This window comes from Dipteris shenzhenensis, chromosome 8, assembly GCF_047967505.1.
Source record: "Dipteris shenzhenensis isolate YYH24624 ecotype China chromosome 8, Dip_SZ_1.0, whole genome shotgun sequence".
NCBI lineage: Eukaryota > Viridiplantae > Streptophyta > Polypodiopsida > Gleicheniales > Dipteridaceae > Dipteris > Dipteris shenzhenensis.
The window spans coordinates 13,893,444-14,023,821 of NC_141603.1; the positions used below are offsets into that span (position 1 = coordinate 13,893,444).

Genomic DNA, 130,378 nt, shown 5'->3' on the forward strand with positions numbered 1-130,378 from the left:
GCAACCTTTTCTAGAGATTTCGTTATCATCCAGTCCTGCTTGCACTTGATGTTGTTCATGTCGACAGTAAAACGTAGTTTTTCTTTTTTTCAAAGGAAGACAAATTCCTATTCTTTGCACTGTAAGCAAATCTATTGTCATTCCACTTCGAGCGAACGACGGGGAGATGTATTTCAGAAATGTATAAATAATAAATCAAAACCAAATTGAGACAGAAGCATGCAACTGTGACAGGAATAATCCAAACCCAAAGCTGCATTGCATGTACGACAAAAGTTCCAGCACCATTTGCAACTTCATTGGATCCCTTTTTTCGAAGGCACAAATGTTTATTTTTTGGGTCAAATTATGTTCCTACGCTTTAGGAAATAGTACTTCCGCGCTCTAGCCGGATGGCCCTCGAGCGTGTTGTAACCTAATGGACCTACTGTGTTGTGGCTCCTTATGTAGTACTGCTCTAAAGTTCGTGCTTTGTCTACAGTGTCTGTTGTTTCCAAAACTTTGATTTCAAAATTTTCTTTGAAGGGCTTGTAACGTTGCAAGTCCTCTTTCATTTTCGCCGGTGGTTTTTTATTGTGCTGTTTGATCCTCCGCGGTAGGTCCGTCGTGCTCCCTATGTATTTTCTGTTGTTGGGCTTGCACGTGATGTAGTAGACGACGAGGCTCGCACGATTCCCTTGTGCGGGCGCTTCAGTGGAGGCTCCTCCTTCATCTCGAGGCTCGCGTCTTTCAATGTCGTACCTGCGTAAACATTGACAATTACGTTAGTCATCGAGGTTTTCGGTCTTTTTTTTTCCGTTTGAGGTCCATAATAGAATGCATTTATTTACTTGCCCTAGTTTTTCTCTGTTGGCATGAAAGGATCGTTTCCAATACCGAAGCGCTCCTCGTATAAGTCCCTGTCGAGAATATACGTAAGCTTCTCCATTGTCATCACCGGGTGCATCGCGTCGTGCGTCCCTCCAAATTGTTCCATGAATTGTTCGAGTATAGCCGTTCCTTGATCACGCGTCATGTCCCTCATACCCGTAATGCAGCAGCTCGCACGCATACATTGTGATCCCTTTCGTCTTCGTGTCTAGTAGCTTCTGCCCCTCCAAACTTTCCATCATCCTATCGGTCTCATCGAACTCAATGTCAAGCTCGACAAGGATCTCTTTGAGGAGTCCTGCAGGAGAAGTGCAATCCATGATGAGTTTGTTGTTCTTGCAAGTCGTTAATTCTTTTTCTCAATTGTTGCGGTTTTTTTTAATTTTTGGAAGCATTACGTACCATTTGCGAATCTCAAGCCTCCCGGCTCTCTTTTAGCTGGCAAACGCCTATTGCAGTTGTCAATGAAGTCGTGTAGTTCCACATACGTGTTGAAGCCGTTGATGTAAGCTCCTGGACGTTCTCCTGCATTGTTTGCTAGCCGGAATTGCTTTGTGGTTAGGAAGAACCTCCTCTTTGCTGGTGAAGGTTTTGTTGCCTTCGCGTTGCTTTTGTATAGCTCAAATAGCTGCTTGCAGGCACGACTTATTACACCGTCTTTTCAAATGAGCCGTCTTTTTAAATCTTCAAGAAAAAAAGATTCTTTCATGCTGGTGGAATTTACCTTGTTTGCGTCCATGTCTTATGCTGCAATGTCCCAAGCTTTCTGATTCTCTGCACCTGTTCTCGACAACAGACAAGATATTAAAACCATTTTCCTTGCACGCATGTTTGACGTAACATATTCATGACTTGTCTCTGCCTTTTTCAATCTCTGGTAGTGAATATCTTTATGCGCGTGGTTGTGTTGTCGGCTGTGAGAACTCTCGTGGAATTGGTCTGAATATGTTTGGATGTGGGCAATGTAGTATGCGCAGCCTCGTTCTCTCAGTCACTCTGGACAACATCACGTATGCTAGGCCAGGGGCAAACACTCCTCGAAATATGAGCAATGCTTTGTTGGATATGGTTGCGCCTTGGGATTTGTGTCCCGTGATAGCGTATGCTAGGGTTAGTGGAAATGTGGACTTGTGGAACCATTTTCCATTTATTGCCTTTCGCTGATGCTTCGAGCATCGTAATGTGAGCACGGCCGATGTTGTGTCCACGACGACAGTGATACCGTTGATTTCTCCCCTGCTAGTTGCATTGATGCTCTTGATTTTGCACATTGCTCCATTTGCGACACCTATTGCGAGGTCGATGTTTTTCGTTATCATTGCCTTCGCCCCCACGCAAATTTTTCCTATCTCGTTGAAGCTTTTGTCCTCCAACCATTCTTTGAGAGCTGGTTCGCTCGCGGCGTTACTGTGTATTTGAACATGCACAATCATCTCGGGAGTGTTGAATTTCTCCACAAGCTCATCGTTGAAGGTAGCGACATCGACTCTGTGCATGCAAATGATGGTTGTTTCGGCATCGATGAAGTGGCATGCACCTTCCTTGTCGACAATGCACTGCCCCAAACAGTCGGAAATCTCGTCAGTTGTGGGCGTCCTGAGTCTTATGGTATGCAAGAATGCCAGGAACAGCATGTCTCGTGCATGTCGCACCGAGAATTGCATGTGGTACATTTTCACTTGAGCCCAGTGCATGGAGGACGTGATGTGGCACGGCTCGCAGAGATCCTCGCGGTGTTTGCAGACTGGCAGTAATTGCGCCAGGTCACCAAAAATTATGAGCATTTTGTGTCTGAATGGCTCATGCAATGTGCCATTAGTCACATTGACGATTTGTCTTACCATGAGATCGAAAGTCATCCTTGTTAGCATGGACATCTCGTCAATGATGATCGCGTTGGCTTACTTGATTGCAAGGTGTCGCTCATCCGTCTCATGGATGTTCAGTGGGTACTGACTGCTGCGCACAGGGATCTTGAATTGGTAGTGTACAGTGGTTGCAATCCCGCTCAGCCGGCGTCGCAGCCGCCCCTGTTGATGCACAGAGTATTGCCGTTTTGTTTTGCGCTACCAGATGCGAAACATAGTACTGTATCAAGAAGCTTTTGCCGCTACCTGGTGTTCCACAGACAACGTGCAGCCCCGAGCTTATTGAAGCTAGGCTTTCGAAGACTCTTTGTTGTTCTACTGTCAATGCGGCATTGGCGACGGTGCAAAACTCGGCCATTTTTTCCAACATCCTCGCGTGTGTTGGCCCTTCGACGGTTTGCTGGTCGATGTTAGGCGCTTCCATCGGGCAGTCTCAGATGATCGCAACCTTTTGCAATATCATATTGATCAACTGGTCCGTGTGGTCAGTCGCTAGCAAGTTCCTTTGCGTGTATTCGGTCACATACATCTCGAGGTCCTCGTTGCTCAATATGAGGCCGCGCATTTGGCATTCGACAAAGTAGGATCCAGTTGTGTTGGCAGGTGATATGAGCTCCGTTTCATTCCTGAAGCTGAGTTTTCGCAAGAGCACGTTGTAGAAGTACCCCTCTGGTTGATGTCTAGGGTGGTAGTCAGTGAATCTGACTACTCGCTCACATTTTGCGATCCTGTTGCCTAAGAGGTCAAGACCGACCGTTCCACGTTGCGTTTCCTTGGGCTTTCGGATCACATATTGCCTATGGTAATCGTAGAACGTGCTATCCTCGATGACGCTCGGTCTCCCGCAGTATATGTCGACCGGGTGCAGGGTGACATTGTTGTTTCGCGAGATGATGCGTTGTCTTAGAGATGGTGGGGAGGAGTCGACATAGTGAACGGTCTCGCTCCTTGTGATTGTTGGTATCTGCATGCAGTTTAGCACGGCCTCTGTTGGAGAGGTTGGTTTTGATAAGAGGCTCGCAGCGATGAGTTTCAGCTTTACTTCGTCGAGATGTTGCAACCCCAAACGCGAGGCGTCTTCTGAACGGATGTTCAGTTTGCCCATTGGTTCAAATTTCATCACGTACTTGAGGAGGTAGTGAGAGATTGAAGAGTTTGTCACCCGCTGTATGTTCATGTGCGCACCCCACAACAGTAACACGGAAGGGTGGTAAGGGATGACGTTTCGGTGCTCATGTCCCGGCCAGTAATACAACCAACGTTGCGTCAGAGGGTCGAGGATGGGTTCATATTCTGGCTGTGTTGCGAAAGGGAAGCCGTGCTTGCAACTGTGGTGTGACGGTCCGACGTAGCACGCTTTCCTGCATACGTGCAACTGCTTCCTGAGAACTAGTTCTCGCAGCCTTGTGTTTCGAGGATCCAGGGCCTCATCCCTGGGGACGTAAGCCGCAATCTCATTTGCAATTCGCTGATGGTCATCATGGTGGACCCACAATATGGCATGGGCGTGTAGGGAGCCCTTGTTTTGTATCTCATAACGAACGACATGGTGTTGTATTCGGCCAAGCAGACCGTCGGATGAAAGCAAATGCTTGTGCATGAACATGTGGAAGCGTGCGTGGAAAAGTGCCACGCATTCAACAGGACAGTCCTTCCAAGTGAATTGCGCATTATAATGTGTTGCGATGCTCTCGATCACATTAATTTCTTGCCACCGTGTATCGGTGACCTCGTCTGCAGTGAATGTCAGAAAGAAATCTCGGAGGCCCCAAGCATCGACCATCGTTATGAGGTCCTTCAGTTGCCGTCGATGCCACGATGGGGACCCCGGCATTGTTGATGGCATGCTGTAGCGAAGCACATGTCTCATTGCGTCTTCATCAGTCATGGCAGGGTTGGCTTTCCTATATTGGTCGATGTCTCGTTGCAAGCATGTAGAGTTGCTTGAATTGGCAATCATCACTGCCTGTTTTAACTGGAACATGATCAACAAGTACGGCTTGTAGAGCGTGTAGATAGAGAATAAGGTGCATATTCTCATTTTCACATAGTTGCTGAACTGTATGCAGCCATCATAGTAGCCCCGTCCGAAAGGGAACAGGAAGGGGAACACTGCTGACTCCATGGTTATGTCAACGCATGCACTGCCAGCTGCTACTACTCCATCGACGTGGAATGAAGCGACCCTCTCTGAAAGCATTTCTGTACCCCGTAGCTGTATGGAGGCAAACTCATGCTTGTCCCTTGCATCAAAGGCGCGACGGTTCGCGGGGTCCACCATGTTTTGCAAAAGCAGGAGCTCAGGCTGAGATTCCACTATTGACATTAACTCGAAGGGAGCTGTCTCATCGTGTAGTTCCAAGATACCTACAATGGTTTGAGGACTCAAGATGCACATACCCATCTTGATGTCCACACGCTCTGCTAAAGAATTGTACTTACGCAATATTGGATTGTTCTCGATGTTGTATGCGAGCACACCTGACAGCTCGTTCATCACGATTTCTTGAGCCGAGCTTAGTGGGACGTTTCGCCAAGATATCAGAGGATTGTCTAGAAGTGACCTTTGAAGGCTAGAGAAAATAGCCACGCAATTACTAACCCATTGCTTGTATCTATCTGCGATGGTCAACCACGATGACGTAGCTGGCCTCAAGGACATTTTTCTTGACGTTATATCAAGTTGAATAGCTCGACCTCTGGCTGCTCTGAGTGTTGACGAATGGTCATGTTCGAAGGAGTTTCCGGTGCTCATTTCTACATCGTGACATGAATCGATGTCTTATGTTCGGGTTTAAACACCTACAGGGATTAATAATAAAAACCATCCGAAACTTTGCTACAATTTCACTCACGTGGTCTTGTCTAAACGCAACAGGAAAAACAAAATGGACTGAACCTCTATCTTTAGAAGGTGAAAGAATTGATAAAATAACTTGAATCAAGCAAATACATTTTGTTGTGCGTACCTTTAGGAGAAGACACTCGTTTGGAGGCTGCAAACATCTCGAAAACAGAAGTGTTGCAGACATGATTAGTATGTTGGTCGAACCAAGCAAATGTAATGTTCCCTTGCGGAAACAGAATGTGCGAAGAAGTGCATGTGCTCAAGATGAGGTGTTAAAAAAAAAAAACCATACGTAATGTATGGTGGAGAGCCGGCACATGTCTCTCCAAAAATTATATATCATAGGGGAACGTGCCATCCCCTCGTTTCGAATAGTCACCTCCAGTGTTGGAGGTGTAGCGCATTAATGCGGACCAGTGCAACAGACGGTGCAGAAACATTTCAGAATTGAAATGACCGTACATTCTACTTACGTGGAGTATCCTTTGTGACGTCCACAACTCAACGAGAAGTTGCCTATTTCTTTGCTGGAATGTTGGAATCTGAAAAACAATCATGATTAGTCAATATGCATTCCTCATGTTCTGCATGTTTGGATATGTTGGTTAGCATATGTGCAATTTCCTAAAGATGATAAATTCAAGCACAAAAGCTATACACAATCCAATGATCAAAGATGTTCAAACCATCAAGGTAATCATCTTCACACATCTTCGAGCGGTTGTAGTTACAATTTTTGCCTTTGCAAGATTCCAAAAAATTACGACTATGGAAATATAAAAGTGCGTTCTCAAATCCAAGAGAAGGTTTGCGATAGGTGGAGGCTCCTCTCGTGTCCATCCATTGCCTCCCAAAATTGAAGATGTTGTCCAGGATGTTGCACTCCTTAACATTTATGATATCGACAAAATTCAATGGGCAATTCGCGATTTCTAGAGCTGATCGTACGTAGATCCGTCTTCCATCGGAGCCATAAAAGACTATACAAATCGATTCGCCTCAATTACTTGGCCCTGAGTACATCATCATAACTAGTGAAATAAGGTATCTTGGAGGACAAACTGGGTTCCCCGTCCGTGGCAAGAGAATGTCTGTTTCCATAAATCCCTTGTTTATTCTCAGTCATCGGCACATAAAGCCCGAGAACCATGTCCTGACTTGGTACAGATACGGGATCCCCCGTAGCACGAGATAATAAATTTGTATGTGAAAACATTGGAGAACGAGCCTACGGCCATTTGATCTCCGTCAGAATCTGCGTTGAACCCCCCACAAACCAATGGATGCAGACGAATAGCATGCCCTTCTATTAAAATAGGTTGAAACGCTTGTATACCCAATCTATGCAATGTAGGTGCTCGATTCAACGATATAGGATGACCTTACGTAACTTCCTGGAGAACTTTTCGTATAATTGATTCTTTCTTCCGAATCATATTCTTAGCAGCTCGCAGGTTACGAGCGACGCGTCGTCCAATTGAATTACGAATTACGAAGGCTTGGGAAGGCTCTATCGATGGTTCTCGGGGTGATCCACATTGATGTAACGAGGGAGACGGACCTACCACGGTAACGAAACGACCCAGATAATCAACCCGCTTTCCAAGCGAATTCTCGCGGAGTCGTTGAAATTGTCATCCTCTTGTTGATGGGTCCCAGAAAAACCTTGAACTACACGACCTCGTTTTGATGAGGAAGAGAAACGGGATTTAGAGCATGCAGGGAGGAGGGAGGCGAGTGAATGAAAGATTCCTAAGAGAAGGGAGGCGATCAAGGTAGCAATAAGAGGGATGATCTGAGTGGACAACAAGTGAAGCAAGGGTGTTAGGCGATGTTAAAAGTAGCTCCAAAAGAATTTGCATTTACAAAAGAAGATTTGGAAGCCTACCTTCAGAGCCTTCATGTACGAGACGGCTTTCGTTCGTCCATTTCACCTATATTTATAGGTTTTGCCTTGGCTTTTTACGCAGTTGGCTTTTTACGCAGCTTTTCAAAAGCTTGAAAGCTTTTGGGCTTTCAGAATTTAAAAAATCTAAGGGTGTATATTGTGCCATGTGGAAGCACAGGATTTCAGAATTTGAAAAAACGTCCTAGTGCTGGCCAAGTAACAAGTTGGATGGGTCGAGCACTGATGTGCCCACAAAACACCTACGTTTGTCGACCGGTGTATGTGGTTGTGGAAAGAGTGTTAGATTATGATGTCAAATGGGGAGCTGTGGCTTGTGTTGCAGCGTTGCTGGTGTTTGTCGAAGTATTGTGATCGAGTGTCGTGAAAATGAACAAATGCTCAGACTAGGATATGAATGTTGTTCCTGTGCGTGGCTCGGGACATGATGCGTTAGTCCAGACATGGTCGATTGTGGAGTCGTAGATTGTTGTGGGTACTGTTATTAGCTGGCGCATATTGTGGTGAGACATGAAGTCTCATAGTCGGCAATTGATGTTGGTTGTTGTGTTACAGTGTATGTTGAAGTCTCCCACTATGTACGTGATTGTGTGTGGTCGCACGTATTGGAGCATATTTTGGAGAGCTTGAAGGAGACATGCAGTTGTTGTTTTTGGGGCCTAGTAGAGATTTAAGATGGCGAGCTATTGATCATGTGCTGTGTGGAAGATTGTTAGCAAGCACTCGTAGCTATGAGGCTGTTGTGAAGTGCTTGTAGCCGCAACGTGTGTTTGTAGTATGTTGCGAGTCCGAGCCCACCGTCCATTGATGCAGTCAAGAATCCCAGTATGTGTAACGCTTCTCTGCCCTTGTGCCTTGTTTCCTGCAGGCAGAGTATAGGTGCAGCAAGCATGTGATCGCAATGAAGAATGTCTTCTGCATGGGAAGTGGTCGATCTTGTGTTAAGGGATTGCAATGTCCCAATGTAGTGGGAGTCTTGGGCGAAGTCTCTCACCTCAAAATTCCAGGCGCATTGAGTGCGTGGGTGTTGGATCTCTTGTTGCACCAGTGGGTCCACCTTGATATGCCTTTTTTCCAACCTTGAGAGCAGGGAGAGCCCGGTTGGGTCATGCACTCGAGAAAGGGCAGTGTACACGAAGCCATGCGCTTTGATGCCTATCGGGTCAAATGCTACTGCTTCCATTGTGAGGCCCTGGGAGCGGTGGATGATACGAGCAGCTGTTGGCTAGACTGAGAATTGTTTTTGGGAAACACTCTTAAGGTGGTTCTTGCCAATTTGAAACTCACAGACGACTTGTAGGATTGGTGTCTAGGTAGGTGGTTGTCCGTGCTGGTACAGGAATTCATTTTCTAGGCACGTTGTCCTCCCTATTCGGAAGTCTACAAATTCGACCCAAATGACTGGGTATTGTGAGCCGTTATCGCCATCCTTGAAGGTGCCATTCACACTGTTGACGATGCCGCCGTCGATGGCGAGGTTTCCTAAACTAATCTGTACTATCATCCCAAGTTTTAGGTATAGCTCATTGTGTAGTCCTACTGTCATCCTTGGGCCTGTAGGATTTTTATCCCCTTGGAACATGATTTGTGCCTGGCATCCGTTGCGCTAAAGACCTTGGGCTCTGTGTCGAGCATGCCAAAGACATATTCATTATGCTTATCCTTTGCAGCATTTGTCTAGTAAAGGTGTGGCACAATGTGTTTCAGTGGTGGTTGTCGGAGATTTGTGTTATTTAGGTTTTCCAAGTCGAGGTCTGTTTGCGTCCTGGTCCTAAGTCTCATGGGGATGCGCAGCTCGTAGAATGGCATATGCGACCTCCAGAAGGAACCAAGCAGGGTGGATGCTATGCATCACTCTAGAAATATCCAAGTGTCTTTTGTTGGCCTTGCTTGGTGGAGGTCTCCACATAGGAGAACATCAATCCCGCCGAATGGTTTGTCGTGGCTATGTTTGATCTCGCATAAGCAATGCTGATCGATGACAATGTTGCGTTGGCGTAGGTCTTATCAAACCTTTCTTGATTAGAAGCGATTGTCGCTACATTTGAAGTGGACATGCCATGCCATGTTGGGTTGTCATCAGAGAGGTCATGCTCTTATATGTGAAAAGGTAGGTACAACATGCATAGCTCCCTATAGTGATTCTCTGGGTCTTTGTTTTTGTTGTAGTTGCAGAAGCATGTAATCTATCCATGCCTCCTCGCATGCTTTTGTGTAGCAAGGATTGAGTGCTCTCTTGCAAAGCTGGCCAGACAAATGTGGTGAAGGTTTTCCCTGCGATGAAGATATTTTGTGACAATGTCATCAAAGAATACGGTAGTGCTATTGGGGTCCATTAGTTCTAGTTGTGCGCGCTTCTTCAATAGCATTTTACGTTCGCCAGGTGGGCTCGTGTTAATATAGTAGAATTGCCTTATCATGCTTGTTAGGGGCAGCGATAAGAATAGGTATGCAGCTCGTTGCGCACTGATGTGATGTGTGTTGAGTATAGCATTGTCAACCTTGCGGATCCACTCGTTTGTAGGCTCGTTGTTTTGTATGCTTCATTTAAGAGCCTCTTGAATGGCAAAGCTTGTTTCCTTATCGTTCTTGGTGATGTAGGATGTGCAATATGATGCTACCCTGTGAGGGTTCACGATGAATTGGATGTCCATGTTTGCCTGCCATAGGTTGGAGATTGTGGGGTTGAAATTATTTGTGTACATATCAGCAGGCTTTCTACCCAGAATATTGTCGGTTCAGAAATGCTGCTTCGCAATGTCAGCAAGTACTCGTCATTGGGCATCCCAAGCTTGTCCAAGAATGTGTCGAAGTCCAGTGTAAATGTAGAAGCCTGTACAAGGAAGGCTGATATTTCCTTCATTTTACCCTTATAGATTGACAAGTCCTCATTGTAGCTTGTAGGCTCGAGAATTTTTATTGCATTAATGGGTGGGCATGACAAACCAAACCTACAATCTTTCCCTCTTTTCTTGCAAGTTTTCCTATGCTTATGGCTTTGGATGTCTTTTTTCGAAGGATCGAGTAGCAAAGAGTGTGATAAGATGTACTTATCAATGAATGCCTTGATGACTTTGTTATATGTGGGTGCATCTGTAGTCCATAAAAAACCATGGTCGTGCTGGCTTGCTTTGTTTTGGAATTCTGCGACAAAGAAAAAGTCAGCGATCTAGCCTAAGATGGTGTTGTCTTTCTTAAGCAAGGCTTTCATAGCTTGGAATTTGTGGACGTAGTATCGAGTTGTTGTGATGGGGTCAGATCGTATCATGTTGCATATATCATTTTTTGACCCTCCATATAAGTTGTCTTGTTGAGGTTCTCGGAGCTTTGCTACCATAGTCGCTCTGCAGCTGAAAAAGTGACGAAGAATGTGGGTGGCCCAATCTGGCGCACCATAGCAAACAACTCTCTTTTTAAACGATGCTTGTAGTCTGCAAATTTATCGCAGGCAAGTAAAATCCCAAAACCTTATCTTTGATTGCAGTAGCCTCTCTATGTTTGTATCCACCAGTGCATCCCTCGCTTGCAGTATTGATCCTCTTGGTTGTCCTTTCCGCATGCGAACCCACGTGGAAGAAAGAACTTGTCAAACAAGAATTTTTATTATTTTGAAGAACAAGTTGTCAATGCATGTAGCAAATCATTTGTCGATATGTAGCAACTCCCACTTCACAATCTCTTGGTAGCTTGTTTGGTTTGGGATGCTGTATGTACGTGGGTGCCCATAGAACAGTGTCGAGAATGCCAGCTCCTCGTAGTGCTTGTATTTAAAAAGGCTTAGTGGCGAGAATCCTTCGGATGGGGCAACAACTATTGGCTTGTCTTGGAAGTCGACGACTTGCTGGCCTGTGTATAGCCTGTGGACCAAAGTATCCGTGGTTGTCACATTTAGAGTCGGGCCGGACGATTGGCTCCTCATGTTGTACGTCTTGCTCCTGCATTGCCTCCAATGCAAGAATGTGTGGCAACCATAGTGGGTTCATTTGAACGTTGTTCTCTTGGTAAAGTGGTTTGTGTAGAAGCTCATGCATTGCATGCATCATCGTTGCGGGCTGCACAAGACCACTCATGTAGTCCTTCTGATCGCAACTAGAACTGTAGCATTGTCTGAAAGAAACCTTGGCAAGACACGTTGAGCCCTATCACACTATCAGTGAAAATGTTGACAACGTTCCCATGCAAACCGTATTGCCCTTCATATGTGAGCTCCCCAATTTGAGCAAAAGGTATCCGTATAGTAACCAGCCTCTCTTCAATTTGATTCAATGTAGATGTGTACATGCTTTTACGTGCAAGGACCGTATTCTTGGATGCAAATTTTGGTGTCGCTCGCTGACGTACTTGGTTGTAGCAGCTGGAGCAAATGCATCATTAATTGATCATTTCCTCGCTGAGATGGACATGTGCATTTTGGAAGAATGAATATTTTGTTGCGGTTAGCTTTTACAGCTTCGCATGAAATCCTGGTGTGTCTTCCAGTTTTATCTTGTACGAGGACCGGGCTTTGGCAATGCTTCTTTTCCTTTTGCATGGCTGCTTTGGGCATCAATATTTGCCGCGCCCTGCCAAAGTTCTGTGTTGCAAGGGGTTGTAGTTGAAGCAGTCTGTCGCGCGGGAAGTTCTATAATCTCAACAGTGCTCGACATCGCTGCCCACATTCTGTAAATCTTGTCTTGCGAACGGTGTGCACTAAGTACCATGCATTTGGCCTACATTCCAGAAAGCAAGCTGCTGCCTCTTCTGCTGTGAGGCCTGGGGAATGTTGTAGTGCTGCGTGTAACTCTGCCTCGTCAGATTTTGTCCAGGTCGTGTACCTCCTTTTCCTCGTGACTGGCACCAACAGCACAATTGACTACCTCAACAGCCATGGATTCAGTCCAATGGAAAACTCTGAAAGAGACAAAGCAGGCCTCTGAGATGTCTGCCAGGAAATCATGCATAAGTTCTTTTGAGTTGGTAGAATTCTTAAGCGCAAATGATATGTCTGATGTTTGCAAAGTAGTCTCCTTAGTGGAGGGCAGTGCACCAATGAAATCATGCAGGGGTATTCCTCCGTTGCATTTTTTTGCATGAGGTGCTCATGCACGATCCGTAGCAATGTTTCGTGTGTTTGTCCTTGCAAAGTGTGTGCCAAGCACAGTAGCAAGTCCATGCACTCTTTGTTTTCATTAATGAACTATGTGTCCCAAGCAAGGTCATGTGTGTCGATGCTAAAGTGTTTTGAAGCGTTGTACTATTCTTGTGTGAAGATGTTTCTTGCTCGATGGAGTTTGCTCGTTGGTTGGGGTGAATGTACATGCGCTAGATGTGTATATGGTATGTTGGCTTGCAAAGTAGAGGGATTAAACTTGCATAGTTGTACTTCAAAAATATTATTGGATGTCCACAACATTAAGAACTTATTTTTTAATGGCTTCTGCACACACAATGCGCCCACACATTATCGACTCTACCATGCAGGTAACATCACATCTTGCACTCATGCTTATATTACTTATGACACTTCATGGATTTGCTTGAGCGCATACCAAGAAAATACTTTTATTATTGCAATGTAAATATGCTTCTGCGATGTTGCCATTGTATGTACATCATTCCACCACAATTTATTTAAGGCTATTTACAATATCACGTGCCTTTGGTGAATGCAATGAGCGGTAAGCTAGCAAATGCCAAACTCAAATACCAGAATTGAGCGTCGTAATGAAACTGGCACAACTAATGGTAAAATCACCTGAGGGGTGGCGGTGGCAACCACGCTGCGCATGTAATAGTTGATGAATGGGAGCCGCAACTGCAATACCTCATCTACGCAAGCCCCATGAAGCTTCACATCAACATATGTGCCATCATGGAGAACCACGTGGCCTTTTGGAGAAGGAATTCGGATAACGTCTTGTGGGCTACCATGCAAGTAGCAGAAGGGGTGAGTAGGGTCACAGCTCACGCGAGAACCTGCGCACTCGTCACATTGAAACTCAACCAGTGGCCCATTTAGGTCAACAAATTGCAACACCCCATTGATTGCACATGCGCATAAGAGGCATGTTTCAATTAGCATGGGCAAGGAGTATTTCAAAAGCAATACATGTGTACTAAAGAGAGAGCTATTTTTTTGGTTGTCACCACCTTTTGGTCATAGCCTAGAACTTGGTGCCCAAACGCGGACAAGAGCCTTTCGCGAAGCCTACCCTCGGGTATTGTTGTAAGGATAGTGAAATAAAAAATAGCGAGCGAATGACGTGCATGCATGTAAGAGATGTTCCTCACAACATACATCACAATCCCCCCATCGATAAACTCTTGGATTAGACGCAATAAAATGGATCGACGATTAGCTACACACGACAACTATAATCACATACGCATTGTTAGGTACACCACATTTTTCCCCTAGCCAAACAAGATTGCGTGAAAGGTAATTACCCTTGCGCGATCCTCTGGATTTGGGCCATCCGCTATCATGATATGCTCAGTCGCAGACATATCTAGGTCAACCTTAACCACAACGAAAGCAATTGTTTCCATCACTGATGTAAATGGGACTCTCTCTGTTGCACCACCCATGGTACATATACGCTAATACTCTTCTCTGACACAAGGTAGAGCATTCCATCAAAAGGCTCTACTTTGACTACACTAGTCGTTGCATCGATATGCAGGGACACGTTGTAGGTTCCACCTTCTCCAGTGTTCTTCTTCACTATGGATGGGCCCTTGATCCTATAAAATTCATCCACCTCCAAAATATCCTTCAATTGGAAAACGTAGTTGTGAGGAACATGCAGGGTCACTGTTTCATAACAATCCGAATCGATGAGATCCACGCGCATGTACGTGGCATATGTAGCATCCCTTGCTTTATAAGTTCCATACTTTGCCAGTATATGCCCCTCGAACACAAACCGATGGTTTACATACTCTGACAACTCTGCTATTTTCAAGATTGGGAGTGCGTTGGAATGACCCACTTTGTGATTTAAGGGCACCAATGCCCTTGAATTAGTGGGAATGTCCTGCAGAGCACTCTCTACCGCCTTCTTACTATTGTCTTGCACATTCTCGCTATTATCAGCCACTAGATTTCCGGGTGCTAGATTTAAGGACAAACATTTATAGATGTATGAGAGCCATTATATGCATTCTATGTTGTGGCAAGAGGCAACGCATTGTCTTTCTCCTTCACGTGTGCATGCAATTGTTTGGAGAACAAAGAAAATGATGTGCAGGAGTCATGGTTGGATAATGGTGTGTAGTTGGTTATAGTGTTTAATTTTTCAATCGCATTTCACTCAGACTGACTCATAGCCACTCACAGCAAACCCACAGCACGGTAGGCCAAAAAGAGTAGAAGCAAGAGACAATAGTAGATTGTCAATAGAACACCACCGGGGAGAGGTGGAGATCAAGAGGCTGAGAGAGAGAGAGAGAGAGAGAGAGAGAGAGAGAGAAGGTTTGGGAGGGACTATCAAATGACCGCAGAGCTGCACCAGAGATGTAAATAAGAAATGTAAGAAGTATACATTCGATGATCACCCTTCAGATGGGAACAGGTCACGATGTAGAAAAAGTATTGCTTGACGGGAGGTATACAAAGTAGAATGGTAAACATAGTCTATGTTACTTATTAATAATATGCGCATAGCAATCCATCACTGAGAGCGCATCAAATCTATATGCATCCTATGTGTTCTTTCGACTATATCTCCCTCCCTCATAAAAATTTCCGTGCTATACAGCAGAGAACAATTGTTGACTCTCTCCAGTGAACGACCAGGATGAAAGCCAACGCATCAGTTTTAGTTCGTCACATGCACTAAGGGGTTAACTCCGTTCTGACTTAATACAAAAATTGACTTTCTTGCTTATGCATCATCGCATTCGACCAACGCTGCTATTTTGATTTTGCATTAACTTTGTATCTTTTCATAAACAACAGATTTCTGGATGCTCTTCGCGGCACATGCAACCCAGGATAGTCACTTCATAGGGGAGGCCCTATATAAAAAGTTAACTTGCATTTCAGAAGGGCAGGCATTCCTCAGTGTCGCAATATCTTGCATACTATGGTTTCCAAAGTTCGCATGGCATCGACCATTCAATGCACGACATGAGCATAGCATGTGAGCAAGGAAACAAATCGATCCAAACAAAAGACACCACAACAAAAATATAATCAGTAACTCACCCTTGGAGCAAGCTTATGAGACCACTGCTTTGAAGACCAACTTGAGAGTTTTCTTGCCAGCCTACTTTTCGATGCTTGGACCCTCCTTCCTAGTCCTCTTCAACTATGAAGGATCTATAGCAGACTCGGTTGACTGCGAGTACAAACGGTCAGTGTTTGGACATCTCACTGTATATATAAAAGAACAACAACCTAGATATTACTCATCGTTCTTTGTTCCGACAACATCAAGAGTACCTTCCACACCAAGCTCCAGGGACGTAACTTCCTCCTCACACGATGCCAGAATGGGCTTCCCGAATTTCTCCAATTCTAGACGCGAAGACATCTTCATCAAACCAAGCAATTTATTTTCAATCATGTCATGTTGCAATCAAATTACTGATGCTGCAGACATTGGCAGATGTGAAGGCCGAAAGCAGAAGGAAATTATATGCACAAAGAAATGAAAGCAAAATCTCAATTGAAAAAGACCGCACCTGGGACGAAATCGCCACTCTCTATATCCATCAATTCAGCAGCAGCGGCGGTATCAACAATCTTTGCATCATCTACAAAAGCCATCTTATTTGCTTGTAGATATTCGTCACAATGTAGAGATCTATCCTCTGCAGGTTTATATGTCACGCTACCATAGCTGTAATTGCAAATGGCAGATCCACTGCATGTTATGTCCTACTTAAACAAAGACTCCATGTAGTATACAACCTGTTTTGAACACCCTGCCCACCCTTAGTTGTTACCATGGAACAACCACTTGATCCGAGACAGGTCAGCCATGGGGGTGAGGACCAATAAGAACTCAACAAAATGCCACGCCTCGAAAAATTTAGGAACCTCTAATTTTCATTTTTAGTCAAGCCCCAATTCATACTAAGGCCTCCCTCTATCACGGCAAGCCAAAAATTATGGATCGTAGAAAAATATGAGAGCCAGTGCTTACGTCAAGTTGCAAAAAATGGTGAGAGGAGAGCTTTTCTATGAGGAGTATTGGGTGGTACCTGCCTCCAACGTTGGGGGGACTGCTGACATTTTAAAGGCACTTGCCTCTTTAATGGTCCCTTACCCTATAGCAAAATGAGTTTCTCATCTTGCCATCGTCACTCCTACTTTGTAGCTAAAGACCTACCACAAAATTCAATAATTCACATTCCCATAGTTGCTCCAAAACTCTTCCATTGTGCAAAAAAGAGACCTACAAATGTGCTGTATGAGAGCAGCTGCTAAAAAATTACACTTGTCATGTAGCGTGCATTAATGCTTAGTAGTGTCTTGCTCAACGTCCTCTATAACAAATTTAATAGCCATATGTTGGTGCATAGATGATATGTACATGTTGTATAGATGAGGACACCATGTAAATAGGCTTAAGGACAATATAAAGGAGATGTGATATATGTGTAAGAAGATAGACGGCGTAATCAAAGAATGTGATTCATGAGCATTGTGTTACATGTTCAAGTGGTATCGGAGCCATTCGAAGGCCTGGAGGAAGCTTGAGAAGTTGTAGCATTGTTGGAGCTTGGAGGTGTTGATGTGCGCCTGAAGCTGCAAAGGAAGTGTTCATGCAAGGCAAGATGGAAGGAGGAAGAGATAATGCATCTACCTCCAATATACAATTGCTTTTGTAGATAGAAGCTTGTGCAGCTAAACTGGAAATTGTGAAATATGGAGATTTGACTAAGCAGATTGCTCAGCGTTGCTCATTCGTTCAAGGCGCATAGCATTCAAGGGAGAAAGTCCTGGCCTGTCATCTAGTCTGGTACGTGCAGCAAGAGAGTCAGTTGCGTCATTATCTAAACGTTTGGAGACAACTCAAAGGAAATCACATAATAGGAGAAATCACTGTTAGAGGGGGGAACGTTTGCCAGTCGCCAGGCATTGAGTTGCTCCAAGGTTTTTCCGTTGGAATGAGAAAGACGAAATCTCTCAGGCTTTCTATGAGCTAGTCACATCGTGGTGCGTCATTATAGTGCCACTCAGGGAGATAGTTCTAGCTTACGTTGGAAGAGAATGGTGATGATGAGCTCGGTGACAACGATGATTAAATTTACAGCAACAGACGACTAACGCGGGAGGAAAATTTGCGAGGACATAGTTGAGAGAAACAAGAAGCTGCCCTTATTTGTTTTCGATATTGTCGCACCTTGCGAACTTCAACCCTTGAGCTTTTTTGCCGCATTTCTTCTTGGTACCAGCAGGTGACGAGGCTTCGTAAGTTAGGCACAATCCATGATTTAAATTGCAACAAGTAAGGTGGTACTCTCGTCCCTTTGGAGAGGAAGGAGGGGAATTGGTAAGTAAGCATTGCGAGTCTTGGGGGAATTGAAAACATACAGTAACAACAGCCCGAGACTTGGCAATGTGATACAATCGAAGGTGGCTTTTTTGTTGAAAGTTGACCTTTGAATTACAGAGAAAACGAGGTTGATTTGGTGTTTAAGGTTTTCAACATGGCTTGAAAAGAGGTTTGGTACAAGCCTCATGCCTTTCTCTAATCTCAACGCATAGAAACGGCTTCCATCCACTTTTCAAGAGGACTCCTCTCTAATTTGTGGAGCCTTGTGATTTTGGTGAATAGGGGACAAATTCTCAGCTCTTGCATTTGCATACCTGCGAGAGCTTGAATGTCAGCACGTCAAAGGGTACATTATAATGCCATACATGCCTTGTAGACCATTGAGAAGAAAGACAAATCCTTGAAGCAAGGTTGTGAAGAGTAAACTAAAGCATCATCTATTCCTATCGACTTGATGGCAAAGCTAGACAATGGTTTAGAGCGATGAGTCTAGAGGAGAAATTTAATGGTTTAAAGCCACAGGGAGACCATGAGAGTAGCTAGAGAAGCCGAGAGCTTTCGACGTGATGGAGTTGGTTATAGGGCTCACTACTTTGATGTTGTTGCTTGCATGCTCCTTGAGCTTTAGGCAAGGCTTGTGAAAAGTCTCTCTCTCTCAAAAAACAGATCTTCTATTTGGGATTGAATCTCTTATTGCTCAATAGGGTTGTGTCTATACAGCGCTTTGCACGGTAGTGTGCTAGCTCGGATAAGGTCAATCCTATGATCCTCAGGTCTAGATTAAGGTAGACTTGGGGGTATGTCTTCCATGAAGCAGTTAGCATAGGTAGCTAGAAAGGGATCCAAGGGCTCTTGCTTATGCTTCTCAGTCTCGGGACTACTAGCCTCAATCTTATTGACCATAACAAGATATGTCTTCTTACATTTGCATAGAGCTCTTTTAGCTTGGGTATGTGACAGTAAAGGCCAAGAGGGAAGGTTCTTGTCACATTCTAAAGTCATGATCTCAGTGCCCTGAGTCATGGTAATGGTGCACTGAAGATAGCCAGGTTTAGCATTATGATCCATGCACCAGAGCATCCCTAAAATCAGACCTTGCTCGCGCAAAGGAGTGACTAGGAAATCCTCCTCTCAACTAATGGCCCTAGAGTCACTTCAAGGTCTTTAAACATTTGCAAAAAATTATAATGCGGTCCTTCAAAAGTGATTTGGCTTTATATTTCATTTTGATGGATGAAAGCCTTAGTTTTTCAACTAAATAATACGAAATGACGTCTTGGGTACTTCCATCAACAAACAAGACATTATGTTCTTTTCTTTGGAATAGTGCAATCATGCATAACAAAAAACGTACAAAAAAGAGATGCACTTTTACCTGAAGGATTGTAGTCGACATCTTTGGTGCTGTTGTATTGATCTCCGCCCTCTTGCTTGAAAGATTCATCCTGGGACCTTCAATAATATCATCAATGTAGTTGATCCATGCAGAGTTGCTGCCCTGACCATTGCCATTGGTATGGCCACTGATTCGTCCTCCGTTACCTTTGTTGTTATTGGTGGCATCCATTTCTTGAGTACATGGCTTGCATGAAGCAAGTGGGTTTTTCAAGCATTCATAAGAGTAATGCCCCTTTTCTTTGCAATTGTAACATGTGACAAGTACATTAGTTCTTCGATTGACAAGTGACTAAATAGGTTTTCGATTAGACTTGCCTTCATAGCTACCCACTTTACCACTTGCATCCTCCTTCTTGAAGAATGGGATACATTTCTTTCTCAAGGCTTGCGAGTAGCAAAGCATTTTCCCTATTTTATTTCTAACTCTAATGCTAAATCCATAGCAGACCAAAGCATGTGCACATCAACACGAATAGTAGGGTGTAAACCCTCAATAAAGGTACGACATTGCTCCTTTTGTGGCAATTTTCCAATGGTTTGTAATTGACGTAGTGCAAAAAGATATTTCTCGATGTAGACTTCCACACTTTCATTGTTCATCTTCCTCATTCTTAACCGCTACCTACGAGAGTATCCTCTTCAAATTGTGTAGGTAGGAAACACTTCTTAATTTTGTCTTTGAATGCCTCCCATGTCTTTGGAATATGCATGCTTTCCGCAAGCACACTCCACCATAATTGTGTGCTACTTGTCATGCGACTTGTAGCAAGTTTCACCTTCTCAATCTCTTTGTGGCGTTTCCTCAGAAAGTATTGGTTGGAAGAACTAATCCAAGCAAGTAGAGCATGTCCATCTCTTTTACCATCATATTTTGGAAAAGTAAAAGTTTTACAGTTAATCTTACCTGTTTTTTTTTTATCACGTAGCTTGAGTGCTTTCAGGATGGCCTTTCCCATGTTGTCTTCATCACTGGACTTATGCAAAGAAGTAGTGTCATGCGGTCGCCGTTGTGAAGTTTTGACATGGCACTTCTTCTTTTTGTGATGTCTTATGGACTATTTCTTCCATGCTCATTGTCGATGCTCTTGTTTCTTCCACTTTCTATGTCCATACATTTTTTTGTAACTTCAATCATCTCTCTTAGCACTGAGTTGCACGTTCTTTGTTGGCCTTGTGCATGTCGCACATATAGTCAAGTTCTTGCTCAAGGTCTCGCGCATGTTGCTTCCATGCATCCAATGAATCCAGTTTATGCATGGGGTCCTCATCCTCTATAGATGTATAGGTGGATTCCAAGTTGGTGTCGCTTGACCTAATGCATCTTGAATCTTTTGGCATTGTTTCTTCTCATGCTAATAGTGTGCCTATCACTCTTCCTTAGTTAATGTCGTTGGCGTTGGACTTCTTTGCATCCTCGTCATCATGATGTGGATCTTGAGTATGATCTATTTCTGACAAAATATGCTTTCCTGTCATAATGAAATATGTGCGTAGTGCAAACAAGAAATCACAAGGAAAGGAATACACACAGACACAAGACTTATCTCAATTCAGTTCCCAGGATTTGAAAGTGGCTATCTGTCTAGTACAATATCTTTGTGGCCTCTTAGACTCACGCGATCCCAATGAGTGTGTCCATGTTTGCATAGTACAAAGCAAAGCTCGTGTCCAATAGCACTTGTAGTTTGCCTCTTGCTCTCGTGCGAACACCTGCTTATGGCCTTTAGAATTTTTCGCTTCCAAAATATGTTGGGTTGCTCCCTTGCTTGTACTTTTTTACCTTGAAAGATATCTTTGTCACCACAGAATAGAGTAACAAAGTGACTTGTCCTAGTGGATAGTCACAATTGTTAAGCAAGCTTGGGCTAGAATAGTCCTGGGATGAGTTGCCTTCTGGAAATTTTTTAGAGCAATCTCCCAAGTTGTCTCCCTTGCACGTAGCCAACGGTGCCTTCAATGCCAAGAATGCCAAGGACTATGCCTTGGTCGTCGCTCTTTGCTTTGCAATGTTCTTCGCACACCAGACCTAGCTCTATCCGCGCAGGGCTTCCTTGCATGCAAGAACTTGATCTATGGATCAAGGAATCCTTGCTCTGACATCATTGGGAGAAAAAACGCTCTTGAAACTTGCAAATCCTTGAAAACACAACAAATACTATATGAAAATGCGCACGAACTTTCAAAACTCGCAAACAAAAGAGACAAAACAAGCATGCTGAGTGCAATCTCCCTCCATAGAAGTGGTGCTCTTCTTCCACCTCCTATGTATTTGAAATATGATTGAATAGCTTCCAAGAAAAAATCATACAAGTTTCATGCACATCTTGAATTGGAAAAAAACCCACAAGTCACTTCTAAAATAGCTTGATTTTTTATAAAAATAAAGTTGCTTTTTTCTCCTATAGTCAATATGCTTAGGCTAAACCTCTAATGTTCAAAAATTGAAATATGTACATGAGCATTTGTAATATAAAAAATTAGGCTTAGCCTAGTTCATCCCCGCATCACTGCAGTTGTGGCTACAAGCCAAAAATATGGCAAATCATCCTCACCAAATGCCATCTCCCAATTGCCCAGTCTTTCCCTAAATTCACAACAATCAATAATAATGAAAATTTTCAAGCATAGAATATTCTTGGAATTAATCACCACAGTTAATCTACCTTTTAGTATTTCAGCGACACAAAATCAACACACAAATGGATTGCACACATGTGACACATGCCATTAGATGATGCACACATGCCACACATAATGGATGGTGCACACAATGCCACACACTAATACAACCATAGCTCTATATCCAACCATGTAGCAGCATCCGTGCATCACTACGAACACCGAGCACACATGCATCCGTTGCATGACAAAAATGCTAAATTTCGCTTAACTAAATATTGAAGGATTAAATTAATGGGATAATTCCAATTCTGATAATAGGTATGCTTTTCAGCCCCCTCTATTTTGCTTGGTTTTCAACACACCCTATTCGTTCCCTACCCAATCCCCTCTCCCCTTCCGTCAGTCCATTGTAACCCCTTGTTGCCCCCTCCCCTAACATCGCCGCCCTTGCCCCAATGAACCCCTCACTCATCCCTATCCTCGCGCCATTACTTTCTTGTACTCTCTCCCTACAACTTGCAACCTCTCCACACTGCCTCATTGTTTGGTTGCCTTAAGCTCTTAGAACCCCCCCCCCCTTTGCTCGCATAGAATCCCCCTCTTGCAGGACCTCCCCCCACTCACACGGCCTACAATCCCTCCTTGGTGCCCTCACCCCCACACCAAAACATGTTAAAACAATATGATTCCTTAAACACAAATACAAAATTTGAATAACTATTGGCTAGTCAGGAGGTTTACACAAATATCTAATGAAATTCATTTAAAAGGAAAATCTTTGAGATGGGTTCAAATCTCCATGTAGAACTTATTGCCTACAATTATTGAGATCGCATCGTGAGTACAGCAATCCTGCGGGGCAAGACACAAGTATTGTCCAACCATGAAAGAAAAAATCTTCATGGTTAACAAGCCCATTGGAAGTCCTCCACACGATTGGTGGTGTATTAATGGTATGATACCTCTCTTACCAATTCCATACAATTTTCATGCTAACACCAAGTATACCTCTTTTTTCTATTGAGAGAGCAAAAGCCGTCATACTCAAATGTGACTCCGAAGACCAGAAAAGGACTGAAGAAGATCTCTGTTGTGTACTCCAAAATAAAAGCTTACCATCTCCATCAACAATGCTTTGTGGCTTCTTTGTGGCTTTGTTGGCGTTGCCAACAAAGCCACAAATCACACGTCTACCTTTAAATTAAAAATAGTGTACATGTACAAGAGCATTTTATCAATCCGCATAAATGTACAATCTCTCGGGCCTTCTTATAAATGGCGTGCCTAAATTTTGCTTTTATAGGTTCCAGAGCACGTCTCAGAGGTAGCCAACACTAGCAATTCATGCTAGGCTCCAGAAAGAATCATAAAAAGAAAAGTGCCCCTGGTATGATACAAATGGCAATAAGGAGAATGTCCCCTCATATGATCTAAGATGTTCAACTTCTACTTTGGCTGACGCTTACAAGACAAAAGGCCTTGCACTGCTTGCAAAACTACACATCAGCAATTTATTGTTTGCATACTGAAGGAAACTGAGCAGATCTCTATGGCTTAAATGTGGGCGCCTGCCAACCTCCACCCCAGAGAGATTCATAGAGGAATCTAGGAAAGAATCCTCTGTAGGGATCTTCCTCCCGTTTCTTTTGCAGGTATTCCAAACAATCTTCCACTTCTTTTTTGATTTCGAAGTAGAGCTGGTCTGCTTCCTGTCTTTTTTGAAGCTGCTGTTCCTTTCCTGCAGAGGAACAAGACCATAGTTGGCAACTACATGTAATGAAATTTGTGAGCAAGAGCTTATGTGTATAATCCAGTCCTACCTGCAGTTGGGAAGGGCTTTCCAAACAGGAAATACATCCGGCCAGGTGGTTTGGGTGCCATCAGTGGTAAATGCAGATCTTGTTCAGCCACGTCCCCAGTTTCCCCAACCCTGAGAGTAACGCAGTTAAAAGACACTTTAATGTACGTAAGGAAGGTTGCCCATAAGACATCTAAAATAAGCCATCGGTCAATCAGATTCAAAACTCCATTACACATTATGCAGGTCTTAAATAAAAAAAGGCTCACAAATAAATTGAATTTCTGAAGAGACTACCTTAAGCGCACGTTTTTCTTATTGAAATCATCGAAGATGTTGATGACGTAGGGGATCCTCTTCAAGTCATTGTAATCTAACACGAGCTGCACAGATAGATGGCCTTTGAGTTGTATATCAAACAGTATTTTAGTACTAGATACTAGGGTGTGTGTTGCTGAGGTATATATAAGAAGCGAGAAGTTCACCTCCAGGATGTCATCTTCGCCTATGACCCCAAACGGTACAATGGTTACACCAAAACGAGCAGCAGTTCGCACAAATTCTGAGTGTTCTGGCCAAAAAAGCTTGTATGCTTCCCCCTATGGACAAGATCAAACCCAAACCGTTAGACGAATCCAAACCTATACCACAAATCTTATGCCATCTCATCTGCACACACAAATTTTCAAAACCCCTACCCTGTATAGAACCCTGCAAGCAAACAACACTCTAAACAAATTTTGGCTGCTTTATTTCAGCTATATGCAGTGCTACGCCAGCATCTTCTACGTAAAACACGATAAGTACATCCAGAAACAGTGCTACACCAGCGTGTTATATAGTCTTCTAGTATTTATTCTTAGGAGGATTTCATTCAACAGATCAAGTCTGGTTTAGTATTCTAGATGAACCTAGGAAACTCATCCTCTATGCAGTTTCAATCTCATGACACGGACAAGGTTGAAAAACACGAACTCCATCACACATGGCCGGAATTAGCTACTATGACATCCCCACTGATGTTATCAACACCCAATGGTGGGTGTAGAGCATAGTATAGGCAAACGCCTGCATACATACAAGTCCACACACCCACATACTTGAGCAATTATTTATACAAAAGTCTGGTTTGCCTAAAAAGTAGAACCAAAATGAGTTCTTCACTCGCATGCAAAACAAGGCACTCAATACAATGAAGGAATGCAATGCTTAGGAAAAGTAAAACACCATTACTATAAAATAGGAGTCTAGGACTCGATCGAACGTGTGTAATTGCCACCACTTAGCCTTTCTTATCAGATGTCTCTGAAGAGACAATGCTTGGCCTTTTTTAGCTTAAATGGATGGAGAGCAGTTGATTGATCAAAAGTAACAGTTTTTTTGGCATGATGTACAAAACATGTGCTCTTCACTTAAAATGTACTTTCGATGCATAGCAAGGAGTTGGGACTTCACATCTAGAGATAAAGTTCATAAATTTTTACACATGCCAACATGCTGTGAATTCTTCAGAGGAGGACCAACTCATCAATGGTAAAGAGTACCCTTGGAATGCAGAGCTATTCACCCACACACGTGTCAAGAGACATTTTCATTATTTTCCCAAGGTCAATCAACAAAGCTCCCAAAAGTCATGTGGACAAAGGAGCTCATTCGGAAAATAACTGCTCAGGATAACTCTAAAGACAAAGGGCTGCAATCAACATCCACAGTACAGCCTCTTTTGCTTTTTCATTACTTCATTCCAAATATATTAAACCGAAACTGATCAATGAAGATGGAGAAAACATAAATTTTGTGCTTACAAGGAACAAAATAGCAAACAAATTGCCACCTAAGCTTTGTCAGTTTCAAACACAAGGTTTGTTTACATTCATTCTATGATTTCCAAGAACAGCAAAGTATGCTCCCGATAAACGTAAACAATAAGCATCCAACAATGAACTTTGCAGCTCCTCTATAACCCTCTTTACAACAAGATGAAGTTTTGCTACTTCTGGCCAGAATGTTTTTTGTAAAAATGTGAACCAAATTCAGCCAAAGAAACACTCAAAATATCAGATTTTACCTTCCGATGAAGGGCTTCCCTTGCACCACCAGGGTAAAGGAGAGCAGATTCTCTCTTGGATAGGGCCTTAAAAAAGCTCCTTCTTGTAGCAGGCAAACCTCCAAAGAGCCGAATGTAATCATTAAACCCTGTCTCAGTTAAGCCGCTTTCTAGATTCCTTGAGAAAAGCAGAGGGTGTGCAGCTCCTCGAATCAATTGATTGCGTTTCAAGAATTCACTAATTAAAACAGTTAGCTCTATCCCCATAAGCATGTGGTAACCCACAAGGAGAATCGGGCCATCCTCAGGAACTCCAGACAAACCTTGAACAATTGCCCCATCTTCCTTCGTGGAGAAAAACACAGGACTGCTTAACTGCCGCAAAAGCCTTCACAAACAAGGAAACCCATTTTCAAGAATCAAAATCATAGATATCGATCCTGCAATGTATGTGCATCGATATAGCATAATTGGCATTATTTGAAAAAACCACACATTGATGACATTATGTGTGCGATCTCCACTGACCTAGTGAACACACCTCTTGATGTGGCACAAAAATATAATAAAGAATGGATATTGACAAGGGAAGACATGACTTTTGATGTGGGGTGTTCTATTCAATCCATAGGAATTAGACCCACAAAAATTACAGAGATTTAAATTCCGTTTGGACTAGATTTCACCACTGACTCACATAGCTATTGGGAAGCCTCCCTACTGTGCTTCATCTTTTGTATCTCTGAAATATAGGCTTAAAACCGGGAAAGGACTGTGTATCTTTCAATTCCAAACGGTTATCTTGAAAACGTTTAGGGCCTATCTAAGTAATCCAATGAAATGGTGAAAGAGAAATTGAAACGACGTAACATTGGTAGGGTCCAATGCTTTCTTGCTGATGATCTCGAGTCTTTAAGATTTTTGACTAGATGTTCCAATCTGTAAAAAGTGACAAATTGATTGTAGTGGAATCTGCCACATCTAGCGATTATCCCACATTCTGAACCCCGATCTAGTTCTAGATCTAAAATGTAGTCTGAATTCATGGTTGGTATCGGCCACATCTGGAAACCGAGAGGATACCCTTTCCCACAATTTGGTTTCAATGGCAACACCAAAAGCTGCCTACACGTCCCACATATATGCTGAATGTTATAATCTCTAAAAATGTCTCTTAGAAGAAGAACTAATGATGATCTCCAAGACTGAGGATAGGAGTAGAAGGCACATGATATCAATTAAGTCTAAAGTCCTAATGCTATCAAAAGTTGTGAAAATATGCATTTGAGAAAATGAGACGGGAAGTATGGTTCCCTTTCTAGAAAAGCACTGTGGGAGAAAGAACTATCATCTCCATTGAGGGATGATGAATGGATCAGTATGCTCTAACCAGCATGGCAGGGCCCTTCAGCAATTGCATGCACATTGTATTTCAGGTAATTTTTACTACTATTCATTCTAGATGGTAGAAGTGCATAGGCTATATCTTGATTCTTTCAAGTACAATATGTTTTGTCTCCAAGACCATTTTGGTCTCCAGAAGAAGACCCTCTCTCTCTCTCTCTCTCTCTCTCTCTCTCTCTCTTTCATGGGTGTTGATGCCCGCTTAGAGGCTCCACCCCTTAGCTCATTGTATCAGTCTCATAGACCCTTCTGACTTTGGAAGACTTTTAATAAACTTTCTTTCTTTCTTTCTCTCTCTATATACCTACGTAACTACCTACTTTTACACCTGGTCAAAGCACTAAACATGGCGGTCTCCATCGAGTCCACCACACCTTCTCCATCGAGTCCACCGAGTCCACCGCACCTTCCCAATGTTTGGCCAATTTGTTCAAGAGTTCTTTAAACCAGTGCCCAATGGATACAAGATTTGGACTGATTATAGGGCTCATTAATGGAGGTGCAAAGGCTTGATCACCCCACATCTATGCCATGGGGTCTGACCTTGCTCTCTCCATCCCAACAGATTTAGACATTCCACAGTCCTCTCATGCATGGTGTACTACTCAAAGATCTAGTATAGTTGATTTATTATTTTGTGGTCCTACATGACAGAAGCACTCTTCCGTGGTTCTCAATTACACACCATGTACTTTTTGTCTCATAAACCATTGTGGTCTCCAGCATATCATTCTTTCTTCCTCTATGTTAAATCATACACATGAAGGGCATAGATTGAGCATACCTAGTTTCCTACCAAGCCACCCTACAGAAGCCACTTCCTATAAATCACAGGTGGAGTATTTAATGATAACCAAGCTACCTACAGGTCTATGCTATGTGTATAATCATAAGCAACCTACAAGTGCAAGGTAAAGCCTACATGGCTTCTTAAGGCGCAAAATTTCTAAGGAATCACCCCTACAAATCACAATTACGTTTAGATGCTAGAGTAGATGTTGCTCCATGCTCTACGGATTGCCATAGGCTAGTTCAAGGTCTCCCCACACAAATTTGGATTGACTCATGATGAGAGGTCATCTCACGAATGACCTTTATGATGTTGACACTTGAGATCGCTCGATCTTCAAATGCTCGGTCTACTATGAGATGAAAGGGAGCTTCCACAATCTTTTCTAAAATGATTTTGGACTCAGGTATACAGATCATAGATGTTTGGCCATATTTATCCTAGAGATGAAGAGATGCAAAGAATAGGTTTGATGAGAGTCTGAGAGACAACAATTGATGACGTGCTAGCTCTAGAGCATTGTTGGAGATATCATAGCCAAAGAGTGTGTTGGTGTGTAGTACTAGGTGATCTAGTACTACTTCATGTGTGTGAGTCATGTGTGAGTGCCACATGTCATTATGGGACTTATCCCATATGCACTAGGTGCTAGTGTGTGAGTGAGTAGCCTATATGAGGCTTGTACTTCACTTATCTTGATAGACTTGATGAATGAATGAAAGCCTTCTTCATGTTTTCATTTGAGCATAATTTCCTCACCCCCCCCTCTCTCTCTCTCTCTCGCCACCATGTTTCCTACATGGTATCAGAGTAGGTTAGCCATGCCCTAATCTCTGTTCTGCCACATCATCATCTTCAGCCCTAACCCTAATTCTGCTTAGCCTCTTCCCTCTTGCAGCTGCCTCAGTTCGGCCTCATTCTACCTCCTCTCAGCCTTCTCAATTGATTAGGTCTTCTACATCTGCTGCATACCAGACCACCTCCAAGCAGCTCCTGACTTCTGCTTTGGTGACCTGCTGCAACAATTTGGAGCAGTCCTGCTGAGCCACCTTCCATATTTTGGACCTGTCTCTTCATTTTGAAGCCTCTCAGCCCATCAACCAGCGGCTGAAAACGCCCATCAAAGCATTTCTTCAGCTGTTTTGCGTACATGGAGTTTGTTGTTCCATTTCAGAGCCCTAGACCAGCTGTCTCACTTGTTGGTGCTTCATTTCTGCTTGCTGCCCGCCTTCACAAACATCTTTACCATCATGACTTCGTTGTCTTCTACTTCCTTAGTCATGAAGGAGTTCAAGGGGGGAGATTTTCCCACATGGCAAACCAAAATGCAGCTATTCCTTATGCGTGAAGGAGTTTGGGATAATGTTGAGGATGACCTAGTTGAGTTACTTGATCAACAACACCAAATCGCCTCAAGACCTTGTTTGGTAATAAAATCACCAACTCTAAAGTCTTTCTGAAGCTCAAGTTTTATGATTTGAAAATGGAAGAGAGCAACGAGTTGAGTGATCATCTAGCTCGGTTTCAATCTCTTGGTCAACAACTTTCAAGTTTGAAAAGCCCACCTAATGATGAAGATAAGATGCCTGTCCTTATGAAGAGTATGCATGGAATTTCTCGCTTTGAGCACACTCTTGTAGTCCTTCGCCTTGCCACTATCACGTTTGATGATATGGTGGCACTCCTCATTGAGAAGGACTGTTGCAATAAGGAAGACGCTCTTGCCTCCCCTAGTGATCAAGCATTTGCTTGTACAAGCAAATGGAAGACCAATAAGAACATTATTTGCACGTTTTGCAAGAAAAAAGGGCACATTGAAGTCCATTGCTTCAAGAAGAAGAAACAGGAACAAGAGAAGCATCATGCCAATCTCCTGGCTAAAGAACAAGCTGAATCTGAAGTGTCCCCGAAGGAGATACATGCAGCTACAGCAGAGGTTCATGGCCTCTCCCTTGAGGACGAGGATCCTTTTGACCACGGATGGGCTTTCTATGCTATGTATGTTTGTGTTGAGTCAATAAAGGTTATCAGCCTTGAGTTGTTCCTCTAAACTGAATGTATTTGGAGTCAACAAGAAGTACTCTGCCCTGGGTTGTCCCCCAAAAATGAATATATTGTCTTTTACTTAGGTTTGATGGTATTGACCACCCAGTTCAGAGTAAGGGGGTCTACGAGTGATGGTCTATCCTTGTCGATCGCAAGCTAACTGAGAAGTCACTATCACATGGGAGGTGTTGGATAGTTGGACTTGCTCTTTACAATATTGCGGTGAAGGGGGTATTGGTCTACTCTTGCATGTTGGGTCTCACACTCTTTGCTCTGAAGGGGGGTGTTGGAGATATCATAGCCAAAGAGTGTATTGGTGTGTAGTACTAGGTGATCTAGTACTACTTCATGTGTGTGTGAGTGCCACGTGTCCATGAGAGGTATATTATCAGCAAGATTTACATGAGGGTCTCAAAAAACAGAGAGCCTCAACAAGAAATCAAAAGCAAAGAGAAACTATTTCCAGGCATGACTGAGGAAGATCTCCTTGATGGCAAGCATCATAGATAGATTGCCGTAGGGAGAGTCTGAAATATTCATAAGATTGCAAGAACGGATTCCCAAAATATCTCATGTTGTGATCCTGCCATATGGTCCAAAAAGCCCAATATCTGATAATATACATCTCATGGATTTACCCCAAAAAAAAAAAAACAGTGAGTGCCACGTGTCATTATGGGACTTATCCCATATGCACTAGGTGCTAGTGTGTGAGTGAGTAGCCTATATAAGGCTTGTACTTCACTTATCTTGATAGACTTGATGAATGAATGAAAGCCTTCTTCATGTTTTCATTTGAGCATCATTTCCTCACACCCTTCTCTCTCTCTCTCTCTCTCTCTCTCTCTCTCTCTCTCTCTCCACCATGTTTCCTACAAGCATGGTTGGGGGTAGATGTAAGACCTTAAGCCACAAATTTGATAGAGCAGGGTATGTTTCACCCTCTAGGTGGTTGAGACATCCCTCCTTGGACATCTATCTTCAGAGATATGGAAGAATGGCAATAGCCCAACATCCAAAACCTTGTAGTGGCCAAGAGAGTACAACTCACATTACATGCATCATCCCTACCACCTCCCCCTCTTATTCTGACAAAGCTACGTTAATATGGTACTGGACTTTTAGAAAGACATGGATGTTACATTCCAATTGAATGTGGCATGACCTCAACAGATTGGTTGACAGAAGTCGGTAGGGAAATCATTTAGTAGTTTGTCCGAATTGAATTTGTATAAAGTTGTACATAGCGGTTCAATTATGTACATATGGTTGTGGTATAATTTATATTTTGTTATGATTTTTGTGATTAAATGAACAAGGGTCAAGTTTGTCGAGGTCTTGGTGAGAGTTGCAGGGAGACTAGAGACTCCTATGTTTCCTTGATGCATGGAATAATGAGCTATGGGATGTGGTTTGCCTAGGTGTAATCCATTTACATAGTGTAATGAAACCCTACCAAAAGAAGGAACACATCCAAAAAATTGCTAAGTTGAAAGATTACATCAAGAGAAAATCTCGATGTAGGACAAATATACATCATGATCTATGCAGTGAGTTTGCAGACAATCGAAGAGCGATTGCTGCAAAGAATGACGGAAGAAAACAAAAGTATTTTGGTGATGATTTGATAAATAATAGGCATCAGAGTGATAGGCCTCCAATCAGCCAGAGATTCATAGATTGGCTTCTTGGGTAGAAGTTTTACAAGCCATTTCTTCCAAGAATCCGGCATGTATTGATTTCGCCAAGCACTATTTATCATTTGCAACAAAGGAGATTTGAGGAGATCCGAATAAGCCAAGAAAAATTCAACTGCGAGACCATCCCAGCAGGGAGATTTCCATCGACCACATGATTTAACAGCATCACTTAGCTCTCTTTCAGTGGAAGGAGCTTCCAAATCCAAAGCCTGTGTAGGTGAGACAATGGGAATAACATGCTGTAATAATTGGTGTCTTGCTGAAATAACCTCTTGTGAAGGAGGATTTGCTCTACCAAATTGAGCAGCAAAATGATGAACACAAGCTGCGGCAAGCTGTGCTCGAGAAGAAGCCTAAACACCATTAGAGAGAAGAACCTTGCAAATACTTTGAGAGTGCCTCTTAAAATGTAAGCCTTTAAAAAAGGCTTTGGATGAACATCCTTTATCCAAAAAAGCCCTCTGTCGTGTCCGTGTCTCCCATTTTAGAAATTTTATATTATCATTGCACTCCAAACAATGTTTAGCCTGGCATAAAATCTGGTTTTCTTCCATAGAAAGATTTCTAATGTGACTCAGCTCAGACATGGATTGACACGTGTGTTTAGCATGAGCAACATTCTCTCTCAAATTCTTCATGTAAGTTTTGCCATAGTTGTGAATAACTGCTTGCATTCTAGCAACGAAAGCTTCCCAAACATAGTCAATATCATTGAGAGCAACAACTGGCTAAAACTCATGTTTCACCAAGAAAACCACACCCGAAAAAGAGTGCTCACCTGCATAAAATATGTCATACCCAGCAAAGTGCCCATAACAACCAGCATACATATGTTGATTGTGCTCTTGCCATGCCACTATGTCAAGCTGTAATTGATTGAGATAGCCCCAGACAAGTTTCCATTTCCTAGGATCACATAAACCTTATACATTGAGAGTCAAACATTATATGTGACAACATAATATGTACAGCTGAGAACCAAAAGTATCAAGTCTGCATTTCAATCTCAGGATCCGTCCCACAACCCTAAGAAGAAACAAGTGTTTGTGGAGAAGACAGAAGACCCGTAATTTCCTCTTCAAGGAAGAGGCTGTGACTTGCTGTCACAGCAGCCCAAGTAATGCCAATTCCTGAATTTCTTCAGAAGTATGACCATTAGAAGATGACCCATTCCATGTACGAGGAGGGAGAGGTCTCGGTGTTGTCTCAGTTTTTCTTGGACTATGCCAAGCTTCCTGCAATGTTTTCTCTTTTACTTTCAACGGAGAAGTAGAAGGCATCAAAGAAGAAGCATTGCCATTTGAGCTTTGCCCATATCCTGGGCTGCACTGATAGGCTTGATGGACTTAGTTTTAGCCACTGAGAAGCCACCAGTTTCCTTAGGCTGCATCTGAGTACGCATAGCATCCACAGGCATTTTGATGAAATCGAAGGGCATTGGGAGGCCATGTGCCCAAACTTTTTACATTCAAAGCAAGCTCTTGCAAATAACCCCCATTTGAGCTTATAAAAGGCACTTCCCATAGCAACATGATTCACTGTAACAAAGTAAGATTCGGGAGTGGGATTATAAGTATCCCATAAGATGCAAAATCTATTTGAATTCCCATTTGGCCTAGGTGGACAAACCACCTTTCCCAAAGACGCTGCAATTTTTGGCAAAAGTGAAGCCAAGCATTGAGGGAAATCAACCACCACCACCCACACCAGACATTGATGTCAAAAATCAATGCCCGATAATCCTTGGTGGGCGAATATGGTAGAACATGAACCATCTGTTGTCCATAAAAAAGTGGAGAATGTTCAAGGAGCATCTGTTTATTTTGCTCATCAGCCATAATAACTTCCAAAAACCCCGGGCTGCATAGTGTACTTTACGAACAAAATAACCACCCAATGTTCTGGTCAACCAGTTACTCACATCTGCTGCAACCGGCATACGACTTGGGATAATGACAGCATGCTTCTCATATTCGCGCACAAGATCTGCTATATCATCAACCTCTACCATAATCCCAACTGTGGGTGTGGAATCTTTCCAATTCTTCCAGGTATCTTCAAAACCCTCATGCATAACATCAAAAACCAGCTGTGCCTCAAGCAAGACATGCACAGGGTCATCCTGACCCAAGTCTTGCTTTTGTTTCTTATGAGAGTGAATCTTCATTAAAGCCACGCAGTGTCACCAAAAAACGCATTTTGGGGCACCGAAACGCGAAGAAACGTTTCTAGCAGATTCGTTTCTAACAACCATTTAGGGCGAAACGCCTGGCTGTCAAAAATTTCGCTGCGACGGGTTAGGGCCGAATTTGGCCGCCGTTTCTGTTTTTTGGCTCCTCTCTCGCACCGCTCCATTGCTTGCCTTGCTCCTAGTGCCTACCATCTACTCTACCCTCTACTCTACCTTCTACTCTACCCTCTTCTCTCCTCTACTCTCCTCACTCTCTACTCTCTACTCTACTCTACCCTCTACTCTAGTCTCTACCCTCTACCCTCTACTCTACCCTACCCTCTACTCTCCTCTAGCCTCTACTCTCTACTCTACCCTCTACTCTAGAGTCTAGAGTCTACCCTCTACAATCTACTCTACTCTACCCTCTACTCTCCTCTACCCTCTACCCTCTACTCTCCTCTAGCCTCTCTACTCTACCCTCTACTCTAGAGTCTAGAGTCGACTCTCTACAATCTACTCTACTCTACTCTCTACTCCCATACCATGGCCTCAAGACGTGCCGGTGGACCGAGTGGAAGCACAAGGCGGGATGTATGGCAGGATACCGTTTTTATAAAGAGATATGGCACATCTAGCACGAGGAGGTCAGTATGCAAGTTTTGTGGTGACACTTTGACGGGATCTGCCTCTCGAGTTCGAGCACTTTTTTTATGGATCGGAGGCCAGGGTAAGAGTGCTTGCCATGCCATTCCAGAGGGGATATTCTTGGCCTATGGAGGTACCCCATCCAAATTTGCTGAGATTCGATCCCTGCTCCATCCCGTGATCACTCATATTTTTAGGCGTTTCTAAACAAAACGCCTATAAAAATCTAGAAATGTTTCTTGTGACACTGAAGCCACGTAACAGAAAGGAGGTAAAAACAAAGGAGAAGACAAGAAGACAAGTGTATGAACAAAGCAGCTACACAAAGGGCAAAAAAAGATAGGAGAACAAGGAGCACAAAGGTATTGACAAGAAAAAGAGACTGAACCATGCAATAGACAGCGAGAGGAAAAAAGGGAAAGAGAAAGAAGAGCTAACGAAAGGCAGCAAGCGGTGACAACGACATGCAACACTCCAAGAAACGACAAACAACAGGTACGAAAATAGAGAGCAAAAAAATGAGGAGCTGCTGAGGTAGACGAACTTGTAGAAGGGTCAAGGGACTCAAGACGGGCTACCAAGGAGATCACGAGACCTGAAATGGAGCTTCAGAGATGGCGCAGGATGTGCAGAAATGGCACGGGACCCTAGACGAGCATCCAAAGACCTGAGTCTGGGCTCTATGGAAGTCGCAAGACTTGGGACAGGGCTCCAGAGGATGCGCAAAACCCTAAACGGGCCTGTGACAACAAGAAAATGCCATACAACTAGCTCGACTTGCACACACACACACTTTTTTTATATAGTGAAAGCCATGATTGTTTATATTACAAGAAAAACCACCTCAAAGCGAGGAGCTAGAAATTACATCAGCTGGAACCTCTGTATATGCTAAATATACATCTGATTGATGTAGCAAGTCTGCAAGCAGTCAAAAAAAGATTGCTGCAGAGAACACCTGAAGAAAGCAAATAAAGAAAATGTTGGATCACCAAAGACTTTACAATTCCTGTTTATCCACAAAGTCCAAAGTGCCCAATAACGAACCCAAACAAAGAAAAGATCAAACTCCTGAGTGTGCAAATGAAAACCAAAGAGCCAGAAGAATTTCCCAAAAGCAAGAGTCGGGAATCTCGTTCTCAACCCCTGTCGAAGAAAATCTAGGAACTCACGGGAAGACGTGCAAAACCAGAACAAATGAAGCACAGTCTCCTAAGAAGCCAAACATCTGCGACATACAGTAGGAGCAATGTGTCTACATGCCAGTAGTTGGCAAGATGGAAAAACCCCCAAAAGAACTCTCCAAAAAAAGACTTGTTGCCGAAGAGGAACTTTATATGCCTAAAGTTACCTTAGTCTCTTTCTCCACCACGTAGTTGGCCGATGCATTCATCAAATAGAATTAGCCTTATCTAACCCAAGGCTGAGGCAAAAGGATTTTATATAATGCAGGCACTATATTTTGAGATAGCCTCAAAGGACGAAAGGAGGACTCTCGGGGAGTCAAAATCCAATCCTCCAGCCTATCCTGAAGTTCCAAAGGAGGAATTGGGACAAAAGGTGAAAGCATACAAGTAATTTTTTGCCATAGAGGACAATAATGAGATCCCAAGCCATACCGTGTGGCTACAAGAGAAAAAGGCAAAATAGTTCCATCATCATGAATGACATCTGCAACAGAAGTAATTCCTTTGAAAGTAACAAAATAGGAACGCCTAGATTCCTGTAAAGCCAGCAGAGGCTGAAAAGCTTTTGACCAGTGAATACTTTCAACCCTCAAGGAATTTCCTTTCAAAGAATCACGGCCATGCCGTTCCAAGTGAGAAAGGACGTGCTTCCAATCAAGAAGCAAGCTGGAGACCAAAGGGCAAGCATGCAATGTACCATCAAAGCAACCAAGTAAGAAATCCCATTGAGTGGGTTGCCAGTGACCAAAGGAAGAAGTATTGATTTGTTGTAACAAAGAGCGAATCATAACAGCCCAAGGCTGATCACCTTGCATAAATTGCAGCAGCATTTTCCCTTTGTTAGCAAGGATGTGCACCTGGATATCAATGATATTAAGACCTCCATGCATTTTTGGTGAACATAGTCGATGCACTGAAAGCAGTCTTAGAATTTTCCGGCCATGCTTGGTTCCATGATTACAGACATGAAAGAAGCAAGATCCACTTTAATGAACATGATCCGAGGCAAATAGAATTGAATATAGGCCACTAGAATGGATCGCACTATTCGAAGTCAAACATGCAATGGCATTTTCCCTTTGTGAGCAAGGATGTGCACCTGGATATCAATGATATTAAGACCTTCATGCATTTTTTGTGAACATAGTCGATGCACTGAAAGCAGTCTTAGACTTTTCCGGCCATGCTTGGATCGCAAAAAGAGTTCCATGATTACAGACATGAAAGAAGCAAGATCCGCTTTAGTAAACATGATCAGAGGCAAATAGAATTGAATATAGGCCACTAGAATGGATTGCACTGTTCGAAGTCGAGCATGCAATGGCCAGGTTGCTAGTTTCCAATATTCAATCTTTTTTCTGAGCTTGACAAGCACCCAATCAATCTGATGACAACGGGTGATTCCCCAACCCAAAGGGTAACCAAGATGACGAACAATCTAAGCGGGTGGAATTATTTCCCCTGGCCATAAGAGACCATGCCAATCTTTAGAATGCAAGGGGAGCAACTTAGACTTCTGAAAATTCACATGAAGACCAGCTACCAAGCCATAGAGCAAAAGAGCTTGCATCAATGCGAAAAGATAATTCTGAGTATTCTTTGGAGTAAAAAAGGAATCATCAGCGTAGGCTTGAGCAACCATGCTGCGATTTTCTGCCATTTCCAAGCCATGAAGGATTCCTGTATCCACCAAATGGTCTATATATTGCAACATAGGATGCGTAGCAATGGCATACAGCAAAGCACGAAGGGGACATCCCTGACGGACCGAACAAAGAAGAGTCCATTCTTCAGAAATGTCTCCAGAGAGAATACAGGCAGCTTTACTGTCCTCATAGAGCCAAATAACCTGCTGCATTTTTATTCCAAACCCCAAAGCTCTCTCTAAGGATGGATGGAAAAGTGAGCATAAAGCAAAGTCCTTTATGATGAGAATCGAGATGCTGGTAAGAAGCGAACTACTTTTCTAGGTTTTTCCGCCTTTGGATTTGTGCAAGACATGTTTTGCCATAGGACTGAAAGTGGATAGGTTTAAAAGGGGAAGCACATCTCTCATGCAGAAAACTTGAAGACCCAGCAAATCTCAAAAGGCCTAGTACATCTAAAATGCATGCTAAGAATGTAATTTCTATGCCTACAAGGCTTATAGACCTACTACATCAAACAACTCATAGAATACCTTTTGTTCACAAAGAAAATTGGTCAACAGTTACAAGCTTACATCATCTTGAAGCACAAAAGCTTTATTCTCTTTGATGAGCAAGACTTGGAAGAAAGACCAAAGTGTGATACAATGCCTAATGAATAGATTAAGAGAATACTATATTGTTTGATTTATTAATCTTCTGACTATGCAACCAAATCAAGCAGCAGCCTGCAGAAGCACAGGTCTGCCATACAGCTGAACTGAGATTCCAGTCAGCAATCTCCAGTATAATCCAACCCATAATAGAAAGAAAGACAAAATTATATTTCCTCATTTCTAAAATCCAAGCTTTGCATTTTGTAGCAGCTATTGGAAAGTAGATATTACTTGGTCTGTTCATAAGTTTCCTCAAACTCCTTGGTTGTTGGATATATAAAGTCAGATATAGCATCATAATTTTTCGATCTGCGGTAAAATTTAGCTCCTCGTATGACTGTTCCCAAATCAATTCCGTCCTCCTGCAACATAGAGAAGTAAGTCCACAAAAGCCCAAAACTAAAACTTTAAAACATGTAAGGTAACAAAATGCATCTGCATGAATTCTCCTTAGACTGCCTTGCTCCTAGAAGAAATAGGAATACCTACCAGCAGCAATGTGTGACCAGAATCTTTATAGTACCTAACACAACAATTCTGTAAAGTTTTCTTCAACCTCTTCGCCTCTTCAGCGCTTGGCAACATTTGATCTTTCCCACTGACCATGTAAAGACTAATTTTAGGTAAAAGTCCAACCAATCAGTACAGTTTCAACTTTCTGAACCCTCCTTGAAACTAGCAATTAAACTCTTATGATAAACTTTCTGAACCCTCATTTGAAACTCGCAATTGAACACGTATGTAATCCATCAACCAAAGTAAAGTATGTTTCCCCTTCCTTTTCCAGGATGCAATCCCAACACATGTCAGCAATTCAGCTCAAAGAGAACAACAGAATCATCACATAGCATTGTATGCATACAGCAAGGAAAAGAATCTGAAATTTTGGTGGCTGCTTGAAAGGAAAATGTTCCAGTCTCACTACTATAAGACCACGTAAGTATCCTTTGATACGTTTCAAAATTTCCAGCCACTTTCGAAATCCCTCTTCCTTTGTTCCTACTCCTGTCATAAAGTGACACACCTTCTGGACAACAGAGGTTACTGAGGACAGTTTCACAACAGGAAGATGCTGTCGAAAAATGCATTGCACATCAAATGCAATGACACAACAATCAATCATCCAAGAACTACAAGTGCTTAATATTACATCAAGATACCCAGAACAACTATATACCTTGGCAAGATAATGATTTCCACCCTTCTGAACTTACCTTTCTTGTAATAACATGGCCATGATAACAAAGCCTAATTAGCCCCCACTCAGCTAAATACATCGCCAACATACTTGTCCCAGCATGTAAGTGTCACAACTTTATACATGGATATTTTTCCAAAAGGGAATCCACATGTTCATGAAAAGCCACCTTGAGAAAAAGTCAAAATAGATTTAATGTCATTCTCTAAAAAAGGTTCTAAAAAAGCAACCAATGAAATATGATGCCACACTTCTTGCCCTTCACAAGGCAAGTGCCCAGGTTTAGATGGATTGCTGCCTTCCTTTTTTGTTGCTGCTTATGACACGACTGGGGACCATGCTACCTCAGCCCTACAAGGCTGATGCTTGATTCATTTACAGAGGGTCTTAACCAAAGGGGGGTTGCAGAAATTCGATCTACTGATGGAGGACCATCACTCTTTTGGGCATCCTTTACAAGATTTTGGCCAAAGCTATGAGTTCATGTTTAGACCATGCTTCCAAATCTTACTCATGATACACACACAGGCTTTGTGCATGGCCAAAGCATTTTTTATAACATCTTTTTCATTTTGGTAGACTTCAGATTGGGCTATGCAGAGTGGCCAGAAGCTAGCCATTCTACTCTTGAATTTCGAGAAAGCTTACGACATAGTAGATTGGATTTCTCCGAGTGCACCCTTCTATATTTCAGTTTTTCAAAGGCTTGGATCAAAGGGGTCTCTTCTTTGTACAGATCAGCCCACAGCCAAGTGCTTATTAGAGGGGACATGGGAGAGAGATTTCACATTTCTAGATCAGTCCGACACTAATGTGTGAAAGTGCAGTTGAAATGCGACTAGAAACTGAGAGCAAAACAAGTGAATTGAAACAGCAAATAGATGGAAATGGGCACGAGATGTCAGGGAAAAATCTACATTGACTCCTGAGAAAAATCTCCAGGTGGGCCTATCTATAGGAGTCCCCCTGCTGATTGGGCCAACCTCTAGTCACTCTACCCCGACCCAACTAGCTGGTTGGGTAGCCAAATCTGGCCCCAACCCCACCTGATGAGGCTGGCCAAAACTGGCCCTTCAACCAGCCCTAATCCACACCAATGTTCAGCCCTCCAACCAGTAGTTAGCCATGGCCATGTGCCCTGGCTAAACTCCCAACTATCCTACAGAAAACACAGTGAGAAAGGACTCACACACTACACCTCTCTCTGGGCAGGCACACCCACATAGCAGCCCTCTTTCTCTAGTATACATCTAGGAGATGACTAACTCCGACAAGATGTCCTCTTGTCCCTTTCTTGTATTTTTTTCTGGTGGAAGCAATGAGCATCTTTTTGGAGATCTTGGATAGTGAGCTTACTAATGACACTGGTGTTTTTTTAATGCCACTCCACATACTCTCACTTCTTCCAAGGCAGCCTTGGATTTATGGAACAAATCCAATGGCTTCTAGATAATTAACACACCCCAGATTGGGGGCTCATTTCGATTTTACTTGAATTCAGAGAGGTGACTCTGTTAGATACTTGGGTTGCAAAAGGAGGCATGGCCATCTCTCCCTCATAGCAATTTGCTCCTATGTTGGAGAGTATCATGGAAAAACTCCTCTTTTGGAGTTCTGCTAGATTTGATCTCACTTCCAAGGTGATTGTTGTTAACCAAATACTGCTGGCCATGGCCTTGTTTGTTTGCTCTTGTTTGTGCCATTCTCGAGACTGTATCACTCAACTACGAAGGCCTATAAGCAACTTTTTGTGAGTGGACTAGATGGTGTGGCAGGACACCATAACCAAGATGACTTGAGAGAATTTGATTCTCCCCACGTAGAAAGGGGGTCTCAATATCATTGATCTAGACTTACATCCAGGGCCTTGCTTTGAAAAGTTGTGGTCGACGAATTCTACCAGGACATGAACCTTGGAAAGATTTCATTGCATAAAGTCCTATTCCCCTTCCACAAGTTGGGATTGGATGGATAGTAGCAAGTGGATTTTTACTTCAACGAATCTCAGGATTCCCTCCTCCCCTCAAGTGGCGACTGGTGGACAGTAGCATTTGCATTGTACTTTCAGAGATGGATTCCTTTAGATGCATGGTCTCGTCTCTGGTGTTACAAGCAATTTGAGCCAAGCGTGCAGGGCATCGATGTAGCTGATGCTTTAGTGAAAGCAGTGTAGACTTTCTTTGGCTAGCTTTGTCACAAGAGTGTTGCAGATATCATAGTCAAAGAGTGTGTTGGTGTGAAGTGTTGTTGTGTAGTACTAGGTGATCTAGTACTAGTCTATGTGTGTGAGTCTTGTGTGAGTGCCACGTGTCATCATGGGACTTATCCCATATGCGCTAGATGCTAGTGTGTGAGTGAGTAGCCTATATAAGGCTTGTACTTCACTTGTGTTGATATACTTGATGAATGAATGAAAGCCTTCTTCATGTCATTTGAGCATTATTTCCTCACACCCTAGCCTTCTCTATCTCTCTCTCTTTACCATGTTTCTAACATGGTATCAAAGACACCTTCCATAGCTACCACGCCACCCTTGTCCTAACCCTAATTCGTCACCCTTGCCCTAACCCTAATTCTGCTTCAGCCTTCTTCCTGCAGCCTCCATTTCTGTAGCCGCCTCAGCCCTACTCTATTTCGCCTCAGCCCTGCCTCATTCTACCTCTTTCTGCGGCCATTAGTTTCCGTTTTCTGCCCCCTCCATACCCAGCCACCGCTTCATCTCGTGCTGCCTCCTTTGTTGCCTTCATGCGAGTGTTTTAGGTGCCCATTTTCCTCTCCTTGTTTGCTGGTCAGCAGCTCCTGCAAGCTGCGCCTACACGTGTGGAGGTTTAGGCAGCTTTGACACCCTAAAAGCTAGCTGGTCTGCACTTCCTTCAGCACACTTCTGCACGTGAGGGTTCCCAGGGTTATTTCGAGGCTATTTCAGAGTCTTTCAACACCCAAGACAGCCTCATCTTGCTGCTGCTGTGTATTCAATCACCTATGAAGGCCCTCCTCATTGAGAAGGATCGTCGCAATAAGGAAGCCGCTCTTTCCTCTCCTATCAATCATGCATTTGCTTCCACAAGCAAATGGAAGACCAACAAGAACATTATTTGTAGGTTTTGCAAGAGGAAAGGACACATTGAAGCACATTGCTTCAAGAAGAAAGCACAGGAACCCTATGCTATGTGTGTTTGTGTTGAGTCACATAAAGGTTCTCAGCCTTGAGTTGTCCCTCTAAATTGAATGTATTTGGAGTCAATAAGAGGTACTCTGCCCTGGGTTGTCCCCCAAAAATGAATGTATTGTCTTTTACTTTGGTTGATGGTATTGACCACCCAGTTCAAAGTAAGGGGTTGACGAGTGATGTTTCACCCTTGTCAGTCACAAGCTGACTAAGAAGTCACTATCACACGAGAGGTGTTGGATAAGGGGGGTGTTGGAGATATCATAGTCAAAGAGTGTGTTGGTGTGAAGTGTTGGTGTGTAGTACTAGGTGATCTAGTACTAGTCTATGTGTGTGTGTCTTGTGTGAGTGCCACGTGTCATCATGGGACTTATCCCATATGCACTAGGTGCTAGTGTGTGAGTGAGTAGCCTATATAAGGCTTGTACTTCACTTGTCTTGATATACTTGATGAATGAATGAAAGTTTTCTTCATGTCTTCATTTGAGCATTATTTCCTCACACCCTAACCTTCTCTCTCTCTCTCTCTCTCTCTCTCTCTCTCTCTCTCTCTCTCTCTCTCTCTTCACCATGTTTCTAACATAGAGATGGATGCTTTTGTAGGGATTCGCATCGAATGTTAGCCAATCAATGATGTAGTTTATTGTTTGAAGCTACTAGATCTTTGAAGGATTCATAATGCTTGAAATGTGAATCTTCTCAAACCTTCCCAGGAGATGTGCCAGAGGATATGCCTTCTGTGTGTAGCCAAAAGTTGGGGAACTTGATGATATCTTAGTTCCGGAGCAGGTATTGGCACATAGGGAAAGGAAAGTCAGAGGTAAAGTTTTTCTGGTTTGTATGTGAAGTGGCTGGAAGAGGGTGATCTGGTAGATACACCTAATTTCTTTCAGCTTTACTTTGGAAACTTTTTAGCTTGAACCGACTACGGTTGTGGCTCCTTCGAGCTCAACAGAGCGTAGGTCTGGAGCATGGCCTAATGCTCAAGAGGGGTAGATTCTATGTCTCTTTGTACACACAGGCTCAAATATCTGGAGGTCACTTGGTGACATTGTATGTTTTACCCTAGGTACTGTTTGCTAACAATAGATCTACCTTGGGATTTCTATGATCAGTGTACCAGTCACTATGAGGATTCTGCAGTGTATCTGGATTGCCACCTTGGCTCTGAACAATCATATATGCTATGCTAGTTTGTGATACATGCTTTAATGACGGTATACTTACATGTACTTCAAAATGCAATCGAGGACGCTTGCAAATGTTTCAAGAGAGGGGTATGTCATGAGGGCGTGATTTCTAGTGCATATGCATGTTGGCCTACATGTGGGCACGACCTTGGGAAAACAAGGGGCGAGGTCAAGGGTTGCTTGATGTGCTAGAACCCCTAGCATTTCTGCCTTGGGGGAAAATGTAAAGTCTAGGGCCAAAGGGACCCAAAGAACCTTAGAAATTGAAGTTTGTCATTGGTTTGGTCCCACTAGAGGGGGCAAGAGGCAAATGAGCTCTAAGTTAGTCATTGGTGTTGAACAACTACGGCTTAGGGGCAAACTAAAATGTATGCAAGAGAATTTGAAAGGAAGGCCTTAGAAGGTCTCATGAAGGAAAATGGTGCAGCAAGATCACGTACGGGACGACAAGATCTCCCGAGCTCTTTCGCGCGGACAAACGGAGATAGGTGGTGGCCGTACGATGGTATGGAAGGGGATTGAGAAGCTATGTACGGCCCTATGGGTCCATTAATTGATGCTGATACGGAATTGTACGGCAATTGGTACGGCCTGCAATACGATTCAGTTATTCGCTACTACAGTAGGCAATATGCATGCTTTGCAGTACGGATTCTCCAGGCTTGTGCACGATGCTCTTGGCTGTTGCTGAATGCGTTCTTATGGCTTTCTTGACAAAGCTGAATTCTTTTACACAGATTTGCCGTACAGTTTGTATGGGCCTGTGAAGTGGATTGAGAAGCTGCGTACGGCCCTATGGGTCTATTAATTGATGCTGATACGGAATTGTACGGCAATTGGTATGGCCTGCAGTTGGTACGATTCAGTTGTTTGCTGTTACAGTAGGTAGTATGCATGGTTTGCAGTACGGATTCTCCAAGCTTGTGCACGATGCTCTTGGCTGTTGCTGAATGCATTCTTATGGCTTTCTTGACAAAGCTGAATTCTTCTACACAGATTCGCCGTACAGTTTGTACGGGCTTGTGAAGGGGCTGGTGTTGGCCTATTATTCAGCTCATGTGAGCTATTTGCAAAAACTTTGGGCTGCGCGTACAAGCATTTGGGTCAAGGATGGTTGGTGTGGCTAACTATGTGGCCATGTGAACAGAAAAACTAGCACGGAGTTGTGAATTAGCTCGTGGAAGAGCTTGGGATGAACTCCGGGCTGGTAAAGGGTTCACACATGCTCTCTTGTGTTTGCTCGTGAGCATTGGGTTGGTTTTTTGAAGACACTTGCTTGGCAGGATGATCACAATGAATGCTTGCAGAGGTTATTCGTGCTTCTGAGCATCATGGGCAGTTCAGTTATGCTTTCATCCCATTGTTTGGGTATACCAATGAGTTAGTGGGCACTTGCAATTGTTCAGGGAGCGTGTGGCCTTGTTTGGGCTGCTAGTAACCGCTCCCAGGTTAAATGCTGGTGTTTGCACTAAGAATGGTGGCCTATGGTCACAATGTGTGAGAGCAGAGCCTCTCAGGGCTAATGTGTTGTGATATTGATCCCTATTATGAGTGGGAAGAGCATTGAATGCAAGTGGGTTTGAATTCATTGTGTATCCTATTTGCTGGCTTTGGCAAGTAACATATTCCGTGTGGGAATATGTTTTTGGTTTCTTTAGGAGATGGGTCACATGCAGGCAATGGTTGTAGGCAGACGCCACATCTTTGGTACAGCCTCATTGCTGAGTAGGCAGGGGTCGGGAATCCATGCTTGGAATGGGAAGTATCCCTGGAACCCCAAGAGGGATGGTACAAGTGTGACTGTTATAGTGTTTGCTGTGTTGTGATGCCAATTCTCGTATGGGAAACAAGTTGTTGTATCAGGATATGTGCGACCCATAGGGTGAGAGACTATTGGTCTTGGAAGTCCTGGTCAGAGGAGAAAGCTTGTGTATGCTTCCTTTTTCAACTTTGAGCAGATAGTTGGCTAATTGGGCAGTAGTGACAGCTGTGGGGAACTGAGTGGCTGAGTGGGCTGCTAGTAACAGTTCCACGCTGGGTGCAGTCAATCTGGAATAGAGATGGATTCTTATTGCCAGGTTTAGTAAGAAAGGTGAACAGTAAAGGCTATGCAGGGTATGTGGATGCCCAATGGGATGTGGAATGCCCCAATTGTAAGAAGGAATGTATCCTTTATGTAGCCTGGAATTCAGGGCCTCTCACTTGATTAAAGAAATACCGAAAGGGGTGCCAAGGTTTGGGGCCAATCTGTGTCTTTGTCTTGGTGCAGGGGCACTCTAGCTCCCAATCTGCTGGTAATACTTTTGCTGAATTATTAATGTAACAGTGTTGACTGGTTACTTGTTAGTTTACTGCCCTTTAATTTATTGAAGGCCGGTTTCAGGCATCCTGTCATGTGGAACAATAGTATACTCGGAAGCAGACCTCTCAGTTTTCCTTGTTATATGCAGTAGTCCAAATTGAAGAGAGGTACTCCCTCTGTGGATGCTTGGAAGAATGTCAAAAACCTTCTCGATGATCATTAGTTTCAATTAGTAAGTTACCTCAGAGGAAGTGAGTGGAGAATTGAGCAGATTGACGAAGCTCTAGCTTTGGATTGGGCAGTTATAGATGACAAGCCTCACCATGATTATTCTTGGCTCGGGGATTTTACAAGGTCCCACTTGGATGGTATTTTTCATCCAATTTTCCACCACCTTATGGCAATTTACAGCAGTACTATGAGCAGCCTGCCAAAGCTTCTACAAAGCCATTTGGGGCAGCCACATGCCTTTTTCTTTGAGCTTTCATCCACATATATGGATTTTGAATCATGAATTTCTAAATGTAAGTATTGTTCATTGAACAAATATCACGTGGGGAAATTAGTCACGGTATATTCGAGCACAGATAATTGCAAAGTAGTCTACATGCAAAACACAACAAATTATATAGACACATACAATTGTGAGGCTTAATGTGGTTATAACATACTAATTAAGTATGTGATGACATCACGTCCCTTTACCCCTGTTAAATGTCAATGAATTACACTATGAGATGTTCAAGTTATAGACCAAGGAGCCTTGTATCTTTCAGCCATGCGGCAACACTAAAAGAAGTAAGTCTTCTCTTCAGAAGGTGGTTGTGTTGCAGCCAAATACCTGTGTAATGATTAACTCTGTCATCTTCTAATGCGATTCAGTTAATTCATCCTTCCCTACTCAATTAGATGCAGCATATTCAAGCATAGATAATCCAAGTACTCTACAGCCTGTTACACTTTAGACTGCAAAGTTTTGCAATCGAAGGGGATATATAATCCAAAACTATTAAAAACCATTCCTCAACTTTTAGCCATATACATCCTCATAAAGTATAAAAACAACGCAGATAACAAATGGATTGATGCAACAAGCAAATGGGAAAATGTAGCAATAGGCACATGCATTGGAGAGGCTTGAATGTAGTTACAAATTAAGGTCAAGCTTTCATATGTAATAAAATCAATTCCCTCTGTTACTGTTAAGTGTCAACAAATTACATTATGAAATGTAGACTATGGTTCTACCTTGCAAGGACCAACACTTCAGCCCGAACAGCATGCAAGCGTGAATTTGCATACATTGCAGATGACCTCAACAAATTCAGTTTCCAATGCAAGGTTTGCTTTGGTATAATATCACCAAGAACCTGTAACACCAGGAGGGGAGGAAACCTGCAAGATTAGGTTCAGGTTTGTTGTTTTTCACCTGCTTACATTATAAAGTAAGGCTGAATCAAGATTAGCTTTCTTCACACAACCCCTCATCTACATATCTATCTATATTATTCGTGTTGTGGTCAAGAAATGCATTGTCAGAGTCATGCTCGTATGCAAACAGTCATTCGGGATTATGGGGAAAATTACATGCAAGACTTGAGAGAAGCGGTTGCTAGGGTGAAAAATACATGTCAAATAATGACAAAACTCAGCTATCTGCGGGATTTGACTTTAGATGAGAAAGAAAGAAAGAAAGAAATTTTATTAGAGTCTTCGGAAGACCGATGGGTCTATGAGACTGAAAGAAAACCTGATACAAATCACAGTAAGGGTGGAGCTACTGAAACGAGCATCATCACCTGTGCTGAATCCTAAGTCTAATCATACATAATCAAATACATCTGGATGTAACAATGAAAAGAAAAGGACTGGAGCGGAGCAGAATCCCCCGTATGTCATGTCCCCCTGGCTGGTGCATAGCTGGTGATGGGACGCTGGTGCCCGTCAAGGGGTGCCATGCGTCTCGATCTCTGGACGAGGCTCGACGCAAGACCAGAGCCACCGTGACTCCCGTGGGACGCATCCCAGGTCTAAACAATGATGGGAGGTCCCCCAGAGTGATCTGTGTGTCCCCTCGATGTCTCATGTGGCGTGCTGCGATCGTTGGGTCGGGGTCTCTGTCACGTCGGCAGCTAGAGACTCGACGATCAATGTCACTCGATGAGAAGAACTCTATGATCCTACTCTGAGAGGTGTCTGATGATGTGACCAAGCCCCGTCGCCTAAGTAAGTACTCTCTATGTCGGATTCCCTCGTGAATGAAGGCCGCGAGGCATCTCTGATCTCGATAGGCGAGGAATCTCGAAAGGAGCCCGCAGCCGTCTCTGAAGAGGCAGTGGTAGCGACCTCGGATCTCGTAGTACACTGGGCACCTGAAAATAAAATGCTCCTCCGACTCAACCTCCTGACAGTCGCACAGTATGCATAAGCGATGCTCCCTAGGAATCCCCTCTACTCTGCCGCTCTCTATGCGGAGGCAGTGTGATGATACCCGAAACTGTCCGATGGAGATCCATAGTGAGTGAGGCATATGAAGCTCAGTGTACCCCGGTGGTGTGATGAATCCCTCCTCCAAAATGCGAAGACAATAATCTCTATAGAGCTTCATTGGAAGCTTCCTCGGCTCCAACCAGGTCCTAAAGGTGTGTAGCTGCAGGAGATCCTCTCGAATGACCTGGTTGGTATGTGGCCCAATCGAGATGGTGGGTGGGAGTACCGGAGGGGCATCTAAACTGTACTGAAAAGGAGGTATCCTATCGATGTGGAACCCTAGTCTCACAAACCATCTGTGAGTCCGTGCATACCAGCATCACTCGTCTCCCTCTGCTGCCAACCTCATGGAGGAATCGAGAGCCAACCATGGCAACCTCTGTCTACCTGATGTGCACTCCCCATATGATCTAACCCGGTGTAGATATGTGATGGTCTAAAAGGCTGCATCAAGCTGGAGTGGAGAAGCACCAAACTCGGCCTAAATGATGTGATGTGGTACAGAAAGTTTCCCGCGGATCATCCATGAGAGCATGAGGATCTACAAGCGCTCCACCCGTGTCCACTCTATCTCTGACATGTCAGGCCCCCAACAAGGGCTGCCATACATACCGGCTGGTCGGACCAAGGAGTCGAAGAGAAGAGCCTTGGTCCGGGGTCCTGGAAGTGAGAGTGAAAGCATTGTCTCTCTAGCCGAGCCAGTGAGGCGCATCCCCTGTTCAATCTGGCCTGCATCGCTGGTCTCATCGTGAAGATCGGGCCGGAGAAGATGACCCCCAAGTAAGTGTATGAGGATACCTTGGTCTTGCCAAGGTCAACCTCCAAATCATGGGATGAACAAAAAGCCTGCAGCGCATCCAGGTGTTGCTGGAGCCCCTCGGATGTGGACAACAAGAGTACCACGTCATCTGCATAAAGAAGAATCCTGATGATGATCCCGGCAAGTGAGCAACCGGTCCCTCCGAACGTCCCCATGAAAGTCTCAAGCTCATCGATGTAGATGCCAAACAGGGTCGGTGATAAGGGACAACCCTGTTTGACCCCTATGGTACTCAGGATCTCATCTGTCCAACCTGTGCCTGTACGAACTCGGCCTCAGACTCTCTCATACAGTGCCATGACTGCCCAGATGATCTCCTGATCTAATCCCAGTGTCTGTAGGCGTGTGATAAGACGAGCTCGAGGTACTATGTCAAAGGCTTTGCGGAAATCCACAAAGCAACAATATACCCTCTCCTTTCGTGATCTGGCCTCTTCAATGACACTCCTGAGTGTGAGTATGTGATCCATAGTCCCATGGTCTCGCCTGAAACCGGCCTGACTCTCTGCTTTGAGCCCTCTCATCTCTGCAAACAGGCTGACCGATGCATCCAATACAGCTGCATAGATCTTGGACATCACATGTCCAATCATGATAGTCCTGTAGTTACTCGGGTCCATGGGATCCCCTACCTTGTGGATGGGGGTGATGGTGTTGAGTGTCCAAGTGTAGGGAAAGCCAAGGCAAACAGCGTCATTGAATAGCTTTGCTAGGATCGGGGCTAACGTGTCGATCCCATATGCGATAAACTCAATACATAGCCCCTCGTGATCCTTAGCTCGGCCATTGTGCAGTTTCAATGTCGCGTCCTGGACTCCCCCTCTGGTGAACAACATGCAAGTGGTGGGACGAGGTGTGTGTATGAGGTCTGGAGTGGGCTGGTGTGGGACATCATATAGATGGTGTGCATACGTGTGCCAGACTCTCGTGTCGGTGAGGGGTGATGGGGACCTACGCTCAAGGAATCTCCGCAAAAAATCCTTAGAGATGTGCAGCAGCTCCTCCTCATTTTGATGAAGAAAAGCCTGCTTCTTCCGACGTACGAGATGTCGGTACTTGCGTACCGTGTCTGGTGTGTTTGGGAGGTGACATCTGTTTTCAAGTCGGAGCTGTCGGCGATAAGCCTTGCACTCCGCATCGTACCAATTGATGCAGGGTACAGAACCAAGAGGTGGTGGTCTAGTGGACCGTGTGGTGTGGGGAAAGATTTGGAGGACAGCCTCGTGGAGTGTGCAACTAATCAGGGCAGCACGGTCCTCTATGAGTGGTATGTGATCGATGTAGGTTAGGAGTTTGTTTAGGTGTCTAGAGTAGGCCGGTGAGAGGCTGTGATCAAAGTGTATGTCGTGGTAGGTGTCGTGCTTCCTATGTGGTGTGTGTGGTGTGGCTAAGCATGGGGTGGCGATAGTGAAGAATAGGTATGTGTGATCAGCTCCTGGAGGGAGTGGTGCTACGGTGAAGTCGGTGATACATGAAGTGAAGGTAGGGGATCCCATGATGTAATCTACTACACTAGTGCCCCCCCCCGTGTGGGAAGCAAGTAAAACCACTTGAGGAGGGCCATAGGTCAAGCCCCTTGTAGATGATGAGGTCATGCATCCTGCCCAAATCAAGGAGCGCGTGTCCATATGGTGTAACAGGCCCGTGTTGGTCCGATGAGGTCCTAGTCATACCTGCTCCGTCTAGGTCCATGTCTGGAAGCATGATAGAGTCGTCTTGGAAGTCCAGGAGTGGTGCCAGTCGCGTACTCGTCCTGGCATTGAAGTCCCCAACAAGGAGAACTTCCCTGCGGGCTGAAAGGTTTGGGATATCCTGATGTAAGGGTGCATATGGAGATGTCTCACCCTCTTCTCGTCCCACTCTGGCGAAGTGGGATGTGTCTGGCGGGAAGTAGCATATTGCTATGAAAAGGTCACGGGTGTCTGTACGTCGGATCCGGATCCACATGAATCGAGAGTGTGCGTCCTTCCTCTCAATGGAGATGGCTCCAGCAAGGGAAGACCTGTACAATACTGCGACCCCGCCTGATCCTCAGACTCCTCCTGTATCCCTCATCTCATCCCTGAAGGCTGACTCCCATGTGTAGCCACTGACTATCGGTAGTGGACGCTCTAGGCTCTGGTGTGTCTCCGTGTAAAAGACTATGTCTCGTCCTGTATAAGACTCCGAGAAGTTTCCTGGGTCTAACCATAAGGTGCCATTACAGTTCCAAATGGTGCAGTCTAGGGTCTTGAAAACCTGAGTCTCATAGAGAGCATATCTTTATGCCATGCTCGCTACTACTTGCAATGCAATGATCACAGGAAAATTACTAAATGGGAGACAAGAGCAAGACAAAGGGCTTTCTTTGATAAGGACTGCTCGTCAAAAGAGTTCTTTAAAAGCTTACACCACAAGAGGCAATCTACTGATATTTGAGGCATGATGGTTTCTGGACTTCCTCACGACTACAATTCGCTAGAGCATGTGTAACTCATTTTACTCAACAGTTTGGTCATGTAGATTGTCCTTTGCTGGAAGTTCTGTCTGTTCGATAGGTAATACTGTGGCATGTCTTCCTATTACTTCTCCTGCATAGGCTTTAAGATGCAATTAAATGTTGTGGCAGATGCGAATCTCCGGGTTGGGATGGTCTCACTGTTGAGTTTTTCCTTGCATACATACTAGGATGACCTCAAACATGTTTTACTGCATATGATTAATTCTACCTGGCAAAATCAACAAATGCCTGATTCTTGGAAGAAAGGGCTTGTCAAACTCCTTCGAAAGAAATGGAACTTGGAGGGAAGGTCCTTGATGTATAGAGCTAGAGTAGATCCAACCATTTAATACAATTAATCCCATCTCACGGCATCTGCAGGGATGGGGCATCCAAAGCTATACTGGAAGAGGGGAAACGGTCCATCTGAGTATCCTAACTGACAAACCATCTAGATATGTGTGCGTACCAAGCTATGCTAACCCACTCTCGGCTAGCCATATGGATGACTCTGCCAATCGCGGTCGACTCTAGCTAGGCAAGGCCCAAATGCTAAGAAGATATGTCACCTTCTGGAAGATAGCATTGATCTCGAGTAGTGTCGTATCGAACTTTGCATGTATGATCTGATAGGGGATCAAGGGCTTACTCTGAATCATCTTGGTTCCCATGAGCACCTGTAGCCTCTCAAATCTCCGCCAGTCGGCCGCCGACATATCACTCTCCTGCAAGAGCGTTGCATTCATGATTGTCGACCTCACCCGTATATCAATTAGCCATCCCTTCATCAAAGTCCTGGAAGTGTGCATGAAAGCACTGTCTCTACAGTCGAGCCAAAGCTTCCTACCTACATGTAAGTAGTTAACCGGGTCAATGAGTCATCATGAAAACTGACATCGGGAAGACAATCCCTATATAGGTATATGACTGTACGATGTCAACCAGTTCTAGTTTGTAAGTGAAGCTGTGTCGATGAAGTACTACCCATGAGGTGTTGAAGATCATAGTCTCTCTCCTTGCAAAACTCCTCTGGGGCCTCCAGGTGCCTCTATAGAAGAGGAAATGAGGACTATATCATCTGCATACAACAGCATCTATATCATCAGATCAGCAAGCAAGGATCCCTCCCCTCTTAGGTGGTCAATGAGAGTCGAGATCTCATCATTGTAGAGCCCAAAGAGTGTCAATAAGAGGGGGCATCCTTGCTTCACTTCGATTGTTCTCTCAATCTAATCCATAGGCCTCCAGAGGTGCGTACCTGCCAACTCCCTCTGACTGACTCATATAAGCCCATCCTCCCCCAGGTCATGTCTTTTGGGATCTGCATCTCCTAAGTCACCGAATCATGTGGGCCTATGAAACTGTGTCAAAGGCCTTCCGAAAGTCTACAAAGCATGCATAGACTTTTTACGATCTCGATCTCACCTCCTCCATGTGGTCAAGAGTGGAATTTTGCCTTTGGAAACTAGCATGCTACCCATGTGCCTTTGTATAATAGCTAATCTCTCTCTCTAGTACCGATCGATATACCTTGGCCAATGTATGGCCAATCATGAGGATGCGATAGTTCGTCTTGTCTATAGGGTCCCCTGCTTTGTGTATCGGAACAATGGTGGTGGTACTCCAACTAGTGGGGAAGCCGTGGCATACTACATGGTTGAACATCCGCACCAAGATTGGAGCCTTCCATGTGGAAAATACAAGTCCACAACCCCTCATTGTCCTAGGTATTCGGTTGTGGAGCCAGTGCTGTGCACCTCATACATTCCGCAAGGCACGAGTGAGGCGTTGGGGGGGGGGAGGGGGAGAGAGAGAGAGAGAGAGAGCAGAAAAAGAATATTTGATGTCACAGCACACACACAGTTCACAACGGAGCGGGAGACAGGGCTTGAACCCACAGGCAAAATTTTACCACTGAATGAGTATATGAGAGAGAGAGAGAGAGAGAGAGAGAGAGAGAGAGAGAGAGAGAGAGAGAGGGGGGGGGGGGGGGGGGGGGGGGGGTTGTTGGTACCCAAACAAACATACAACTGTTTCAAAGTCCCTTAGTCTCAAGGTGAAAGGGCCCGAAGTGCAGTTGTACAATCAAAGACAAACCAAACTAAGAGATAAAAACATCTCCTAACAAATCATCCACGAGCAACATTCTATAATAAAAAACTAGAGGGGCACTAAGTATGAGAAGTAAAGATAACATTCAATTATTGTCAAGCAAAGAGCTCTGGAGTCTGAAGTTATAACTAAAAACCATAAACTCCATCTCACATAGCAAAGGGACTAGCTTAACACTAGGCTTTCTCTTATACCAAGCCCAAATGGAGTAATGCTGTGCCTTCATGCTTATATACTGTCAACTGCTCCAAATGGTAAGTAAACAATCTCACTTATCAACTTTCGGGTTTCCAAAAATAATTTGCGTGATATTATTATATCTAGCATAATTATCCTTGGGAAACCTAAAGCAACAGAGATTAGTGCCAACATGTTTCAGAATTGAGACCTTGCAACTCTGGCCTGCTCTTTTACAATATGCACTAGATTTATGTTTGCACAAAGCATTAGGCAGATAACAGATGTTTAAAGACAAGAAAACCGCATCATTGACTCCTTGTCTGACTCACAACCAAAAAACCACTATTGTTGTCAGAACTAAGTGCTACTATAGCATATTTATGAGCAAAAAGCGAGGAAGAAGGAATTGGACTGACTGGCAATGTTGGTAATAATGCGACCAGATTTTCAGATAATGCCTGTGCTTTGTCCAAAGTGGGTAAACTCCTTTCAACTTTTGCCAAAGCCATTCGGATTGGATCTCCTGCAATTACAAAGCCATTTAAATACGGAAATTCAAAATAGGCTGCCGTAGACAAGACACAAGCTGAAAACAGGTCGACGCACTACAATGTCACTATTGAATCTAGCCTCAACAAATTATTCCAAAACATGCTAAACCAGCATATTTAAAAGTAGAGAATTCCACACAAATCAACATGCTAAACCAGAATATTTAAAAGTAGAGCATTCCACAAACATAAACTCATCCCTACATCTTTTAATAAACTTTACACGTGAGAATGTAATATGGCCTTGGATGCATCAGTTGAAAAGGGTTTTTAGAGAGGTCATAGAGTGGTTTAATATCAATCAAAAGTGTAAATAAATATAAATATATGAGTGGGTTTGTTAGGACACTGAATTGTTTTCATAGTGTTCACAAGGGACACATGCACTTGAGCAGTTCTCATCTATCTACAGCACACCTTCACACGAAGCCAATTATCAGATGCCCATATCTAACAAGCCACCACGAGAAAAGTGCCAATGGTAGAGAGGTATCTTGTGAATATATAAGGTGGCACTTGTGGTGTAAAAAGCGAGTACACCGTCATTCTTCTAATATTTCGGTTGGTGAAACCTCTCTGTGCTTTTTAACGACTTGGACAAAGAAATTTACAAATTTATTTTGCAGACTTTTCCAAGATGCTCTTAAGTGCATGTTGAAATGGAAATTGCATACATGAGAGTTTGCAGAACTTGACAATTTGCTCAATTGAGAGTAACAAGCAAGGGATATACACAATTAGGTGTTTGCAGAACCCAATTCAATTTGCACTTGGGTTGACAGGCTAAGACGGCCCCCCCACCTTATCCAGGCTCTTTTTATTGCTTGAAATGGAGATACAAGATCAAGAAGCAATGCACATTACAAACTTGGACTCAAACTCTTGAGAGAGAAAACATAGACATGACTGCAAGACAAGAATGCTCAAGTTGAGCTATATACAAGGAATCACTCAAAAGATAGAACTAGTGAGAATTTTACTCCAGGGGCATCTCAATCCACAAGGACGATGCCTGCATCATCACAACTTCATCCCACGTTAGTTGCATGCACTAGATCTCTAGAAAAAGAGGAAATTTCAATGCGGAAAATATACTGCAAGTAAACAATTCTCAGATTCAAACTCCCCTTCCACTTGTGCTCCCTTGGTGTAATTGCAGCCCCTCTTGCTTGGATGGATGAGATCTTGGGGCTGGAGAGAGAAAAACTCAGAAAAAGTGATGCAGGCTAGAGAGAGAAGACTTAGAATGGAGTAATGGTTTGGAGAGAGACTGCTGATGCTGCTCCGAGGCAGGGGGAAGAGAAAGAGGTGCTGCTGCTGCTCCAGACGTGAGGAGAGGGGAAGTTTTATGCAGAGATAGAAGCCTGAACGGTAGAGAGAGAAAGTGCTGCTGTAGAGAGAAAAGCCTGGCACAAGAGAGACAAGCTGCTGCACCACCAAGAGGGCCTGAGAGGGAGGCTGGCTGCACCAAGATGGGGGAGGGAAGTGGGCTGCTGCACCAAGGAGGGAGGAGGGACCGAAAATGGACGTGGGATTTGTGTGACATGAGGGAGGGGCTGGCTCCTTTTATAGGCCCAGCCCACCATCGGCCCAAGATGGCAAGTTTTTTGGGGGGGGGGGCTGAGCTGTCCCAAGTTGGCAACTTTTCCAAGCCACCTAATCGTGAACTGGCCCCCACACTTGTCCCCCTCTCTCTTGCCACCCCCTTCCCGTTGCCAAGTGGCTGGGCCAGCTGGCCTTGCTCAGCCTGCAGCCTGCCAGGTGTCATCTAAAACCCTAAAAAATCAAGCTTGCCAGAATTGAATTCTGACTTCAGCGATGGTTCCTAGCAGGTAGTCCTAGACATTGACCTACTAAAGTCATTTTTGAGTTTGATTGACCTCAAATAAGAGGTTTGTTCGTTTGTCGTCTTATTATCTTGTATCTCTATGCCTCTTGGCATGTTTGTCAAGGCCACGAGAACATTCTCTTGGATGGTTGCTAGGTCGGTCTGCAATCTATGCATTTGATTGGTCCTAGAAATGGGTACTTAGGTGGGGTGAGATTTTATGATGTCCCTCTCAAGGAGAGGGCATCATTCTTGCAGGTCACTAATGCCCATAACCCCAAGCAAGGGGGTCCACCCTCAAAAGCTAAACCTAGACCTCATGACCTAACTGAACTGTAGAAAAACATTCAACTTCTTTTGCACAGCATGTTATCGTAAATATTTTGAAATAAATAGAAATTCAAAGGAAAAATTACCAAGCAAGTGGATACTGATTTGAGGAAGAGTGACATTCCCTCTGTCTTTCATTATGTTGTCCTCAACTAAAATGCTTCTTCATATGCATCCAAGATGTTAGGAAACATAGCTCTGTCCAACCATTGTGCATCTGTGGATGGAAATCCTCTAAACTTAAGAAGATACATCTTTCGATTCTTTCCAGTCTTCCATTGGTGAAGTTGTGGGAGATGATCTACTCCGGGATCAAAAGTATCTCATTGTCTTCAGCTTCGGGTGGGTCTTTAATATGGGGTTCTTGAGGTGGTTCCCAAACAAAGGATTTGATCAAGCTAATGATTGTGGCGTATCCCCTTCTACGTCGGGTCTACAATGCTCGTCGCATCATGAAGATCAAGCTGGAGAAAAGAAACCCCGAGTATGTCATAGGATGAAACCTCCTCCATTGGTAACCCATCTAGTGAGAAGTGCTCTTTGTGCATGGCTGCCCGCAATGTATTGAAGATCATGACCTTGGTTTTAGCAAGGTTAACCTTCAAGTCATGTGTCTCATAGAAAGAATGAAGTGCATCCAGGTGTCAGTGGAGCCCCTCCACTGAGGAAGAGATTAGGACCACATCATCTACCTATAGGAGCATCTGAAGCAAGGATCTAGCTAGAGAGTAGCCACCCTCCCCTAGATTTACAATGCAAGTCACAAACTCATCTATATTGAGGCCGAACAAGGTTGGTGATAATGGAAAACCTTATTTGATCCCAATAGTACTCATGATCTCCTTTGTCCACCCTACACTTATCCAAACCCTACCCAAGACTCTCTCATAAGGTGCCACGACTATCCAATTGATCTCCTGATCATACCCCAAATCCTGTAGATATCTGATAAGTCAAGCTCTCGGCATCATGTCAAAAGCTTTGTGGAAATCCACAAAGCAACAATGAGCCCTTTGTCTCTGTGCCCTTGCTTCCTCAATGACTCCTCTAAGGTAAGTATGTAATCTATGGTGCCATGATCTCTCTAAAAGCCCACTTGTCCCACGGCTCTAAGTCCCTGAAGCTAACCTGTGTCAAGCAATGATGCATAGATCTTGGACATGACATGTCCAATCATAATAGTCCAATAGTTTTCCAAGCTCATGGAATCTCCTGCCTTGTGGATGGGAGTGATGATATAAGGGTCCACGTGTGAGGGGAACCACTGCAAACCGCTTCGTTTAAAAGCTTTGCTAAAGTCAGGATCCAACTATTTTCCATCCTCCAAGAGCGGACGGCACCTATTTCTTTTTTAGTATATTCATCCCACGGCTTATGACGCACACCACGACACCACTCACACACTACTTATCATGAAATACATTTTGATCACAGCCTAATACTCTAGTACTCCACACACCTCTCCACTCTACTCACATACCTCGACTACATATTGCTTCTAGAGGACCGAGCCGCCTCAATCACACGCTCTCTCCATGAGGCTGTCCTACACATTTTCCACACACCACCCATTCCATGTGCTTGCTACCTCTTGGCTCAGTACCTTGTAACAGCTGGTATGATGATGATTGTAAGGCTTTATGTTGACAAATTAGATTCAGGGCTAAGCATCATCTTCCTAGTGAGGTTGAGATGATATGCGAGTGCCATCGTCTAGTATGCCAGAAGAAGTAGGCTTTTGTTCGCTTGAGCAGTGAGCCCTCACGGACACCAAACGCATGCACACTATACGATGCCCCTAAACTGTTAGAATTATAGATATAATTCAGCAGTGACCAATGTAATATAATAAGCTAGTTAGGGGCACTTTTCCCTCCTAAGAGGTTTTTCCCCCTAACTGCAGTTAGTTCACTAACTATGGTTAGTGACTACTAAGGTTTTGTCACTAGGACAAAACCTTATCTTTCTCACTTTGTGTTGTACTCTTTACACTCTATTCTATTGCAACTACGTCTTCAGCTTCCAAGCTTCCTGCACTCTCAATCTCTCTTGCTCTCACTCATTCCCTTTCCTTCATTTGGTATCAGAGCAAGGTTCACGAGCCACGGGCTCCCTGCTCCCTCAACGTTCTCCCCCTGCTCCAACTCGTCCGTACAGTCCGTACGACTGTACGGAATTCACCGTACTACCTCCGTATTGCCGACGTACAGCCCCGTGAAGACTGCCGTACAAGTCGCCGTACAGCGCCGTACCTGCGCTGCAAAAGTCGTACAAAGTCGCCGTACAGATCCGTACTTCACAGCCGTACGTCGTCGCCAAACTTTACGGTTAACCGTACAGTCCCGTACTGCTCCTGCTTCCGTACAGATTCGCTGTTCGACCGTACTTGCGCCATCAGTCATTTCGACCGTACCTGCGCCATCAGTACCGTACGGTCTGTTCCGTACTTACCGTACAGTACGTACAATCTGTACTTACCGTACAGTTCGTACTTACCATCTGTACTTGCAGATCTACACCGGTTGCCTTCAGCCACAGGTGTTCTTGGGCAGGCTCATCTTGCAGAAAAACCATAGTTTGGTGCAGCTGTCTTGGAGTAGATTTGGGGCATTTTGTATATTGCAGACATTGCAATCATTGTGCAGTTTTGGAGCTACATCTGGAGCAAAATTCCAGATCTAGTCTGAAATTTGGGACTTTTGTTTAAAACTGCAGATTTGGGGCTTTTAGTAATTTTGCCCCTTTCTGGGTGCAATTTCTAGCCACAAATTGGGGCTTTTGTGTTGAGAGAGCATTTTTTGGAGTATTCAGTACATACTGCCTTTCTTGGAGTGTTTGGAACACTTTTGGCAGATTTTGGAGAGTTTTTGATGCTTGGACAGATTTCTGACAGCTCAAGTACAGAAATCTAAGTTGCATATACAGCCCGTGCTTGGCTGTGTTTTTGGGAGTTGTGCATTTTATTCCCAGTAAGGGAATTCAGCTTTGTATCTGCTTTAATCTCTTTCTCAGACATGGCCCATCAAAATCAGAATGAGTTCCAGTTCGGTGGTCTTTCACAGGAAGACAAGTTGGATGGTACCAACTACTCCCTCTGGAGTTTCATGGTACGTAATATTCTGATTTCTCGCAATTTATGGGATTATGTCAATGGGGATGAAATCCGACCAGCAGATATTGCACCTGCTACCCCTCCTTAGCAAGGAGGTGGAAGAGGTCGTGCACAGGGTGCAAGTTGTTGGTGCAGCTACAGTCAATACTCCAGAGCAAAAGAGATGGGATTCACGGGATGCCTTAGCCTTGTCATGCATCTCTCTTTCAGTGAAAAGATCAATCATTCCGCATATCCGGTCGTGTAAGACCTCCAGGGCAGCGTGGGATATTTTGGAAAGCATGTATGCAGCACGGAATGATGCCAGGGTATCTTTCTTAAAAAGAGAGTTGAGCAATACACATATGGAGGAGGGTGACTCCATGTCAGTCCACCTCACAAAGCTACAGGATCTCAGAGAGCAGTTGTTAAACATAGATGAAATTATTCCTGATTCAGAGATGATTACAACCACTCTGAATTCTCTTCCTGAGTCTTATCTCAGCTTTCACACTTCGCTGAATTTATCATTGAGGGGGGGTGCAAATCCTCTCACTTTTCATGAGTTGATAGGACTTCTGCTTCAGGAAGAGCAGACCAGGAAAAATTTGGCTTCACGTGCAGGTGAACAAGCCATGCTCTCAAAATTTAAATAAAAAACAAAGGGACAAGCAAAGACAACAGCAAATCAGCCTTCCAGTGGGTCAGGACAGCCTTCACAAAAGGCTAAAAGTGATGCAAGTAAGCCCAAAAAGAAGGGTTTTTGTCACTACTGCAAAAAGCCAGGTCATCACATAGCAGAATGCAGGAAAAGGATTGCAAAAGAAAAGAAAAACAGCTCAGGAATGGCTGTTTCAGATTCAGCCCCTTGTGCATCTGACAGTGGGGATGCTGCAGCCAACTTTGTTGGTCAAGATTATGCCTTTTTATCTTGCATTTCTGATTCTAGGTTGGCTGTTCCAGATGCTCGGGATAGTACAGCCTCTTGCAGTGATGATACATATGCATTTTTGACTTGCAGCTTTGACTCTTCTACAGATGCATCTGCTTTCAGTGTTAATGAAACACTGAACACATGGTATTTTGACAGCGGTGCATCCAAGCACATCACTTCTAGGAAGTGTCTTTTTACTTCCTTGCATCCACCTCCTGTTGGTAAGAAAGTCACTTGTGCCAACAACTCCTCATATTCAGTACGTGGCACAGGAGAAGTTGAGCTCACTGCAATTGATGGCTCAATTTTCAGACTTTCAGATGTCTTATATGTGCCTGGCATAACCAAAAATCTCCTTTCAGTGTCCACTCTTAACAGAGAGGGATTTCAGGTCATCTTTGAGGATGACAAATGTGCTGTCCGAGACAGGGAAGCTAACTATGCCTTAATGTTATCTGGTACTCTGCTGCGTGGGCTTTTTCAGCTTGATATTTTTGAGAAAAGAACAGCCCATGCTCTGGCAGTTTCTACCCCTACAGTTGCCATGCAAAATGCTAAATTATGGCATGCCAGATATGGCCACATGCATTACAACAGCTTGATGACACTTCAGAAATTTTCAATGGTTGATGCATTGCCACCTCTTGAGATACCTCCTCCACATGCCTGTGAAGGGTGCATTTTAGGTAAGATGCATAGATTCCCCTTCAAGAAGGATGGTTCAGTTAAAGCTGTTCGCAAATTGCAGCTTATACACAGTGATGTCTGCGGTCCCATGAGGACTCCGTCATTGGGTGGTCATCTCTACTTTGTCACATTTATTGATGACTACTCCAATTTTACTTGGGTTTATGGGCTGAAAAAGAAATCTGAAGTGTTCACGGTATTTAAACACTTTTCAGCCATGGTTGAAAATGAAACCGGACTCAGGATACAGACATTACGCACGGATAGAGGTGGGGAATACCTATCTGCAGAATTTGATGCTTTTCTCAAGCAAAAGGGTATTGTGCATCAGCTCACTGTCAGGCTGACCCCTCAGCAAAATGGCAAAGCTGAGAGGAAAAATAGAACCCTCATGGAAATGGACAGATGTATGCTGAAAAGCAAACACATGCCTCATAAATTTTGGCTAGAGGGTTTGATGTGTGCCAATTACATTTTGAACAGGGCTCCCACTAAGGCTTTAAAAACAAAAACTCCTTTTGAGGTCTGGAATGACAGGAAGCCTTCAGTGGATCACTTCCGAGTCTTTGGATGCCTTGCCTATGCACATGTGCCAGTTGAATTTAGGCACAAATTGTCAGATAAAGCCATCAAATGCATATTTGTTGGATATAGTGCAGAAAGCAAGGGGTATCGTCTCTACAATCCTGCTACACGCAAAATCATTGTAAGTAGAGATGTGATATTTTCTGAAAATTCAGCTCACACTCAGGCTGAATTTCAAATGCCTTCATCTTCAGAGGATGTCTTTCAAGGGTTGCTACCCATTGCTTTGGGTTCCCCTGCTGATTTTTCTGATCCAAATCAAAATTTACAGCAACCTTCAAATGCTTCAGTTCCGCCACAGGATGTCTTGCCTCCTCCACACGCAGTGGAACAGGTGGTGCAGCAAGAAATTGCAGACATACATGCAGCAAAAACAGTCCCACATTGGCTGTTACAGACTCTCAAAGAAAGTAAACTTGATGCTCCGTTACCTGGCAGGACTCGCAGTGCAGCAAGGCACATGGAAGGTGCTAATTCAGTGGAATCAGCATATGCAGGTACTCTTCTTGATGAAGAGGAGCCTGCCACATTTGAAGAAGAAAAAGGCAATGTGCATTGGATGAATGCCATGCAAGATGAGTTGCAGTCCATTGCCAAAAATCAGACTTGGGATGTTGTGGACTTGCCACAGGGTAAACATGCCATTGGCACACGATGGGTATTTAAAGTCAAACGGAAGCCAGATGGCTCCATTGACAGATATAAAGCCAGGCTGGTTGCTAAGGGCTATGCTCAGAAAAAGGGCATAGATTATAAGGAGACATTCGCTCCTACATCCCGGATGACCACCATCCGATCAGTAATTGCAATGGCTGCACATTTTGAGTGGAATGTTCATCAGTTGGACATAAAAACAGCCTTCTTAAATGGGGACTTGCTGGAAGAGGTGTATGTCACACCACCTCCGGGCTTTAAAATTACAGCAAATGCACTTCAAGTATGCAAGATGGATGGGGGGGAAATATTAGTCATCCTTCTTTATGTCGATGACTTACTGCTCACAGAGTCCAATGAAGAAAAAATTGCAGATTTCAAAGCTGATTTGCAGACCAACTTTGACATGTCAGATTTGGGGCTGCTTCACTTTTATTTGGGGATCCAGTTCTCTCATGAGAGACGTGGCACTGTTATGTCTCAGTCTAAGTATGTTCAGAAACTCTTGGACAGATTTAACATGCAAGAGTGTAAGCCCATAGCCACTCCTATGGAGTCGGGGCTGAAACTCACAATGCATGATGCAGGAGAATCAGTTGATGCCACACTTTACAGTCAAGCTGTTGGATGCCTCATATATCTCTGCAACACTAGACCTGATATTCAGTTTGCAGTATCTCAGGTGAGCAGGTACATGCACAGCCCCAAAACTATGCATTGGCAGGCAGTTAAGCGCATCTTCCGTTATTTGCAGGGCACCAAGTCTTTTGGCTTACTATTTCCCAGGGGGGGTGACTTGCAGATGCATGCCTACAGTGATTCAAATTGGGCTGGTGATTATGACACTAGGCAGTCCACCAGTGGCAATTGTTTCTTTTTGGGTAAATCTTGCATTTCATGGCTGAGCAAGAAACAATCTACAGTGGCTACCTCATCATGTGAAGCTGAGTACAGGGCAGCTTTCACAGCAACAGTTGAATGTGTCTGGCTGAGACGTTTATTTGCTGATCTTCATCTGTCTTTGGAGGGTCCTTCTCCAATTCTCACTGATAGTCAGAGTGCCATTGCAGTGGCAAAGAATCCAGTGTTTCATGCTCGCACGAAGCACATTGAGGTTCACTATCACTACGTCAGAGAGAAGTTGCATGCAGGAGAGATCAGTATGATCTTTGTGTCCACACATGACAACGTTGCAGATATTTTCACCAAAGCGCTACCACGTGAGAAGTTTGAGGCATTTCGCAGTGCCCTGAACTTATATCCGTTTGGTGATTGATCAGCCTTGTACATGACATTGGCACTGCAGGGGGGTGTTAGAATTATAGATATAATTCAGCAGTGACCAATGTAATATAATAAGCTAGTTAGGGGCACTTTTCCCTCCTAAGAGGTTTTTCCCCCTAACTGCAGTTAGTTCACTAACTATGGTTAGTGACTACTAAGGTTTTGTCACTAGGACAAAACCTTATCTTTCTCACTTTGTGTTGTACTCTTTACACTCTATTCTATTGCAACTACGTCTTCAGCTTCCAAGCTTCCTGCACTCTCAATCTCTCTTGCTCTCACTCATTCCCTTTCCTTCATAAACAGCTAGCAGCCCATCTCTCACACGCAGCAGACCCGCATTGTGCACACTTTTCACAATTAGTTGTGTTACACACGCAACCCTCAAGCTTGACAATGGCCAAGTGAAAGATCATGAGGGCCTTCAAACTAAGTTCATTGGTCGGGGGACATAGAAGTCCGTGATATTTGGATTGGCGGTAGGGGATCCCATGTGATAGTCAACTACGCAAGAGCCCCCCCCCCCCCCTTCCCGCGTGTGGGAACCAAGTGAAACCACCTAAGGAGGGCCAACAGCCCAGCCTCTGTGTGTGTGTGTGTGTGTGTGTGAGAGAGAGAGAGAGAGATAGAGATATACTAAGGTCTTCCAAAGACTAAATGAGATGGAGTACAATATGGTGCATGAAGCACTTGAACAAAGAGCCTAATAGATTCTCCAACTCACCAAAACAAACAGCCAAGCCAAGTTGCAACTCCACTAATGTGATGTAATAACACTCAAGCTAGTTGAGGTGTGCCCTCATCCACTCAACTGAGGAAATTGTAGTCCTAGTATCTCCGATGGTACTCTACCTATGACCAATGGTAGCCCTTGGGTCTACAGTAATTCCCATTTAGTAATAAGCTCATGGTAGTCTCACTATCTTTTTTTGGTGGGTTAAATCTTTGAAATAAGGTGCTACAATTACATCAACTGAAAATTTAAGTATATGCCAAAAAGACCTCATGATCTATGCAGCGGGTTTGCAAGCAATCCCTGCAGAGAACGCCTAAAAAAGCCAAACAGAGAGAAAGTAGGATCACAAAAGACTTTACAATTCCTATATGTCCATAAAGTCCATAGTGCCCAGTAGCGAACCCAAACGAAGAAAAGATGAAACTTCGATCTGGATGGATGAAACCCAAATAGCCAGAAGAACTTCCTAAACGGAACAGATGGAAATCTCGCTCGCAAGCGTTGTCAAAGCAGATCAAAAAACTCACGAGAGCACAAACAATGCCAAAACAAGTTAGGCACAGTCTTCGAAGAAGCAAAACATCTGTGGCAAAGTGCAGGAGCAATGTGTCGATGAGCTAATAGCTGTCCAGATGGAAACACTCCCAAAAGAACTCGCCAAAAGAAAACCTGTTGCCGAAGCAATACTTTATAGGCCTCAAGTTGCTGTAATCTTTTCCTCCACCACTTGGCTGGGCCATGCATTCACCAAACAGAATCACCTCTCTCTGAAACCCAAGGTTGAGGCAAAAGGATTTTATACAATGTAGGTACAGTAATTTGAGATAGCCTCAAAGGACGAGAAGAGCACCCTGGAGAAGTCAAAGTCCAATCTTCTAGCCAGTCCTAGAGTTCCAAAGGAGGAATCGAAACAAAAAGTGAAAGCATAGAAGTAATTTGTCGCCACAAAGGACGATAATGAGAGCCCAATCCATATGTAGTGGCTGCTAAAGAAAAGGGGAGCACAGTACCAGCATCATCAGCAACCGAGGTGATGCCTTTAAACAAGACAAAGTAGGAACGCCGAGGTTCCTATAAAGCCAAGGGAGGCTGAAAGACTTTCGACCAGTGAATGCTTTCAGCTCTCAAAGATTTCCCAAGCAAAGATTTCCGTCCATTCCATTCCAGATGGGTAGTCTCACTATCACCGATATCCTACGTGGACTCCTAATGTCAAACAAGCAAGGAGATCTCATCCTCTTGTATATATCATTGAGGTGGTGCATGTGCTGGTCAATGAGACAGTATGTCTACATGTATTGGTATAGCATGTGTACATGTACTCGTCAGTCTAGGTATCTCATCCCTAGAATCTGCTCTCATAGAGGGAGGTGTTGAGTCTCTATGTCGTATCAAACATGCAATACTACAAGCTCGTGATAAGGGATCTCTATGTCTCTGCATCTCCAAAATGAAAGGACCAAGCATCTATGATCTAAGTATCCAACAAAGCATGGCGTTCTTGAGTCCTCGCCCCGTAATAGGCAATGGAACCATCCTTTGATCTCATAGGAGGGCTGCAACTAAGAATTCAATGGTCCTTGCTCCCCACCTCTTGTGTGTCATATATCGAACATCTCCTCCCACCTAGAGGCGTAATCCTTCAATTTGCTGAATCCTCTAAGCTAGGACAATCCTCAGTGCATGTGCCAAGTGGATATAAAGATATCGAGGTCTCTCAATGAAGTCCTTCCTCGGATCTCTATAACCTGTACAAAGGGATCATAATGGAAGTCTGTTACAAACCAGGAGTTACAAAGCTGTTAAGAGATTTGATCTAAAGATCCACTTCTCTCCTACACAATGGGGGGATCAAATGGTGGAAATTGTCCCTGTAGAATCGTGGAAATTGTCCTTGTAGACGGCCATCTTGGTCCCAACTGGCTAAGAAATCCCGCAGAGTGCCAAATGCACCTATAGCCCTCTTGTGTGTCTGAGATCAGCACCATATCGTCTACATATAGCAAGATAGGTATGACAGACTGGGCCAGAGTCAATCCTTGACCTCCAAGGGCATCCACAAACGAGGCCAGCTTATCAATGTAGAGGCCAAAGAGGGTAGGGGGAGAGGTTACCCCTGCTTAACCCCAATGATGCTTCTCAACTCCTGTCATAACCCCTATGTGGTGTACACTATGCTCGTAACTCTCTCATACAGAGCCACAATTGATATGTAACACTGTCTGCAATGCCAAAGGCTCAGAGTCGTACAGAACAAGAAGGAGAAACGAGAAAAGGGTCAGAGTTAAATTCCATGGAAGAAAGCTTCCCAGGGTTTAAAACTTCGCCAGGATTTTGAGAGATCTTTCCACGGTTTAAATCTTTGTCAGGGTTTTAAAAAAGCTAACAAAACAGTAAGCTAAAACTTCTACTCTGGCATCTCCATTCTACATTTCTTTTGGGAGTACCTCCTTGAGCTGCAAGATGACAATAAGTGCTAAAGGTGGAGGGATCACGAAGGCATTGGAAGACACTTTTAGGAAGATTCCCCCTCTCGATGACAAGTCTACAGAGGTGCCTAAGGCAGCTCATTGCCAGCCTGAAGTCCCGCAATAAATGCAGGAGGGCTTACGATAGCAGACTGCTTGTACACCCCCCTGGCAAGCAAGCTGCTGATCCAGGCTCCTGGGAGCAAGTGTACCCGTGAAAGGAGCAGAAGGGTTAGCAGGCTGTTGCTGATGGCAATGGGCTCGAGCCTTGCTGTTGGCGAGGGGCTGAACAAGTGGAGGGCAAAGAACGTGCCCTATGGGGAGGGGGGGACCGCACAAGAGGGGTGGGTGACTATGCAGCTGAGGAAGAGAGAGAGAGAGAGAGGGGGGGAGGGGGGGGAAGGAGCGGGGGACAGAATGGGGAAGGGTTCTTTCTTCATTGTGGAAGGGCATTTGTTTCTTAGGACAGGAAACAGCACTCTGAGCTCAAACACTTTCAAAAGCACATACAGCCTGGTTTGAAAACAAAGAGTGCCTGCAGGTTGAGGATACAAAAGGAAGAAGGCACCTCTTGCTTTGGAGATTTGCTGAGCTCGAAAGAAAATTGTTTTAGGCAGTCTTTGCTCAAGAAATTCAATGGAAGGGAGGAACAAAGTTCAAGCCCAAATCAGTACATAAACACCAAGGGGCTGGACCTAATTCCTAAAGGTGAACTTGCTACAGTCCATCTTCCTTCAACAATCTCAAATAGATACTGCTAGAGCTCCTTCTGGATTAGGAAATCATACTGCTGCTTATGTGTATACACAAAGTGTTTCCACTTTGCCTTCCTGCATTTTACTCTCTGCGAAGCCCACTTCACTCGTGCATTGCCACACAATCCAAATACAAACTAATACAGACAGTTAAATGCATACTTGTCATTCCCCTGAAACATATCCAAGGAAAAAGAAGCCACCAATATCTTTGAAAAGGGCTGTGGCTGATGATCATCAGTTGTTAAAATCAAAGGGTGTCTCCAACCACTGTAATAGAGGAATTCATGGGGTACAACATCCACATCTGCCAAAAGAGAATGCACTACAGCAGTGCCAGCATCCACAGCAATGAATCCAGAGCTCAATCATGAAAGAGAATGCATTGGAGCAACAAAGGGGTTTGGATAAACATTATGCATTTAGCAATAAAGACAACTGTGGCACTGAGTCAGCATACCCATAATGAAACTCAACACGAACGGAACCGCTCGGTATAGCTCATCAGGTAATATCTTCATCAATGGTAGAAACGGTTGAAGTTGCGAACTATTAAAGCTCGTCGCTGCATAAATGCCAATGTTAAGAGAAGTTGGCCTTAAAAAACTATCAACCAAATAATCCCCTCTCTACATACAGAATAACATCAAATTAGACATATGAAGGGATCACTGCATTCTGCTAAAGCTTTCCATCATCTCAACAAATTTCCATTTTCTTGTTCATGGATTTCTTGAGTTCTATGAAATGCTCTTTAAAAGTCAAACACACAAGAAAACAAAGCCTGACAATGTAGACTGCTGCAAAACACACAAATAAGGGAACGTGGAACCTTGAAAATTATTTCTCAAAACTGAACGTTCTACAATTGAAAACACTATGATGTTATATGAGCACATTCCCATAGACTCAACAGCTGATGCAAATGATTATTTCATGACTAAGGTGTTGCAGAAAGTTGAATACTGTTCTTTTCACCGTACAGCTCCAGTCTAAATTGGGGGACTCTTAGTCTACTCAAACCCAAGCAATGCAAACAAATATTTCGTAGACTTTTTGCAAGATCGTTTAATGAAATCTTCAATTACTTTCTGCACAAGACGCCTTGGGAAGTCTAGTCATATCGATCACAAAAGAAGACACCATACATTGTGGCATGGCTATGTACACTAGCAGTGGTGGAGACGAGCACTTCTGGTGCATTTGCCCTGCCTACTATGAGATCCGAGGACAATACCATTGCTTCTTTCAGGAGGGACACAAGCTCGGACCATTCTCCCGTGTGATCCATTTCCATGACCAGGTGTGCGTTGGCCTCTTTCTGATGGAGATGCGGCAACACAGAGAGACCCTGCTACATCAAATCAGACAGCACGAGGTGACAGTACCATAGGATACCAACCAAGCACAGACACACGTCACCGACTTCTATGCCTTTGAGTCAGCCCAAGGACACATTGGGGTAGAGGAGCAGCAGATAGCTGACATGAGGGCAATGTCGATCAGCGGGAAGAGACGACACAAAGCGGTGGAGCATGCGACAAAGAGGATGACCAGAGCACGCACGATAGAGGTCCAGCCCATCAATGCTCTACTCAAAGAAGGCCAACAAAACTGAGCTGTCACCCTTGATATGGCTTATCGGATACAAAGATCAGGGAGACCATGCCCCCCACCACAACGAGAGAGGGCTTGACAGCTACAGATACTGACATCTTGGCGTCTCATCGGAGAGCTACCACGACCCCTGGCTATGTCTTTGGAGCAAATGCACTATCTGCTTGAGTCTCTTGAGCATTTTTGAGACTTAAAGATTATTAGCTTAGCTTAGCACTCAGCAAGGGCCTTAGCGAGCCCTTTGCTTCAACTTGTACGAGCTATTCTCCTGATTGTACTTGGTCTCATATGCCCGCAAGCCCTCTTGAAGACGTTAGTACAACTCCGTCCCTCCCTCTATCTATCTATCTATCTATCTTTGGAGCAAATGCACTATCTGCTTGAGTCTCCTGAGAGTTTTTGAGACTTTAAGATTATTAGCTTAGCTTAGCACTCAGCAAGGGCCTTAGCGAGCCCTTTGCTTCAACTTGTACGAGCTATTCTCTGGATTGTACTTGGTCTCATAGGCCCCCGAGCCCTCTTGAAGACGTTAGTACAACTCTGTCCCTCCCTCTATCTATCTATCTATCTATCTATCTATCTATCTACATACATACATACATACATACATACATACATAATATATATATAGATACACACACACACACACACACAAGATCAGGTCTGCGTTGGTCTCCACTTGATCGAGATGAGACGTCATAGAGAGACCCTTCTGCGTCAAATCATAGAGGGAAAGAGGGCGACTTAGCAGGGGACTGCGATGGATCAACCTCAGCGACACGTCATAGACTTCTACAGATTCAAGTCTTCCCTTGGACATGTTACGATAGAGGATGAGGAGATCGACGACATGAGAGCGGTATGGACCAATGAGACGAGACGACAATGAGAGAGATACAGCCAAAGACACTAGAGCCACCCACGATGCGGCCACGAACTAGAGCACGTGTCATCGAGGTTCAGCCTCTTATAGTGCTACTGCAAGGAGAAGCCCTCCTTCAGCCCCATTCACTCCTTCGCACTCCTTTCTCTCCTGCAGGCTGAAGCGCCCTCCATCATCATCTACTCCCCTTCAGCCCTCCTTCAAAGCTCAAACTCCACTCCTTCAGCCCTCTTTCAACCCTCTTTCAGCCTTCTGTTCCCTTCTCTTTCAGCCCCCACTTTCTAGTTCCAGCCCTCTCTTTCAACCCTTGGCTCTCTTTTCAGTTTCAGCCCCCCTTTCAAGCTTCCATGGCTCACTGCTAAGGTAGCTTCTAAGTTCTAATTTGTAACTTGTTCTAAGTTCTAACTTCTAAGTGACATTGTGGTAAGTAAGTATTATGCACTAGATTTTAAGTTACAGGTAGGCTGTAGGCTATAGCATTCTAAATGTGTGTGTTCTCATCTCAAAACCCCCTCTTGCTGATGTGGCGTTTCCCCGTTTCAGCCCTCCCAAAAATCCCGAAACGTTTCCGTTTCCATTTCTGTTCCCCGTTTCCCCGTTTCCGTTTCCCCTAACTATGATGAGAAGTGAAGGCCAAGGGGGTTGCTTTTATAGACCCCTTTGGGCCTCAAACTGACTGACCAATAGGATTCTGCCTACCAACCAAGCTGCTCCTCACCAACCTACTGCTGCTACTACTGTTGAGCCACCTGCTGCTGACATGGCAACTGACTAGCCACGTGGCAAATGCTGATGTCAACACTGCCACATGGCAGCACTTGTGCTGCCTGCGTGTCCAGCACTTGCTGGCTGACTGCATGGCAGTCCCACGTGGTAGCTGCTGACATGGCTACTTGCGTGGCAAGCCACGTGGCTGCCTGCATGGACTGCTTGCTGAGCTGGCTGCCTGCGTGCCACTCCAGCATGGCTATGGGTTGTGGATGCCCGTGACAATACTTGAGGCAGATGAGCCTAACATTTCTCATGATACACAAGACAATGTGCATTGGATGCAGCACAGATTGACTCCATTAAGATAAACCATACTTGCAAGTTTGTGGACTTGCCTTCCGGCAAGAAGGCAATTGGCACCAAGTGAGTGTACAAACTCAAAAGAAAACCAGATGACTCAAAAGAAAACCAGATGGTTCCATAGAAGTATAAAGCTCGTCTCATGGCAAAGGGCCATGCACAACAAAAAGGCAGAGATTATGATGAATCTTTGCCCCCACTTCTTGTATGACCACCATTAAGTGTGTGGTTGCATTGGCCGCATTTCATGGATGGAAATTCCATCAGCTGGACATTAAAACTGCATTTTTACCACCCAGGGAATGCAGAATACCCCACATGAGAGCACCTTCTATGTCAAGAAGGATGGGGCGGATTCACTCATCATTGTTCTCTATGTCAATGACATGCTGCTCACTGGTACTAATGCTGCAAAAATGCAGACTTTAAGGCTGAATTACAGCAGACATTTGAGATGCCAGATTTGGGGTTGCTTCACTACCATTTGGACATCAAGTCTATATAGGATGATAGAGGTATTGGGCTGTTGCAATCCAAGTATATTGGTAAGCTCCTGGAACAGTTCAGATTTCAGAATTGCAAGCCCATCTCTACTCCTATGGAGCATGGGCTTAAGTTGTCCGTTCATGATGCCAGTGAACCTTTTGATGCCTCTATTTACAGCAGGCTGTCGGATGCCTTATTTGTTTATGCAACACACGTCCTAAATTTAGTATGCAGTGTCAGCTGAGCAGGTTTATGCACAGCCCAAATACTTCACACTGGCAAGCTGTGAAGCGTGTGTTCCATTATCTATAGGGCACCCAATCTCTTGGTTTGCTCTTTCCCAGGGGGGTGGACTTTCGCTGACATGCTTACAAGCGATCCAGATTGGGCTGGTGATTTTGATACTCCGCAATCCACCAGTGAAATTGTTCCTTTCTTAGACACATGCCTAGTTAAGCAAGAAACACTCTACAGTGGCTACCTCATCATGTGAGTCTGAGTACAAGGCAGCCTTCACGACCATAGTCCAGTGTATTTGGTTGAGATGGCGTTGTGGTGTTGTCCTCCTCTACAGAGGCCCTCCAGAGAAATTCAGATGCATTACAGTCATTTCGCGAGTCACATGATTTGAAGGTCAACCTTGGTAAAACCAAGGTCATAATCAATAATACATCACGAGCAGCTATGCATAGAGAGCAATTCACCTTTGATGGGTTACCAATTGAGATTGTTTCATCATACTTTATCTAGGGGTTCTCTTCTCTGGTCCTATTTTTAAGATGAGACCGGTGATGCAGGCCCGTTTGACCAGAGGATATGCCTCACCAGCCACACTAGAAAGACATTGCTTCAACTCACATTTTAAGGACCCTCAGAGCAAGGCTCTCCGCTTCGACTCCTTAGTCCAGCCAACATGCATGTAGGGTAGCCTGTGTTGGGGACCGGATCTCTGTGGTGCAGAGTGGGCTCGAGTAGAGAGTCTCAAGGTTCTCATTCTATCGAGGATGACATGTAGTAAGCCATCAGTTCCCCACCCGATCATCCACGCCGAGTTTGAGGTCGTCCCTGTTGCAGCTCGATGCAACATTCCTTGTGATCACTTATCTATACCATATTAAAGGATAGACGATTGCACTTCAAGGTGATGCCAACTACCATAGTTAGCACTGTCCTCTTCTATGACCATAGCAGCTGAGCGTGATCAAAGATGTTGGTATGCACACACATGCAAGCGGTTTGAGAGATTGGGGCTCCACATGGACAGATTACCTCCTTTCCAGTATAGCATTGCGCACCATTTCTCTTGCTCGGATATCATGAGGTCAACCAAGTCATACACGAGGACCTTCTGCATAGCAATACACATTCAGAACCTGGTTTGGCGCCGAGTGAGCTCCCAGTGAAGCTTAGCTTCTATAGAGGCCATTGCTTGCACATTTTCGACAAGGGATTTATTGATCCTCCATGGCTATACTCGGATTCATCTCCCCCATTCATAAAGAGCTCTATTGGGCCGTTTCGGGTTTCTTCCCATCAACTCCGTATTGAGAGTGGGCGAGCTGAGAGAGTACCTAGGGAGAGGAAGATTTGTACCTTGTGTAATCTATAGGAGATTGAGTTAGAGGAGCATTTCATCTTCAGGTGCCCAATGTATTATGAGATATGAGGCCGATACTATTGTCTCTTTCGAATTGATGTCCCACTTCCTCTCCTATCCAAATCAGAGATGCTTAGCCACCTTCATCCATGAGGCAGTTAGGCATTGAGAGCGCCTACTCAAACTAAAGAGACATGGACAGGGGACGTACGCATGTCCATCTCAAAGCATGAGCATAGAGTTCTACTAGCGAGCTTACACAGATCTAGAGATCTAGAGCCAAAAACACAACACACCCGACGGAGGGAAGAGGCACAAAACCTGCTTGGAGACATCCCTTTTGTGTTTAGGCCTAGGCACGACTACAGGACTTACCATGGCCCTTGTCAGACGCAGAGCCACAGCCAAGAGGCCACACCGAACCACACACATAGATAGCCGCCAGCACTCTATCTCTAATCTTATACCACCAAAGCCACACCAACCATTGGGTCCTTCATGACCTGTCTTCTAGGGACTCCAATATCTACTATATATACCGCACTAGACTTGATATTGGATTTGATTGAACATGATGATGATGATTAAGATGATGTTGATGTTAGGACTATGTAGTATTGATCCTTTTATGATTGTAACATTTAGCATCTAGCATGTGTGATGATGCTCGTTTCACTAGCTCCACCCTTTCAACTTGTTGTATCAGGTTACTTATAGTCTACTAGACCCATCGGTCTTCTGAAGACTTTAATAACTCAATCTCTCTCTCTCTCCGGATTTTGACAAACAAGGGCAAGATTTTGACATCCGGATGGGCACAGGACCTAAAAAAATGGTTCAAGAAGTGGGAAGTAGAAGAGTATTTAAACTACTCTTCAGAGGAGATTGATGAAGAGGCTTTTCATTATGACCTGCTGAATGCACTACACAGGAAATGGCAAACAGCAGAAAACAAAGATAAATTTGAGTACTATCGCACATATATCAACCCCGAATATTGGTCAATTTATACAGGAAGGGAGACAACAACGCAGAAGTACATATGTACACCTATAGCAGTGCATAAACGGAGGGCTTTAGCCTCACTTCGCACCCGATCACACCAGCTGCAAATAGAAACAGGGGGATGGAAAAAGATGCCAAGGGAGAATATGCCAACTATGTGATCAAGGTATGGTTGAAACAGAAGAACACATGATAATGATATGCCCTCACTATGCACACATTAGGGAAGAGTTCAATCACCTCCTTGAGGGACATAACAAACTGGCTGATTTGCTGCATAAAGGGTCACCTTCAGCTTTAGGAACATTTGTGTATAAGCTCTTCAAGCATAGGAATCCACCTGAATCCTAGAAGGTGGTTTCTCTTTCCACCCTCCCATCTTCGGGAGGAGCTTTCATGTACTTGTGATATTGTATTGCCCAGGTCCCATAGGCCGGTTTTGGTCTTCAGAGGACGATAATATATTCTTCTTCTTCTTCTTCTCTCTCTCTCTCTCTCGCTGCCCTTCACGTTTTCCCTCACACTACTCGCTCCACTCGTCCACCACCCCCATCCCTTGTAATAGCTGGTATGATGATGAGTGCAAGGCTTTACGCCATCAACTTAGATTCAAAACCACCACCTAGGACCATCCCTTGTAATAGCTGGTACGATGATGAGTGTAAGGCTTTACGCCATCAACTTAGATTCGAAACCAAAAACCACCTCCCGAACGAATTAGAGATGCTACGTGATTATTGCCGATTGGTACGTAGGAAGAAGCTAGATTTCGTCCGCTGAAACGAGAAAGAACTAGTGAATATTCTGTTTAGTAACAACTCTTAAGGACTTTTGGCGGAGATTTCTAGAGGGGTGGTCCCCTTCACCACTCACTAACACTCAAGTCTCGCATAATTATGCACGCACTTTATGATATCCCAAATCATCCTGCTCCCGATCTCTCACACATACCATCGCCCCACATCCTGCACACTCTTCACTAAGGGGGGTGTGAAGGATTCCATGATGAAACTTCGGCCGAGCGAAAGATCATGAGGGCCTATGCACTGAATTCATTGCATATGGGACTAATCTCCTAGCCCCGATCTTAGCAAATCTCTTTAATGAAGCGGTTTATTTTGGAAATTGGGTTTCCACTCACCTGGACTGTCAACACTATCTCACCCATCCACAAGGCAGGGGATCCCATGAGCCCGGAGAACTACAAGACCATTATGATCGGACATGTCATGTCCAAGATTTATGCGTCAGTGCTTGATTCTGAGGTCAATCGCTTTGCAGAGTGCTGGGAACTCAGAGCAACTCGACTGGCTAGATTCCGATGCGATCATGGAACCATGGATCACATTCTCACACTCCGGTGTATCATCGAGGAGGCAAGGGCACGAAAGCAGAGGGTATATTATTGCTTTGTGGATTTTTGCAAAGCCTTTGATACGGTTCTAAGAGCCCACCTCCTCCGACGCCTACAGGATTTGGGGTATGACCAGGAGATCATTTGGGCCGTCATGGCACTTTACAAGAGAGTCTCAGGCAAAGTCCGAGCAGGGTCCGGGCAGGGTCAGGGTGGATAGAGGAGATCATGAGAACTATTGGAATCAAACAAGGTTGTCCTTTATCAGCTACCTTGTTTGGCCTCTACATTGATGAGCTTGAGACAGTTATCCAGACACTGGGGGGGGATGGGTGCTCTCTAGCTGGCACATTGATCCGGATATTGCTATATGTAGATGACGTGGCACTTTTGTCTTCATCAATAGAGGGCCTCTAGAGACACCTTGATGCACTACAGTCCTTTTGTGAGTCCCATGATTTGAAGGTCCAACCTTGGTAAAACCAAGGTCATGATCTTCAATACATCTTGAGCCATTATGCAGTTCACGTTTGACCGGTCGCCTATTGAGATTGTTTCCTCATATACATACCTTGGGGTTATCTTCTCTAGACCTATCTTCACTATGAGACCCGCGATGCAGGCTCGTTTGAGCAGGGGATACGCTTCATTGGCCTAATTAGAGAAGCAGTGCTTCCGCTCACACTTCCAAGATCCGTGGACCAAGGGATTGTTGTTTGACTCCTTGGTCCGTACAATGGGGATGTATGCAGCCCTTGTTGGGGGCCGGTTCTATCAGATATAGAGTGGGCTCGTGGGGAGCGGCTACAGGTTCTCATGCTATCACGGATGATCCGCGGTAAGCCGTCCATCCCTCACTAGATTATTCAAGCTGAATTTGGGTCATCCCCACTACAACTGGATGCAATATTTCAGGTTATCACCTACCTATACCGGGTTAGGGGGTACGGGGATTGCACTTCTGGGTGCAGCAGATTATCTTGGCTAGCATTGTCCTCTTCTATGGCACTATCAGCATCAAGTGACTAGAGATGTTGGTATGCATGCACAAAGAGATGGTTTGAGCAATTGGGGCTCCACATGGACAGACTCCCTCCCTTCCAATACAGCATTGATGCACCGTTCTCTCCTCTCTTGTCACACTAGGTCAACCGGATCATCTGCGAGGATCTCTTATAGCTACACACATTTCGGACCTGGTTGGGACCAAGCGAGCTTCTAGTGAAGCTCAGCTTCTACATGGATTATTGTTTACATATCACAAAAGAGGGTTTCATTGACCCACCGGGATACACGCGGATCCACTTACCCCACTCATTGAGGATCTCTATTGGGCAGTTTCGGGTCTCTTCACATAGACTGCGCATTGAGAGTGGCAAGGCAAAGGGTCTACCCCGGGAGAGGTGCATATGCACATTATGTGACATATAGGAGATCGAGTCAGAGGAGCATTTCATTTTCAGATGCCCAGTCTACCACGCTTCTACTGCCTCTTCAGAGACAGTTCTGGAATGTTGTCTCAGTTATAAGGACTCTCCATAACCATCTAACAAGAGCAGACCTCCGCCTTAGTGGACCCTTCTCAGGGCTCGATCACAGAGTTCTTCCAGCCAGAGCATGTGGACCCCCATACTACCATTATCAGACCCTAGTATCTCGAGGATAGAGGAGTATCTCATGCACTGAGGATTGCCATTGGTCAAATGCGGGTTTCATCCCATCACCTAAGGATTGAGGTAGGGAGAGCAGCAGGTATACCTAGAGAGCAGCGGATCTACACGCTATGTATGCTGATGGCGGTTGAGACAGAGGAGCATTTTCTTTGTGTTTGGTTGCTCGATTAGTAGCTCCACCCTTGCAGCTGGATTGTGTCAGGTTTCTCACAATCTCATAGACCCATTGGTCTTCTAAAGACTTAAATAATCTCTCTCTCTCTCTCTCTCTCTCTCTCTCTCCCCCCCCCTCCTTGCTGTACATGATCTCCGTACCTCACTGTATGTGCTCTCCATGCCAACCATACCTTGCCGTATGTGCTCTCCGTACCTCACCATACCTGCTCTCTGTACCTGCCTGCAACACCTCACCGTACCTGCAATATCGTCCGTACTTGCCTGCCTTTTTTGTACTTGCCTCTCTCTTCATCCATACTTGTCCCGTCTGTACAGTGTAGCAGAGCAGTAGCAGCACAAAGCAAAGTAGGGTTTGAGATCACCCCAGGCTGAGCTAAGCCCTTGGCTCAGCTTGGGGGAGTAGCTTCAGCAAAACGGTTTATCAAAGTCTGCACAGGCCACCATGGAATTCCCTAAGATGAAGATTTGTGCCACTACACCAATTAAAAAGCCCTCTTACTCTGACGTTGCAGCGTCAACATCCACACCCAGCCCATATGCATTGCATTACAAAGTCTTCAAATTATCCAATTGCTTCCACAGATATGCGATCCGTGATTCATTGTGAATCTGATACAATGAGGCTAACTTATCCCAAGCATCCTTTGTAGTGTTGCAAGACCTGAAGTGAGGGATTATCATCCTCTTAACTGACAATGCAATCAAGGCATGAGCTTGAGCATCTCTACCACCCCTCTGATCTGATCCTAATTAGGAGGCACCACGGTAGCAGAGGTAGATGATGAAGAGCTAACAACATACACTATAGTAGCATGTGCAATGGCAGCAAGTACCTGTGACAGAGGTCTCACCTCAATACCTGCAATAATATTCCATAAGTTCTTGGCCACCAACACAAGACACATCATATAAGACCACATGGGGCAGTTGGTGCCATCAAGCTTGTCTTCAAGAGCAAGCATACCAAGAAGATCATTGCTTGCCATTACAGATAAGGCACAAATGCAAAAAACCCAAAGGAAACTGGTTGAATCAAATGACAGCAATAGGCATGTGCAATGTCTTATTCTAACCACACAAGGTGAAGGGCATGCACAATTTTTGCAAGTGGAATGACCTGCAAATAGAAACCAAGGCACAAAAACAAATGTACCAGAGAAAGGGCTTTACAGAAAAGACTGCACAGCATGGGCAGTAAATGCAATAAGTCCTGACTGATGCAACAATCAACTGCAAGCAAAATTGACTGCACAGCTCCTTCCGAAGAGCGTCAAAACTGCATAAAACACTGTCGAACTGCTCCAATGAGTCTGAATCAGCAAGAGAGGTAAAATGAACCTGAAAACTCAGAAAAGAGCTCGCAAATTGAGAAAACACTACAAAAACGCTTCAAATGATGTTTCTGCAAAGAACTGCTCCAGAAAAAAGCATAAAACGGCTTCCAAAAGCATCTGAACAGCTCCAAAAGTCACGGAAGCTGCTCAGAAATGCTCTCTGACAAAGGTATCCAGAAATGAGCCTTCAGGAATCTGTCTTGCAGGCTATTTGAGCTCCAAACAAAGTCACAGTTCAGTACAGCAGCTATTTGCAGCTCCTAGGAGAGATGCAATACTGTGAATCAACTTAGAACGAGTCACACTGGCTGGAAACAGCAGCAAAAAACTCCAAATGCAGTTGCACTAACAGAAGTAGGTCTAGCAGCTCCAAACAGGGTTGCAGAAACAGCAAAAGTCACCACAGGAGCTCCAAAAACAGTCACAGGTATGCAGAAGTGTTGCTGCAGGTGGCTGCTGCACCTAGAGAAGTCGCCTGAAGTTGTAGCTCACCTTTTCTGCCACAGGACTACTCCAAGGCTGAAGTGCAGAAGGCAAGACCTCAACTCTACTCAGATACCACCGTTAGGTTGCTAGGAAGCAATGGAACTGAGAAATTGAACTTAGAAGCTGAAAAAAGAGCTGTATTATTACAGGAGCGGTTATAAGTCTAACCATAGCGAAGTCAGAAACACTCCCTAACGGACTCAATGTGATGTACTAAAAAATGAATATCAGAGTCATCTTCCCAATCATAATTTCCCTTTAAACAAAGTAAACCTTTTCAACGTCGCATTGCTTACACATGGACAGTCCTCCTTACAATAGAGCACTTCCCTTTCATAGTCTCAGGATACTCGCAAGACACACAATGAATATAAACGGGGAGGGAGTTTGTAGCATGATGCATCCTTCTTCTTGCTAGCTTGCTACTACATCTAGAAAAACATGAATCCACAAACAATCTTGGCACTTAAACGGCTGTCTCTCTGGACTCTCAACGTTCTCTCAGAATTCAAAAACCTCTTGCCTTAGGGATCCTCAATTGGATTCAAGTGTTATGTCCATTCACATCTGGATTCAATAAACTTTTATCTTGCCTTATTCCATCCATTTGTAGAGGGCAATTAGAATCTCCCAGAGCGCATGGGCTTTGATAGGTATTTTAGCTCACGGTATGGCCTTGCAGGCTAGTGTGCGTGCTAGTGTGCACATTGTGCACTATTAGCTCATTAGCATAAAGTTGACTGTATACCTTAAAATTTTGGAAAATTGGCAAAGCACTGCCCCTTAGGCAGGAGGAGGGAGCCTGTACAGACTAGGTGAGGGATAAAGATCATCACAAATCTATTTCGTAAGCAAGGCAGCAAAGATAGATACTTCGAGACAAACTCACATACTCAAGGACACAAAGAATTGATAGCAGAGGAACACACTCCAAAGCAACTAAAATAGAAAGCCACAAGCTCACTAAAGTTGAACAAGTTAGGAAACGAATGTTGAAAACAGAATAAGAGAACATTACTTTTACCATCAAACTTTGAATTCAGCACATTATTACTTCACCCTCAATGCCCTACTAACACTTTAATAAAAGAAATAAGTGGCTTACAAGGATTTGCTAGCACAAGTACAAGGTCCACTGTTGGGTTCCGAGCAGCAACAGCCAAGGCAAGGGCCCCACCTAGCGAGTCTCCCACCAAGTAAATGGGCCTTGATGGTGCACGACCACCTTCTTCTAGGATCATGTTCTCCACCATATGAATGAGCCCTGCAAGATATATAATGTCACTCCTTGTGCAAGAGCCAAGCCAAACCATGGGATGTTCCCTGTTAATACAATGTTCATTACGTATATCCATATCTTTAACATAATACAAATCTATTAGGCCTAGTAAACATACAAAAACACAAAATGGACTCTTATGAGACTAATTCACAAGCTATATAAGCATGCAAGTGGCAAAAAACTCAAGTGTAGAAGCTTGTTTCATTACCATAAAAATTATTCTTTGTAAACAAGATTGACAGCTCCAACATATGAGCAACAAAGCCCTCTAGAAAAGGAGCGATAGAGGAGGAGCAATTATGTCCTTTAATAGAGTTACCATGATGAGCAATTAAGAAGGCAAGGGGAACTTGCATGAGTTCTCATTCACTTAGAAACAATTATTCCTTGCCAAGTAGAGGCACCAGCAAACGATGTTATTGCAAGAAAACAAAGTGCCTTTCTTTGAAGAAACATTGTCATCAAGGGGAGTCCTCAACTTGGATAGACAAGTAGAAATCCTCAACCTAAGATTCAACGAGATACACGAGGGTGCAGCCAGACATCCTTAATGAAAGAGAAAATAAAGTATATCATGGAGCTGTAGTCAAACTAAGTGTATGCGATACAAAAAAATGCCTTAACAATAGGATTCACAATTGCAAACGTGATCCACCCAAGACCCCAGCTTGCTAATGTGAACCAAAAGCCAATATCACTCAAACATTTCTAAGGGGGAGGGGAAGAGCAAGTCAGAAGCAGGAAAATCTCATGAGGAGAGAGGGGACCAATAGGCTGAAGTAGATGCCAGTGCACGCACGCACACACTCCATACCTTTGAGGGGCAAGCAAAGGGAAGCAAAGGGCTTACAAGGCGGTCATCAAAAGGAAAACAATAGAAGTAGTGGAGCAACATAAAGATGGAGGCATACCCAAGAACGTACTTTAAAATCGTGCATGCCTCAAACGTCACCTTATGTTACATTTTGGCCCTCAAACCATCGTCCCTCTCATCATTGCTCGAATGTTTGTGGACCTTTCCTTTGCGTCTTGAAACATTTTAAAATCATATAATGGTTTGTATAATTCTAGTTTTGTATAGCAATGATATAACATGCAATTGCCAATAGCTTTCCATTTGAGGCTAAGCTAATGTTCCTTTATTGTACGCAAAGAGGGACCCTCCAACCTCAGTACATGTAACGGCCAGCTATAGTAAAAATTTAGGGATACACAAGTATTGCAAAGACTTGAGAAACACTGAATCAGCTAATGGACTACCCTCTTCAGAAGATCCCGATCGCGTTTCTCAACTTCTGCTACATGTTGTAGATCATGTGTTCTGTGCATTAATGCCTTCATCAATAGACTTTTAGTGTGAACTCATCTACAATTATGTGTGTGTGTGTGTGTGAGGATTTTCTGCGTTCTTTAGTCTCATCTTGATTCCTTTTGCCCTCCAACCCTGTTGCATACCAGCCGTACAGGCTGTAGGGACAGCCCGTACTCCCGTTTTTGCTCTCCCGTGAGCCTACCTCAGCTCCCGAGTGCACCCTCGACCCCTTTCTCTTGCGTCATCTTCTTCTTCTTCATCACTGCCGCTCTGCTGCCCCGTCCATACAGTTCCTGGGTGGCCTCTCCGTATAGTTTTTGGGATCCTGTACTTCTGCCCTGCATATTATTCTGTACTGTTCTTCTGGCTGGTTACTGCTCCGTGCAAACAGGTTTTCCTTTTGGTGCATATCCAGGGGTTGTTTTCCACGCAGGATTTTGCTTTACCAGCCCAGTCTTTGCTCATACATATTTTCAGGTTTACAGACTTTACTGCTCCCTTCAAGCTTCAGGGTTTTGACATCACAAGATGGCTGATTATGCCTTTGACAAAACCTTCCACAAAGATAGGCTGGGACAGCATAAAAAGCAGAAGCAGTCCGAGGGTCAGAATGACCCTGTTCACAACTCTTTGGAAGCTAAGTTGGTTTATGATATTATGCATGAGGGATTTGAAGACACCCAGAAAGATTGGAATGACTCAGCCAATACGGTCGGGCTTATGGTTGAGGTTGATGATATTGTTGACCCTGTAAGGGATTATGCTCAGCATGCTGTCATTATTTTCTTCCTAGGTCGTACGCATGTTGTTGCAGATGTTGGCAAGTGGTTGACTGCTACACTTGGGGGTTCTTTTATTCTTCGAAAAGTGCATTATGCAGCAAGAGGTTTTTTAGGATTATGACAAATGAGGAGCGTAAACAGATGCTTTTGGAGCACTCTTCTCTTTACTTTGGACACCAGATGGTCCATGTCCTCCCTTGGTCGCCCACCAGGGATTATCAGGCTCTTATTCGTCACCGGTTTGGGTGGAGGTGGTGGATTTCCCATAGTGTTTGGCTTCGCTTTTGCCTAAAATTGCAGCATCCTTGGGCAAAGTAGTTTGCCCTCCAAGGCCAAATGGGAATTCCAACAGATTTTGCATCTTATGGGATACTGATAATGCCACTCCTGAGTCCTACTCTGTTATAATAAATAATGTTGCAATGGGTAGCGCTTTCTACAAGCTGAAATGGGGTTTGATTGCAGACGCTTGTTTTGAATGTAAGAAATTTGGGCATATGGCTTCACAACAATGCCCCTTGCGTGCGCAAAAATGCCACAGGACCCTATGCATGTTCAGATGCAAAATAAGGATTTTGTTGGCACTCCTGCGATGAATAACACAGGTACTCGGTAGGTATATGTTGCTCAGGATAAAGGTAAAGCACCGGCTGTTCCAATGCTACTGCTTCACTCCCCTCTACTTCTCAATTAAAAGGAAAAGAGAAGACTTTGCCAGAAGTATGGGATTGTGACTTTGTGATATAAAAGAAAAATCTTTTCACCCAAAAAAAAAACGTGTGTGCGTGCGCGCGCGCGTGTGTGTGTAGATGAATCCAAGAACATGCCCAAACTCATCCTCTAAAAATAACACATAGTGCAGTTTCAATCTCATGATAGTCACTCATACGGAAAACCATAAACTCCATCACGCATAGCAAGGACTAGCTACAATGACATCCCCAATGAAGGTCAATCTTCAAAACTAGAAAATCCCTTGCATTGTAAAGGCACATGGAAGAAGGGCCAAACCATGAAGAGGAGTGCAATCAAGGACGGGAATATGTAGGCAACGAACTTCAAACATCCTGCACATTCCGATACGGGAAAAATCGTTTAGTACATTGAAAACACATAGCAAGAACCACTCTTTGACCAAGTAACAATTGACATGTAGAGCAACTAGGCTGATTTTCCTTCTTTCTAATGAATACCCTGAGTGACCTGTGCATCTTTAAAAATCACATTTTTTCCCGGTAACTCATCCATACAACTTGCTCGTGTCCCTATTTCGTGAGTGTCCCCAAGATAGGAAGTAATATCTCTCTTCAAACACAAGAGGGCTTTATTTTGCTCCCAGCTACATACGAGATGCCCAAGGAAGCCATAGGCTTTTGTTAGAACTACCATGCAAGCCTTTAAGGTTGTGCCCCTAAATTTTGAACCCAAGAATTCGAAATTAAGATCCATGTATTGATAGGCAAATTCACCAATAGTAGCTCTCTCTCTCTCTCTCTCTCTCTCTCTCTCTCTCTCCCCCCTTGGGGTTGCTTTTGCATTCCTTGGAAGCTGCCATGCGCCCTTCCTAAAGGAGATGTACTGGAGGGTTTCTTGCTGTCTCATAGACCTTTGGTCTCCAGTGGGTGTTAATAGACTCTATGTGTGTGTGTGTGTGTGTGTGTGTGTACTACTTAGCACTTAGTATTCAGCATGGGTGATGATGCTCGTTTAGTAGCTCCACCCTTTCTGCTTGTTGTATCAATTTTCTATAAGTCTCATAGACCCATTGGTTTTCCGAAGACACTAATAAAATTTCTCTCTCTCTCTCTCTCTCTCTCTCTCTCTCTCTTGTTTTTCGGATTTTGAGCTTTATAGTTTAATTTAGTACAACACTCAACAAGGGCCCTAGTGCGCCCTTTGCGGCCTGTCTGAGTTTCTCTCCATTTTTTGTACTTTTTCCCATGTTAATACCTCTCTCTCTCTCTATGTATATATATACATACATACATACATACATACATGTATGCATGTATGCATATGCACTCCCACCTGAAACAAAGATGCTATATTGGGGTACACTGAGCTTCATATGCCTCACTCACTACGGATCTCCATCGGATAGTTTCGGGTATCATCACACCGCCTCCGCATAGTTAAGATAAGGGGGTTTTCCAAGCCATGTATTGATAGGCAACGTCACCAATACTCCCTCCCTCTCTCTCTCTCTCTCTCTCTCTCTCTCTCTCTCTCTCCCCCCCCTAGCACTCCCACTTGAAGCTCTTAGGTGACAGTTATGGAAATGCTACACGCACTCCCACTTGGAGCTCATATGTAAAGGTTAATTTTTGGTAGCATAGATCAATTTGGTCTTTTGCGGATGTTAATCGACATTTCTTTCTTTCTCTATCTCCCATTCACAATAAGTACTTGATTCCATACCAAATCATCCAAGCAACATTTGGAGCATCACCTTTGAGGCTAGATGCAACTTTCTAGCAAGGCCAAAGAATGGAAAACTATACAAAGCTATGACTCCGATAGAGATCAGAGCAAAGCTGAGCAATGAGGATACATGGCAGTTCACAGCGCCTACTCAACGAATATAAGACCTGGGCATCTGTTTTGCAGTGTAGTTGGTTTGTCGCTTTTCATCAAGGCTGCATGTGAGCCACTAGAAAACCAGCATGAGGGGACCAGGTATGAACACAAGTATGGGATCGTTTGTCACAACATCAGCAGCACAGCGGGACAAATCCAACAGTATAGAAGTCAGCAAAAGATAAAGCAAGTCAAAAAAAGCTGAGTTGAGTCTTTTTTTATCAACGTTGACTTTGATCAACCTGGTCAACGGTCGACGTTGACCAACCAACCAGGGTCAGCCAATCACTAGGCCTATTCCTATAAAACCCACCGATCCTCACTCATTCTTGGATCTTCCGGTGTAGCATCAGTTCCTCTAGCTTAGCTCCAGCAGCAGCCTTCATAGCAGCAACAGATGGGGCCTCAATTCCAGCCCCTGGACCAGCAACATCAGTCCTACATCAGCAGCAGGTCCATCTTCATCCACAGCTCCTCAGATGCACATAGTAGCACCTCCAGCAGATGCAGTAGCTCCCCATGTAGCCTCAATAGCTCCCTACCCAGTCCTTCCATGGACATAGCTCCCCTTAGTTAGTCTCATCATCGTAGCAGTCAACACAACCTCAGCCCATCATGTAGCTTCAGTCCTCTTCAATGACGAGTCAGTTTCATGCTCGATGTAGCACCGCGAGGTTCAATACCATTGCCTCAAAGCGCTGATCCAGGATGAGCAAGCTAAGCTACTCTCCTATTAAAATAGGCCTTGAACATGTTCATAAAGGCTTTTCCCAAAGAGCAAATGGAGCACCTCATCCCACAAATGGGTGTTGGCCCACATCCAAGTCATTGAGAGCGTGAGTTGGAAATGCAAGAAATGCTCAGATGTCAGCTGCCATATGAGTATTACGAGCTGTTGATCTATGCTATGAGAGGCGACCAAAAGTGCCATGTGTGAGGATGTGAACATGTGTAAAACCTGGATTATGTTCTTGAAAATAATGAGAAGTAACTTCACCCAAGTTTAATAGCTTGATTGACTAGAGCATAGGCTTCCTTGGCGAAACTAGAGTGACCATACTTTCAAGCCCATCTTCAACATGTGAATATGAAATCTATCCTATTCAATTCACTAGGCAGATCAACAGCACTACATGCAAGTGCTTGTGGAAAACAAGACGAGTGGGTACAATTCAAGAAGCAACACAAGTCATGATGCTCTCATGACTTATCCGAGGTAAGAGATACACTCCACATGACATCATATTTGCAGAGTTTGCAATGAAATGTCTACAAACGGTTGCCTCCTTCTACTTATTACTACATTAATCGGGCTCAACGATATGGATAGATTGTGATAGATGGAAAAAGATTAATTTCGAGGGCTCTCTCATCGACTATGCAGCTAGCAACAATAGGGAATGAGGATTGCTAGTACGCACGAGCTACGATATGATGATACTGTCAAGGCATGTCTAATAATCATCTTCCCCATACCAATATTGCCTAGCAATTTACGTATGACACATCAAAATGCTCATTATGTCATCAAGGACAATCTATGGAAGTGGACATTCAACCATCTCCTTGTTGTGTCAACAAGCATCATCTCCAAGTCGAGGCGGGCTTGAGATTGATGCCACGTGACGTTTTGTTAAGAAACTGAAAATCGAGAGCATAGCAGGAAGCATAAAGAGAGAGAGATGGAGGTAAGATGTCACAAAGCAACACTAAGTTTCTCTTGTTCACAAAGAGAACACTCTACCTCCAAGTGTCTCACATGCAAGGAGATGATTACCATATGTTGCCACATAGCACTCACATGTGTCTCCAGCCCTTTGTGGCTTGTATGAGTTTTTTTTCCCTTTTGGTGTTTTCCGCACTTTGTCCCATAGACCTGCGCAGCCTTCCGCAGACATTAATCTCTCTCTCTCTCTCTCTATGAGAAAGTAAAATGTCAACTAAAATGTAAGGATGGGATGTCACAAGAGTTCTATAGTAATATGGGGGTAAAACAAGGATGTCCGCTCTCACCCACTTTGTTCGGCCTATGCATTGATAGACTTGAGGAGTTGGTGAATGAAGAAGCATGTAAAGATGAGTTATACAGCCCTCATCTAGCAAGTCTCGTGATTTGGTTGCTTCTTTACGCAGATGATGTGGTTGTTTTCACTGATAGTGAAAGTAAGATGCAAAAAATGATGGATATCTTCAGCATATTTTGTGCAGAGAGTGGGATGGCTATTAATGTCAACAAAACTAAACTCATGATAGTCAAGACTATACAGCCAAGCAGCCCCCTCCAAATCTTATATAAAGGACAACCCATTGAGACAGTGCACTCATTCAAATACTTGGGTATTGAAATCCCCGCCAATAATAGATGGAACAGCTGTGTGCAACGGAGACTTGATGCAGGATGGGCAAAATACTTCCAATTTGAAAATGAGTGCAACAATAGCAATACGAGAAGGTGGCAAGTACGAAATATGATCTTTGGGGCATATGTGATACAGACAGTACTCTACGGAGTAGAGGTATGGGGTGGGAGTATATCTCCATCAACGTGGAATGAGATAGAGAAAATGCAAAAGTCTTTCATTAGGAGGCACCTGGGCATCAAGGCTACTACACCATACTCTTTGTTACTCCTAGAGACAGGATGTATACCCATAGAGCTACATGCTCTGAAGAGAGTACTCAGATACATCACAAAGGTCAAGGGCATGGATAATGAAAGGCTACCAAAGAGAGCATGGAAAGAAAGTCAGAAGCTTCAAAAGACAAACAAGGGCAAGATTTTGACATCCGGATGGGCACAGGACCTAAAAAAATGGTTCAAGAAGTGGGAAGTAGAAGAGTATTTAAACTACTCTTCAGAGGAGATTGATGAAGAGGCTTTTCATTATGACCTGCTGAATGCACTACACAGGAAATGGCAAACAGCAGAAAACAAAGATAAATTTGAGTACTATCGCACATATATCAACCCCGAATATTGGTCAATTTATACAGGAAGGGAGACAACAACGCAGAAGTACATATGTACACCTATAGCAGTGCATAAACGGAGGGCTTTAGCCTCACTTCGCACCCGATCACATCAGCTGCAAATAGAAACAGGGGGATGGAAAAAGATGCCAAGGGAGAGTAGAATATGCCAACTATGTGATCAAGGTATGGTTGAAACAGAAGAACACATGGTAATGATATGCCCTCACTATGCACACATTAGGGAAGAGTTCAATCACCTCCTTGAGGGACATAACAAACTGGCTGATTTGCTGCATAAAGGGTCACCTTCAGCTTTAGGAACATTTGTGTATAAGTTCTTCAAGCATAGGAATCCACCTGAATCCTAGAAGGTGGTTTCTCTTTCCACCCTCCCATCTTCGGGAGGAGCTTTCATGTACTTGTGATATTGTATTGCTCAGGTCCCATAGGTCGGTTTTGGTCTTCAGAGGACGATAATATATTCTTCTTCTTCTTCTTCTCTCTCTCTCTCTCTCTCTCTCTAAGTACGGGGATTACACTTTTGGGCGCACCAGACTACCTTGGCTAGCATTGTCCTCCTCTACGGCACTCTCGGCAGGAGGGGACCAGAGATGTTGGTATGCACACACAGAGAGATGGTTTGAGCGACTAGGGCTCCACATGGATAGACTCCCTCCCTTCCAATACAGTATGGACGCTCCGTTTTCTCCCCTCCTATCACACAAGGTCAACCAGGTAATCCATGAGGATCTCTTACAACTACACACATTCCGGACCTGGTTGGGACCGAGCGAATTCCCAATGAAGCTCAGCTTCTACAGAGATCATTGCTTGCATATCACAGAGGAGGGTTTCATTAACCCACTAGGATACACGCAGATCCACTTACCCCACTCACTGAGGATCTCTATTGGGCAGTTTCGAGTCTCTTCACATAGACTTCGTATCAAGAGCGGCAGAGCAGAGGGCCTACCCAAGGAGAGGCACATATGCACATTATGTGACATGCAGGAGGTTGAGACGGAGGAGCACTTCATCTTCAGGTGCCCTGTTTACTATGAGATCCGAGGGCGTTTCTACTACCTCTTCAAAGATAGCTTTGGGGTTTTGTCCCAATTCCTCTCCTATCCAGACCAGAGATGCTTGGCAGGCTTCATTCACGAGGTAGTCACGCACCGCGAGAGGATACTTCGATCACGGAGATAGGAGCAAACTTCTTCCTTAGTAGATCCCTCTCAGAGCTCTATCACTGAGTTCTTCCTGCCAAATGACATGGACCCCCACGAGACGAGGCCTCAACATGATCGTGACCCAGAGCCAGTGACACGACAGCTCAGACAGAGGGTTGAAGTGCAGATTACACTTGGGGATATCCCCTCTCTGTTCAGAGTCGGGCGGAGCCCAGCTGACAGGGGCTACTGTGGCCCTTGTTAGGTGCAAAGCTATGACCAGGAGACGTCACAAGGCTGCACCCATGAGCAGCCGACAGCACTCTATCGCCAATTTCATGCCTCCATTGCCCCATCCACCTTGATGTCCTAATGATGATGATGATGATGATGAGATTGATATGTAGTCGACCACTGGCATGACTATGTTGTACTTAGTACTATCGTTTTGCATTTTTGCATCCTGCATTGGCGTGGATGCTCGTTTAGTAGCTCCACCCTCACGGCTCGTTTTGTACCAGGTTTTTCATAGTCTCATAGACTGATCGGTCTTCTGAAGACTTTAATAAACTCTCTCTCTATCTCTCTCTCTCTCTCAGATCTTAGATCTCACATAGAGCATATCCTCAGCCCAGCGAAAGGGGCTCTAATAACATGTTAAGAAACTGGAAATTGAGAAGCTGTAAAGTCACAAAGGATACTCAGAGCATAGCACGAAGCACGGAGAGAGAGATGGAGGCAATATGTCACAAAGCAACACCAAGTTTCTTTTGTTCACAAAGAGAATACAAGTCACGTACATGTTACACTCATGTACAAGACCTTAAATACGCAAATGGAGATGTCCACTTGTCCTTCACTAAGCACTCTACCTCCAAGTGTCTCACATGCAAGGAGATGATTACCATACGTTGCCACATATCACTCACATGTGTCTCAAGCCTAGCATCTGACTAGAACCTCTCAAATGTACCTCCCACATAAAATCATTAAGTATGGATGCTATGATCATCCACTTCTCAACACGTTTTATGTTAGATGTGGTCCGTGCTCCTATGAAACCGAAGGACATCACCACAGACTCAGAGATGGAACTATTGCAAGGGACCAGGTCATCATATTTCCGAATGCAGAAAGCGCATAGAATCACAGAGGAAGAAGTCGTCTAGCCCTGCAGTTATGGATACTTGATCCTCTCATGAGAAGAATGATTGCCCATCATACTTGGGCCTTTTTGGTCACCGGCTATTACCATCCTTCCACTCATGATTCATGCATGGCAGTTTTTTATGCATTCAGCAATTGGTAGTCTGACAGTGGTGCTTCTAAGCACACTACTTCTTGCAAGAAGTTGTTTCTTTCATTGCATGATGCACCGAAGGGGGGGCACTATGACTTGTGCCAATAATGCATCTTATGCTATGAAGTCCCAAGGGCATTGGCCATGTGACGTCCATAGAAAGGCCATACCCCCCAGCTAACAGTCTACTTTGTAAGCCCCCCTTGATAAGGAGAAGGCATTGAGTAGCATGGATGCCCGGTAGGTCACAGTTTAGACACTGGATGAGGCCGAGTGTGGCCTGATGATGAGAGGTACGAGCTATCCAGTGGTACTCATGTAGTTACATGAGAGTGGAGCTTGATTTCTAACAAGAACTAACAGGTCAGTTTTGTTGTCATACCTCTACAAGTTGAGCCTCCCAAGAAACAAGGACTTAACTGACTATTCAACTACTTCTGCCATTTCTGACGCTTTGGTCTTCACCAAAGATAGTAGTATCCGATCTTGTTCTTCCTTCATTTCCTGAGCCTCTTGTTCTAGTCCTTTGTCTACCCAATTTCGATCTTCCTTGGCCTTCTGAAGGGTAAGATCACATTCCTCCCTGGCTGCCTTGGCAATGTAGTCCTGCACTTCTCTGGCCTACCAATCCCTGCATCATGGCCATCATAATAGAGGGTGTCGGGGTGCTTTTGGTGCAAGTCCACCAAGTAAGAACCTCTTCTTAGCTGGCATTGGCAGGTGTCCCATCCGTCTATATCTCTAAGCAAAAGCGTGCCTGACCTGTACCAAATTGTATCTCATGTGCTGGCATGCAAGTGAGAAGGTGCAAAGAGCTTCACTAGGTGCAACTGCCCCGGCCATGGCATATTTGTTCATTGATTGAAAAACTAAAAGATTGCTGTCACAACTGTTATTAAAGGCTGAGAGTCTTCTCGAAGGGTTACCGTGGAGAGGACTGAGAAGCACTCAACATCCTCTCCTATTCCTTGAACCAGAATTGAAAACATTTTACATCTTGCAATGAATGTAGAGAAAGACGAACAAATCAAGCAAGAGATTCAACATTTGCTCAGCAGGAATTCAGGCCGGTTCATCAACTTCTGCAAATCTGAACAACGGTCCTGAGATGTCTGCCTACAGGAATAAGTGCATCAGCACGTCAAGTAAAGGCATTAAAAAATTTGTTCAACCCCACAACAGACACAGACAAAGATCATTGCAATGAGGTACGATCTTCATCCATGAGATAAGGAAAAATGCTTACTTCATTGTCACAAAGTATTTCATCTTCCTCACATAGCAAGCAGAAGGAAAGATGGGTTAGCAAAGTTGAATGCGCACATTAGAGGCAGCAGACAATTAAGTGTATGAGGTCGTTTTAGTTGGCATAACCTAGATGAAGATCACCATAATGTATATCCTTTGCTATATGTGTCAAATTTAAGATGCATCTGAATGTATAAATGCCATTTGAAATAAGAGAGACAAAATTGAAGCTTGATGATAATGCTGCATTGTGAACGATGAGATGAACAAGGCAATGGCTAAGGTAGAAGGCATGGAGTTCCTGACAAGTTCATATGATGATCATCATGCATCTACAGCTTGTCAGAATGCCTTTAGTGAGACGTAACACAAGAGGTTCAGGGCCATCAATTACAAATCTTTGAATTGTTGAAAACATCTGAAAATCACACGAGAAGGTCACCTCTCTGAAACACGAGAAGATGCATGGAAAGCATTCCTCAAGTGAGCAGTTCAGGAGAGCCAGAGCACTTGGGGGCTTATCGACTCATTCCATGAATACATCAAGCTTGAACGGAGCAGTGTGTTTTCTCATACTTATGGACAACTTTTCCATTGTGCTGTGGGTTCTCTCCTTGAAAAGCTTTTCAAATTCAACGTGTTCAAGAGCTTGGAGGATAATCTATCTCCAGGGAGGTCAAACACTTACGGAAAGGTCAAACACTTAGGGAAAGATAGGGGGAGAGAATATGCTTAAGGATATCAATACTTTTGCAGAAAATATCAGGAATACCGTAGTCCATAACTCCTTGCACTCCACAATTTGAATGGAACAGATGAAAGAAAGAATGGCACCCGAACTGCAATGGCCTTGGAGGAGAGGAACATTAAAAACAATTTTAGAGCACCAGCTGTGGTACAACAGCATACATCATTGAAAGAGAGAGAAAAGGAAGCTAGATAAAAAAGCAACAAATGCGCATTTAATCAAAAGCTCACAGGTTGTATCATCTAGACAAGAGAAGACTCATAAGTGAAGATGGTTGTGTTTGTAGAAAAGAATGAAGATGGGAATGCCATTGAAGGTTTTTGATGAGGCGACAAGTATGGAGACTCTGATGGAGAGAATAAGCATTATGAAAATGAGCTTGAAGAAGATAGACAGCAAACTGAAAATAATAAACGACCTCAAGGTAGAAGAATATGAAGATCCCCATATAATTTTTGAGCAAATTTAGCTTTACTGAAGCTGCTTCCCGTGAAAAGCGAGAAAAACTTAGCTAGGAACGTATGTACGTAGTCGCAGAGCGAAAGACTGCCAGAACTCACCGTCCAAGACTTTCGTAATGCCGAATCAATCCAAGACCTGTGCCGTCCAATCCTGCGTGCAAGAAATGAGAGCCGTCAATCGAAGCACTGAAATTTACGTTTTGCGCTTAGCTTTTGTGACGCTGAAGCTGTAGCACTCATTACGTAGCTCGCTGCACGTTGAGCAGAGAATTTCCCGTATAAGTCCGAACGTGACAGACGCGATGTATCCATGCTCGGTTGATCGATATGATTAGCTTTCTCTTTACTTGCGAATCACGAACCTGGGAGAAATAACAGCAACGGTGCGCCCTCAGTAGGCCGGCCACATTCCACTGGACAAAACCAGCGTGGAGGACCTCCATCGGGCTTTATATATTCTGGCGCTCTCGCCATGTAATCCTGAACACTTCGAGCCTCCACTGAGAGTTCGTGCATCCCGTAACGCGGGGCGACAGAGGATTTCTTCTGTGTAGAAGAGCGTCGGACAGCCCCGTTTCCGTCTGGAGTTCCAAGGGGTGTGCGCGCAGCTCCATTACCATCCTTTGCAATGGGTGATTCTGCGTCGGGTTCTCTGGCGACATCTTGACCTTCAGTAACAAACACAGCTGATGTGAGAGGTTTGGGGCGGGGGCGATGGCAATTGGTGAGAGCTAGAGACAATGGAGCGCCAAAGGCTTCTTTGTGGAAGGCAAGATCGTCTTTTCGGCCATGTTTTCTTCCCCATTCGATGCGCCCAAGCAAACAACGCTCGGGAGAGGAGGCAATGGGGGAGGAGGCAATGAGAGACGCCATGGAAAAGGGGAGAAGGAGATAGCAGAGAGCAGAAAAGCTGCAGAATGTGTGAGGGAGGGAGGAAGAAGAGAAGTTACGTAAGGATCTTTTCAACCTTTCAAGATTGCCTTTTGGGATCTTCCTCAAATCATCTCCTCACATCTCCATCTTCTTCCACCTTCCATTCCCTGTTCAATCATCCTCTCCCGAAGTGCTTCTATCTTGCTCATCATCAGAGCATCTATCCTCTCTGTTGTAACTTGCATTAGCTTGCACGTTGCAGGCACCTGGAAAACAATTGCCACCCACCCTCCACTCCTGCATCCAATCCCTCCAGAAAATAACCTCGGTAAGAAGAGGATTTCAGAGGAAGTACTAGTAGGCTGCCTCTCTTACCGAGCAGTTTGTTGTTGTGGGTTGAGAAGCGTGGATTTCTGTGCTACCCACCCTCTAATCCTGCATCCAACCCTCCAGGAAAAAAACCTCAGGTACTTGCTGCCTGATATCACCAGGCATTGTGAACAGTTTTTTGTGGGTTGATTAAGCTTGGGCTGCAATTTGAAATTCTCATGAAATGGCCTCTGGGGCTGCAAATTGAAATTCTGATGGAATGGCTACAGATCCTCCACGCCTGCATCCAACCGTCCAGAAACAAACCTCAGTAAGAAACAGATTTCAGAGGGTAGTGGGCTGCCTCTCTCACGGGGCACATGGTGTTGGGCAGCTTGGTGTGGGTTGAGAAGCTTGGCACCGACTGGGCTTTCTTGTCTGGCAATTCAAATTCTGATGGAATGGCCAATTGGGCACCTGAGATTGTCTGAATTCTAGTGAACAGAAGTCTTGGAAGTTGGTAAGAGGAAGGAGCCTGCCCAAATTCCAATGTCTATGTATATATTGATTGCAGAGTATATGCAATGTGCATCACGCTGCACAAGTGTTGTTGAAACACGAGTCAATTACGGCCTTTGCCATTATTATTATGCTGATGCTGATGCTGATGCTTGTGCAACACAACCATATAATTGATTCTTGAGTGCAACAAGAAACCTTCAAGAAAAGAGACTTCCCTTGCCCAAGCAAGTAGGGGCACTCAGATCTCATCAAAGAGTGACATTGTTTCTTGATTTCTTAATTGCATGAAAAAGTGTAGGGTTCTCATAGTGACATACTTTACATGCAAGCATGTGCTTTTAGTTTGAGGTGCTAAAACATCTCCACTTTCTTTTGTGGTTTGTGGCTTGCGCTCCCCCCAACTTTTCTGTGGAGGGGTAAAGCCACCAACGTCCACATCTGCCCTACTTTGAAGACAAATGACTCATCCATCCGCATTGTTGTTCACATCAGGGCGGATAAGATTTGTTTACATCATAAATGTCGCATATGACTTGCACCAAAAAGGGAAATGTAAAGTCAACAAACTTGACGTGGCGGGCCCAACTTCAAGTCCTGGGCGAAACGATTGATTGGCTTCTTTCTTGCGGACATGCACTTGGGCACTACATCCGTCCGCGTTGTTGTTCACATCAGGGCGGATAAGATTTGTTTACATCATAAATGTTGCATATGACTTGCACTAAAAAGGGAAATGTAAAGTCGACAAACTTGAGGTGGTGGGCCCAGCCTTAAATCCTGGGCGGAATGATTGATTGGCTTCTTTCTCGCGGACATGCACTTGGGCACTGCATCTATGCCACTCGAAAATTTTTGCACTCTTGAGTGTGACTAGGATGCCAACATGATTTTTTGAAGATGGCGGGCAATGGTGTGAAGACCTTTTCAAGACAACGCCAATTTCGATTGGTTGCCATCCCGGCCACCGATTCACCGGTGTGAAAATTTCCCTAGTTTGGAAAAACTCAAAGTTAATCAATTACTATTTGGGATGGGATCATATTGTAATGTAAATGCTAACTCCCTTTTTTTTTGGGGGAACTTTTTGTGCCTCTCAAGATTTCCATATTCATTATTTAAATCGTGATTCTCTCCATGCTTTGCATATCCCCTTCTATAAAGAGGCTATCACTCCTACCTCCTATGATCTACAATAACAGTACGTCTTACTTGAGTCAACCATTGTTGCAACTTCTATGATCCGCACATTATGGTCTTATTTGCTAGTCCTCTGAGATTGCAATCGTACATAAGTTTGCCACTTGCATACCTTTCATTGCGTTTGAGTACCTACATATTGCATAAGGATGACTACTTTTTGGGCCACGAATTTTAAAGATACACATAATCGAAAAGATTGTAATGGTTGCCATAAAGTCATGAATGTAGTACTTGTGATTTATTTATTTATTGAAAATTTGGTTTCTCAATGCAATAGTGGCAATCGTGTAAGATGTTATTAATTTTCAAATTTGAACATCCGTACCCATTGTTACAGATAAATAAGTATCATGTGTAGCATTTGAATAGACAAACACCTTGGGATCATGAAAGTGAAGAAAATATAATTTGTTGAATTTTTCCCTTACTCCTAAGAGCTAGCTCGAACCATAAGTTTAAGTATTTAAGGAACTCCGGATGTTCAATCCCTTGAATTTTCTTCAATTAGTACAAAACTATCAATTCTTTAATTATGAGGTGTTTCCTTTTCTTTGCTTTTTAGTGAGTATGAGAGGGCTTCCCCACGCATGCCAAAAGGGCATTCTTAGTGCTAACAACACTGGAGTTTGAAGGCCCCATGCAAGAGTAAAGACTTGATCATCAAAAATCTCTGGCGATTCAACACTAACCTAACTTGACAATGATGGAGGATTCTAGCCCAACATTCCAATGCCTAAGCATTGTGATTGGCCGATAGACATCGATATTCTCTATAGTTTGCCAAAATAACCTGCATAGTCTTGTCATGCCCTCATTCATCCAATCTGGAATCACAACAACCTTCATGGGGACCTACTTTTGCAATGCTAACTTAGCCTCTGGTTGTTAGACTTTCAGCCCTAGGACGAATGCCTTAACAAGTGTATCCAAGCAAGATTTCCTCTTAAAAAAAAGACGTTTGCCTTTTTTAGGTAGCTAAAATCTATTAACAACCATGTCCAACAGTCTCTATGGAAATATCTTCCATAAGTATCGAATTTTTGCCATGCTAAATAGTGATTAGGGGCAAGGTTACTTTTGGCAAAGTCCCACTCCCTCAAAAATTCAAAATGTGTCCATAGTAACCTTGCTATTGACTCTATCCAGTTTCCATATGTTGCCAAGGAGGGCATCTTCTAATGCTTGTTGGCAATATCTTTCATAAGTATCAAATTTTTGCCATGCTAAGTAGCGGTTAGGGATAGGGTTACTTTGGGCACTAGGTAAAAGAGAGATCCCATAGATAAAGGTGGGACCAATGCCATAACCCTTGACTGAAATAAAAAGATATTGTTTTGCTCCCCTTTTTCTTTAAATTCCTTTTTCAATATTAGATATTAACTATACATAAAGACCCACAAACAAGACCACAAATTGGAGAAATGAAATGAATACAAGGATGAGAGCAATATTTCTTCATCAATAGGACCAAATAATGTGGAACATTTTCCTCCTTGTTAAAGGCAAATATTAGCCCAAGACTATCTACTATGAGACTAATTTTGAGTTTGTTTTTACGCAAACAAGGAGTAACTCTAATGAAATCATAAAAGACATCTTAACCTCACCTTCCTAATATACAATTGTTATTCTAGCAAAAGGGTATCCTTGTAAGTGGTGGCATCAATAAGCCCAAGAAAGGTGCTCCTTTTAAAAAGTTCATTTGGCTATAAATTTCCTCTTCATAAAGAAAGGTAAACACCCTCTATACTACTAGGAGACATATTCTAATAGCAAGTCTAATCAATTATGGTGCATCCCCAAAAGAACCTTATGGAATCAATGGAGTGGAGCCTCTTAGGATAAACTTTTAGTATACCATACCCAACTTTATGGATGTATTACAAATCTAGAAAATGTCAAAGGCATGAAGTGGCATTTATGCCAATAATGACAAGTTACCTAGAAAATGGCAAGTTTTAAAAAATAAAATTGGCAAAGAAGTAGTAGCAAGTGGTATGAAAGTTTGAAACACGATATTGCCTAATTGGTAAGGCTTATTTGACCAAGCTAGCCGAGTATCTATAGGGAGCTTACATGTGAATCACACATACTAAACATAAAAAGAACTCATTCTTCAATTAGGTTCATCGATGAAACAATTGTCATCGACATGATAAATATATGTAATAACATTAGAGAAACAAACTTTACAATTTGACTAGTCCACATAATACTTTTTCATGAAAATAACTAGAGAAACAAGCTTTACAATTCAACTAGTCCACAAAATACTTTTTTAGGGAAGCTTACTATGCATTTCTACACTCTTTTCTATAACATGCATGAACTCCTCCTGGTAATATAAAAATCTTGAGACCTGTTTCCTATTTCATGTATTTTGATACTTGTTTCCTATTCCATGCATACACTTCTCAAGCCCCTATGATCATGTTGGTTCTTTGTAATCATGCATTATCCATTCCCACTTATATCCAAATTTTATGATTCTTAATCTCATAAACAACAATAGTAGACATAAGGGGTGCATAAACAGGTGATAACTGGATCGATAAATGGGTAGGGAGTGTGAGTGCACATGATAAAAAAAGGGGGTCATGCTTTTTTTCCTTTTTTTAAAAAAGTGAAGGATTCTCTAAAGTTACTTATTCATGAGGGGGATGATAAGACACTAGCACACATTACATAGGACTAAGGCCATGATGAAGCCAAAGGCCTCAATGAAAGAGATGCACGTAAGCTTGCATGTGTGAAAGCACATCTCTCTTGAGCACACAAAGGACTAAAATATTCACATCATTGTGGATTAGCCATCGTGAACGAACACATGAATAAAATAGTTATCACGGTGAAAGAGAGGGATTGGTCGTTTACTATCTCAATCAAGAATCATTCCTTTCTTTGTAAGATTTATAATGAAAAGTCCCTAGAAAATTGAACACATGGTACACAATTGTTAACATCCTATTGTGATTTGTGCATTGACCTTATGTACAACCAAATACTATATAACTTGCATAAAATAAGGGTGTCCTATTAAATAGTATATTTGCAAAAAATAAGGGTGTCCTATCCTATTTGCATAAAATAATTTACAAACAAAGAATGAATAGCTTGCATATAATAAGGGTGTCATATGAAAAGGTAGTGCTTTTGTACATTCATTTTGAATAAAATTTAGAATTTGGGTACACCCATCTATAACATCTTGTTGTGATTTGTGGCGTGACCTTGTTTGTGAATGGGCACACCACTTTTATTATCGAATTCCTTTCAAGGGTTTAATATCTTTGACTAAGTTATTTTCTTTTAGCAACTTTTAATCAATTACTCTTCCCTCTCCTTAGCTTGCTTCATCCCCCTTCTTCCTTGCCCCCTTGTCAGTAATCGTTGACACTCCTCATCTTAATGAGTTGTTCATTTGTATATGTTCCTCCGTATATTCATGCTCACATTTTAGTGGGCATAGCAATTCCTCCCATACGGACATAAGGACTTATAGTTGGTTAACACAATCTCATATGTATCACATATGGTTGATTTGCTATTTTCATGTTCCGTAGTCTTCTTCACATGCATCCTTTGTTATTTAATGCTATCTTTTCCACATAGAAGCCTCCTAGCCCTATTGCAAACATGAAATCATGGAGCCCCTATCTAACACTAATTAAGTAATTGAACTATTTATTCTTCATGTATACTAAATGCATTTTATACAAACACATGTTAGAATCTTTCCATACCTTAGCCTTCTTTACATGCATCTATTTTTTTGTAAAAATGCAAGCTTTTCCACATAAAAGGAATCGTGGCTCTGTTAAATCTAAAATCATGGAGCCTACTTCTAACACCATTAACCGTAAGTGATTCCACATCGAGTATGATAATACATGAAATATATCTAGTGCTTAATATGGGAATTTGATGCTATGCCCCTCATGGTATTTATTCCCATCAAATCTATGGCTTTCTAATAAAGCACAAAATAAATTTTCAATTTGGGAAAATCACTGAACATGTCCAGGGAAGAGCCAATAAGAATACACAAACCTTTTCATATGGACACTATTGAGATCAAAGGAATCTATTTGATGAAGGTCAAGTCTAAGGCATAAGATTGATGAAGATCGATTGGTATGATAGCGAGTATAAGAGACTCATTTCATAGGTTGAGGTAGCCTTATCTTCCCACACTCATACTCACTGATAATGTTAATGAGATTCTCTCCATTGACATCATAGATGATGTGAGAGAGACTAAACCACTTACACTACCAACTTGTTCGCTCCAAAAACCAAAACCACTTTCACTTTGACATCCAAATTTAGAACCCTATTCACACTACTTAGCTCTAAATACCCAACAAAACCCCTTCAGAGCAAAGGTTGTGAGACCAAATAAGCAATAAAGATGCTACCTTCCAATCCCATTGTAGGATGTGTCAAAGCCAACTCATCATGCACACCTCCCATGTCATGATAGTCCTTTAAACACATACTGCAACCAAGGTGGCTAGGCCAACATTCTAGTCGCACTGCCTACCGCCTGACTAGGTATTCAAAAACTCTAGAGCCTTTCATAGATCCAAGGCTTATTTCATTACACATAAATACAATCATTCTAGGGGGACTACTAAGGGCATAGGATCGTGTGAATTGCAAATGCTATATAACATGCCAGTATCAACACACGAAGTCTACACTCACTCTATCACATGAAGTGTGCATTGCAAATGCTACATAACATGCAAGGAGCATGCAAGTATCAACACACGAAGTGTTCTATCATAGAGCCATGGAACCTATCGACCGAATTGACCAAATAAATTCATTTACCCTCAATGTGCCAAGCCAAAAACTCCAATGTGAGCTACATGACAAGTTGTGAACCATTATTATTTGACACAATCAAATGTCACATGCGAGATGAAAAAAATATATCTTATGCCAAAACAAGAAGCAGCATGTTATGAGAACTTACTTCAAAAAACCAATGAAAAAAGTCTAAAAAGGAGCGATCACTCTAACACCATCACAAAATAAGGGAATCCACAATATATACAGAAAGAGGCTAGAATGCCCAATCTTTGGTGACCTTGTCATGAAACAAGAAATTTTGGACCTAGGTGGTCACGGCATGGATCTCTTGCTTGTTTCAATAATGCTTTGATCATCATCTTTGATGAGGTTGGCATGATGCTTATACTATACAACTCCTTTTTGAATCAATTTGCTTCCTTGTGCCCGAGCTACTTGCAATACCTACATCTAATCTTCTTAGATTAGACTTTAAGACAATATGATGAATCAAAGAGTCAAATAAGATAACTCCAACAAGGGCAATCACTCTTTCATTCTCTTGCTTCCATAACTTTGACTCTTTACTGGTTTTTAAACTCGTCGTTGTAGTGATGGGAAGAGAAGAGTAGATAAAACTATTGCTTAGTATGCAACTAGTCAACCAATTTGAGAGGAATTAATCACAACTTAGAAACAAATTTACAGATACTCAAATCTTGAGCAGCCCAACACACAAAATAACAAGCAAGAACAAAGTCAACCAAGTAGATAGTGTATAAGCAATGGCTTGATATCTATGGCATACTACCATGCCGTAGCAATAGTCCTAAATTCAGATAATGCTCCATATAGAGTGACGAGCAAAAAACTTTAGACATGAGTAGGCAATTCAAACAGAGAAGAAAACGATCACAAATTTAGAGGTGAGAGAAGAAATTAACAGCAAATGTCCAAGCGAGATAGTTCTCCTCCAAAGATGGCGAGGACAAATCTAGATTCATTTTGTGAACAGACCTACGGGTAGTTTTCTTCTAGAATGGCAATGCAAGGCTATAGCAGGGCAAGTCTGCAAAAGAGAATGGTGGTAGCGTGATGTGGACATTGAAAATGGCACCAATGAATAGAAACAATAGGATGGTGGATCAAATATGAAAATGGGACGAAACCAATCAACATTAGCAATAGAAAGTAGGTCTACTTTGTCTACCATGGATAGTCTAAGGACGAATCAAGGCTTAGTGATGGTAGCTACACTTACTGAAGTTTGTAGCTCCCTCTCATGAGTAATGTGCACTAGGAAGTGGGGAAAATATGAGCAAGGAAATACAAAAGGATTGAAGTCATTGGAATTACATGATGAAGATCAAGACTTAGGAAGAAGACTAACAAAGATTGATTGATGTGATAGTAAGTACAAGAGCCTCGTTTTGTAGGCTAAGGTAGGCTTATCTTCTTGCACTCATACATCACTGATGATGTAGGTGATATTCCCTCCACTGACATCAGCCACTTACACCTACTAAACCTATTTACATTGGCGCACCAAGTAAACCATGACCCCCTTCACATTGATGCACAAATATGCAACCCAGTTTCCATTACTTTGCTCCAAAAATACCCAAAAAATCCCTCTTTTGAGCAAAGGTTCTGAGATGCAACAAGTAATAAATATGCTATCTTCCAATCCCATCACAAGATGTGTAAAAAACAACTCATCATGCACACCTTTGTGTCATGATAGTCCCATCACATCATATCTCATTGTGAATACCTCTCATGTCATTAACGCATACTTTGATCGAGGCATCAAGCCCAGTACTTTAGTCACATACATGGAAACAAATAAGCTCATTTTTCAACTATATTATTCGATGATTTTTCTTTTAAAAAATGAAAGGTATCACAATAAGAACTAATAAAATCTCATGAGAAATACATGCATTCATCTAGCAGTAGTAGGTTTTCATTAGCTCATCTTCATTGCTACTTTACTCATACTTGTTTGCATGGAAGTCTTAAAGCTTTAAATATGACCAATTGCAGCATATGATTCTATGATTTTTCATCCCTTGGAAGAAGAGATGGTGATGAAATGAAACTGTTAGTGGAAAATCACCCTTAGCTTTGGACAAAAATTGCTCGTAATTTCCTAGTTTATCATTTTTAAATTATTCTTGAACACCGTCTATTTTAAGATGTTGTTTTACATATCCTTCTTTTCTTCTTCTTATTTACTTTGCTTGGTGTCCTCGTTTTGGTATCGTTATCGGCCTAAACCAGATCAAGGCAAAAAACCATAGGCATCTCCACACCCATGACCGAAACCTTGGAGTATGATATTTTCTCTCCCCATGGTGTACCCTTCCCTTTTTTGTCATACTAGATCTCTCTATTAACTTGCTAGTTTGGATCATTTTCACAATCCTAAGCTCCATGGAATTATTCAATGTGTAAAACTCTTAGAAATTCTACAATTTTGCAACTCAAGCTACGCTACTTTGTTGTATGCACGTTGGTTCTAGTCCCCACTCTCCAAAGACAAGGCAATGAATTACTTAGAATTTTGAGATGATGAAACATTAAGTAAACACTTGCATCACTGACAAGTTTTGATGTGTACAATTCATGGCTTGGCAACGTTCTTTTGTAGCTGTAGCGAAAGTATTTATGTTCCTAGATCTTTACATCTATTATCTCTCTTCACTTTTCTCATATGTTCACTTCACTTCCTTTTTCTTGTCCTTCTTGTCGTGTACTTTCTTCTCTTGCATCAACTTGTTGCGGTGATAGTATATTGAATTGCTTACCAAATCTCCTCACCTAATTCCATCATGTCTCTACATCTAGTCTTCTCCCCTTAATAGTGAAAGTATTGTTAACTAAGTCAATGCTAGTGTCAAAGGGAAAATGCCTCCCTAACATAGAGAATCAAAAGGAGAGAGAAAAAAAGATGTGGAAAGCTTAATGTCACCCAAACCCCAAAATTAAATAGATGGCATAGAAGATTAGGGTGTCTTACACCCACCAAAACGTGTGTGGATCTTCCCTCTCTCTCACCCTCTTCCGTTATGCTTTCATTGAGAGCACTCTCAACTGTGGTATCAGAGCGTGGGTGTTCTAGCTGAGCTCGGCTGTGAGCCTGGAGCTCGAAGTCTACTGCTACAGCTTTGTGGGAGGAAGGAGAAGCTCCATTCGGTGACTTTACTTGCATCTTGGTGTGCAGAGCGTTGTAGAAACCTTTGGAAAGTTCTCTAAGTGGTTTTGGAGCAAAAAGGACCCTTTTTTATGATTCCCCTATTCCTTACGACTACTGAGAGTTTGGAATGACCTGTAGAGGTACCCATTGCCTGATTTTGGTGCACTTTCGGAGTTCAAAAACACCTTCATTCTTGAATTTGGCATCATTTTGTTGGATTTCTGACTCATTGTCTTTGCTTCAACGTTTTTCTGCCAGTGTGTTGGAACTCAAGTTTGAAGCAACCATTTGTAGATCTGTCAATTCTGGTGGACTCAGGAGGTCCTAAAACTTCTGTGTTGCTCATCATTTGCTTTCTGATGGTGTTTGCAAATAGGTATGCAAAAAGGTTTTTTGGTCCGTGTGTTGGACCCGATTATTGGGACCATGGTTTTCAAAACCGTTTGTTCCATTGCATTCTGGACACCCAAAAAACCCTACTTGCTAGCTCTTGTGTGATTCCGTGGAGGTTTGGAGAAGTTCTGTCTCTTTGAGGCACACTAAATCGTCTGTTTCTCTATCAAAAATCCATTCAAAGGTTCAAACCTTTGATTTTTGGATTATAGGTCAATTTCAAGGGTTGACTCCCCATTTTCCATTCATCGGTTGGGATTTTGAGTTCCAGCAGAAGAGATATATTTGTAGATTGTCTTGCCAAGTCTAATTATGCAGTGATGCCCATGTTTTGAGGCATCTCAGTTGTATTTTCACTAGTGGACATTATCGTGGGGCCGTGATTTTTTGGATATACCTTATGCAGATCACTCTGGTTGTAGTATGAGCCATGTGCGCTCATTCCTGGTTTGCATTGGGTTGTAGTGGATGCTTTACAGGCCATTTGGATGCATTGCAATCCTTGTTGGATGCTCAACATGCCATTTGGATGCATCGCGATCCTTGTTGGATGCACTGATAGGTCCATATTGTCTTGTGGGATGCTTTATTAATGGACGTTTAGCACACAAATGCTATTTGATGCTGAGGGATAGCTTTGACATATTGTAGTGGATACACTCACAGTGCTATGCTCTCTTGAATCAAACATTATTGATAAAAGGAGTTTTTCAGTATTAAAAAGTTTGATGGGACAAACTTTTCTTTATGGAAAGAACAGATAAGGGATGTGCTTATTCAAAAGAAGTAGATTAAACCCTTGGTAGCGATTGGAGCTAAGCCTGCAGATATGTCTGAGGATGATTGGAATGAGTTGGATGCATTAGCAAAGTCTATTGTTCATTAGGGGAGAATTAGGGTCTCCAAAGGGCCCCCCATTAGTGTTTCCTAATTTCAAGGGATTAGTGAGGTATTTGAGGTGTACCAATGGGAGTGCTCCTTTTTGTGGGACAATGCCATGTTGAGGTGGAGGGTGGGCAGACCTACAAATAGCCCCTATTGGCTACTCCTCTTACAGCGGGGACCACTCAAACCATCCCCCCCCCTCAACCCATGCTTGACCCTTCTCCCATATGCACCTCCCCCAAACAAACCTACAAGTCATTCAAGAGGCGGTGGGCCCTTTTGGGCGAATTTTCCCCCCCTCTCAGCTTGTTACAGGCCTGCCCCCTCCTCTTCTCTGGTCCACCTCCATTTTCCCTCCATTTTTCAAATGTGGGAACTCATTTGGCATCTTCTCTGCCCCCTCTTGCTCTGGTCCATTGTGTTTCTCCCTCTCTAGCATCTCCTATAGTAGCTGCTCATTCTCTCTCCATTCCTAGCTACAAAACCTCCTATAGCAGTAGCTGCTCATCCCCCTCTGCTCTTTCTCCCTCCATTCCTAGCTACAATACCTCCTATAGTGGGTGCTCATCCCCCTCTACTCTTTCTCCCTCCATTCCTAGCTACAACACCTCCTAGAGTAGCTGCTCATCCCCCTCTGCTCTTTCTCCCTCCATTCCTAGTAGCTATAGCACCTCTTGCAGCTTCTCTCAACCTTTAGTTGCACCCTCTATACCTTCTTCCTCTCTCTCCCTCTATCAGAGCTGCTCTCTCCCTCCAAGTTGCACTTTCTAGTCCACTATTGCTGTTGTGACCTCTGTACAAGCATGGTGAGGAGACCATACATGTACTCTGTGTCCCATAGTAGTAAAAATGCACTGGGTGAATGGGTGCCTTGCACCTACAGCTTGAATGATTAGATAGTCATCATGAGAGGATCTGCCAAGGGTCCACATAAGCTTCCCAAGAGCAAAAGAGGTGATCTTTTGCATGAATGGAAGGGCCGCATCATGAAGTTCAAGCTTGGGAAGAAAGGATGGCTTGCAAAGGTGCAACACATCTACATGGGGAAGGACATGCGCCTTCCTTTGTCAAGCAATCAATCGACAATACCATCACATTGTAAGTCTGCATTTTGTATAAGATTTTGAAGTGTAATGAGTCAGTTTGAAATTGTATTTTAAAATAGCACTTGTGCATAGCAGATGTATTTCCTTTAGACTTTGAGGAGTGGGAACCAGTCGAGTGCTTCTTAGGTAAGTTTACTGCCATTCATGAGGATTTAGGAAGGCAAATGCATGCTGGAGAGAAGTCCTCTGCTTTGAAACATAGAAATATCTATTGGTATAATGCCAAGTACATTACTCCAAGGACGGTATCAGGCTATGGCCATCTTCAATGCATTGCAACACTACAATTTGAAGACATGGATTGCAGCATGGTGGACACAAGAACAATGCAATCATACAAGGAAAAGATTGCAAAGGATGTGGGCATGGCCATGAAGTTTACATTTGGCTCTAAATGGGTAAGGTTGTCTTGGTTTATGCCTCTGCACATTTTTGCTTCTTGTTTTTAGAATATCCAGATGCACAGAACAAAAACCATGTGGTCATGCAAGTGCCTACATGAGAATGCCCTTGAGAAATTGCTTGGGGTGAATTGGGGAAGCAAGTCAGGTGAACAAAAGGGTGATTTGTTTTAATGCCATGTATGTAAGGACAATGTGGTTGTCAAGTACCACATCTCTCGCCAAATGTTATATTTTGCTTTCCAATATAGGCATTGGAAGGAAACAGGTGGCAATTGGCTCCCTCTTGACTCTAACGACGATGATAATATAGGGGTAAGTTTATGTATTGATTCTCATTTAGGAGATGTCAAGAATGTGACTATCATGTCATAGTGGACTCTCAGGGATGTGCAGGAACACCTATTGGTCATGGAGGATGGCATGTCTAAGTCCTTTCACTTTACCTTAAATGGTGAAAAGGTAGGAAAGCATGCAGAGAAGCTCGTGCATAGTGCCACTTTTATCCCTCCTGTAATATTAAAGATTGTAAACAATGTGGGTACAATTGTGGATTTTGACATTTTCCAATTAATAGTGGTGCAATTAATTTTGATGTTTTGAATGGTCTTGTTTCATGTCAATGTCAAGTTTTTCCCAAAAAATTTATAATTGTTTTTAATTTTTATATTTAGAACATTTGGGTATATATAGGTTATAAAGTTACTTTAGTTTCAAAGTTTCACTATCATAGCCATAGTTCTCCTAGCTACCAAACTACCATGGATTCTGCTAGGTCTGCCTTCCATGATTTCAGCTTGTGCTCTTTTACCAACTGAGATTCATCCATTTTTATAACAAATACTAGCTTGCCATCTGTACAATGAAAGAGAAATACAGTAAGGATATAGAAATGAGAAGAAATAAAGTTGAATGCGAAGAGGAAATTTCTCTTACCTTCTTCTCTCATCCCATAGAATTTGACCATGGCTCTCTGCAAATTCTCTTCCAAGTCATTGTGCCACTTACACAATGGTATTCTCCAAGCTTTTCTCTAGCACATTGGTTTGTTTCTTGATGTGCAAGCCTTACAGACCACGATGTTGGTAATGGCATTGTAGATATCTTATACTTTTCCTCCATAGCAGACTTGAAAATTTTTAAAACGGAATTGTAAGCTTCACGACTTACACCAGCAGCATCACAAGCTCCAAGCACTCCTTTGCTTGCATGAGGCCCTTGAAATCCTTCATTACCTCTCTAGCAACTTGTTTACGTAGCCCTTTTTGTCTAGGGTCCTTCAACACTTCCATGACATCACTTGGCTTTATTAAACTTCTTAGAACATATGAAGGATCACTATCATCCATTTTCATTGTTCCCATCACATCCTCCATGAAATTCCTAAAGCAGAGTACAAATGAGTCTTAGTGAAAACAATGCAACACCACAAATATTTTGGAGTAAGAAATTTCATTGAAAATTTGGGGAACTAACCTTGCAGCCCGTATTCTCCTCCTTCGGGCACCACTATTGGTTGACAATGCATCCATAGATTGCAATTGTCTTTTCCTCTCCTTCAGTCCCAAAGGTGTTCCCTTCAACTTTTGTACTCGTTCTATTGACTTCTCTCGTTCCTTCTCCACAGCACATTGAACTTGGCCATAGATAGACCTTTCCAAATCTTGTTTGCTTTCAGTGAGCTTCTGGATTGATTCTTCCAATTCATGTCGCTCCCAGTCCAGTGCATGTGCTTTGTCTCACTGAGTTGTTTGTTTTGCAATTGGAGATCCTGCATACTATTACGCATTGCCAGAACAGTAATATTTCCCAAATGTGCAAGTTCTTTTGCTTGGGCTCTCTGGACTTCGCTTGCTTGCATAGCCAATGTCTTAGAATGGTTCAATCGATTGCAATGACCGAGCAATCCAGCATGTCCCTTGCCAATAAACCGAACAACATCATGCATTGTATGAAAAGGAGGACTCTTTTGGGTGGCACGGTCTAAAGGATACAAGTTTCCATCCACCCAAAGGTCAAGATGCTTCTTCCCTTGCAATGGAAGACTATGGAGCACACTTTGAGGAGTTCCACTATATCCCAAAGAGCGTGTGCTTGCATATTCTGCCTCCAGTTGTGGGTTCACATGGTACTTGTTGGAGAAATTCAAATTTCAAAAAGTGGCCCCCTCCCCTCATTGATGGGAGGAGAGGTGGGCTTAAATGTGGGCTTAACCCACCTAGGTTGGGCTGTTTAGGCCTCTTTGGGACCCTCCAAGCCCCTTGCATTAGCCCACTAAGCATTCCCTAATCCATTGCTTATGAGATCCTTTTGAGACCCCAATTCTCCCCTAATGAGACTTCATCTTGTAGAGTCGATCTATTTCACAGTAGTAAATGAGCAGACTACGGAAGATTTGTGGAAGAAATTATGTGCCACTTATGAGAAGGAAACTGCCTCTAATAAAGTTTACCTCATGAAGTGGTTGTTTGGGTTGTATATAAAGGAAGGGGTCTCCATTTCTTCTGACTTGAATGAATCTCATATTATTTTCAGCTAGCTTTAGGCTCAAAAGATGAATTTTGATGCAGAGACTAAGGCAATATTCCTCGTGTTCATTGCCATCCTCATGGGATACCTTCCATACAATTGTTAGTAACTCTGCACCTAGTGGAGTACTAAAGTTTGAAGATATTGTGGTTGGGTAGCTTGTTGGCCGAGGAGATTAGATGGAATTCTATGGATGGCAACAAGCAAGATGCAGCCTTAAATGTGCATAGGGGTAGATCACAATTCAGGGGGAAGTCCCAAGAAAGTGGGAAGTCTCATAGCATATTTAAGGCACGAAACATTGAGTGTTACTATCATGGCAAGAAGGGCCACATGAAAAAGGATTGCTATAGCTGAAAAGAGAGCAAAAGGAGAAGAAAAAGAATGAAAATTGGGGTGCAAATAAGAAGGAAGAGAGTCCAAGGGAGGAAAAAGGAAAAATGAAGATCGATGAGATTAATGCGGTCAATCATGTCATGTTGCAATCAAATTACTGATGCTATAGATATTGGTAGATGCAAAGGCCGAAAGCAGAAGGAAATTATATGCACAAAGAAATGAAAGCAAAATCTCAATTGAAAAAGATTGCACCTTGGACAAAATTGCTACTCTTTGTATCCATCAATTCAGCAGCAGTGGCACTATCAATAATCTCTGCATCAATCTCTGCATCGTCTACGAAAGCCATCTTCTTTGCTTGTAGATATTCGTGACAATGTAGAGATTTATCCTCTGCATCACATTCCTTGTAGTAATACCAAGCTTGAGTCTTCACAAGCTTTAGCCTACACAACTGAGATTAGCTAACTACAAAGAGGGTGACATTAGTTGTGTTGGTGTCCTCTGAAACAAAGGAGAAACAGCTTGGGCACACAATGTTGAAGATGTTGTCAATTAGAAGGTTGGCTCCAGTGATGGTTGGATGCAAAGCAAAAGCAATGTAGGATCATCTTGATCTGAGAAGTTTGTGGGCTTCAACAGAACACAAGAAAAGGGGAGACCGCCTAAGTGGGGAAGTTATTGATCAAGTGATAATGTGGGATGAGCACATCATACACATGCTTGATACAACACATGTTAATGGTTGTCTAAACTAGCCCGGTGGTTGCTTGTGAATGAGTTTTGGAATAGTTTAATTGTTTAATTTAATTTCTAAATTGGGCTGGCTTGGACTTAATATGATTGTCCTAAACCAGCCCGGTGGTTGGAACATCATGTAATATATCACCATGTTGGTTTAGGTCAAACACCAGTTATGTGATTGTAAGTGGTTGAATAGCAATATATTTCACCAGTCTGGTGGTTGTCTATGAATGAGTTTTGGAATAGTTTGATTGTTTAATTTCTAAACTGTGTTGCTTGCACTTAATGTGATTGTTTGATTGGAACATCACACAATATATCATTGTGCTGGTCTAGTTCAAACACCGGTTATGTGATTTTTCTAAACCAGCGTGGTTGAATAGTAATAAACTTTGCAACAAAAAGAACCAACAATATATTGTTATTGTCTGATTAATGAGCATCTTGATGGTTGAAATTGTTGTGTTTCCTTATAGTTAAATATTATTTAAGTTTAATTTTCGAGTTGGTTTGGGTCATATACCAGTCGATTTCTAAACCAAGGTAGCATGGACTTAACGTGAGTGTCCTAAACTAGCTTGATGGTTGGAACATCATGCAATATATCATCAAGCTAGCTTAGGTCAACAAGAGTTATGTGATCATCCTAAACAAGCATGTTTGAAACAAAAATATTTACAAACAGAAATAATTGATGATTAGCCTGGTGGTTGGTTGAAATTGATGTGTTTCATTAAATAAGTTAAGTTGTTTAGTCAATTTTCAAACTGGGCTGGCTTAGACTTATGTGATTGTCCTAAATAGCCTAGTGGTTGAAATTGTTTTTTTTTGTAGTAGTAAAACTATTTGTTTTCTAGTAGCTTGATTGTACTTTTTTTTTGCATATGTCTATGTTCGTTATCCTTATACTAGTGTAGAAAACATAGTGTTTGTTTCTTGAAAAGGGAGAATCAAGACTGTAGCGAGGCAAGTTTCAGAAGGAGCTAGAAGGACTCAAACTTTTAGCCCAGGTAGATTTTTAAGGAAAGTGATAGGGCAACCTTAATTTTTTCATGCAATTAGGCTAATTCAATCTAGTCATCATAACTTAGCTTAACTTCATTGATTCGTGAATGAGGACAGGGATCTAATTAATTGAATTTCCATTAAAAGTTCTCTAGGGGGACATTTAACCTCATTGATCTATGAAGAAAAGAGTGCAGACATATTTGTCAGCCATTTGTCAAAGATAGTGGTTTTAGTCCCTCGATTATCACAAACACACAGTTGAAGATTTTTTGAGCAAAATGCACCCTAAGGTTTTACCATATGAAGTTGCTCTCTTGCAAAGACCTTTCTCATGGAGAGAGATTAAACAGACAGTCTTCTATATGGCCAAGGGAAAATCTCCTAGACCACAGATGGGAACCCCTTTGAGTTTTATTAGCATTACTGGAAGACGTGTGGCAAGGACATGACTATTCTCATTAATCACTATTTTCGCAAGGGTTATGTGCATAGGAGCATAAATATTGGCATTGTGAAATTAATCCCTAAGATTCAAAAGAGGTCTCAAGCAGGTCTCTACCTAGGCACCAGAGGCCCCTTACTATGTTGAGCTATGTTTATAAATTTATGGCAAAAGTTGCGGCCAATAGGATTAAGTCCATTTTGCGCAGAATCCTTCATGATAGGTAGTATGGTTTCATATTTGGTAGAAATATACAGGATGCTATGATGAATGTTGCCCTTGCTATTGATTATGCTATGATGCATAATGAGAGGTTTATTTTGTTGAATTTAGATCTTGAAAAAGGCTATGACAGAATTAGTTGGAGTTTTATCATTATCTCTATGGAGAGATTAGGGTTTGGTGAAGGACTTTGTGTAATGATAGCAGTATTATTCTCCAATACTTTTGCCAGTATGTCACTTTATGGTTATTTGAAAGTTTCATTTCCACTTAGGAGGTCTATTAGGCAAGGATTCCATCTAGCTCCTTTGCTATTTGCCATTGTGACTGAACCTTTGCTTTGTCAGCTTGATTAATGGCTCAATCAAGCATGCATTAAAGGATTGTCACTACCTGAATGTTCTAATTTCTGCAGACATTACTTTGTTGATGATAACTTGAGTCTCCTAGTTGGAAGCGAGGATAATTTAATCAATTTATTGTCTACCTTTGAGGAGTTATTTGTGGTCTCTTATTCCAAAATCAATTAAGAAAAAAACACTACAATTTGGTTGGGGTGGGATAACTTACTTGAATGGTATACAAGGTTTCCTTTTAAATGGATTAGTGCTAATGAAATGATCAGATATTTACAATATTGAGTTGGATGGTCCTAGGGGGGTCAAGACTCCTTGGCAAGACATAATTCTCTTTAATATGGAGTCAAATTCCTCAGTCTGAACTACTTAGTAAGATGATTGTCAAGTGAAAGTTCATCTTTAAGGATGTCACTTGCTTGGGCTCGTGCCACTTATAAGGGGATGCTTCACTTAGTAGATCACTTTGGCTTTTAGAGTGGGCTTATAAAGGCTTATTTAAGCGAATGATAATTTCTTCTTATCAGTAAAGAGGATGTGTGCAAAAGGATTGGTTAACCTTAGGAGCATCTGGGACCTAGGCGGTTGTAAATAGTTGGGAGAGGATTTGATTACAAAGCAGTACTGTTTGTCAGGTTCTCGAAGAATGATAATGCATAGTCTCTTAAGAAACATTATAAATGAATGGCAAAGCAATGTGGTCGATTTGGGTAGAGGGGACTTGAGAGGATTTGTAAACATTGTTGGCAAAGAGATCAACAAATGCTCGTTAAACGGTAGCACTTTTGTGGGATAAGGACAGGTTGAATAAAGAGCTATGTAAGTTGTGGTAGGTCATCAAGGTGAAAGTAATTAATTGCATATGGAGAAGAGAAATAAGATGATTTTTTATTGCAAGTACATGCATGGGTGTTGTTTTCAAGAAGTGGAATTTTTTTTGAGATTGTCTCTCAATGCTGTTAAAACAGATAGCATCTTGTCATCCTTCTAGTTGAGCTATTTTGATCAAATTGCTAGTAATTAGTTGCCTGATCACTTCAAAATGAGCATTAAAATAAAAAATTTTCAACGTGGCACTTCATTTTGATAAGGGAAAGCACAAAACCCCCAACCCCCTTTGACCAGGTGGCCAAGCATTGGTGGCTCAAATTTTGATTAATTGAGGATGGCTCATTATTATTATTTGGAAGGCATCACCAGGCCTCCAGTCACCACAGGGCTTGAATTTTGATTAATTTAAGGTTGCCTCATTTGGATGGCGGTCTCGAGTCAACATGCTAGATCAAATCTTGATTAATTTAAGTTGGCTTATTAAGATGGTTCATGACTATTTGGATGGCACCATCAGGCCTGCAGGCACTACGCTGGCTTGAATTTTGATTAATTTAAAGTGGCTTATTAAGATGGCTCATGATTATTTGGATGGCACCACCAAGCCTCTAGTCACCATGGTGGCTCAAGAGAGTTGCAAACTTTATTGATTAGATGGTTGTCCCATCATGCAAGCTAGGTGGCTATAGGAGCCCGATGGCTATAGGAGCCAATGGTTATTTAATTAGCTACAAGCCCAGTGGCTGAAAATAAGTGCCATTAAGTCATCACACTTAATCGTAATCGAGTTCCAAGGGCCACCAGTTAGTCCTTACCACAACATTTTTCTCTCTGCTCCATTATTATTATAAGTCTCCATTTTGTGCCTATTAAATGCTAGCATGGTGGCAATTGATGACCAGCTCGGTTGTGATGTTTTCCAAGTAGTTAAATTAGTTAAGTTTATGAGTAGCTAAATTAGTTTAGTTTAATTTCTAGGTTGTTTACTAGTAGTTAAATTAGTTTAATCATTTAGTTTCGATGCTGGCTTGGACTGTGGTCATCCAAAACTAGCCCAATGGTTTTAATAATAATATATAATTCAGCTGGTTAATGTGATTGTCCTAAACTTAGTTTTGTTATTGTCTAATTATAAAAATTAAAAACATAAATATATTTCACAACGAGAATAATTGATGACTAGCCTAGTGGTTGAAAGTGTTGTCTTTCCAAGTAATTGAATTAGTTTAGTTTACTAGTAGTTAAATTAGTTTAGTTTGATTTTTGGGTTGGTTCTGGTGTGAAGGAAATACATTTTTCTTGGTTTAGGATTAACTTATCCATCAAACCCTATAAGAACACAACTTGTCCACCAAACTGTATTTGAAAACAACAAGAGAAAGAGATAATTTAATGATCAAGCTAACAATGTAGTTGAGAGATTATAGCTTTTGGAAAATGCTTTTCACCTTCAATTTGAATGAATCTCCAGAGTTGTTTGACCTCCAGAATTATCCTCCTATGAAGTCTTCTCCTTCTCCATAATATGCCCCACTTGTCCTATCCCATGACATCTCTTGCACCTTCCAAATAGCATTCATAGAGATTATTGTGCGGCTTGAGATTAGGCATAGAACTACAAACACCACAATTGATGATAACAAGCATTGCAAGGGAAGGCATGATGCAAAGAGGCATGGGAAACTAGACATCTAGAAGCATGGCTCCTCCTCTCATAAAAATAGGCCTCTATGTACGTTGTTCGGAAAGCGCAAGAAACATTGTGGAATAAGCAAAAAGGCGGTATATTTATGGAGAGGGAAAGTAGTTTACATGAGGATAATTCAGTAGGTCAAAGCTATGGTTGAATCTATATAGTCATTCAAACCGAAGGTGAAAAGCATGTTATAGCTCTCTCCCTATAGGGATGCAAGAGTTGCTTGGCCGCCATGTCCCCTTGCTCCATGTCCTCCTCCACGCCTTCATTCTCACCTGCTCTGGCACTCCCATCTGCTCTGCTTCACTTCTCCATTGCTTTTCGTTTGGTGGCGTGTGTGCAAGTGTCTCTCCATTTTGATTTCTCTCGTCTGGCGGTGTTTTTGCTTCTATCGCTCGCGGTCATCTCTCAGAGGCAGAGTTTCCTTCTTTCGTGATAGTTAGATACAGAGTTTCTATGTTTGTGTGAGGACTCGGTAGCTCGCACAGAGCTATGACTGTGGCGGCCTCCACGTAGTTTGCTTGAAGGGTGTTCCTAACTTGAAGCATTGAAGGAGTCTCGAGCTTGCCTGTTTGTATGGTCATGCTATACGAATCGCTAGCCAGATGAATGTTTTGTTGTTGTTTATCCTCTATGAATGCGGCAAATGCTCTCTGTGTTGGTGTTTATTGAATGCTTTTCCATGACGAAAGCTCTCCTTTTCTTGAATGGCTTGCATTCGATTTGTTGCATGTTTGCATGAGGAAGGTCTTCCATATTGCGACGCGTTATGATGCTGTTCTTGCATGCTGTAGAACTTCGATATTAGGAGCCATGGGATCGCCTTTTTTCATTTCATGGCTTTAGTGCTTTGCTTGTTCCTTTATGAATTCTTGGTTATTTTTCCTAAGTGCAAGTTATTTTTTTCTTTAATCATTTATTGTTTTGACCTTCAATTGCCAATCATGGGTGTGGATTACGCCCCATCATCATTCAATAAAAATAAAGAGACATTTCATTTTTCCAGAAGGGTGTGGACTACCCCCTTGTCCTTTTTCAAAATAGAGGTGGACCATCCCTTGGTTACCTTTAAATTGGTAATATTGGTTTCCTTATCGTCTCACACACTTTGTTGGTAGGGTAATGATGGATTTGTGACATTGATTGTACATATAACATGGTATTTGCAAAACATTGATATTTGTGCATCTAGATGGATGTCTTTGTTCCTAGGTAAAACAATAACACACCAGGGAATACAAGCATTACCTGTCTACCCAATTGAAACTATGATGTTCTAACACCTAGTTTTTCTTGGATGGTGGTAGGTAAGTGGACCCTAACCTTGGAGCCTGGACTACCTGATGGATTTGACACGTTTGTACTATTTCTTTGCTTAAATTTGCAACCTCAATATAAAGAAAATTTACATTGTCGATTCTGTTACTCAAGTCAAAGTTTTGTCAAATTTTTTTCCTTAAAAAATTTCAATTTATTTATTATATGAAACATGTTATTATTATCCAAATGATTAAATTAATTGTATGGTTCATTTATTAATGGGATTATTAAATCTAAACGTGCGTGCACACACATACACACACATATGCTTGTGTCGACATTATTTTTGTAAGTGGAATAGAAACTAAATAAAGATCCATTTTTGTCACCATTTTAATCCATTTTTAATACCAAAAATCATATAAGAATGGTTTGTTAATTTACACGGCGCAGTGGAACAGAAACTGAATAAAGAATAGAGAGTACACAGCAAACTGGAGAGGAATAGAGAGAACATAGCAAACTGGAGAGGAACAAAATTTTCCTTTAATACTAATGTAGTATAGATGATGGCTCCGTCCACGTGTGCGCTCCCATAGTGGAGCTTAGATGGCGATCTAGACAAATACTAGGTGAAGAGCTACTAGCTGAAAGATCTCTACTAGAAGATCTGATCTGATCTGAACTGATCTGATACAATGGACTGGGGAGGTCGCCTCTTTATAGCTATGAGGGCGGTAGTCGGATCAACCTAGTCGGTGGAACCGACCAATCAATCTAGTCGGTGGAGCCGACTAGTCAACCTAGTCGGTGGAACTGACTAGTCATCCATAGAATATTCAAGGAATATTCCCTATATTGTCGCCTCGGGGGCTCCTACCCTCAAACCCCCACCAGGGGGCCCGCTAGCTCCCCTAGGACGCCCCAGCTGGTGTTGGGGTAAAGGGCAGTGTGCCCACCCACTTGTACAGTGCCCAATACACTCATATATATATGATAGAGGAATAAGCTGGAGTAGCTTTTGCTCCACCACTTTTGGTGTCTCCTTATTCCTTTGTGTGTGCTCTTCTCTCTCACAACTGGTATCAGAGCCCATGGCGTTCGATCTACGAGAAGCTCGGTGAGAGGAGAATGGGCACTGCTTCGAGAGATCTATCGGGAGCTTTGGAGAGCTTGATTCTCTCATTCACGGAGAGATTTCGGGTAGACATCATCCAAATTTGTTTGCTCTACAATGCAGCTGCAAGAATCACTTTGGGTTATCTTTCAGCACTCCAGTGCTCTAGCAACCTAGCGTTGGAAGGAGACCGCTGTCCGTTGGTCTTGACGTTGTCTCGTGGGAGCCTATCGTTGGCTGTTGATGCATCCTTTGCAGCAACCTTGATTAACACTAACCTAGGCTATGACTAACCTAGCCTAACTAAGGTTTAAAATAACCTATGGTTAGTTTAGGTTTAGTTAGGCTCTGTTTTTTCTTTTTTCTTTTTTTGGGCCAAGGGGGTGTGGGGTGGTTGCTGTCGGCTAGAAGGTAGAGAGGGGGGGAGGGGGGTTCTATCGCCACTGGGTGGAAAAGGGGGATGTGAGGAGGGGAGCGGAGGAGAGGTGTCGAAGCGGAGTAGGGGCGGCGTGCAGGAGGCATTGAAGGAAGGGGCACGAAGGCTGCTGCGGAGGAGGATATGGGGCACCGCCACCGCCTAATGGCATGGTTCACCAGCGCGCCATCGATGAGGTGAGCGTCGCCACCAGTTGGCAGGTGGCACCGTCGAGCGAGTTTATGCAGAGTAGGGGCCTTAGGGCCCCTTAGGAAATTAGGAAGGGGAGGAGCGGCTTAGGGGTTGGGGGGGGTTAGAGGGAGGGAAGAGGGGGGGGGGGGGGCAAGGGGGGGACAGTTGGGTGGGGGATTGGGGGGGGTAAAGGGAGGGAGGGGGAGGGGGAGGGGGGGGGAAGGGGGGTGGGTGGGTGGGTATGGGGGGGGGGGGGGGGGGGGGGGGTGGAGGGGGAGGGGGAGGGGGGTGGATGGTGTCATGGGAACTTGGAATCTCTCTCCTTTTCTAGCCTCACCACTATGCGTTGCCTCTGAACTGAACTGCTCGATAGAACCTCCCTCCTCGTGGACACAGTCTGATGAACTAACCGTAGCGTTGGGACTTCTCACGACCTTGTCGGATGCAAGGCCTTAGGCTAAGGCCTCTTAAAAATGGCTAAGTGTCGAGGGCGCTCGCACACCGTCGATATGGGTGCTCGACCCTTGTAGGCCATTTGATAGCGCCTTTTAAAGTCCACCCTTTGATTTGAGTCTTTAAATCTTGACCGCCGTCAGATCTAGGCAGCCCACCAAAAAGGCAAACGCCTGCGGCCTTCTGCCAACTGTCTATTCTACTGCCAGCTGGCAATCGAGCCACCACGTTGCAAAAGGTGATTCGCGAGTGCCGCCATGTGTCCCGAGTCTCCCGCAATCGACATGCATCCAGATTCTGCAAAGAGTCTCGTGTGTAGACTCCTTGCCGGGGATCGAACCACTCCCCTCAGCCTCACAGCCATAACTCCCTCTACCACTTGGACAAACACTCGATATTGACCTAACTAACTTTCCATAACACCATAGGGGAAACCTAACTAAATCAAACCAAACCGGACAAAAAGGACTGCTCAAGGTCGGGCCAACAAAGATCCTCAAAATATTCCAAATTCGCGCGCACACAAGGGGATGTTGGGACTCGAACCAGGGACCTGTTCATGGAGCAAGCATTGGGCTAACCAAGCGCCGACCATGCTTGGTTATTCTTGTTAGCTTCTCCAAGGGTTATATTAAATTCTTGCTTCAAGTATAGCGTTGGCTCTTCTATTGCTCTAACCTCACGTGAGATAGATCGATAGCCTTCGTGATAAGCCATGGCTACTCGCCTTTACTCGTAGGATCCATTGTGTACATTTTTGACAGACTGATCTCTCGGACCGACTTACTGCTCCCTCTCGTGTCCTGCTGAATTGACCCACACGTCGTTGCGGGCAAGGTCCTTATAGTTGGAGACGATGGTCATCGGCCATCGGATGGATGCTCCATGCTCGTCGGATGGGCTCCATGCGTTGGCTCGGCATTTGTGGTGGTCAACTGTTGTTAGAGCTGTTAGTCCTTCGTTGGCGTGCTTGGCTTGGTGGACGCGCCTTCCGCTACCGATTGTTGTTGCAAATTGGCGGTGTTGTGGAGGTGTCCCCTCATGCAGTTGGGCCCTTGTACTTTGTAGTCGAATGCCTCATCGCCACGTGCACACACTCCTGTCACCAGATCCACCTCAAGGGCCACTCCATGCGTTGCGGTCCAATGAGGTCCTCTGACTGGGATTCGCACTGTGGCCACATGCGGCTATCCATGTCTCTGATGGTCAGATCCGCAGGGTGTTGCGGTGGTTGGCTGTCGACCTGCCACGCTGGCTTGGTCGTAGGTCTGTTGTCTGCCACGTGCATTGTGGCTTGGTTGGGCTTAGGGCTTCATCACTGGTTCATTTAAGACCCCTTATCACCCCTTGCTGCCGATTGGGCCATGCTTGATGATTGGGCAGTCCTCCATGCCATTGTATTGGTCACATGGATCCGCCCTGTGCCATGCATCCCTCAGAGGGCGTCCTGATGCCTTAGGACAAAAATCCTCCTCGAAGCCCTGGCAGGTTGTAGGCCATCGATGTAGATGGATCCAAGGGTGGCCATAAGCCCTTGGGATCCCTTATCAACGGGACATACCCCGCCTTAGTTTCCGACCCCTCCTTGGAGTCATGGAAAAGGGTGAACGTTGTTGTAAGAGACCACCAGATCCCAAAACCTCCAGAGTGATGCCTCCGTCCTCCAAGAGTTCACAGAAGTTGGTTGCCCGCGCCATTGACACAAGTAAATCCGGTTTGGGCTGAATTGATTAGGCCGATCGCGGTGTTGTACAATCTGCTCCAGATCCTCCGCTTCGCCTCGGTCTACCACCAACGCGGGGCCTCTTGCGTTCTGATGCCTCTCTGGATCCGGGTCCTCGTGGGAGCTCTTGAGCATGAAGACGTGGAAAACAGGATGCACATGGTAGTGGTCGCGGAGCGCTAGCTCATAAGCTTGGGTCCCACTTCACCTTATGATTTGGAAGGGTCCGTCGTATCATCAAGCCAGCTGATGCGTGATTTCACTGGCATACTCAAACTGCTCCGGATCTAGCTTGAGGTACACGTAGTCTCCTTCTTGGTACTCCTGCGAGCGCCTCTTCGCGTCATACCACTTCTTCATCCTGCATTGAGCCTTCTCTAGTCTCCTCTTGGCCTCAACCAATATGTCTATACTCGAAGGGCTTGTTGAAGTCTGGAAGGTCTGGCACGGGCTTTGAGCTCACGGCTCTCTTGAGATCTTCAAAGGCCTTGTCATGTTTGGTCCTCCACTTCCACGTAGTATTTTTACGAGTCCGATGCATCAGGGGTGCAGTAATCTCTTAATACATATCTACAAAGCATCTGTAGAAAGATGCTAGACCATTGAAAGAGTGCACGTCGTGCACTCTGCGAGGAGTTGGCCACTCTGTTATAGCACGGATTTTACTTTCATCCATCATGATTTTTCCATCTGAAACCTTGAATCCTAAGTAATAGATAGTGAACTGGGCAGAGTCACACTTACTAGCCGCTCGAATACTTCTTTCAAATGGCTCACGTGCTCCTCCAAGGTCTGGGAATAGATTAAAATATCATCCAGATATAGGACAACATGGTCATCTAGTACATCTCGAAAGATCTCTGTCATGAGGGTTGAGAAGGTAGCTGGAGAGTTCGTTAGGCCTAAAGTTAGAACCAACCAGTCATACGAACCGTATTTGGTACGCATGGTTGTTTTCTCAACATCCTACTCGCAGATGCGTATCTGATGGTACCCCGACCACAAGTCAATCTTGCTGAAGTTTCTCGCGTGGACTAGAGAATCAAACAGTTCCCTCATGTTAGGGAGCGGGTACCTATTCTTGACTGTGATCTTGTTTAGAGCTCGGTAGTCCACACAGAGCCTCAAATAACCTTCCTTCTTCTTCACAAACAACACGGGCACACCATACGGGGATTTGGAACGTCGGATGAACCCGGCATCTAACAACTCTTGCAGTTGACGCTTGAGCTCTACATTCTCTGCATGGGATAACTAGTACGGGGCCTTGGCTGGAGGATCAGACCCTGGGTATATCTCAATCCTATGGTCAATGCTCCTTTGTGGTGGAAGTTCCTTGGGGAGCTGCTTGGGCATTATATCTGCATATTCCTTTAGCAGGGCCTTGAATTCTTGAGGTACGTGTTTCTGCGGGTCACGTTCTTCTTCACCCGCGGGCTCCGCTGTCTGCCTAAGGAGGACAAGGTACATGGGGTTACCTTTTCGTGCAGCCTTCTTCACTGGCATTGCAGACAAGGTCTGAGGCGCATTAGGTCCTCGCTCTCAAGAGGCTTTGATCACCTCCCATCCTCCTTCATTGCAAAGGATGACCTGATTGTTGTAGGAATTCAGGAGGGCTCGGTTAGCCCGTAAACAAGTCTGACCTAGCCCCAACTCAAAGTCATCCATGCTGACGACCGATAAGTCACTCTTAATGACATGACTGCCAACTTGGATGGGCAGGTCTTTTGCTATGCGAGCTACTGTCTGCCCGGGAGCATTTACAGTGTTTACAATCTTCCCTTTGCTTTCGTCCGCCTTGAGCCCAAGCTCTCGAGTTGTCGCTGGAGTGATAAAATTATGGCTAGCTCTCCTGTGTCTACCATTGTGGGCAGCATGGCCATTGATGATGGCAGTGATGAACAGGACTGCTGGAGCCACCTTTGACTTCCTCATGGCACCGAGTAATTGCATAGGTGTGATAATCTGGCTCGGGCCTTCTTCGTCATGCTCTTGGATCGGCTAGAGGCTCTGCTTCAATGGACAATCCCTTGCAAAATGGGGTCCGCTACATACATAGCATCCGCTACCCTTAGGACCAGTAACACTGGTTGAAGACCGAGACCTGACACTTGTCTTTGCCTGAGTAGAAGGGCCTTTGGCTTTTCCTTTAGGATTAGGGGCAGGTAGGGCCTTCATCGGCGGGGACTGTCGGTAGAAGCACCCATAGGCTTGAAGCGCTTGCGATCTTTCCAAGGCGTCCGGCCCTTAGGTTTATGCCGCGAGCGTTTGCCATCGGGTTGGAATGATGTCTTGCCAGGAGCTCTGTTGAATCAAGGGCCAGCCTTGTACAAGTGCTGGCGCTCTTGCCAATCCATCACTTGATCAGCGGCTTCATATGCCTCGGCCACGGTCTTTATCTGCTGGCGCATCAGTTCGTCGTGTGTGCCCAGGGCCTCAGTCGTGTGATAAAGTATCCTATCGGCTTCAGACATCTCTTTGATCTGCAGCATGAGAGAGGAATGTGCCTTAATGAACTCTCTAAGAGTGCCCGTGTGCCTCAGATTGTTGAGGGCATCTCTTGCCTTCCACTCCAGATGGGCGGGTAGGAACTGCATTCGCAGTCATTGTTGTAGATCATCCCACGTGGCGATGGAGAACGTGTTGCGCTGGAGTCATTCATCCTCTTTAAATTTCCTTCACCATTGCTTGGCGTCGTTGGCCAAGTATGTCGAGGCGTGGGGTACTTGTTCCTTTGGGTCAGTGAGCATCAAATACTATGTCATATGATAACAAAAGTTCTCGAGAATTTTTACATCTCAGGATCCCTTGTAGGGCTTGGGTTCCTTGGGTTTCACCTTCCCTCGACCAGCCCCTTTGTCGTGCTTACTCTGCTCAATCTTGAGCTCTGTGAGTTGCTATTTGAAGGCATCGTTCTGAGAACGTATCTCAGAAAGAGCTTCTTCCAAGATCATCATTTGAGCTTCTAGAGCGCTGAAGCGCTGGCGAGTACGACCTTTAGGAATGGGGTAGGTGGAGCTACATCACCATCCGGCTGATCAACTCACCACCGTGTGTTCCCTCCAAACCGAACTGCTCAATAGAACCTCCCTCCTCATGGACACACAGTCTGATGAACTAGTCGAAGCGTTGGGACTTTTTGCGACCTTGCCGAATGCAAGGCCTTAGGCTAAGGCCTCTTAAAAATGGCTGCTAAGTGTCGAGGGCGCTCATACACCATCAATCTGGGCACTCGACCCTTGTAGGCCGTCCCATAGCGCCTTTTAGAGTCTGCCCTTTGATCTGGGTCTTTAAATCCCGACCGTCCGATCGGGACAGCTTGCCAAAAAGGCAAAGGCCCACGGCCTTCTACCAACTGTCTCCGGCACACCTCGGGTCTCCTACAGTTGGCACACATCCAGATTTCGCAGATAGTCTCGCACGCAGACCCCCTGTTGGGGATCGTACCACCCCGCTTAGCCTCACAGCCCCATCTCCTTACCACTTAGACAAACACTCGATGTTGACCTAACTAACTTTCCATAACACCATATAGAGTACTCGAGGGAACCTAACTAAATCGAACCAAACCGGACCAAAAGGATCTCCTAATCGCTCAAAGTTGGGTCAACGACGACGAAGATCCTCAAAATATTCCAAATTCATGCGTGTAGAAGGGGCTGTCGGGACTCGAACCAGGGACCTGCCCGTGGAGGAAGCATTGGGCTAACCAAGTGCACCGACCATGCTTGGCTGCCCTCGTTAGCTTCTCCAGGGGTTATATTAAATGCTCGTTTCCAGTATAGACGTTCTGTCACCCCATCGGCTCCTCTATTGCTCCGACCTCACAAATATCATTTAATTTACTTAAAGGTGAACATTTTTGATAGTTAGCTATAAATATCTAATCACAAACCTTTCCCAAGCATGTGCAACTTTGAATTGTAAAGGAATTTAATTTTTTGACACGTAGTTAGAGGGGATAATAAGTAAGTTTCTCCTAATTAAAGTTAGAACTTGGAACTTTTGGGTGGAAAAGTAGAGGGAGAAAGGGTTTTGAGAGTAAAGGAACCTACAAGAGGTAGCCAAGAGTTAAAGGGAGAGAAAATTAATTAAACAAAGTACACTTGATTACAAGAATAAACTTAGTTAAATGCAAGAATAAAATTAAGAAGACAAAGAGGACTAAAAGGTAATTAAAGATATATATATATGAATATATCTTTAAGTATATATAAAACTTCAAGAGCTTGCAAAGAGAGAGTCTACTTGACAAAAAAAAAGTGTACACTAAGACAAGCCAAAAAGCAAAGAGACACACCAAAAGGTAAAGGGAGAAAGATAGGTAGGGGAGAGGGGGGAAGAGGGAGAGGGAGAGAGAGAGAGAGAGAGAGAGAGAGCGAGAGAGCCACGTCCTAAGAAACTTAACCCTAAGCTGAACTAACTAACTAACACTAACTGAACTAGCTAACTAACACTTACCTAAAACACTCCTAAAACCTAAACTCTAAACCGAACTAACTACCTAACTCTAACCAACTAACAAACACTAATCGACCAAAAAACAAACAGTACTAACTCTAACTACTACTAAAACTAACTAAAAAGCAAACTAGCCAAAAATTATAGAAGTAAAGAAGAACTACGAGCAAAGAGCGACCACACACCCACTTCGACCCGAGAACCTGAGAGAATTGAGATCCATCAATAGTAGGAGGTGCAGAGAAAAGGGGTCACGTAAAACAGGAGAAGTAAAGAGCTGACCTCGGGGGAGATCCGTCGCCACAAAATAAACTGCAAAAGAGGTTCTACACAAGATCCGTCACCTTTCTTTGAAGGAGAAGGCATGCAAGGGGAGGAGAGCAGTCATGCATTAAACAGTCAAGAAATGAGATAAGAGTGAAGAGACGGGAGATGAGCCAATGACCCTGATGAATCACACCAAAGGCAAAGAGGCTTGCAAGTGTGTCTGCATCTAGCAAGAGAAAAGAAGTAAGGTAGAGAAAAGGGCTGCATGCCAACACGAGAGGATTAAGAAGACTCACAGCTAGATGTGCATCACGTAAAGCTAGCTTAGGAGGCTTAAGAAGATGAAGTGGAAATAAAGGCCTGAGAGTTTGAAGAGAGGCATCGTACAGTATCTATCAACCACCTTCACCCTACCAACCCGAGGGTCAGCCAAGGAGACAGAGTGATGAAGAGGAAGCTTACAAGTAAGTACGGCAAGGCTAAAGGTAAAAAAACACGTAGAAGAGCTGGGGAGTCGACTACCTATGAGGGAAAAGAGTTCATGAGGAGTCAGCATCACGTAGAGGAGAGGCAGTAGAAATACATGAGCAAAAGGGAGATAGATGACGAGGGAGAATGAGGCCAATGTTACGTTAATAGGTTGAGGGTGCAGTTCTATTGTGTGTGTGTTGCTCTATACATAAGAAGGTAGAGGCTCTTATAGCCGTTAAGAACGACAAGCATGGGAAACAAGAACGTGAGGCAGTGGCCAGCCAATTAGGGGTACGTTAAGGAGGAGGTTAGGTTTAAAGGGAGTAGTTTAGGAAGGGGGTAGGGGTTTGGCAATGTTGAGGTTTAGTTAAGGGGGTTTAGAAATTCCATAGTGTCCCATAGTGCAAATAACCTTTGTTAAAACCTCTATGGCAAAATTGAAAAATGCCTTGTACCGAGAGGAAGTCTTATTAAAAGCACCACAATGGGACCAATACAAGGGACTTTTTAATCGAAAATCTTTTTTACCGATTAGAGATTGTATGTATTTATTTTATGTACAATTCATGTTGTGGTGGTGTATACATTCTTTCAAATAGAAAACTTATTATTGGATAGCCATGTCCAAAGTATCATACCCATTGGAGATATGCACATAGGTTGGAAGCACACCGATGCATATTTTTTATAAGTCATGCATGATGCATTGTGAAAAATATGGAAAATAGGATTTCCAAGCCATGCAAATGATATCCGATGGGTATGACACTTTGCACAAGCCTTGAGTTTAGTTAGTTTAATGCTTGTGCAAAGTATCATACCCATCGAAGATATGCACATAGGGTAGAAGCACATTGATGCATATTTTTCAATCAGTCATGCATGATCCATGGTGAAAAACAAGGAGACAGGCTTTCCAAACAAGATCATAGTGAAAAATAAGGAGACGGGCATGCGTGTTTCCACAATTATTACCATCCATTGTTCATGAGTTTTAAAATATGCATCAGTGTGCTTCTAGCATATGGGTGTCTATCTGATAGGTATGATACTTTGCAAAGGCCTTAATTAGAGGAAGATCCTTGTCTTTGCAAAGTTTGATGTGGACCCAGTATCACTTGTATGGTCGGCGGGCATGCATATTTCATTTTTGCTTGCCATGCATAGTGCATGAGCCTAGAAAATATGCATCGGTGTGCTTCTAGCATACCTATGTGTGTCAAATGGGTATGATACTTTGCATGGGATTGCATGGGTATTGTCTCTGTTCCAACATGGACTTAGGTAGCACAGAATGTGTGTGTAGAGTAGTGGCAAAGCTACACTTATACTTGCATAAGGCTAAGAATAATCTCTCTTAGGAATCCTCAACATGCAAGTTCTACTTAAAACTCCTACATGCAAGTCCTACATGCGATTCCTACATGCATGGTACATGCAAGTCCTACATGCGATTCCTACATGCAAGTCCTACATGTGATTCCTGCATGCATGTTCTACATGCGAGTTCTACATGCAACTCCTACATGCAACATGCAAGTTCCACGTGCAACTCCCTTATGCAACATGCAAGTTCTACATGCAACTCCTACATGCAACTTCTATATGCAAGTTCTACATGCAACATGCAACTCCTATATGCAACTTCTATATGCAAGTTCTACATGTAGAGACAGAATGTCTTACAATTCCCACATGTAGAGAGAGAAGCTCTCCAACTTGTATAAATACCTCATAATGGAATGAAGTCGACACTCTTTGGGGCATTGTGTTGAGTTTTACTTTGGTATTCCAAGGAATTGACTCCAAGTGTCCATGCTTCCTTGCACTCCATGTCCAAAAGCATGTTCTAACCTTGCAACTCCTCGTCCCCTCTCCAACCTTGCAACCCATCCTCTCCCTTTCCTCCTCCCTCCTCCTCCCTCCTCCTCCCTCTTCTCATCCCTCCTCCTCCTCCCTCCTCCTCCCTCCCCTCCTCCTCCCTCCTCCTCCCTCCACTTCCTCCCTCCTCCTCCCTCTTCTCCTCCCTCCTCCTCCTCCCTCTTCTCCTCCCTCCTCCTCTTGCCTCCTCTCCTCCCTCTTCTCCTCCTTTCCCCTCCTTTCTCCTCTCTCTCCTCCCCCCCATGCTCTTACACCTTCTTCCTCTCCCACTCCTATGCTCCTCCTAAACCCTTAGTCTCTCAACCCTTGACCTCCATGATCTACGAGGTAGGTGAGTCTTCCACCATGTACTCTACCCTGAACCTTGGATCCTCCTTCTAACTCTTAAACCTCTTCTAAATTCTAGAACCTCCTAAATCCTGAACCTCCCTCTAACCCATAAACTCCTTCTAAACCCTTCAACCCCCAATGAAGGTGAAAGCCTTCATTACCCCAACCATGATGATGCACGTTCCTTTCACACATGCATGCACTATGTTTGCATACCACACTTAAGCCTACGTCTCTCATCGGAATACAACCCGAGGTCCTAATCTATAGTTATACTACAAATGACAACACCAAAATACAAGGAGAGATGACCTCAACAAGACCTTGGTTGACTTGCAAGCTACATCTCCAAGGCTATTCGGACTTGGAAACCATGACTTGAGCAACAGAGCAAGAGCGCAGACCAATGAACCAGCAGACTGACCAACAGACAGCACCTCAGACTTCCTAGCCGGTTGCCTTCTGCTCAACAAGAGCAAACAAGGCACAAGCAGTCTCTAAGGCTAGAAAATGCGACTCACAGAGCAGCCTCGACAAAGCTCCATGGATGAGTGTCTTCAAGCAGCCAACGACACTACAGCGCCTTCCAAAGCCTTCTATGAGGCCCTTCTCTACTAGCCCGTAGCTCCTTCAACAACGACGCAGATCTCTAGGCTAAGCATCTCAGCATAGACCTACGAGCGTCGCTCTGGAGTCAACCTCCCCGCCACACCGTCTCTTTGCAGGTAATCCAGAAGCCTAAGGTTTAAGAACCTTAAGACATGTGGAAATGCCACGTGGCAAATGGATGGGTATCCAACTGTGGTTAGCTTCAATCTTATATGTTGGTTAGTAGAAAGACACGTGGGAGATAAGGCTGGTCAACTAACTGTGGTTAAGTTAAGCCATGGTTAAGGCTTAAGGTTATGTTAATGCCACCTAAGCACATAGTAACCCTTGCTAAGCACAATATGGAATTCTACATGTGAATCCCTATGCCACATCATCAAGGCCTCGCCTCTTCTTCACAAAAACTTCGACAAGGCGTAACTTGCAATCCAAGAGGAATTTGCACACAGTCCAAAAAGGAAAAGTCATCATCTTTTCAAGCTCTATGTGCCTGTCAAATCAAAATCATTGTTAGCAATTAGACACTTGATAAGTCCTTTGAAATAAATGGAAAATCAAAGCATGAATGTAAAAAGGCATGCCAAAAGCACAAATGCATGAGATGACCATAGCACAAAGCATGGCATCTATACATAAAGCATCAAGGAACATGGAAGAACAAAGCATCATGCATCAAGCTACATCAAGCAAAGAAGACAACGACATTGACAACATGCATTGAGAACCAACATCCTTGCCACCTTCAGCCCATATGTTTGTAAATCAAACCTGACCACCTGAGAATAGCCATGTAAGCAACCAGGGGAGGATTTGATCTTGTAACTCACATCTAACCACCTTGTAGTAGCCAAAGAATCATGGCACCAAGGGGAGGTGTTGAGAGTTGTGGTGCCATGAGCACATAGATTGAAGGCTAAGGTATGGTATAGGAAAGAATCAAAGTAGCCACCCTAGGATGTGGACTACATGATGTGGAGATGTGGATTGAGGATATCCACAAGGAGAGATGTGGATGAGAGGATCCCACAAGTGTTGACTATTCAAAGGGCTCTCTATATAAGAGGCCTATCATGTATTGTTGAGTACAAGAGAGAAATGCACACTCACTCTAGATTATGTTTATGAGTCCAAGCTATAATCTATCTTGGAGCCTAATTGACTTGAGGTACATGCCATGAGCATTCTCTTTATCATGTTTTCACATAGGTTCCATCCACCTTAGAGCACTCCATAGATTCTGAGAGGCACATGTTTTCTCATGACTGCCCAGTCATCAAGCGTTACCCAATCGGCAACAAGGGATGATGACTTAAATGAACCGGTGACGAAGCCCTAAGCCCAACCGAGCCACAGTGCACGTGGCAGAGAACAGACCTACGACCAAGCTAGCGTGGCAGGCCGACAGTCGATGTGGCTACACCACTATAGCACCCTACGGATCTGACTGTCAGAGACGTGGATAACTGCATGCAACCATAGTGCAGATTCCGGTCGGAGGACCTCATTGGACTGCAACTCATGGAGTGGCCCTCGAGGTGGATCTGGTGATGGGAGCATGCACACGTGGCGAGCGACGAGGCATTCGATCGTGAAGTATGGGGTGCCAATTGGACAAGGTGACCTCCACAACACTGTCTATCTGCAACAGCAACCACCGTAAATGCCGAGCCAATGCATGGAGCCCATCCGACAGGCATAGAGCATCCATCCGACGATCGATGACCATCGTCTCCAACTATAAGGACCTTGCCTGCAATGACGTGCGGGTCGGTTTGGTAGATCACAGGAGGGAGCAGCAAGTCGGTTCGAGAGATTGGTATGTCAGAGATGTACTCAATGGAGCCTGTGAGCAGAGGCAAGTCGCCATAAGGCTGAGCA

At 43.6% G+C, this 130,378-nt stretch overlaps 1 protein-coding gene across 2 annotated transcripts; it reads right to left on the reverse strand.

Moving 5' to 3' along the window:
• Positions 1-22,818: 22,818 nt before the first annotated feature.
• On the reverse strand, positions 22,819-95,153 carry LOC147899148 (phytyl ester synthase 1, chloroplastic-like). Of its 2 annotated transcripts, none has more exons than XM_087377900.1 (14): positions 93,832-95,153; positions 93,569-93,620; positions 84,005-84,060; positions 80,723-80,881; positions 68,395-68,499; positions 54,448-54,554; positions 47,199-47,320; positions 38,581-38,689; positions 38,323-38,453; positions 25,866-26,232; positions 24,283-24,396; positions 24,095-24,180; positions 23,820-23,929; positions 22,819-23,737 (listed from the first exon to the last, which is right to left on the reverse strand). In XM_087377900.1, the coding sequence occupies exons 1-14, from the start codon at positions 94,340-94,342 to the stop codon at positions 23,547-23,549; spliced, it is 2,220 nt and encodes a 739-aa protein (XP_087234026.1). In that variant the 5' UTR covers positions 94,343-95,153; the 3' UTR covers positions 22,819-23,546. The 2 variants fall into 2 exon arrangements, with proteins under 2 accessions (XP_087234026.1, XP_087234025.1); XM_087377899.1 differs by having other exon boundaries at positions 38,581-38,704.
• Positions 95,154-130,378: the final 35,225 nt, after the last annotated feature.

Excerpts from the sequence above, each read along its gene's own strand:
- LOC147899148 (XM_087377899.1), bottom strand. The coding sequence starts at position 94,342 with ATGGCGTCTCTCATTGCCTCCTCCCCCATTGCCTCCTCTCCCGAGCGT. Across the intron at positions 84,061-93,568 it reads CATTACGAAAGTCTTGGACG|GATGTTTGAAGTTCGTTGCC; the intron begins GTGAGTTCTGGC and ends CGGAATGTGCAG. Across the intron at positions 80,882-84,004 it reads TGATTGCACTCCTCTTCATG|GGCTCATTCATATGGTGGAG; the intron begins GTTTGGCCCTTC and ends TATATCTTGCAG.